The sequence below is a fragment of the Dasypus novemcinctus genome, chromosome X (assembly GCF_030445035.2).
Source record: "Dasypus novemcinctus isolate mDasNov1 chromosome X, mDasNov1.1.hap2, whole genome shotgun sequence".
NCBI classification, from domain to species: domain Eukaryota; kingdom Metazoa; phylum Chordata; class Mammalia; order Cingulata; family Dasypodidae; genus Dasypus; species Dasypus novemcinctus.
The window spans coordinates 129,322,711-129,465,429 of NC_080704.1; the positions used below are offsets into that span (position 1 = coordinate 129,322,711).

Sequence of the window (142,719 nt, forward strand, 5' to 3'; positions counted from 1 at the left end):
TTATGAGGGCCCTGTATGATGTTATATATGTTTGTTTTGTAAGTTCACAACTATTATTATACACTTATTGCTTATGTATGAGTGATACTTCAATAAATTAATTTTTTTGAAAAAAAGGAGGGAGAGATTAAGACATATCCAGAAAAACAAAAGTTGAGGGAGTTCATCACCACTAGACTGGCCCTACAACCGATGCTAAAGAGAGTTCTGGAGGTTGAAAGTAAATGATATTCGACAATAGATTGAAGCCACATGAAGAAATAAAGATCTCTGGTGAGGATAATGACATGGGTAAATACAAGTGCCAGTACTTCTGTATTTTTGGTTTATAACTCTAATTTTCACTTCTTACAGGATCTAAAAGGCAAATCCATAAAATGTATTGATAAAACAGTGGTTTTGAAGTCATAATGTATAAACACATAATTTGTGACAAGATCTCTATGAATGTGGGTGAACAGATGGTATAAGAATATAATTTGTGGATACTGTTGCCATTAAGTCGGTATTAAAGCACATAAGATTATTATAGATATAGTGTGTTCAATTTGAGCCCCATGGTAACTACAAAGAAAATAGTGTAGAATATATAAGGTCATAGAGACAGAAATTAAGAGTACAGTTTAGGAGGGGTGGGTGCAGTGGGGAATGGGGAGTTTAATGCATAATTGGTACAGGAAAAGTTTTATTAATGGACGGTGGTGAGAGTACCACAATGTTGTGGATGTGATTAATCCCATTGAATGGTGAGTTTAGGAGTGATTGAGATGGGAAAGTTTATGTTGTATATGTGTTCCTACAATAAGAAAGAAAGAAAGAAAAATCTACTAAAGAGATGAGACAATGGTAATTAAATGCAATACATGACCCTGGATGGGGTCTAGCAAGGGAAGAGAATAAGCCAAAGGGATATCATCAGGATATATGAAAAAGTTGGAATATAGACTATAAGCTTTATATTAAGGTTAAATTTCTTGAACTTGAAAAGTGCCCTTAAGGTAGTTACATAAGTGAATATCCTTGCTCTTAGAAAACATACATGGCAGTATTCAAGGAGCATGTTGCATACAATCTATACTCACGTGTTCAGAAAATGGATAGAAGATAGAATGATATGGCAAATGTGAAAATTGGTGGATCTGAGTATCTGCAAGGGTAGAGGTATGTCAGACTTTTCCATATGGGGTTTGTATTGTTTTTGTAACTGTCCTGTGAGTTTGAAAGTTTTCCAAATAAAATAAAAAAACAAAGGGGGGGGGGCTCTCACAGTGGAGTTTTTGTGCCTCAAGTGGTTGAGGGCCTGTTTCCTACATGTGAGGTCCCAGGTGTGGTTCCATTGCCTTCTGAAAAACAACAACAAGCAAAACAAAGGAAAAAACCAACTCAGGGGAGGCGATGTGTCTCAGTGGTTGAGCACCATCTTCCCACATATGAGGTCCCAGGTTCAATACCTGGCCCCCTGTACTTCAAAAAATAAAAGGGTGTCTCACACCCACAGCAATGGATTAGTTCAGAAACATAATCTTTTTCTTTTTGGAATTCATAAATGAACTTCAAACTGTCACACTCCACCCTCTGAATCCCAAAAAGACATGTTCTTTCCATATGCAAAATACATTCATTACTTCACCTATTTTAAAAACCTTAAGTCATTGGGGTAGCAATGCTAAGTACAAAATCTCATAAAAATCAGTTACAGAAATGCAATCTCTCTTGGGTCAAAATTCCCCTCTGGCTGTAGACCTGTGAAACTTAGAAAACAAGTTATCCGCTTCCAATATACAAAGGAGAGACAGACATAGGATAAACATTTGTGTTACCATAGTGAGAAATTGGGAAGGAAACAGGTCATGTATCCCAAACAGTTCCAAAAATCTGCACGGCATAGTCCATTAGATTTCACAGTCTGAGAGTCATGTGTAGAATTATGGTTTCTTCTCCTAGCCACCTCATGGAGGCCCATCCTTTCCACGGGCTTGTCCAGAAGCCATTTTCTCAGTTCCGCCCTCATTGAGCATCTGGGTGATGATCCAGGTCTATCACCAAGCATCTATTCTAGAACCTGTTATACCTATACAAGAAGCACTCCATAAATGGTCGTTACAAGCATAATTATTAGGAGGCAGTTAAGGTTTCAGGGTCTCTACAGTCAGAAGTATTTGGATTTAAATCCTGGCTCGGCTGCTTAGGAGTTGTATGATCTTGGACAAGTCACTTAATTTCCCCGAGCTCCAGTTCTCTCATCTGAAAAATAGGGAGAGATACTGCCAGCTGTGTTTCTTAGGACTTTTGTGATGGTGAAGATAAAGCATGCAGAGCAGTGCATATGATGCCTGGCATCTGGTAAGCCCTCCAATGTGAGTTGTGGGTTTGTTTTTTTGTTTGTTTGTTTTTAACAATTAGGCACTCATTTTTGTGGCTTGAAGTTTCACCAGAGTAGAGTACTGCCCAAGAATGAATTCAAGCCGGCTTTTCTTTTTCTCAAACAGCCTAGATAAACTATATAATGGAATTTGTTTTAGATATACTATGTGTGGAATTTATCTAAAAGAGACCTCAGCCTAGACCCTTTTCAGTTATAGATTTTGTTTCTGAAAGGGGACAACAGGCTTTCCACTTAGGGCTGCAACCCACAAAACAAGAGGACCCAAGTGCCCTTTATGGTTAGGACAATAGCTGTGGACTCACTGAGCTGGCAGCTATTAAAATAAACCTAGGACCAGGCATTAATGATCAGAAAGCAAGAAGTGGTGCCCTCTGCAACTGGGTGACTGGCACAGATGAGGGGTTTATTTTAGGGGTTTTGTGGTGTGTGTGTTGTTGTGTTTTTTTTGCATGTGAGGTTCTTTTTGTTATTCGTTTTATTCTTGTGGCTCAGTGATGTCTGAAATTTAATTTAAAGACAAAGTGGTTTTAATCTCTCCAAGCTGTGCAGGATAGTGCTATAGAATTCATTATGTCCATTATGCTCGTGTTAACACTGAGGGTACATAATCTTAGCAACACCCTAATTTATGTCATTGTTTTGTTATTATTCAATGCCTAGCAGGATCGGCAAAGCCCGAGTCCAGGTGAGAGAGAGAGAGAGAGAGAGAAAGAGAGAGAATACAGGTCAGCCTGTGCACAGCTGCGCCTGCTAGTGCAGGAGACCTCTGTACTCCGTCACTGGAGGCAGTGTGCTGCGGGCGCTTCGGACCTCCGGAGAAATAAAACAAGGGGAGTCTTCCCAGAGGGGCAGTTTTCGTGGCTGGTAAGTCACTTAAACCATTATTTTCACATTAAAGCAGATGCTGATAGGTTATAAAGTCTTAATGTACAATTCGAATGCTATTTTAAAAAACAAACTGCAATGAGTTTTGTTGTGTGTTGAGGATTGTATCTGGCACTGTCCCCAGACCTCTGGGGTGGGTGGGGGGTGAACCCATTCAATCTCCTCTCCCAGGGTAGATACTTTGCTAGAAAAATTTGAAAAGTACTGCCGTACTGCATAATAGATTATTTTCAAGTGTCACTGGTACTGGGGTAAATTTCAGTTCTCTCTTGAAGTTTGGAAGAAGAGTATTACTAGCCTATTTTTTTTTAATGTAGGTTTTTAATACAGTTAACATATGGCCATGGTAATAAAAGTCAAATAGTCCAGAAAAGATCTAGAATAAATGAAAAGTGAACCTTCTCCCAGCCTAGCCTCTCTTGTACCTAAAACCTTTCCACTAAAGAAATCATGCTTAACAGTTTCTTGTATATTCATCCAAAAAGAAGTAATTCATATTGTTGTCCTCGCAGCTGGTTTGTTTGATCTGAATGATATTGACCACCTGGATTCAAAATGGCATGGTTCTTTTTGAGTGGTGGCAGACTGTGGGATGCCAGGACTAACAGAAGCTGCCAGGAGACAAGAGGGCAGGGAGTGGGTAGTTTCTGGACTCAAAACAAGGATTTCTAAGTGTGGCCCCTTGATCAAAACCCTAAACTGGTATATTTCTTTGGGATTTTGCTTTGGTTGCTAAGTAACCTGTGGCAGGTCACTTCTAACATCAGAGCCTCAGTTTCCTCAGCCATTAAAAGGACAGATGTTGGGGGGAGAAGACAAACTCTACAGTCCATTTCAGTTTAGATGGTCTCTGGGCTTCATCATTTTTACAGAAAGCAAAATCAGTGAAAGGACTGGGATTAGGTGATTTAGTCATTCCAGAGCACATTTTTAAATGTATAACACAATTGTAACTGAATAGTCTCTGACTCAGAGCAGTCATTTGCAGACTGTGTGGGTGGGTTGGCGTTGGCAAGTGAAATTACAAATGTAAAGATTTACATTAATTTGGAGACCACAAAGCGGAGCAACAAAATTACCGTTTGGGTTTGGGGTCAAAGGTGATCTGATTTACCTCAAAATAATTAACATCTGTCCTCTCAAAGCCTCATCTTATTATGTGTAATGTGCACTTCGGTATGCAGGTTGAGATTTACTTGAGCAACAAATATCGGACGCTGCCATTTCTGGATGCAAAACCGCCTTCTGTTCCACTCAAAATGTTTGGAGGAGCTTTCCTATCATTTCAGCCATTATTTGCTTTATGTGCAGGTGAACGTGGTCAGATGCATGGTCCTCTTCTTAGCCAAAGGCTTAAAAGAGCTTCGGTATCCCAGCAACAAATAAACAGCGTTGAAGTGACGGATTGGGCAATTGTTTTCAGGGGACCCTGTTCAGAGACAAAACTGAGTTAAATCAAGGGAATCTATTAATCCGTGGCTTTTCCATAACTGTCAATGAAGAGGACGATACAAGAGGGGCTTTAATCTGATGGCGAGCATTGATTCTAGGGTTTCATTTCCTTGGGCAACTTTGGTAACGCCGAGAAGTAATCTCTACACTGCCGAGATTTAAGAGGAACTGCTGCATCTGATCACGACACATTTCTTGGTCTCTACTCCCAGAATGGAGATAGCTGTGGTCGCAAAGGCATAACCAGAGCAAAGTCATTGCTAAATAGTGATTGACAGATCAACTTCTGGGGGTCTCGTGTTTGCTCAGTTAGAAGTGGTTGGGATTAAAAAGGAAAACTCTTCCGTCTAAATGAGCTCCCATTGCCCTTCTGGGCAATGAGTCTCTACTCATTGTGGACAGAGTCAGATACCCTGTGAAGCTGATGATGCTTCAGCTTTGAAGCCACCCCATGCATGGACCCCTCCCAAGCCCTGGGAGGGGTCCAAGCAATGTATTCACTTGGTCATATGGTTTTGTAAAATTTTCCGAAGTAAATCATGTATGTGTGCGATTTTAAGGGGCCCCCAAATTACATAAGCTGATAACCCCACAAAACCTACCTAGCTCATGAAACCAGAGTAGGTGAAGGGATTTGGGGCCAGCCCTGCATTTCAGTACTTCCTTCCCACTTGCTCTCACCCAGAGCTGAGCACCCTGCTCCCCGTCTTTCCACTCTGTACTTGTGAGAATCTTTGGTGCTGGAGGTCTCATTTTCAAAAACCAAATTGACAACCACCCAACTTTTACTTAACTGCTTTCTGCCTCAGTTTCCCCACATGGACTATGGGGATAACAGTAGTACCTACCTCATAGGGATGATGTGATGGTGACAGAAGTGATTAGTGTGAGTAAAGTGCTGAGAACAATGCCTGGTCTCTTGCTTTAGACAATTCAGCTATTATTATGACTGTTATTGTTTTACCGAAAGGCTTTAAATTATGCTCATTGCATTCACAGCAGGCTGGCATACTGGACTGATCCCTGAACTACAGCTTTTCTAAAACAGCCTCAAGAAGAAGCTACGTGTGCTAATAGAAAGTGAATGAAGGAGAGAGAGAGAGGAGAGAGAGAGAGAGAATAGAATTATTCTGGAATGGACTGAATAGGAAGATGTGGTTCTAATGATAATCCTGCATTCTAACACAGAGCACTTATTACAACACTGATTAGGAAAGGGAGCAAAGGCCAAAAAGAATTCCATCCTGCCTCACACCCAGTTCCCACTGCCCTGCTGGCCCATGGGGCACCCCTCCCAGCTCCCTTTGCTCTTGTAGTATTTCAAGGAATCCATGAGTTTCCAGTCTGATTACTCAACCCTGTGACTTCACTCCCTGGGGAAAGAAGTTGCTGGGAAGGGACAATGTACGGAGAACTTTAAAAGCACAAGCTTTCCTTTCACCTTTGTGATTAGGGTTCAGGAGTCCCCTTATTATTAAAAAAAAAAAAATCGAGCATTGAAATGAGTTTACCTTAGAAGTGAAAGGCAGGGGGTAAAGGTGCCTGGGCTTCTGGGTAAAAGTCTGCTGTTTGCCAAGTAGGATAGAAAGCTGGGAGTTCGACCCCTGAAACTGTAATCCCATGTCTGCTCCACGCTTCTCTGTCTTGGGTCCCATCGCATTGCATCACTGGTTACTGCCTCAGTTTGTCCACCAGCAAGACTGGAAATCAGTTTTTCTTGTTTGAGTAACAATATCATTTCTTTTTTTTTTTTTAAAGATTTTATTTTTTATTTATTTCTCTCCCCACCCCACCCCCCGTTGTCTGCTCTCTGTGTCCATTCGCTGCATGTTCTTCTGTGTCCGCTTATATTCTTATCAGTGACACCCGGAATCTGTGTCTCATTTTGTTGCATCATCTTGCTTCATCAGCTCTCCGTGTGTGCAGCGCCATTGCTGGGCAGGCTGCACTTTTTTCACGCTGGGTGGCTCTCCTTATGGGACACACTCCTTGCACGTGGGTGGTGGACACCCTGCGTGGCAGGGCACTCCTTGAACCCTGGACCTCCCATGTGGTAGGCGGATGCCCTATCCGTTGGGCCAAATCCAGTTCCTGGCAATATCATTTCTTAAATATTCTACTGGGGACTGTGGTCCTTTTCAGAATTTCTAGAGCTAGAAAGACTGCATTAAGTCAAGTCTGCTTCTGCTGGTTAAGCAACTGCTAACCACGTTACCAGTGATTTCACTAAAACCACAGAATCAGGATCAAAGCTAATTATTTGACCTGTTATATGCCCGATGTTGTGCTAAACACTTTATGTGGATTAAATCTCTTGATCCTCTCAACAGCCCTGGGAGGTAGGTATCACTGATAACTCCGTTTCACAGCTGACAAAACTGAGACTTAGAGAGATGAGGTGACTTGCTCTGAGCTCCCTGACTTGAAAGAAGGTTTCAAAGAGAACTTCAAGGTCACCCTGTCCTATTTCTTTTGAGTGGTGAAAGAGATTAAAATATGAAAACCATCTAGTTTGAATACCCACAGACAAAATCCATTTAACAAATAAACAAATATTAAATAGAAATTGTAATAACATGTGTCTCTTCTGCTACTCCTCCCACACACTCTCTGAAGCCCCAAACCAAGCCACTTGTCATTCCCTTATATTGCCATCCACTTTTCATAGATCCAGGCTCCACTGTACCACTGCATTCCCCCAGCATGCCCTTCCTGGCCTTTCTGCCAGGACATAGTCCTCAGCAGACTTCCAGACTCAGCTCAGATCACACCTCCTCTGGGACCCTTCCTAGACTCCACCAGCTAGCACTCCTTGCTCTCTCCTCTGAACTTTTAAAGTGGTCTATTTACATCAGCTCCACAAGGGCAGGGATTTTTGTCTGGTTGTAGCCCCAGTGTATGAAACGGTGCCAGGCATGTAGTAGATGTTCAAGTAATATTTGTTAAATGAATGAATGTTTATTTCATGGTATGGGAACTAAGTGTAGTATCTGTCTCCGTTAGGGGCTATGTCTTGATCCTCTTTATAGTCCTAACACTGAATATAAATGTCCAGCAGAGAGAGAAATGTTTGAGAGAATGAATGGATGGATGGATGGATGGATGGATGGATGGATGGATGGATGGATGGATGGATGACATCTTGTTGGATTTGTTCCTTTGATTATGGATTGGCACAAATGAATTTTGGCTGGATCCAGCCCCTTGCTACCTGGGAACAAGTCTGCAGTCATACTTGTACAGGGCCTTTCTGATGGAATCTATGATTTTCCTAATCCCTGGGCTTAGAGGAAGGATCTGGGGTTTGAAAATGACCTGATTCCTGAACTCCTGCTATATTGTCTGTGCTAGAGAATGAGAGGGCCAGGGCCTTGGAATACCACCTGCCTTCCCGAATCTGATGTGAAAAACAGGTCTGACTCCTGCGAACATATGCTGGTTATTTTATCTTAAGCCCCTAACCAAAGTCCTCTGCACAGTAAGTACTAGATGGGGATCTGGTTGTGATGGTAACAATAACACATAGCGGCTGTCGTACAAAATGACTCAGACCACTTCAAGGGGAGAGGCATAGGCCTGTTACTGGGGCACCTGAGGATGCTGCGATCAGACCAACTGCACACCCACACGATTGATTAGGGCTGATTAGCCCGAGATGTGTTCCTGGGGCCTGAGCTGAGTGTTCCCAGTTTGCGAGACAATCCTAGCCACTGAAAGATGGTAAGAACCCTGGTGTGACCCTGTCTGACCTGCTCTGAAAGCAAGTGGGGTTTGCTCTTTCTCACAAGTGGGTGGGAGACCCCAAGGTCCATCATTGGCTAGCTTGGTAATAAGCACACGTACCATTTCTTGAGCTTTACCTGTGGGCCAGATCCCCTGCTAAGTGTCTGTGGGTTCTCATTTAATCCTTACAGCAGCCTTACCATAGCCTTGCAGGTGCTATGGTTGCCATTTTCTAGATGAGGAAACTGAAGCACCTGCAGCTGAAAAACGGGAAAGCTCTATCCACCACTTAGCAAGGGCAGGATAGTGTGGTAACTGGCAAATGACCTGGGAGACCCAGAGAGAGGGGAACAATTTAGGCTGGAAAGTTCTGGGCCTGTGCTGGGGGACTGACCCAAAATCAGTACCACAAGGAGAGGCACTTGGCATAGTGGTTCCGAGCAGAGCTCTGTACCTTTCCATCTGTGAGGCCATGAACAAGGTTTGCTAAGCTTTTGATATCTCAGCTTCGTCGGCTCTAAAAGAGGACAAGAGCAATACTTGCCTGGAATTAAATGAGTTGATATTTATGAGGCGCTTGGAACAGAGTATATGCTTCAGCGTTTGTTCAATGAACACGGGACTCTCTGAGAGGCTGGCCTCTTCCCTTTTAGGTGCCGTTTCTGCCAACGCCGTCGGCCCCATGGGAAACTTTGTAATGGGCGCTTTCAAGCGTGTGGGTTAAAATCGTTCTTGCTGGTGAGATGTGGAGGCGTTTTCGGGACGTGGAGTTGTCCTGGATAGTGCTTCACGGACAATTACGGGACACTGTAGATCCCCCCAGGGCCCACTGGATGGAACGTGAGAGAGTCTGGGCTATGATGTGGACCATTGACTATGGGGTGCAGTGATGCTCAGAGATGAACTTTACCAGGTGCAATGGATGTGTCATGATGATGGGAGAGAGTGTTGCTGTGGGGGGAGTGGGGGGCGGGGGCGGTGGGGTTGAATGGGACCTCATATTTTTTTTTAATGTAAATTTAAAAATAAATAAATAAATAATTTAAAAAATAAAATAAAATAAAATCTAAAAAAAAAAAAAATCGTTCTTGCTGGGAACGTGGGGAGCAGCAGAAAGAAATGCCCCCGGTCCCCCCAGGCGTGGAGTTGAGGATAATTCGGTGAGAGGAGGGCTGGGCAGGTCCTACAGGGGAAATGACGCTGTTGGGAGCCTAATGGCGATCAAAAGCCAGCGGAAGTGCAAGGCTGGATCCACAAAGGTCCAGGCTGAGCAAGCAGCAGCGGCAGCTCAGCCGCAGCAGCCCGCGGACCACTTCCTCGCCCTGGCGGCCGCGCTCCCGGCAGGTGTCTCGTCGCCGCCTCGCAGGCGCCTGCAGAGGGCGCGTCCCTTCTCGCCTGCGTCTGGGCGCGCCCCAGGCCCAGGCTTGGAGTGCTGCTCGCTCTAGAGCCGCTGCTTCCCTCCTAGCTCAGCAGGCCCGCTCCTTCCAAGAAGCTTCTCCTGATCACTCCAGACACATTCTTCCTCCCCCGGAACCCCCCAAGCATCACCAGTGCTGCATGATTTAGAACTTGGGATGTGCTGGCTGGTTGGCTGTGTCGGATGTATTGGACAAGTCTAAGCTCCACAACAATATCATACCTTGTATTGCTCCTGTCAATCTTCCCCCTCCCGTCAATCACACACGGCCCCTGGCATAATGGCCGCCACATAATGTGTGCCCTGCCCGCACCTTCTAGCCTCTGCTGGGCCTTGTTATAGGTGCTCACAAAGGAGACTCGGGCTATTACAGAACCCAGCAGGGGTGGAGAAAGGGACTCCTCGGAGGATGCCTGAGCAGCTGCGGTGGCCACTTTGAGTCTTACTAGCCAGCGGGGATCAGTGTAGCACACCTCCCTCCCAGAAGACTTTGCCTTGGTGCAGAGGAAACCCATCTGGAGGGAAGCCCATTGATCTGCAAACATTTGCTGAATCCCTGCCTGGGTGCAAAGCCTGGAGCTGAGCGTGAAGGACCCAGAGAGGTATAAACAGGGTCCTTGTCCTTATGGGAGGCCACACGACAAAATGGAAACAGCAAGAGATTTAGAGTTGGAAAATCCCGATTCCAGTCAGGTGTTAGCTGTGTGAGTTTGGGCACATGATGTCAGTTCTCTGAGTCTTAGTTTCCTCATTTGTATCTCTGAAAGGGTCTGGAGTGAGGTGTGGATGATCAGAGAATATTGTATAATGTATAATGTTTACATTTTACTGAAGAGGACAGAGTCTTCAAATTAAGAGGTTGTCGACGTGGGAGGGGTGGGGTGGGTGCTTATGGGGACCTCATTTTTTTTAATGTAACATTTAAAAGAAAATAAAGAAAAAAAATTAAGTAATTAAAATTACATGTTTTCTTAAATTCCCCCCCTTGCGGCTTTTTGTGTGCTGTCCGCTCTCTGTGTCCATTCACTGTGTTCTTTTCTGTGTCTGTATTTATTTTATTTACCCCCCCCCCCTTGTGTCTTACTTGCTGTCTGCTCTCTGTGTCCACTGCTGTACTCTTCTGCATTTTTTGCTTGTCTCCCTTTTTTTAAAAAAGATTTATTTTTATTTATTTCTTTCCCCTTCCCCCCTCCAGTTGTCTGTTCTCTGTGTCCATTTTCTGTGTGTTCTTCTTTGTCCACTTCTGTTGTCAGCAGCATGGGAATCTGTGTTTCTTTTTGTTGCATCATCTTGCTGTGTCAGTTCTCCGTGTGTGCAGTGCCACTCCTGAGCAGGCTGCACTTTTTTCACGCTGGGCGGCTCCCCTTACAGGGCGCACTCCTTGCGCGTGGGGCTCCCCTACGCAGGGGACACCCCTGCGTGGCAGGGCACTCCTTGCACGCATCAGCACTGCGCATGGGCCAGCTCCACACAGGTCGAGGAGAACCGGGGTTTGAACCATGGACCTCCCATGTGGTAGGCAGATGCTCTATCCACTGAGCCAAGTCTGCTTCTCTGTCTCCCTTTTTTTTTGTTTTTGTCACGTCACCTTGCTGAGTCGGCTCTCTGCTACGCCCATGGGCCAGGCAGCACTCCACGGCTCCCATGGGTGGCACAGTTCCCCGCAGTGTGCGGGCTCCCCCGTCCCCACAAAGAGGCCCCAGGATGCAAACCCAGGACCCCCCATATGGTAGATGGGAGCCCAAGAGACTGAGCCACAGACACTTCCCTGTTTGTTTTTTGTTTTTGAGGTAATGGGGCTGGGGATTGAAACCGGGACCTTGTATGTGGGAAGCCAGCACTCAACCACTGAGCTACACCAGCTCCCCTGAGTTGGTTTCCTTCACTTGTTTGTTTTGTTTTTAGGAGGTACCGGGGATCAAACCCCAGACCTTATACATGAGAAGCAGGAGCCCAAACACTTGAGCTACATCCTCTACCCTACCATTTTTTTTTAAGTTGAAAAAATAAAATGGCTGTGGTAACATTTGTGACAATCGAACGATACAATGTTTATGCAAGTTCTTTATTAACTGAAAGAGGCTCCACAAAGGTTCATCATTTTTTCCATCTCCAAGATATGTTGTATGCCGTCGATAAATGTTGCTTGAGGAGGATGAAAATATTTCCTGGGTGATGAGGCCTGTGATGATCAAGTGAAGGTAACAGGATCCACGCACGGACGTGGATGTTAAGGATGCAAGAACAACTGACACGTGTCAATTGAGTTGACAAGATACTTGAGTTGCCCAGTTGGTAAGTGTTGAATGAATTCAGAGAAGGGAGCAAACACTGTGGGTGGATGGTCAGGGGAGACTCCACCATGGAGGCAAGACTCGAGATGGACCTTGAGGATTGGATTGAATTTCAGTAAAGAGACAGAAGGAAGGCAATCTATACAAAGGGAGTGGCACGGCAGAAAGGTGCATGATGTGAATGGTTGGGGAATTGCACTTGCCACAGGGCATGACCTGGGTTTGCTCTCTATCCCCAATGCCTAACACAGTCCTTGGAACTTGTTAGACTCTCAATAAATATTTATGGAAAGAACAACGGATGGGAGGGGGGGAGGGAGGGAAGGAAAGAAGAAATGGAGGAAAGAGAAAAGGGAGGACAGAATGAATGAATGAATGAATGATAAATTTGGTAGTATTGAACTCAAAGTTTCCTGCAAATTACCAGAGTCAGGACAAGCAGACAAATTTAAAACTGGAAGGTCACAGATGCTTGAAGCAAGAACACTGTCTGCCCTACTAGACTGTAAGCCTGTTCTCAGTTTGCTAAAGATGCTCAAGCAGATACCATAAAATAGATTGGCTCTTTTTTTTAGGAGGCATTGGGAATTGAACCCAGGACCTTGTATATGGGAAGCAGGCGCTCGAACCACTAAGCTACACTTGCTCCCTGGGCTCGCTTTTAACAATAGGAATTCATTAGCTTACAAGTTTATAGTTTCAAGGCTGGAAAAAATGTCCAAAGTATCATCAGGTGATGCTTTCTCCCAATGACCAGCTACCAGTGATCCTGGTCTCCTCTGTCACATGGTTAGGTACATGGCGGTGACTGCTGGTCTCTCCTTTCTCTTCCACATTTTGTTGCTTTCAGCTTCTTGCTTCTGTGGCTTTCTATCTCTCTCTGTATTCATTCCCTTTTTGAATGACTCCAGTAAGAGGATTAGGACCCACCCTGAATGAGGTGGGTACATCTTAACTGAAGAGGCTACTCACCAAAAGATCCTACTTATAATGGGTCCACACCCACGGGAATGGATTTACTTTTTTTTTTTAAGATTTATTTATTTCTCTCCCCTTTCCCCCCACCCTGGTTGTCTGTTCTCTGTGTCTATTTGCTTTGTCTTCTTTGTCTGCTTCTGTTGTTGTCAGCAGCACAGGAATCTGTGTTTCTTTCTGTTGCGTCACCTTGTTGTGTCAGTTTGTTGTGTCAACTCTCCGTGTGGGCGGTGCCATTCCTGGGCAGGCTGCACTTTCTTTAGTGCTGGGCGGCTCTCCTTACGGGGCGCACTCCTTGCACATGGGGCTCCCCTATGCGGGGGACACCCCTGCGTGGCACGGCACTCCTTGTGGGAATCTGCACTACGCATGGGCCAGCTCCACACGGGTCAAGGAGGCCCGGGGTTTGAACCACGGACCTCCCATGTGGTAGACGGATGCCCTAACCATTGGACCAAGTCTGCTTCCTGGATTAACTTTAAGACCATATTTTTCTGGGGTCTATACAGCTTCAAACCATCATAGCCAAAGTTGAGTGGACCAGAGCCATGCCTAACTTGTTCATTCCTATCTCCTTAGTACCCAGAACAGGAACCAGCACAGAGAAAAAGCATCATGAATTTGTTGGATACGTGAGTGGGTGAATGTGACAGTTCATGGGAAAGGTATGGACTGTGGAGTCAGAGGGTCCTGAGTGTGAGTCCTGGCTCTACCAGTTATTCCCCGGGTGACCTCAGACAAGTTGCTTCACATCTCTGAGCCTCATTTTCCCTTCTGTAAAACAATACCCAGCTCACAGGGTGGTCATGAGGATTAAATGACATACGTTTATCAAGTGCCTGCTGCAACCCCAAAGGATGATGGGTAGCCATTGTGGTTACCCCTTTGACTGGAGCAGCTTTCTGAGGAGGAGAGTTGTTGTTTTAAGAGAGAAGTGGGTTTACAGAAAAATCACATATAAAAAGGAGGAGTGCTTTGTATGCAACAGGGGGACACAGTCTTGATGATTCTTGAGATGAAGGTTAAAAACCTTGACATTGAACTTTTTTTCCCCCTGGAGGCAGCAGGGAGCCTCATATGCAAAGGGGGGTGTTGCATGATTAACCTGGATGTGGTATGAGGGGTGGATTGAAGTGGAGGGGAGGCGAGCAGAAGCAGATGTGGAGGTTGTGAGGGGACCAGGCCCAGGCCCAGGCTTGAGGGGTGGTAGTGGGGTTGGAACGAAAGAGATGTCAGGGAAAGGAGAATCAAGAGGACTTGTTACTTCAGAAAGGGCACTGCTAAGAGATAACAGAAAATCAGAAAAGGGAGACAGGGATGAGCTCAGATAGACACCAAGACATGCTGAGTGTGTTTTATTGCCAAAGAGCAAGGAGTGGGGTGTCTGTCCACAACCCCCAGGCACAGAGTAGAAGAACCCAGAGGACTTGCAAAGGGTTCTGCTGTTCTTCATCAATGAAAGTCACAGTGACCATTTCACATAGACCCTGCAGGATTTTCAGACAATGGTATTTTTCCAGGAACTTTAGAGACTGCATGTATTTTCTTCGTCTTCTCTTCTCTCAAAATGTCAGAAAAACACAGTCCACCAAGAGGGGCAGATGATATCTGTCAGAGTCCAATTTCAATGGAAATGTGGTAAGATTAAAAGGCAGTCTTCCCTCAGAGATGCTCCCACTGTCGGAATGAGCAAGAACAGGATATTGGTGTTATTCGTTTTCCCTGCTTTGTTAGTGGAGCGGTAATGCCAGAGTTGGGTGACTGCTGATGTGGCAATGTGGCTAGCACTGGGAAGTCGCATAACCCTTGCCTGAGGACAGGGGACACCCATTCTTGCTTAAACTGGGCATCGCCTCCTGCTTTGAGCTCCTGGCTGGCTCGCTGTTTGTCTTCTCCCTCACAGGGACAGGGAGGAGCACAGAGGCCAATGCCCAGAGGGCCTGTGGGTACTGGCAGAGCTCCTGCAAATAGAAATCATTCAAACCATGGCCAGAGATCAAGCAAGTGCCCACTCCAAGAAAAGCCCTTGGCTGGGTGTTGGGAGGTGGAAATCTAGGAACCATGAACTATTGAAAAAACATAACAATTGAATGTAATGGCGGAGAGAAGGCACACCCACCTTGGTTCCAAGAATGGCTGTGGGATTAGAAGGCTCCATCACTTCTTAGCCCTATGTCCTTGGGCCAGTCACCTAACCTCCCAGAGCCTCAGTTGCTTCATCCATAGAAATGGAGAGGAATAACGGTATCCACCTCCCAGGGTGGTTGTGGCACTTCAGTGAGCTTATGCTGAAATGAGAAAGTGCCTGGCCCATAGTTAGCACCCGGGAAATGGTAGCTCTAATCCTTTTTGTTGTTGTTAATAGTAACAAGAGAGCACTATGGGACGAATGGGGGGAAAAACTCGGAAGGCAGTTGCAGGTGAGTAGGAGGTGGGTTTTACCCAGAATTGTTGAAGGTGAAGGGGCAGTAGTTGTGAGGACAGGACAGGGTGGAGAGGGCATTCCAGGCAGAGGGCAAGAGGGGGCATCTGCAGGGTTGGCCGGTGAGTTCACTTGGCTGTCCATCTGGGCTGGCATCGGGGTGTATGCAGGCTGCCACAATGGTGCTGAGTGGCTGCAGGCCTGGCTGGCCAGGCATGGGGAACCTGCCTGAACTCCCCCGCTCGGCATTGCAAAGCTAGGGAAGTGAAGTGAGTGATGTCTCAGGGTGATGGTGAGAGCAGCGTCTTAGTCTCTGGCCTCAGCATTTTCGAAGGGGAAGGCAAATCCAAGAAAGCATGCTAAGGAAAATAAGGTTCCCAGTGTGCCCTCTACAGGTGCAGACACGGGCAATAAGCCAAACATCCAGAAGACTCTTTGTTCTGGGCCCCAAACATGTCCCCAGACCTTCTGAGAAGGTGAACCCAGTGGGGGCACAGAAGCCAGCCTCTGCCCACAAAACCCCAGGCTCATTGGAAGGGCACTTGGCTGCAAAATGCTCACCCCCAGGCCTGTGCCCTCATCCCAGGAGCAATAAAGCCGAAAGGAGGTTCTTTTTTTTTAAATATATTATTAAAAAGATACATAGATCATACAAAGTGTTACATTAAAAACATATAGAGGGAAACGGACTTTGGCCCAGTGGTTAGGGCGTCCGTCTACCACATGGGAGGTCCACGGTTCAAACCCCGGGCCTCCTTGACCCGTGTGGAGCTGGCCCATGCGCAGTGCTGATGCGCGCAAGGAGTGCCGTGCCGCACAGGGGTGTCCCCTGCGTAGGGGAGCCCCACGCGCAAGGAGTGCACCCATAAGGAGAGCCGCCCAGCGCGAAGGAGGGAGCAGCCTGCCGAGGAATGGCGCCGCCCACACTTCCCGTACCGCTGACGACAACAGAAGCGGACAAAGAAACAAGACGCAGCAAAAAGACACAGAAAACAGACAACCGGGGGAGGGGAGGGGAGGGAATTAAATAAATAAAAATAAATCTTTAAAAAAAAAAAAGATTCAATTAAAAAAATATATAGAGAGAGAGATTCCCATGTGCCCCACTCCCCACACCGCCCACTCCTCCCACATCAGCAACTTCTTTCATCAATGTGGTACATTCATTTGCATTTGATGAATACATTTTGGAGCACTGCTACACAGCATGGATGATAGTTTACATATCCATTCCATTCAGTGGGTTATAGCAGGATATATAATGTCCTACATCTGTCCTTGCAATATTATTCAGGACAACTCCAAGTCCTGAAAATGCACCCATATCACACCTCTTTTTCCATCTCCCTGCCCTCAGCAACTCCCACGGCCACTGTCTCCAAATCAATGATACAATTACTTCTATTGCTGGAGTCATAGTAGTTCTACAGTAGAATACCAGTAAGTCCACTCTAATCCGTATTTTATTCCTCCATCCTGAGGACCCTGGGTACTCTTTCTTTTTTCTTCACATTTTTAAAAGATTCCATTTATATGCAATATCCAGAATAGGCAAATCAATAGAGACAGAAAGATGATTAATGGCTGACTGGGATTGAGGGGAGTGATGAATATGGAGTAACTTCTTTTGTGTGTATGAGGTTTCCTTTGTGGTTTTTTCCCTCTTTATTATTATTTTTTAAATGTTACATTCAAAAAATGAGGTCCCCATATATCCCCCACACCCCCCACCCCTCTCCTCCCATATCAACAACCTCTTTCATCATCATGGCACTTTCACTTAATTATTTTTTTATTACTGACTAAGTCAATTTTTTCTTTTTTTATTATCTTTTTTAAATATATATATAGATCACACAAAATGTTACATTAAAAAATATGAGGTTCCCATATACCCCATTCCCCAAACCCCCCACTCCTCCCATATCAACAACTTCTTTCATTAACATGGGACATTCATTGCATTTGGTGAATACATTTTGGAGCACTGCTGCACCACATGGATAATAGTTTACATTGCAGTTTACACTCTCCCCCAGTACATACAGTGGGTTATGGCAGGGTATATAATGTCTTGCATTTGACCCTGCAGTATCATTCAGGACTCCAAGTCCTGAAAATACCCCACATCACATCTCTTCTTCCCTCTCCCTGCCCTCAGCAACTCCCATGGCTATTGTCTCCACATCATTGCTACAGTTTCTTCTATTACTAGTCACAATAGTACCATAGTAGAATATCAGTAAGTCCACTCTAATCCATATTTTACTCCTCCATCATGAGGACCCTAGGATGGTGATGCCCACTCCACCTCTAACTGAGAGGGGCTTAGATCCCACATGGCTGATGGATGTGATTCTCCTGCTTGCAGTTGTAGACACTCTCGGTTCCCTGGTGTGGTGGCTGATCATCCTTACCTCCTTGGTAGCTGACCTGGGTAAACTGAAAGGAGGTTCTTGACATTTTTCATCCCAGGACCTGGTCTGAGGTTGGCATTGCTATGCTTATTTTATAAGCTTCAACCTGTTAGCCGATCATTTTAGGGACCAACCCATTCATTCTCAACCAGGCCCAGGGCTGGCAGAGCTGAGCTCATTTCCCATGTGCCCGAATGGTAAGCTCCCATATAACCCTTGATTAAAATGGGCCTTTGGAGGGAATCCCAGGTCTAAAGAGCCCAAACAAGAGATGATACAAAAAGCCGTTTTCTATTTCGCTTTAGGATCTTGTGACGTTTTGGCGCAACTCATTTCCTAAATAAGTTTGGGTTAGGTTAATATTAAAAATGACTCAATATATGTTCTCTCATGAACTATAACAAATATACAATACTAATACATGGTATTAATAATAGGGGTGTATGGAAAAATATACCAAATGTATGCTATGGGCCATAGTTAGTGTTAATAATCTAATGATCGTCTTTCATAATCTGTAACAAATGTTCCACAACAGTGTAAGGTGTTGGTGGAGGGATGATGTATGGGAATTCTGCACAGTGTGCATGATTGTTTTGTAAGCTCACAACTTCTCTAACAAAAATGTATTTTAAAAAAGTGCTTCTATAGAAGGCAAGCAGAATAGAGTGGTAAAAGTTTCATAACCACAAATCTGGTCTCCAAGACAGTCACCACCACTTACTAGCTGTTTCTCTCTCGGAGGCTCAGTTCCTTCATCAGTGATGCACAAATGGCCAGAGTACCTGTCCTCACTGGGTGGCTGGGAGGACTGCATGTATGGCACTGAGCCCCATGTCTAGCACAGAGAAGCATCCCATAAAGGGTGGCTAGTAAAATCATCATCACGTTCTTATTTCTCCAGCAGAATCCCCCTGGGCTTTGGAGTAAGGGGGTGTCAGGGAAAGTCAGGACAGGATGAAAAGTTCTGATATGGGAAAAAACAAGCCACACTGGAAAATTGAGTTATCTATGTGTGTGTCCTGAGAACCGCCAGAAACTTGATTTTTTGACCCTGGGTTCGTGGGTCTGTGCTGGTTTTTCAGCAGGTTTAGACAAGAGTGAGCAGGTAGGGTTGGCCCCTCGAGCAGCTGGAAGCAAAGCCTGTAGGGAAATACTACTCTTCCCTGGGGAGGCAGGCCCAGCTGGGGATGGGTGTGTGTTGGCAAGGTGCATGATCGTTACCTATGGTGTCACCTTTGTCTGCGGAGGGGAGGAGGAGGAGGAGGCCACAGGTTGTGAAAGAACAAAACTCACTTCTACCCTGGGCAGGTCTCATCTGCCTCTGTTCTTGGCAGATGATGGGTGCTAGTGGGACATATTTGGGAAAAGACTAGAAAACATTCTGTTTGATTTCTAAGACCTCTAGGAAATAATGGTCATGGCTAAAGCCCGAACTCCGTCCCAAGCCAGATAGAGAAATGAATAAATTTGGTCTTTTTTATATATATATACTTTATTTTATTTTATTTTTAAAGCTACTTAGATTATATAAATGTTACATAAATGTTACATAAAAAATACAAGGGATTCCCATATGCCCCGCTCCCTCCCCCTCCCACACTTTCCCACATTAACAACATCCTTCATTAGTGAGGTACGTTTGTGACAATTGATGAAAACATTTGGAGCATTGACACTGAGCATGGATTGTAGTTCACATTGTAGTTTACACTCTCTCCCGCACAATTTTGTAAGTTATGGCAAGATACATAATGGTCTGTATCTGTCATTGTAATGTCATTCAAGACAAATTTGGTCTTTATATCCTAATTCCTCCTTGTTGTCAACAACCCTTGCACTTTATTTTTTTTTAAAGATTTATTTATTTATTTATTTCTCTCCTCTTCCCCCCCACCCCAATTGTCTGTTTGCTGTGTCTTCTTTGTCCGCTTCTGTTGTCAGAGGCACGGGAATCTGTGTTTCTTTTGGTTGCATCATCTTGTTGTGTTAGCTCTCCGTGTGTGCGGCGCCATTCCTGGGCAGGCTACACTTTCTTTCGCGCTGGGCGGCTCTCCTTACAGGGTGCACTCCTTGCGCGTGGGGCTCCCCTACGTGGGGGACACCCCTGCGTGGGGCGGCACTCCTTGCGCGCATCAGCACTGCGCATGGGCCAGCTCCACACGGGTCAAGGAGGCCCAGGGTTTGAACTGCAGACCTCCCATGTGGTAGACGGACGCCCTAACCACTGGGCCAAGTCCGCCGCCAACCCTTGCACTTTAAACATGCTTACACATTCACATATTTGTCTCACCCTCCAAACTGAACATTCTGAGGGCAGGGGCCTTATCTCTCTTCTTTGAGGTTTTGTGTGTATTTGTTGTTTCTTTTTTTCATTTTTATAAAATTTCATTTTATTTTTTAATTATCTTTTTTTAAAGTTAATAGACCACACAAAATGTTACATTAAAAAACGTAAGAAGGGGAAACGGACTTGGCCCAGTGGTTAGGGCGTCCGTCTACCACATGGGAGGTCTGCGGTTCAAACCCCGGGCCTCCTTGATCCGTGTGGAGCTGGCCATGCGCAGTGCTGATGCACGCAAGGAGTGCCCTGCCACGCAGGGGTGTCCCCGCACTGGGGAGCTCCACGCGCAAGGAGTGCACCCCGTAAGAAGAGCCGCCCAGCGCGAAAGAAAGTGCAGCCTGCCCAGGAATGGTGCTGCACACATGGAGAGCTGACACAACAAGATGATGCAACAAAAAGAAACACAGATTCCTAGTGCCACTGATAAGGATAGAAGCAGTCACAGAAGAACACACAGTGAATGGACACAGAGAGCAGACAACTGGAGCGGGGAAGGGGAGAGAAATAAATTAAAAACATTTTTTTAAATCTTTAAAAAAACAAACAAAAAACTGTAAGAGGTTCCCATATACCCCACTCCCCACCCCCCACCCCCATCATTTTTTTAATTGGATTTTTTGAAGATACATAGATGACAAAAAATGTTACATTAAAAAATATAAGAGGTTCCCATATACCTCCCACCCCCCACACACCCCACTCCTCCCACATCAGCAACCTCTTTGATCATTGTGGCACACTCATTGCATTTGGTGAATACATTTTAGAGCATACTGCACTGCATGGATTATAGTTTACACTGTAATCTACACTCTCCCCCAGTACATTCAGTGGGTTATGGCAGGACATACAATGTCCAGCATCTGTCCCTGCAGTACCACCCAGGACAACTCCAAGTCCCGAAAGTGCCCCCACATCACATCTCTTCCTCCCTCTCCCTGCCCTCAACAGCCACCATGGCCACTTTCTCCTAAATAGGTAGTATATGTCTTTGATACCATATTCAAAAGTCACAGAGGATTCTCAGTGACAGGTTAGTCTCCCTCCCACCCCAGTTCCCTAACCACCCACAGGTAATCTCTATTCCCACATTCCAGTGTTCCCTTTGAGACATATTCTATGCATAGACAAGTACGTATTATTTTAGCACAAATGGCAGCATTCTCACTCATATTTGCCTTCCCAGTGCCAAGCAGAGTGCCAGACACATCAACCTTTCAAGCAGGTTTGTCGAGTAAATGTTTGTTTGCTCTGAAGTTTGTTGCCCTCCTGCCAGCCATGGGCATCTGAACTGTCTCATTGAAATTTACACAAGCATATCAAAATTTTACCTGTTAGGGCTGGCAGCTCTGGTTGTATTTTCTTTCTTTCTTTTTTTAAAATATATTTTTTATTCATTTTTAAAAGATACATAGATCGCACAATACATTAAAAAACATGAGGTTCTCATATGCCCCACTCCCCACACCCCCCACTCCTCCCACATCGACAACTTCTTTCATTAGTGTGGTACATTCATTGAATATAATGAAAACATTTTGGAGCACTGCTGCACAGCATGGATTATAGTTAGTGTTGTAGTTTACACTCCCTCCCAGTCCATTCAGCGGGTTATGGCAGAATATATGATGTCCTGCATCTGTCCCTGCTATATCATTCAGGACAACTCCAAGTCCCAAAAATGCCCCCTTATCACACCTCTTTTTCCCTCTCCCTGCCTTGAGCACCTCCAGTGGTCTGGCTGTATTTTCTCAGGACTAAGATTTACAAAATGGCCATGGAGCCTTACTGCATATAAAATCATTATCCCTCCCTACAGAAAGCTAAACACTTTTTGATGTACTTATTTTCTTCCCTGCTCTACTCAGTGCAAAGCTTAAGCTTAGTTCTGGCTCCTTTTTTTTTTTTTAAGATTTATTGTATTTATTTATCCCCCCACCCTTGCCGCTTGCTTGCTGCCTGCTCTCTGTGTCCATTTGCTGTGCATTCTTCTGTGTCTGTTTGTCTCCCTTTGTTGTGTCATCTTGCTGCACCAGCTCTCTGCAAGTGCAGGCCGTCAGCTCTCCACAGTGTGCGGGTGAGCCTGCCTTCACAAGGAGGCCCTGGGAAGCAAACCCAGGGCCCCCCATATGGTAGATGGGAGCCCAGTCGGTTGAGCCACAGCTGCTTCCTTCTGACTCCTTTTTGTTGGGTGGCTGTGTACTGAGGTTTGTGGGTTAAAGAGATTTTAATACTGCTCTCATATCTTTGGGGAGTCTAAACATGCTTGTAGAGATGCCTACAGAATTCTGGCCTGGGAAATAAAATGCAGGAGTTTCTGCACTCTTGAGGTATGTCTCAGCCCCTGCCAGAGCTGGCTCTTCTGGAAACCTCCAGACAGTGCCCTCATGGTCTCTGTCTCCCTCTCTTTCCCTCTCTCCCTCTTCCCCCCGTATCTCCCTCCCCGAAGGAATCAGGGGACAGGCTTGACCCCCGCACTAGATCCATGTAAAAGGGCCTAAGGAAGAAGAGCAAAGGGGGAGTAAGAGCGCTGCTCCTTTCCTGTTCCATTATCATAAGCTTTGCACTCCCAGGGAGGCGGAGGGCAGAAAATACAGTTTGAGGTCACACTGTATGGGCTAGAATACTGACTTGTCAGCTATGTGACCTTGGGCAAGTTATTTAGCCTTTCTGTGCCTCTGTTTCCTTGTCTGTCAAACTGGGGTGACAACTGTAGTTATGTTAAAGAATTGTTAGGAGCATTAAATCGGCTAATAGATTGTAAAACCTTTTGAACGGTGCCTGACATAGAGCAAGTGCTATATAAGGATTTTTTATAAATGAAAGTAAAAAATTTAAATGTTAGTAGTTTGTATGTGAGATCCACTTCCTGCTGTCCCCTGGTTGTGAGTTTTAAGGCTTTCACTCACTAATCTTAGACCCCTTGGTTCCTTTTTGCCTTTCGGAGAAAAGATGCATGCTGAGAGGTATGGTGCATCTCTTACAGAGGGGGCGAATTACGAATTGCAGGTATCGAGGCTAAAATTCCTCTATACAGGCAGGACTCTACCAGTTCAAGTTCTTCTTACACTGACTCTTTCCTGGGGCTACTCTTGGGACCTCACTCTGCCTCTAGAGGACTGAGGAGAATCCTCCAGAGAGCCTCCCCAGGGAGCCTTCTGGGAAGAGCTGCACTACTGAACTGGGCGAAACACTCAGTTCCCCAAAGATGTGTGCAGTGCTGTGGCAACAAGCCGCGGCCCTACAGGGCCCGCAAAACAAGACAACAACCTGGAAACAGATTTTTGGCCCAGCAGTCATTGGCAGATTGGCAGGCTGCATCTCAGAAAACAGAGGTATTCCGTGCTCTTCAAAGGGCTGGATTTTTAGCTAAGCAACTCCTAAGCCCTTTTCTCTGAGCCTCACCTTTCTGCATTAGCCTGACACAAACAACATGGCTTCCAAGTAATAGAGTGCTGGAAAGACTTCTGAAGGTGACTCACCTTGCCAGGTGTCTAGCTCCACCAGGGGCTCCAGAGGAGGTTCTGTGGGAGGAGTAAGAGATGGTCATCTAGGAAGGCTTCTGAGCTTCAGGATGGGTCTTAGACATCCCTCAATTGGAGAGCCTCACTCAGGTTTTGGCATCCCTCGCTTATAGAAACCTTAAGTAGGGAAACGGATGTGGCTCAACCAATTAGACTCTCGTCTACCATAGAGGAGGTCCAGAGTTTGATGCCCAGGGCCTCCTGGTGAGGGCAAGCTGGCCGATGTGGCAAGCTGGCCCATGCAGAGTGCCAGCCCACATGGGAATGACGCCCTGTGCAGGAGTGCTGGCCACACAGAGAGCTGGCACAGCAAGATGACAGAATAAGAGACATAGAGGAGGGAAATAAGAAGGCATAGCAGAACAGGGAGCTGAGGTGGTACAAGAGAATAATCACCTCCCTCTCACTCCCGAAGGTCCCAGGATCAATTCCCAGAGCCACCTAATGAGAATACAGGCAGACACAGAAGAACACACAGTGAATGGATACAGAGAGCAGACAATGGGGGGAGGGGGAGAGGAGAAATAAATAAAAATCTTAAAAAAAAAAAAGACATTAAAAAAAAACACAAAAACCTTAAAGATCCTGCAATCACTACAGATACAATCCCTGTGCCTTGTCCTCAGTCAGGCTGGGCCCACATGTGCCAGATCAGTGGGGGGTCAAAGGGCACACCACCCTGGTTCCCAGGTCTGCCCACACAGAGTTTAACAGAGTTCTGTGGAAAGGGAAAAAAAAAGTATATCCCTAGCAACTGATACACATACAGAGACTCACTCAACAAACATTGTTGAGTGCATGTTATGAACAAGGTCCTGTGTTACATAGAGGGGAGGGGAAGAGGATACAAAGATGAATTAAATGTGGCCCTCACCCTTAAGGAGTTTGTTCTTTATCAGAGAAGTCAGTTATCAGCGTATCTGTTGGTTTGAAATGTGCTAGACAGATAGTCTGTATCAGGCATTGTGCTAGGTGCTGGCGATAAAATGACAGAGAAGAAGGGAGAAAAAGCCCTACCCTGATGAAGCTTTTATTCCAATGAGGGAAGCAGAGAAGTGTGAAGACAATCACAATATAGCTCGACAAGAGTTATGATAAAGGTCAGAAGACAGAGCTTTGGGAGCAAAGAGGAGGATGTCTAACTGACTTTTGGGCATTCTGGGAAAGCTTCCAAGAAAAAGTTCTATCCAAGCTGAGACCCACAGCTGCCACATGGCACAGCTTCGAAGTGAATGGCACCCCCTGGAGTTGCGTATTGGCATTTGTGGCAGGCCAGGCTGAAGGATGAATCGGAAGAGTACTTAGCAGGTGGGCAGCAGGTGGTTTGGAATGGCTAGAGTCCAAGGGCCAACTGGTAAAGGCAGATGGAGGGAATGTGGGTGTTAGAAAATCGTCATTGTAAAGACTGGATCAGATAAGTATCATGAAAGGATGCTAAATCTAGGGGGAAATTTAATGGAAAGTAGGATATTTGCATGGTCTTAAAGTGTCTCCCCACAGACTGTTATTGGAAAGGGAAGGAAACCAAAGTAGTTATACAGTAGAGAAATCAAGCACCACCTTTAACTGGCAACCAAAAACTAACATTACCAATTAGAGATAGATCTACATCAAGTGCCTCCAGATAAGGCACTACATACATTATCTACACAGTAGATGATGCATGTCACCTCCCCAATTCTGAGGAAACACCAGACCAACACAACATGAGGAATGTTCTGTTAAAAAAATGTTAACAGGAGGGAGAACTGCATTCTCCAAAGATGTCAATGTCATAAAAGACAAAAAAATGCTGTGGATAATCCCCAAATGAAAGAAGGCAACATAGAAAGAACAATTAAATGCAATACTTGACTCTGAAATAGGTCCTGTACTGGAGAGGGGAAAATATTCTAAAGGACATCACTTGGTCAACCGACAAAATTGCAATATGGCTAGAGATTAATGAAAGTATTGGAACCATGTTAGGTTTATGAACTTGATAACTACCTATGGTTATATAAGAGGATATCCCTATTCTTAGTTGAAGTGTAGTGGTAAAGGGCCATGATGTATACAACCTACTCTCAAATGGTTCAGAAAAAATTATCACCTCTCTCTATATCTCGCTATCAATCGATCTATAAACTATCATCATCTATTTATCCATCATTAATACAAACACACATACATATGAAATGTGTGGATAGAGAGAGAGAGATCACACAAATGATAAAGCAAATGGAGTACAAGGTTAACAAGAGGTAATTCTGGGTAAAGTGTATACAGGCATTCCTTGTACTATTTTTATTTTTGCAATGATTTATAAATTTGAAATTATTTCCAGATCAAACGTTAGAAAAATATATGATCAGGGTGTAGCGTGCAAACGAGAGGGGCACAGGGGTAGGGGGAAAATGATGAGAAATGCAAACTGAGGCCCCATCTCAAGGAGACTTATGTGTCGTGGTGGGGAATCTGAACTTTATCCTGAGGACGAGATCTACACAATAGATAATAGAGGAAAAGGCCCTGTAGGTTTGCACTGCCATGTTGAACTTGCGTTTTTGTTTTCTAATTTATACCTTTGGATATTTTTCAGATTTTCTACCTTCATCACATACATTTTATAACAGGGTGGGGGGCGTGATCAAAGATATATTCACAAAAGAATGCAGGGGAGGGGTCTGGCCTTGGAAAGGAGGAAGCACTGGAATGGAGAAGAGACGGGATACCTCATACCTCGCAGGCTGAGCAAAGGGAGGCATGGCAGTCGTTTTGTGAGTGCCTGTGAGGTTTGGGGGATGCTTCGCAGTAGAGATACAAAGATGAATAAGGCATTGTGGTCCCTGCCCAAGAAGGCTGTTGGTGCTGATGTCCTGCAGGACTGGTGGGGTAGAGTCTTAGGGATGTCAGGAGAGGCCATGGGAGGGCTCGACCTTCACCCTGGCCTTGCCGTCTGTAGAGGGTCTGGGCAATGTTTGTAGCTCTCTCTTCATCTGTCTCTTTGGCTGGCTTAGAGGATGGGGGGTGGGTGGAAAGAGCCATGGGTTTTGTGAAGCCTTATCCTTAAAGGTGGAAAGCCTCTGTCATACTCAGGAGGATAAGTACCCACCCCACCCCCAGAGAAGAAAAGCAGGGTTCTGTTGCTCCTTCTGGTCAGAGGTATATGCTGGGAGAATGAGAGCTGCAGGAGAGCTGCTTCTCTAGCCCCACCCCCACATCGCCTCTGCGAAAGAAGTTTCTCCTCCATCCCTCCAGGAAGGAAACCCCAGAGCACACCACGTTATCTGGGAGATCTTAACGTTCTCACTCTGGGAAAATACTACGTTATCTGGGAGATCTTAACGTTCTCACTCTGGGAAAATACGCATTCCACGCCCCCACCCCCACCCCCGAGAGCTCCTCGGAGGGAAGTGCAGTTACTGAAGGAGCTGGCAGACGGAGACCTCTCCCTTCCTCAGCGTGATCCCTTCGTCAGGGCCATACCTTCCTCAGGGTTGTTTGTTCAGGACCCAGACCACCCCTTTTCTGGAAGCCACTTCCCCCAAATCCTGGGAATCCCCCGGGGCCCCATGGACACACATACTGGCGCACTACCCTGCTCTGGGTTTTCCTCAACTTCCTGGCTGGTGTCCCAACTTCCCTTTCACTTCACATTCCTTACGCCAGTAGGGGAATCAGAAAAATTAGGTTCTGCTCAAGAATGAGCTAGCTAATATTGTCGTAGAAGTTGAGAGAGGTTCAATTATTTGCGTATAGAAAGGCCAGGACTCAGGAATGATTTTGAGAAGGAAAAATGATTTATTGACGGCTGGCGGGACTCAGGACCTTTCTGTTTCAAACCCGAGCCTCGGGCAAGATTTTCAAATTCCTTTTATACAGGGTAAGGGCTAAACCTTTCTTTGTTTCAGTGCTCAATAGGCTTGAATTAGCATATATCTTCCACATCCTAGGTAAGCTTTTAGCATGGACTTCATACATTCTAGACAAGCTTTTAACACATTTGGTTTGCATTTTCCCTGAATATTTAAAGTGTATAGAGTTTGCATTGCTAAACTGTTTCTCTGGGACTTGAGTCGTTGCCATGGTCACCAAGGGCAGGACTGCAGCCTGTTACCTGTCCCACACCCACAAGTCAGGACACAGACCGCTTAGGGAATCTACGAAGGGTCGAACAGCCTCCCACCCATAGCCCACATCAGCAAGTCAGCACATGTTCCCAGAACCGCACACTATAAGAGGAACTTCAAGCACCTACAGGTTGGGGAGAAAGACGTGTTTGGTCAGGCAGGCCTTCTTCCTGTTGGCCTTAGGCACATCTTTTGGGATTGGTTTATCTGCAGGGTTGAAAATGCATTAGGGGTGGAGTAGGGCTGGTGGGGGAACTGGAGGCAAGAAAGCTCACCAAGAAGCTGTTGCTGCAATGGTCCAAAGGCAGAAACATCCAAAATGTCCATCAACGGATGACTGGATAAATAAAATATGGTCTATACACACAACGGAATATCCTTCAGCCATAAGAAGGAATGACTAATGCATGTGACCACATGGAAGAACCTTGAAGACATCATGTTGAGTGAAATAAGCCAGACACAAAAGGACAAATAGTGTTTGATCTCACTGATAGGAAATAATTAGGATAAATTCTGACTCTCATAGAGTCAGGAACTAGAAAACAGGTTACCAGGGGCCAAAGTGGAGTTGGGAAGTGGGGACTTTTTGCTGACTGGCTAAGTTTCTGTTTGCAGCGATAGAAAAGTTTTGGTAATGGATGGTGGTGATGGTAGCACAACATTGTTAATATAATTACTACCACTGAAATTATATTTGAAAGTGACTAAAGTGGGAAATTTTATGTTGTACTTGTGTTACCACCATACTTTTTTTTTTTTAAAGAAGCTGTTGCTGCACCTCAGGAAGACAGCGGTATGACCTAAAGTAGTAATAGGGGGGACAGGGCTAGGTTGATGAAGGGAAAACGTTAAGGACAGGATGGGTCTGGCTTGGCAACCAGGTGTGTGGAGGTGTGAGTCGAGGGAGCACCTGGGTTTCCAGCTTGGACAAGGAGATGAATGGTGGTGCCATTTATTGAGACAGGGATCACTGGGTAGGACAGTCTGTGGATTTGAGGGGGGAAAGAAAGATGCTGGGGTTTTGTTCAGGTATAGTAATTTGAGTTGCTTGTGAGACATCCAAGTGGGGCTGTCCAGGAGGCACCTGGGCAGGGGGTGGGGGTGGTGTCTAGAGCCCAGGAGCAAAGGTTGGTTGGCCTGGAAGTGAGAGTATCAATATTTTAAAACACACACACAAGAACACCAGCACTTCTGACCTGAGCACTCTCAGAGGGTCATTCAGCCCAGGACACGTTGGTGGAAGAAGATATGGATGTCATCCTTGGAGACACTCATGGAGAGTTCCTGAACCGTGGTTTTTTTGTTCTTTTGTTTTTGTTTTAGGAGGTACAGGAGATTGAACCCTGGGTCTCATACATGAGAAGCAGGCACGCAACCACTTGAGCTATATCTGCTCCCCTGAACAGTGGTTTTTAATAATCATCGCCCAGAATCACATTGCCAAGAGTCACAGTGGTCCTGAAGACATTTCACTCCTGAAAAGTCAGTCATGGCCACCACCACCACCCCCAGACTTTATAGGAAGCCTCCCACCTTTTCCAAGCCCCTGTGAAGAATGGTGTCAGAAAGTATTCACTGGAGGATGTGTGTGAATACGGGGGGGGGGGGGGATGTTTGGGAGGGTGGGGGCTTGGTGGGGAGTGAAACACTTGTAGTAGTTCTGTTGAGGTTTCACTCCCCTTAGAGAGTACTGAGCCCTTAGGGTCTGTGTCCCCAGCTGGTAAACTCCCATCCCACATCTTACCTGGAGGGCAGCACCACCCTCTCAGCTGCACAGGATGTTCCCCAGCTGATGCCAAGAGCAAATCACTCCTAATCAGTACTTCCGCCAGCCTCGAGCAGGCAAGGGTGTAGCGCTGTGCGCTGTGCGTGGGGTGGAGAGGGGAGGCGTAGGCTGAGGTGACGTTTTCTCATAGGTGGGGGAGAAAAGTCTGAATTTCCTGAATATGGAACATCTGGCTAGTAGAACTTGTGTGTGTATGTGTGTGTGTGTGGGGGGGGGGCGATGGTGTCCCCTCTCTCCAAGTGTTAGCAATAATAGACACTCCTTGAACAAGATAACAAAATGAGAGCGCCCACACAGGACTCCACACTGTGCTTCTGTTTCACTAGGAAGAACTGTTGAATATCAGCCAGGCTTCTACTCATTGATTCATTCACTCACTGAGGGTGGTCTTTGTACTGAGTGCTGGGAGGGGTGGGGCTGGGGACTGTGCCCTGGGAGAGCTGCCAGCCTAGGTGCAAACACAGAACGCTCATTCGTGCAGTGACATCAGAGCAGTTCAGTGCAACAAGTCCCCAAGTGCCAGGTGCATCAGGGCCGTCACTCCTGATAAGCGGCCTGGGATTACCTGCAGAACACAGGCAAGGGCTTGTGGCCTGAAAGGAGACAGAGTTCATGGGTAGCCTACACACAGCAGATGGCCCAGAATGCTGGCCTGGCTTAACATCAGGGAGGGTCACATTTAGGGCCTAACGATCTCTCTCAAAGCAGATTGAGCCAGTCAGCAACAGGTCCAACCACTGACCCAAATTTCCACTGCCACTCTTTTCATCAATCCCTGCTGAAAAGGAAACAGGACCCAAAATGTAGACCCTTGAGGGCACACCCTGGATCACCTTCAGGAGTAGCTTCCAAGGCTCTGGGTAACATACTGGAGGCAAGGAGAAAAGGCTTTGGCTCCCTCTCTGACCTGCAGTCACCAGTGTCACCAGCCTTTCTGGAAATCCTCCAACAATAGATCACAGCCAAGCCAGGAGCAGGGCCAACTGGACTGAGGGCTGAGCCAGAGCTCCCCTGCCCTTACTCCTTCATCCTTCCTTTCCCCTTCAGTCTTGAGTGCTTGCCAGATGTGCCTTCCAGCATAATTACAGGTTTCCTCTCTTCTCCCTATATGCCGAGGCAGGAAGAGGCTACTAACCCATGGAAAAGTCACTGTTGTCCATTTGTCCCCAGGGCCCTTGTTCAAGGTGGAATGGGTCTTCAGTGCCAGCTCGGGTTAGCTCCAGAATCCAGGTGCTACCCATCTAAGGAGGTAGGCTGGGGAATCCTTAATGAATGGCAAAGGGTATGGGAATAGGGATGAGGGTCACTCAGGACTTGAAAAAATAGTTAGGTCCAGGGGTGTGCAGGAGCCAGTTCCTCCCAGCTCATGAGAGCCAACTGTTAGGTATTCAGAAGTTTTGTGAACCAATTGTTAGACTCAGCTACCACTTAAAAATATAACTTACAATTAAATAAATTCTATTAAAAAACTAAGGTAATAGCAAGCACTTGAACAAATATCTGCACACCAATGTTCATAGCATCATTATTCACAATTGCCAAAAGATGAAAGCAACCCAAGTGTCCATCAACAGATGAATGGATAAACAAAATGTGGTATAGGGAAACGGACTTTGGCCCAGTGGTTAGGGCGTCCGTCTACCATATGGGAGGTCCGCGGTTCAAACCCTGGGCCTCCTTGACCCGTGTGGAGCTGGCCCATGCGCAGTGCTGATGCGCGCAAGGAGTGCCGCGCCACGCAAGGGTGTCCCCCGCGTAGGGGAGCCCCACGCGCAAGGAGTGCACCCGTGAGGAAAGCCGCCCAGCGTGAAAAGAGCGAGCAGCCTGCCCAGGAATGGCGCCACCCACACTTCCCGCGCCGCTGACGACAACAGAAGCGGACAAAGAAACAAGACGCAGCAAATAGACACCAAGAACAGACAACCGGGGGAGGGGGGGAAATTAAATAAATAAATAAAAATCTTTTAAAAAAAAAAAGTGGTATAAACACACAATGGAATATTATTCAGCCATGAAAAAGAATGAAGATCTGATACATGTGATAATGTGGATGAACCATGAAGACATCATGTTGAGTGAAATAAAACAGACACAAAAGGACAAATATTGTATGATCTCAATAATAAGAAATAATTAGAGCAAGCATATTCATAGAGTCAGAATCTGGAATAGAGGTTGCCAGGGGCTGGGCTGTGGGTAGGGAATGGGGAGTTAATGCTTAAGTTGTATAGTGTTTCTATTTGGACTGATTGTAAAGTTTCAGTTATGGATGGTGATGATGCACAACATTGTGAACTTCATTAACAGCACTGAATTATACATGTGAATGTGGTTAAAAGGAGAAACTTTAGGTTGCATGTATGTTACTAGAATAAAAAAATTTTTTTAAACTAAGGTGATAAATACTGTAAACTTATCACTTCTTATTTATTTTACTACATTTTACTATAATATTATATGTGCTCTTGAGGTTATGTCTATCGTATCTGTCTGTTAGAAATACCGTATAATGGTGCGCTACCACACATCTCATCCTGGCATCATGTTGAAGTGGGCAGCTTGAAATCAATCACAGTGGGAATATTTACAACTCAGAAATTAGCAAATGCTACAAATCGAGGGCTTGGTTTATTGTTTTGTTGATTATCTAGACCTAAAAAAGTGATGAAAAATGTTAATAATGCAAATTAAACTTAAAAGGTGTGTCATGTCTATAGCTGTTACACTGTGAGGAAACAGTCCTCCAGTATTTGAGAACCATTATACTCATCAGCAGAGAAGTCACTTACAAAATTGACAAATGAATGACATTCTGACATCCCACATCTGAAGGTGTTTCACACGTAAATGAAAATGTCAACCAACACTCCTGTCAGTACTACATTTGTTGGTCATCTGCACCTGTGGATTGGCTACAGCTACAAGAGTTTGGCAAAAATCAATTGAAGCATTCTGTGAGAATTACTTGGCTTCATGGAATTTACAATAAACAATATTGTATATTCTATTATTTGTAAATTGGTGTCACACATCTTTTATACCAGTAAATTTTATAATAAACTTATGTATGTAATACATATACATATTCTTACCTGAGAGTCAGATGTTATCCATTACCCAACATACCACCGGTTAGGCCCAAGGTTCAGAACTACTTTGGCACTAAAAACACAAGGTTCAAAGGTCTAAGAGGTATTCCCACCCTGACCAAACCTGATAAGACATGTGACTAAAAAGTCCATGTGTTTTAATAATAATAATAAAGCAAACACAACCTTTTCCTTGATCTTGATCTCCCTAGACTGTAAGTGCTTTGCCTCTCATTCGTTGAGCTAGCCTTGGCACCCAGGTAGCATCTGGCAGGTAGGATGTATTCAATAAATTTTTCTTGAACAAACAAACAAACAAAAATGGCTTCTCTATGTAGAATAACTTTGGTCCAGCTTCTTCACAATCTCACCCAGAGATGGCCCTGATAGGAGACACAGGCCTGCACTCCTTAGCTTAGAAGGGACCCTCTTTACAGCTTTCTTGCTTCACCCTCAATCCAGTCCTGAAAGGAACCCAGCCCCAGTATGTCTCCTTGGTATCTGACAGAAAGGTCCTCTTCTTTACTTCCTGGACATTGGCATCTAACTGAAACCTGGTGGACTTTCCAGATTTTGGGCTGGGCTAGCTTGGTGCCTCCACCTCCTGACCCTGGATTGGGCAGACCACTTTGGTCTAGTTGCCAACTGTGCTTGTATGGACAGAATTAAAAAAAACAAGGGGAGGTGTAGGGAGAGTAAAGGAGATGAGGGTAGTCTAGAAAAGCACAACCAAAATGGAAAGTCATTTGACTAGGGAAAGAAAGCATAGGCCAGACTCCTTGACTAGTAATCTATGGAGCTTTCTAGTGTCTTCAGTTTCACTGGTGTTGGGGGTTTCTGAGGACACATCCACTTGCACTCTGAGAGGAGGAGGAATGAATTCTGATATACCAGAAGAAGAGTATTATTTGAAACTTGAGAGAGGTGTTTTTTTTTCCTACAGTTTTCATTTTATTTCTTCCATGTTCATATACTTCTCTTTCTTTGCATGTGTCATTTTTTAAAATATTTTTTTATTACAGAAGTTGTGAACTTACAAAACAATCATGCACATGTGCAGAATTCTGAAACAACACCCCTTCACCCGCACATCACACCCTTGTGGAACATTTGTTACAGATTATGAGATACTATCATCAGACTACTACCACTAAGTATGATCCATGGCATACTTTTGACATATTATTTCCATACCCCCTATTATTAACATTGTATATCTGTGGCATTGATGCAAGAATATTACAGTCTTGGTGTTCACTATAGTCCACAGGTTACATTAATTGTATTTTTCCCAAGCTTCTCCACATTCCCACCAGTCAGGTGTTGTGTTTTTTTTTGTTGTTGTTGTTGTTTTGTTTTGTTTTTAATAAAAGGATTTCTTTCTAGGAGGAAGCAAAACTGTGTGGAATACCATCTCAATTCATGAGACGAACTGAAAACAAATACTGCAGCCTCTGAAAGCTTTGCATAAATCCATGGCTGGTCATTTACTAAAGTAATCGTAGGAGTGGGTGTAGCTCAGTGGGTGAGCACCTGCTTCCCCTCTATGAGGTCCTGGGTTCAATCCCCAATACCTCCTTAAAATAATAAAAATAAAATAAATAAAGTCATCCCAGGCTGACATTTGGCTCTTCACAAGCCATGGTGCCCGCGTCTGAGTCAGAGGACTCTAGTGCATCTCCCACACAGTGTGGCATTTGAATGTTTTTGCTCTCCTGTGCTTCAAATGTCCTAGCTCAACTCCTCACTACTGTATATATATGCAGATCCACACCTTATTCCCACAGCCTGAAACCACTGACCAAAGACAGGCAAAGTAATCTGCAGAATGAAGTCTGCTCAGCTTCCACAGAGCAGACAGAAGGCTTCCTCTAGGCCCCTCCTGCCCCTGACTTCCTCCCAGGGAAAGAGGAAGACTGTGGGGCCTAGGGACTTTAGAAGCAGTCCCTGTCCCAAACTGCAATATGGCCTCAACTCCTGACTCGTCCTTAGCCCACGCCTCTTGCTGGTGCCTGTACTATATGATACTCCCAACAGCCCTGTGTGAATGTTAAGGCGAGCATTTTTCAATTCTGCCTCCATGCCAGTTATGTCTGGAGCCTTCCCTCATACAGTGTTTTCCTCCTGCTACTTGCCTGTACAGAATGCCTCCAGCTGCCCACTAGTTTAAGTCCAAAGTTATGGCCTGACCTTCAAAAGAGCATGAATCGGGCACTTACGTGCCAGGCATTGAATCTAATCGCTGTATCCCCTGAATGGAGCAGCAAGTCTAGAAAATGCACTCCATGATGAGTCGAAGGAATAAGTGAGTAAAGACTCAGAGCAACCCGGAAAAGCAGGTCTCAGGAATCCCCATTCTCCCAAATAGGAGCCTGAGGTTTAGGGAAGTTAAGTGAGTCACCCAAGGTCACAGGTAATAAAAGGAAGTCAAGATTCAAACTCAGGTCTGACTGATGCTACATCTGAAGGATGATTAGATACATACATACATACATACATACATAGGTAGATAGATACATAGAAACAGATACATAGGTAGATGATAGAGATAGATGACAGATAGATTGATAGATGATAGATGATGGAGAAGAGAGAGAGAGAGACAGACAGACAGATAGATAGATAGATAGATAGATAGATAGATAGATAGATAGATAGATAGATAGATAAACGTAGCTCCTCAAGATTTCCTTCCCCCAACCTCCCTCCCCCAGGAAAGTTCTGGTCCAGCAGACACAGCCTTGTGATATTTTTGAGTCCAGTTATCCCTGGCAAAGGACACATGTGCTAGCCACCCCACCCTACAGGAACTGCCCTCCACAAATGGCGGCTGCCCGTGGGAACTTCCACAGCCTTTCCAGGAGAAGCACAGCCTTGGCCAGCCACAGCCTCTGGTCCGTCACTGGAGGAAGCACTTCCTGGAAGTTCTGGAGATCGAAGGATTTCCTTTTAAGGTGCTGTTGTCGGCAGGAACCTGGACTGCTGTGGCGGAGGATGGCTCCAACTTCCATAGTGCCACCTCCCAGTTCTCGGCTCTGCTCCGGTGGAACCTACTGACCTCTTGTGGGCAGAGTGTAAATGCACTGCGGTAGTGCTCCCACGGTTTCCTGTTCACTGGGAGCCAACAGTCCCCACTAGGTTTGATTTGTCTGTGTGCCTCAGTTTCTTCACCTGTAAAATGTGAATACACCAAACATCCGCCACACTTGAGAAGATGACCATCAGCTTTCATGAGGGGAAATATATGAGTATATTCAAGATGCCAAGGCCCCAGGCAGGCACACACGAAATACTTGGTACCTGACCAGAATTGTTAGATATTAGTTAACAGCGCTAATCCACTTTTTCGTGTCACAGCACTCATAGAAAGTGTTATTTGTCTAGAACATGGGGAGAGAACGGAAGAGGCTTTTCGTGGCAGCTCGGTCCAGCTACCCCCAAAGGCTGAGGACCTCAGCATCCCAGCATTCCTGGAATCTTTATGAAGCACCTGGGAGGGCAAGGGTTGCTTTACATGAAAGTAGTTGCAGTAGCAGTGGTGAGCATTGCCAGGCTAACAAGTTTCACACTCTCCTCTTTCCATAGATGTCAGCCAGCAAAGGGGCTAGGTGTGTGTCCCGGCCTCTTGGAGACCCACAGTGGCCACAGACACAGGTGAGCAGGGTCACTAAGAAGTTGGGCAAGGATCTCCCATGATAGGCCCTGGCCACAAGGCAGAGCACCCCAGACTCGGGTTCACTTCTCCTCCTTTCCTGAAGGTGACAAGGTTGCAGCCTGCCTTCCCCCTTACCCGCCCCCCACACCCCCGCGACACCCCATCACCAGACAGCTAGGCAAAAGCAGATTGCATTTGGGCTAGCCAGAGCAAAATTGTAAGGCAAGGGCCTTGGCCTTCTGCCTCTCCTCAAGCCTCTTTGTTTCCCTTTTCTCCTGCTGGTACCTGCTCCCTCCTCCTTCACTCATTCATCCCACCAGCACTTAGTGAGTGGCAACCAAATGCCAAGCCCTGTGCCAGGTACTGGGACTATGGGATTGCAAAACTGTTGGAATCAAGGAACTCCCATCTGGTAGAAAGAAAGAGAAGTGCCAGGTAGGGGGCAATGAGTCCCAATGGATATGTCTGTAGAAGAGGAGGGAAAGCACCAGGGCCTCAGTCAGCCTCAAAGAGTCAGGAAAGTTTGTAAAGACACTTGAAGAAAAAATGAGGAGTGGAGGAGGGGGGAATATCCGGGGAGAAACAAGGCAGCCTTCCAGAGAGAAGGGACAACATGTACAAAGGAGGCATTAAGAAATGGGAGAATGAGTCGTGTCCAAAGAACTCCAAGTAGTCATTTGTGCTAGAATATGAAGTGCTAGATGGGGGTAGGGGGTGTGGGTGGGGGTGAAGAAGCCAGGCAGGGAGGAACCAGATTAGAGAGGCCGATAAAAGAAGTTTTCACTTCATTCTAAAGGCAATAGGGAGGGGAAGAGGACTTGGCCCAGTGGTTAGGGCGTCCGTCTACCACATGGGAGGTCCGTGGTTCAAACCCCGGGCCTCCTTGACTCGTGTGGAGCTGGCCCTTGTGCAGTGCTGATGCGCGCAAGGAGTGCCCTGCCACGCAGGGGTGTCCCCCGCGTAGGGGAGCCCCACGCGCAAGGAGTGCGCCCCGTAAGGAGAGCCGCCCAGCGCCAAAGAAGGTGCAGCCTGCCCAGGAATGCCGCCACCCACACGGAGACCTGACACAACAAGATGATGCAACAAAAAGAAACACAGATTCCTGTGCTGCTGACAACAACTGAAGCGGACAATGAAGACAATGCAGCGAATAGACACAGAGAACAAACAACTGGGGTGGGGGTAGGGGAGAGAAATAAATAAATGAATCCTTTAAAAAATAAATAAATAAAGGCAATAGGGAGGAGGTGGTGGACTTTGGCCCAGTGGTTAGGGCGTCCGCCTACCACATGGGAGGTCCGCGGTTCAAACCCCGGGCCTCCTTGACCCGTGTGGAGCTGGCCCATGCGCAGTGCTGATGCGCGCAAGGAGTGCCGTGCCTCGCAGGGGTGTCCCCCAAGTAGGGGAGCCCCACGCACAAGGAGTGCGACCCATAAGGAGAGACACCCAGCGCGAAAGAAAGCACAGCCTGCCCAGGAATGGCGCCGCACACACGGAGAGCTGACACAACAAGATGACTCAACAAAAAGAAACAGATTCCCGTGCCACTGACAACAACAGAAGCAGACAAAGAAGAACACGCAGCAAATAGACACAGAGAACAGACAACTTGGGGGGGGGGGAAGGGGAGAGAAATAAATATAAATAAATAAATAAATAAAGCAATAGGGAGCCACTTGGGCACTTTGAGCAGGGGTGTGCTGTGACCCAAATAACTTAAGAAACACTGCTCTGGCAGTGGAGGGCAGAACAGGGTTTCAAGGCAGGAAGATTGCTGAGGAAGCTGTGGCTGAGGAAGCTGTGGCAGCCATTTGGGTTCTGTGGAGTTGAAAACCCGAACCAGGACATCATCAGTGAGGGTGCCAGGGTGGGATGCGAGAAGCAGAACCAACAGAACTTGGTGATGGCTGGGAAGGAGATAAAGGAGACAGATGGTGATAAAAGAAGGCCCAGTTTTCTGGTGGAGTAATTGGGTATGTGTGGTAGTGCCTGTCACCGAAATCGGAGACGTGGGGAGGGAGGGCCAGGTTGGGGCAGGGGATGGAGATGAGAGTCACTGTTGGGCTTGAGATGCCTGTGGACATTGAGGTGGGGATGTCTAAGAGTCACTTGGGATATAAAAGTGCTTCACTCAGCAGAGATCTCTGGGCTGGATCATGAATGAGATGACTTAAAAGAGAAGGCAACGGGTGGAGGCCTGGAGATCCCAGCATTTAAGGAATGTCAAGCAAGTGGGGGCACCAGGTGTCCTCAAAATGGAGGGAGGAGAGGGGAGCGGTACCTCCTAAAAACAAACAAATGAAAAAAACAACTCTCATTGGGGAGTGGATGTAGCTCGGTGGTTGAGCATCTGCTTCCCATGGACGGGGTCCTGGGTTCAATCCCTGGTACCTCCTAAAAACAAAAATGGAGGGTGAAGGGAATGGCCCCCCAGTGCCAAGATTTGCCAGAGAAGTCAAATAAGATAGGGCTGAAATAGGAGGAGAGCCCTTTCACTGGAATGCTGGAGGCAGCAGTCAGACTGCAGTGGCCTGGCTCAAGCAGTTTGGGCAGAGAAGAGGAGAAAGAAGCAGCTAGAAGGCAGCTCTGTGTCAAAGGTTTTGTGGCAGGTATTTGTTACAGGCTGAGGGGAAGAGGCCAGGAGAGGAGAGGGAGAGGGTGAAGTCGTGGGAAAGAGAGGAGATAAATGCTGGAGCAGGATCCAGGGGAAGGGGAAGGGGTCAGACCACAGCACATGATGGGAGTGGGTATGAGCTTGGGCCAGAGGCTGCAGGAAGAGGGTGTGGCAGGTTGGTTCACTGAGACACAGACTCTGAGATGGAGAGCAGCAGGCAGGAGGTTTCTTAGGGAGTACTCTCAGGATCCCCACCTATGGAAGGGAAGGGATGGAAGCAGGGCTGGGAGGAGGGAGATTTTGGGCTGCAAAGCAGTCAGACCAAGGCCTCAGCTTGCCTCCTGGCAAGTTCCGGAACTAGGAGTTGAGACAAGGGGGGGCAACTGGATGAAACCAGGGGTCATTGTATGCATGTGGCTCTGGGAAGGGGCATGACTTCAGGCAAAGCGGCCCTCCTCCCCAAAGGGGTCTGGCAGCTGAGGGCTGTCTGCTGTAGGAAACCCCAGCAGCTGGAGGATAAAGTCCTTCAGTCCTGAAGTGGGGGTGAGGGTGGAGGTGGGCTCGAAAGCACATCGCAGTGCCCTCTACAGAGGGGAAGGGGGCGTCATTGCCTTTGGGTTGAATCTGTGGGATGGGGAAGGGGGCGTGTTCTGAGTTCACAGTTGGTCTGAATTTTGCTCTGTGCAAACAGAAACAAGGTCCTCAGCTGAAAAGGGGGTATCTGAGCTTGGAGGCTGGAGGAGAGTGGAATGGCTCCGGAATAGCTGCTTCAGGACTTTGAAGTGGAGCTGAACAGGGACACACAAGAGGACAGCCAAACGGTGTTGGGCCTCTTAGTGGGAACTAGAGAACAAATCATTTCAGCAGGCCCAAAGAGTGTTCCGATTTCAGAGCCTCCTCATTCTTGGCCCGTTGGACCTGTCCTCCCTCCCCCAGATTTACTTAGTCTGCTCAGGAAATGTATATATTATTTAGAGAAGAAATTTTATGACACCAGGTTTCTAAATTACTCAACTTTGGTAGGCACAGTCGTTATTTTTCACCTACGCTATTTCTTGACCAAGATCCAAAAGTAAGGATTTCAGTATATAATGATTACTTTTGCTAATGGCAACAATCTTGCCAAAGGCAAACAAAACTATGTGGGTAATCAAATGTTATAAACGGATTAGAAAACTATTTCAGAGTTGCCGATGAAGATAAACACTTGCCTGTGAGCAGATGAATAAAAATTGCAGGAGTCAGGATTAAACCCAATTAGTAGGTGAATACAAAATGTAGAAAATTACAAAGGAAAAAATGCTGCTATTAAAATATAGAACACGAAGCTCATCAGGTAGTAGAGAGACAATAGAAAAATACACTCTGCCCAATTAAACAGGGTTTTTTACGCATACAGGAATTATATGGGCGATCATTCAAAAACAGCACCTCACCGTCATCTCTGAGAAGAAAGGACCCCCTGCGGGGAAGCAGTTATAATGAGAACACAGTAGGCTGAAAGTGTGGGCTAGGCGGCCAACTGTGCCTTTCTCATGAAAGCAGCTTGTCGTCCATGAGTAACTCAGAGCAAATATCAACAACTTTTGTGACTGGCAGTAGCAATTTGGGTCTGAGGGAGAAAAACAAAACAAAACAAACCTGAATATCTAATTTAAGACCAAAGTCAACATCTTTTTAATTCAAACTTTATTTCAAATGAAAAATAATAACAGACAAAAGGCAGCATAACAAGTTATGGAAGCATTACTCCAAAACAGTTCTGCCCAGGAACTTAAAAAAAAAAAACAAATAAATGTATTTTAAAAAACATTTGAATATCATACAAAAATAGGCACATCTTTTTTTTTTAAAGATTTATTTTATTTATTTATTCCCATCCCCTCGTTGTTTGCAGCTGCTGTTTGCTCTCTGTGTCCATTTGCTTTGTGCTCTCTATTTCTGCTCGTCTTCTCTTTAGGAGGCACCAGAAACCAAACCCCGGACCTCCCATGTGGAAGAGAGGCACCCAATCACCTGAGCCACCTCAACTCCCTGCTTTGTTGTGCCTCTCATTGTCTTTCCTCTTTGTGTCTCTTTTGTTGTGTCATCTTGTTGCTTCAGCTCACTGCACCTGCCCATCATGCCAACTTGCCTTCTCCAGGAGGCACCGGAACTGAACCCAGGACCTCCCATGTGGTAGGTGGGAGCCCAATCGCTTGAGCCACATCTGCTTCCTGGCACATCTATTTTTAACACAGGACTAATAGTACCTAATTTTTTAAAATTATAAATTAATAAAATAATTATTAATGGAGTGGGAATGAATGTATGAGGGAAGAAATTTATGGACAAATGCTCAAGCCAAAAATCAATAATGAATTTAGAACAATTTGCAATAAAAAGCAGCTTAATGAAAAAGGGAGAAATATTATACTTTCAATGTCAGGATACACTGTTATACTTGAAGGAGATTGGAGCTAGTTTCCAATCAAGGACTATAAAATGTTTAGTGATAATAATGCTATTTGTTTAAATTGAAAATGGTCCTTACTTTCTAGGCATAAAACATTGGCTTTATCAAGAAGATTAATTTCTTAAGACATTTTTATAAAAACTCTGTCCAGGCACTTTTATCTCATCTCATCCTAAAAACAAACTCAATTGTTCTTCCAGTGTTCAGAAGGATACACAGATGAACACAGATTGGTTAAATGACATAGTCAAGGTCTCCTTGTTAATGAAGAAAATGAGGAAGAGGAAAAAATGCTTAATCATATTCATATCTCATAAAACGAAACCTTATATTCTTTTTTTTTTAACCTTTAGCATTAATATAGTACCTTCTTACCTGCTTCCGCGCACAGATGTGCCACTGAGCATACATTTTAACAAAGGCCTTTGTTGCTTAAGCTATTAGGGGACCTCTTTAGAAGGAGGCATTACTTCACTACACCCTCCCTCTGATCACTCCACGTGGGAGTGTTTCCAGGCCTTCCTTAGAGGAGAGATGGGGATACTCACAGCTTCCAGGGGGTGGATCCCTCCCAGAAAGTAAAGTCTTACAGTTCTTTTCCACCAGCCTGCTAGACCGCTAGGCATTAATTCCAGGGGCTCCAACTACTGTTCCCCATCTTGTACCCCCCAAACTCACAGACATACACATAAACAAAGAGTAACGGTGAGCTTCTGAATCTCCAGTGATAATATCAACCTTCCCATGTCCCAGACAATCTTCTAAGGACTTTATGCTCATTATCTCATGTTTTCCTCTCACGAATCTTATAAAGCAGGTACTGCTATCATCCACAGTTTATACACAAGGACACTGATGCACAAAGAGGTAAAATAACTTGCCCAAGATCCCAGAGCCAGCACATAACAGAGCCAGGGCATAAACCTGGGCAGTCTGATGGCAAGGTTGTACATTTCCCATAATGCTCTGTTGCCTCCCACCTTTTGAAGACTACACAAGGGCATCCTTTCTTAGTTCACAGGCTTCTCGGAAACCCAGTGAAATCTATGAATCTTCTCCCAGAAAAAAATGCCCCTCTGCTCACATGACCACAAACTGTATTTAACTTCACGGGGCTCGGGGACTCCCAGAAGCTCAACCCTGAACCCTGTGGAGTCTGGTTAAAAAAACCTCTGTTGTGGGCTGGTTCACGCTCAGGAAACAGCTCCACCCAGACCCCACCCAGCTCATCATGCCCCTTGCTACCCCGGGATAGAACTCATCCCCTCTGCTTTGGGGCTACTCTGACAGCTGAACTTCAGAACGCTCTGGCTTTGTAACCTGATATTTGTGACCTCACTTTGTCCCCAGTCTAACATGCCATCCCCTGCTGCATCAGATGAGGTTTCTGGTGGGCTAGCTCAGCCCTGGCCCAGAGAAGAAAGCTCTTAAGTTTTTTGCAAAGAGACCAAGGCATGGTGCTTCAGACCCAAAAATAGAGTAGAAGGGAAATAAAAGTCCCTGGCAGAGCAAATGAAAACTGGTAAATTCCAGGGGCTCCCTCAAGCACTGCCACGGGTCCGAAATGGAAATTAAGTCAGAAATGGTAGGAGAGGACAAAGATGGAAACTTGTTTTGGGGGCGTGGGGTTGGGGGTACTGCGGTTTGGCTTGCCCCACCAGAAATTCAGTAGATTTACTCAGCCTCGGAGCTCTCCAAGGCACCAAGATGTGGGGTTCACATTCGAGTTCAGGACGGGTTGAGGGCAACCACATTTGGAGTTTATTCATTCTGTCAGCAGATAGATATTGAGCATCTGTTTCTTTACCAAACCCTTACCATATGCCAGGCACTGTTATGTGCACTTCACAAACACTAACTCATTTAATTCTCAGAACAACACAATGAGCTAAGTACTAGTTGTCTCCCTCAGTAAGTAAGATGGAGAAACTGAAGCACAAGAGAGACTGTATAATTTGGGGCAAATCACTCAGTCTGGTCTCCAGCGCCCCAGCTTGGAACCACCAGACTCTGCAGCTACTGGGCTCCAGGTCCTTCACTAGCTCCTGGTGACAGAACAGGGACAGACATGATCCCAGACTTCACAGTGCTTAAACTGCACAGTGGCCACAGAGCAGACAACAGGCAATTGCAGCGTGTTATGATGTGGTCCATGGCTGGGATTCGGGAGGGCTATGGGGCTCCAGGGTTGGAGAAGCCAACAGGTCGCAGGATGAAGACAGCACAAGTGGAGGGGAGCCATTTCGGGTTGTGGGGCCTCCCAATCATCTCCCACTCTGAAGCCCAAAAGCCAAACAGCTGTGAGTGTGGTTCACCTCAGGAAATGCAGGCACACGGGAGCAGAACCAAGCAAGCATGGTTACTCCTTCAGTCTGCGGTGTCAGCACAGGGGGATCCCTCCAGGCTTGTTTCCCTTGCAGGTACTGCGAGCCCCCTGAAGGCCAGGCCTGGGCCTGCACTTCTGTCCATCATGCCCTCAGGGCCTGGCACAGGGCTGGCTGGCACCCAGGCAGCACTCAGCACCTGTCAATTTCATTCATTCAACCAATATTTTTGGATGGAATAGTCTGTTAACAAGAGCTCTCCTAGGCTCTGACACACACCAGCATGGAAGATTGAATCATGACCCGTACAAGAACATGTTCGAGTCCCATGCCTGGATCCTGGGGACTCATTTGTAAATAGGATCTTCAAAGATCCTACCTGGAGGAGGCCAGATTGAATCTGGGAGGAAGGGTGGGCAGGAGACTTAATCCAATATGACTGGAGTCCTTATAAGGAAAGGGAATCTTGCTAGAGACACAGATAACTGAACAAGAGGAGCGGTAGCCAAAGGAAGAGATGGGAAGAGACAGATGGCCCATGTGATGGAGGCAGAGGTTGAGTTATGGACCACCAGCAAGCCAGGGTTAAGAACCCTACAGACTCTGGAGAAAGCCTGATCCTGCTGACACCTTGATTTTGGACTTAGTCTGGCCTCCAAAGCTGTGAGACAACAAATTCCTGTTGTGTGTGGTGTTTGTTATAGTAGCCCCGGCAGGCTAAGACAAGCAGTGATGAAAAAAATTCCCTGCCCTCACAGAGCTTACATTATAGAGTGCCAGACAAACAAAATAAGCAAAAATTATTTATGGTCTTAGGGGAGAAAATAAGGCAGGGAAGCGGAGGGTGTGTGTGTGGGAATATGGGAAGGTGATGAAATTTTAGGTAGAATGGTCAGGGAAATTCCTCTCTGAGAAAGCTACATTTAAGTCAAAACTTGAAGGAGGCAGCAGACTTGGCCCAGTGGATAGGATAGTGTGTCTGTCTACCACATGGGAGGTCCACGATTCAAACCCCGGGCCTCCTTGACCCGTGTAGAGCTGGCCCATGCGCAGTGCTGATGCGCACAAGGAGTGCCGTGCCATGGAGGGGTGTCCCCCGCGTAGGGGAGCCCCACGCGCAAGGAGTGCGCCCCGTAAGGAGAGCTGCCAGGCGCCAAAGAAAGTGCAGCCTGCCCAGGTATGGCACCACACACACAGAGAGCAGACACAACAAGATGACGCAACAAAAAGATACACAGATTCCCGTGCTGCTGACAACAACAGAAGTGGACAAAGAAGACGCAGCAAATAGACTCAGAGAACAGACAACCGGGGTCGGGGGGGGGGGGGAAGGGGAGAGAAATAAATAAAATAAATAAATCTTTAAATTAAAAAAACGAAGGAAGTGAGGAAGTGGGCCATGTAGGTATCTGAAGGAAGAGTCTTCTAGGCACAGGAACCAGCAACTGCAAAGGACTCAAGGCTGGAATGTACCTGGCATGTTGGAGGTCCAGGGAGGAGATCAGGAGATCGCTGTGGCTGGAGGGGGATTATGGTAGGAATCCAGATCAGAAGGGGAACCAAACCAGTTCCACAGTCTGGAAGCCCTCCAGGTCCTGAATGCGACCCTGGTGGGGGGAGGAGAGAGAGGAGAGGCCCCACCAGGGAGTGCCTATTAATAGCCTACTCTCTCTCCAGCTCCATTCCAAAGACATGACTTGCTTTCCCACCCCACCCCCAATCCCCAGCTGCCTGGGAGGGGAGGGCAGGGGCTTCCTGGAACTCTGCAGTTAGGGTGGAGCAGGCAGGAGCAGGCCGAGATGGGGAATTTTTTTTTTAAGATTTATTTTATTTATTTCTCTCCCCTTACCGTGTCCCCCCACCCCCACCCCACCCCATCCCAGTTGTCTGGTCTCTGTGTCCATTTGCTGCATGTTCTTTTTGTCCGCTTCTGTTGTTGTCAGCGGCACGGGAATCTGTGTCTCTTTTTGTTGCGTCATCTTGTGTCAGCTCTCCGTGTGTGCAGTGCCATTCCTGGGCAGGCCGAACTTTCTTTCGCGCTGGGTGGCTCTCCTTAGGGGGCACACTCCTTGCGCATGGGGCTCCCCTATGCGGGGGACACCCCTGCGTGGCAGGGCACTCCTTGCGCGCATCAGCACTGCGCATGGGCCAGCTCCACACGGGTCAAGGAAGCCCGGGGTTTGAACTGCAGACCTCCCATGTGGTAGATGGACGCCCTAACCACTGGGCCAAGTCCGCTTCCCTGAGATGGGGAATTGACCTTTGGAGGTGACAGAGCCCATCCTTGGAGCACTAGCCTTTGAGACACTAGAAGAGAGGGCATGACGGGCTGTGGCACTCGTTCCCTCAGGTCTTTCTGAGAGGGAAGGCCCTTGCAGTTAGGGCCGTTGGACTGCAGATCGTCTCTCAAAGCTCTACTTTCTCATCTCTCTCCCTCACTCTGGAGCCCTGCCATCAGAGGCAAAAAGAACTGGCCCTGTCTCCTGTTCAGGACCCCTGGGTTGGAGGACCTGGGCCTGTACTGTCCCCAGAGTCCAAACTCAAACCCTCTACTGTCTAAAAACAAACAGGGGTTCTTAACCAGGGGTCTGTAGAAAGATTTCAGGGGATCTGTGAACTTGGATTGAAAAAAATTAACTTATTTTCTTTGTTTTCCCGACCTCTAACTGAAATCTAGCATTTCCTTCACCTATAAGTGTATACAATAAATTACAGTAGTATTTATTTCATATCACACTACAGTTGTTGCCTATCTCGAAAAATCACTAAATGTTTGCCAAAATGACCATTTGAACACATGTTGAACTGTGTTAGTTTATCAGATACTGAAATTATGGGAAAGTTGTAAAATGTAATTTTGAAAAATCCTAAAATTTAAAGACAGGCCAATGTTGAGTGTCATAAAAGTATCTGCTGCTACATTCTAAGAAGGGGTCTGTGGTTTTCACCTGACTGGCAAAGGGCTCCGAGGAACCAAAATAGTTAAGAACCCCTGGTCTAAAAGATGATTTACAGGAGCTCTGTAGATACATTGGATACAAGCTCTTCGTTACTTTCAGGTCTTATAAACATCTTCACCCACTCTGTGGTTTACATTTTTCCCTCTCATCTTTTGATGAACAGAAGCTCTTAATTTTGATATAGTCAAATGTATCCATCTTTTCTTTTGTGGTTAGCGCTTTTATGTTTTGATTAAAAGGTCATCTCCAAAGATAATGAAACTATTTTGCTATATCATTTTCTAGAAGCTTTACTGTTTTGCCTTTCATATTTATTAACAGATCCACAATCTACCTGGAAATGATTTTTGTGAATGATCTGAGATAGGGGTCAAGTTTTCTTTTTCTCCATATGGATAGACAATTGTCCCAGCCAAATTTATTGAAAAAGAATCCTTTCCCCATTGAATAACAGTGGAACCTTTGTTGTATATCTGATGACTGCATGTATGTGGGTCTGTTTGGGGGACTCTGTTCTGTTCCATTGGTCTATTTGTCTTTCACTGGGCCAGTACTACATGGTGTTTAATTATTTTTACTTTATAATACATTATCTATTCAAACAAGTCCTCCCACCTTATTCTTCAGAGTGTCTTGGCTATTCTTGGATTTTTTCATTACCATATAAATTTTAAATTAGCTTGTCAAGTCCCCCAACCACACCCCTACACACACACAACTGCTGGGATTTTGCCTGGGGTCTCATTGAATCTATAAACTAGTTTGGGAAGAATTGACACTGTAACGCTGCTAAGTCTTCCAATCCCTAGACATGGCCTATTCCTCTATTTATACAGGTTTTAAGTTTTCTAATAATCTTTTATTGTTTTCTATGTAAAGGCCTTGTACATCTTTTCCTAGATTTATCCCTAGGTATGTTTTATGCTATTGTAATGGTACATTTGTATTTTTTTAAATTTTCATTTCCAACAGCTTGTTGCTGGTATACAGAAATATAGAAATGTAGAATTTTATCTGGGTTGTATTTTCTAAAATTTTATTTAGAACTTATACATTTATATTCAGGATTTTTATATCTGTGTTTTAAGTGTGTGCCATATATTTCTTTTTTCTGCTACCACTGTAGGTTTTGGTATTACCAAGCCCATTTTCATACAAAGAATTGAGGAAAGTTATCATCTTTTTCTATTCTCTGCAACAGTTGAACTGCTTTCTAAAGTTCTGCTAGAACTCAATCCCACATTCTCACTACCCAGAGATCATTTTTGTTAGCACCTTAATGCATATCAGTCTGGATCAATCCATCTATGACCTATCTATTATCTATTTCCTCTCCCTTCTATGTGTGTTATGTATACACACATATATGCGCATGTGTATATACACACACAAATAGATATAATACACCAACTGAGATCACTCTACATACTTTTCTGCAAACTGCTTTTCTTGGTCAACAATCTCCATCTTTACATTTTAATATTTTCTTCTCATCAAACAGCCCCTATTTATATTTTCCCCATTGACCCCCAAAGGATTCCTTACAACTGGTTTATCCAAACCATTACCCAATCTGGAGCAAGGCATTGATTGCATCCAGTTGTTTTGAAGATGAAAATCTTCCTATCCATTTTTATCTGTCTTAAAAAGAAAATGGCTGCTTTGGGAGATTGTAAGTTTAGCATCACTGAAGACTTTCAAGCAAAACCTGGACCAATGTGTGTCCAGGAGGCTGCATGGGGAATTCCTGCATACAGGAGAAGTTTCGAATGCATGATCTTTGAGGTTCTTTCCAACCTTGAATTATGAAGGTTTTATGAGTCCAAATTTCTATTTTTCTTCTGCACCATATCCTATCCCCTCCTGCCTACTCCAAGCATATCACTCCACTAATTTTCCTCTATCTCCTGCACTATCAATTTTCACTTTTCTCTTGACCATTTCCCATCAGCATTCAAATATGCTATTTTTTTCCATGTTGAAAATGCCTATCGTCAATCTCACTTCCCCCTCCACATACTACTCCATGTCTCTCCTTCTCTTTTACAGCAAAATGCCCAGAGATGTCTACATTTGCTGCCTCCAGTTCCTCTTCTCCCATTCTCCCTTGAACTCACTTAGTTCAGGTTTTTGCTCACACCACTCTATTGAAACTGCTCTGGTCAAGGTCATCAGTGGCCTCCATATTGCTAAGTGCAACGGCCCTTCCCAAGTCCTCATCTTATGTGTGGCATTTGGACTAAAAAAAAACACCTTTAAACTCGTGCCGATCATTTGCCTGTTTGCTCTCACATCCATTCCCCTCCTCCCCTGCTCTGCTCTGTGCAGCAGACAACTGCAATTCCCAGTTTCCCTGCTCCTCCCACTTCCTAATAGGTCTGGCCAATGGAAATTACTGGCAGAAGACTGGGGAGTAGGAGGAAGGAAGAAGTCAGGGTATTTCTCTCCCTTTTCTTGTTTTAGGTGTCATCTCTCGCAGCGATTTTATCTCCTCTATGGCTCCCACTGGACAGCTCCTCCCTCCGTGGACCAAGCTCCTGCTGGGCTGGCCTTCCTGCTTCTACCGGATGGTAGAAGCACCCAGCTTCTACTAGGTGGCCCCTGATTCTGGACTTGGGTAACATAACCTTCTACTTTGTCTCTTCAGCCCTAGATGTGAAGCAGCTTCCTGCTATTGCTAAATCTCTAGGTTACTTCACCATCCTCTATTTGGCTTCTCAGATCTTCCATCACCTCATCAACCAAATCTTCAAGGTAAAGTCTTTCTGTTTAAAATTCTGAGTGTGGTTTCTGTTTTCTTGATTGGGCCTGACTGATTCAATGTACTCAGTTCTCTTAGCTTCCAGGACACTTCGTTCTGTTTTCCTCCAGCCTTCCCAGCCACTCCTTCTCAGTCGTCTTTGATTTTTCCTCATCTCTTGACTGCTAACTGATGGAGTACCCCAGGACTTGATCCTTGGACCTCTTCTCTCTGCTATCTACACTTACCTCCTAAGCTGATCTCATCCTATCTCTGTCTTTTAGCTTTAAATGACATCTATATACTGAAAACTCCCAAATTTTTATCTCTAGCTGGACCTCCCCAGTTGAGCTCCAGACTACATATCCAATTATCTACCTGACATCTCCACTTACATAACAAACAGGCATTTCAAATATAACATGCCCAAAAACAGAGCTCTTGACTTTCCCCCTGAAACTGTTTTTCTCCATTTCAGTAAATGGCACTGCAGTTCACCCAATTTATTCAAGTAAAAAAAAAAATCTAGGAGTTATTTTTGATTCCCCTTGTCCATTTACTTCCCACATCCAATCTATCAACTAGCCTTCACAAAACTCCCAAAACCACAAGTCTCAAATCCACTCATTTCTCTCCAGCTCTGGCTTTATTACTACAATCCAACCACTATCTTCTCTCACATGAACTACTTCAAGTCTCCCAACTGGTCTTCTTGTTTCCATTCTTGCCTCCCAACAAGCCATTCTAGAATGATTTTAAAATAAAAGCCATGTCCTGTTAGTCCTTTGCTTAATGGGGGAGAGTGTAAACCATTATCCATATGGTGCAGCAGTGCTCCAAGATGTATTCACCAAATGCAGTAAATGTCCCACGATGATGAATGAGGTTGTTGATGTGGGGGAGTGGGGTGAGCGGGGTGGGGGGTATATGGGAACCTCTTATATTTTTTGAATGTAACATTTTTAAAAAAATAAAGAGAGGAAAAAAAAGCCTCCAGTAATTTCCCACTGTACTTTTAACATCCAAAATCCTCACTCTGGCCTGCAAGGCTATATGTAAGCTGGCTTCCACTCACTCTTCAGACTTCGCCTCTTTATTTTTTTAAGGTGATACTGGGGTTTGAACCCAGGACTTCATACATGCAAAGCAGGTGCTCAACCATTGAGCCACAGCTGCTCCCCAAGTTCACCTCTTGACACTCACTCTCTTCCTCACTCACTACAATCTAGCCAAATTGGCCTTTCTGCTCCGTCAACATGCTAAATTCTACTTCTTCTTGCCTACATTGGAAATGCTTCCTCCTACTACTGATCTTGACATAGCTGGCTCATTCTCATCCTTCAGATCTTGTTTGGCTCAAATGTTCCTTCCTCAGAGTCCATCCCTGACTACCCATCAGTCTCTATCACATCACACTATTTCACCATTTTAAGTGATATTTTTCCTTTTTACTTGTTTGTGTCACCCTTGCTCCCAGAATGTGAGCTCCTTTGTTCTCCACTGTATCTCTAGCTCCTAGTGATTACCTGGCACTTGATACTCAATATGTATTAGTTGAATGAATAAAAGGCAGGGGATTAGCCTTTTACAGGAAGAGGCCACCTCTTCCTCTGAGACTGGAAAGAGGAAAGGATGGGAGCAGATGCAAGTAAGTGTGCCCCTATTTTCTTTTTTTTAGATTTTATTTATTTCTTCCCCCTCCTGCCATCATGTTCTCTCTGTGTCCATTTGCTATATGTTCTTCTGTGTCTGCTTGTATTCTCATTAGGCGGCTCTGGGAACCAATCCTGGGACCTTCCAGAGTGGGAAAGAGGCGATCATTCTCTTGCGCCACCTCAGCTCCCTGTTCTGCTATGTCTCTTATTGTCTCTCCTCTGTCTCTTCTTTTTGAAAAAAGATTTATGTATTTCTCTCCCTTCCCTCACCCCCTCCCCCATTGTCTGCTCTCTGTGTCCACTCACTGTGTGTTCTTCTGTGTCCGCTTGCATTCTTGTCATGCGGCACTGGGAAACTGCGTCTCTTTTTTGTTGCATCATCTTCCTGCATCAGCTCTCCGTGTGTGTGGTGCCACTGCGCTTTTTTCACGTGGGGTGGCTCTCCTTACGGGGCGCACTCCTTGCGCATGGGGCACCCCTACACAGGGGACACCCCTGCGTGGCACGGCACTCCTTGCGTGCATCAGTACTTTGCGTGGGCCAGCTCACCACATGGGTCAGGAGGCCCTGGGTTTGAACCCTGGACCTCCCATGTGGTAGGCAGACAATCTACCAGTTGAGCCACATCCACTTCCCTCCTCTGTGTCTCTTGTTGAGTCATCTTGCTGTGCCAGCTCTCCACGTCAGCCGGCCCTCCTGTACAGGGCAGCACTCCTGCGTGGGCTGCATGGGGCAACACTCCCGCATGGGCTGGCACTTCGCCTGGGCCAGCTTGCCACGTGGGCCAGCTTGCCTTCACCAGGAGGCCTTGAGCATCAAACCCTGGACCTCCTCTATGGTAGATGGGAGCTTAACTGCTTGAGCCACATCCATTTCCCCCTATTTTCTTGATGTCGTAGGAAAAGGAAATCATTTGCTGAGAGGGCTTGCAGGGAGTGATTTGCGGAAAGTGGTAAAGACTCTCACTAGTTTCTTAGGGAAACAGGAGAGTTGCTAACCAAAAACCCATAATAGAAGGAATGACTAGCTGTGATGAGAACCCACCTAATGTTGGAACCATAAATTCTCAGTGTCAAGCACTCACCCACTTATAAGATTTTCCGCATGGATGGATACTCAACTATTTGGGTAAAAGATAAGAAAAAGCAGAATGTGTGATTGAGTCTAAACTGGGAGTTTACAGGGCAGATGTTATGGTATTAAAAGGGAGTAAGATTTACAACAGCACCAGAAAAAAAAGGAGTGCTTAGGTATAAATTTCATCAAAATACATGCAGGATCTGAATGCAAAAAAAAAAAAAAAAAAGACAAAACACTGATGAAAGAAATCAAAGAAGACCTAAATAGATAGATATATTATACCATGATCATGGGTTGGAAGACTCAATATTATGGAAGATGTCAATTCTCCACAGTTTGTAGATTTTACACAATCCCAACCAAAATCCCAGCAAGAATTTTGGAGACCCCAACAAGCTGATTCTAAAATTTATATGAAAGGCAAAGGAACCATAATAGCCAAAACAATCCTAATAAAAGAACAAAGTTGGAGGACACATGCTACCTGATTTCAGTACTTATTATTAAAGTTAAAATAATGAAGACAATGTGGTATTGGTGAAAGGACAGACACATAATTCAATAGACAGAATAGGGAAACCAGAAATAGAGTAAATTTTTGACAAAGGTGTGAAGGCAATTCGATGGAGAAAGGAAAGACTTTTAAAATAAATTGTGCTAGAACTGGGCATTCATATACAACAACAAAAAAGAACCTCAACGTATACCTCATACCTTATATAAAAATTAACTAAAAAATGGCCACAGACCTAAGTGCAAAATATAAAACTTCTAGAGGGAAACAGAAGAAAATCTGCATGATCCTGGGTCATGAAAGACACATTTTCTTAAGAAAATGAAAAGACAAGCCACAGACTGGCAGATGTTGCAAATCACATATCTGATAAAGGATGTATCCAGACTATATAAAGAGCGCTTGAAATGCAACAAAATTTATTATATATAACTGTAAACAAAAAACCAAAACAACTTTTTCACACAGTACTTTCTCTTGTATCTCTTCACATGTCTGGCCCACCAGCTGTAATTGTGTGACTATGGCAGAAATTCAAATAAAGTTGGTTGAAAAAATAAAGTATGTACAATGTAAAAAATATATTAAAAAATCAATGATAAGAAAACCAACAACCCAATTTTTAAAATGGGCAGGAGGTCTGAACAGACACTTCACCAAAGAAGATATACAGCTGGGAAATAAGATTATGAAAATATGTTCAACTTCATTTGTCATTAGGGAAATGCAAAGTAAAACCACAATAAGATACCACTGAAAGACTGTCACAGACTGGAAGAGACTAAGGAATATGATAGCTAAGTGTAATGTGGGACCCTGGTACAGAAAGAGGATGCTAGTGGAAAAACTAGTGAAATCCCAATGGATTCTGCAGTTTGGTTAATGTTACTGCACTAATGTTACCTTCTTAGTTTGGACAAATGTATCATGGTTCTTTAAGATGTTAACATTAGGGGAAGTTGGGTGATGAGTATACGAGAACTCTATTTTTGAAACATTTCTATAAATCTGAAATCTAAAGTTATTCAAAAATTAAAGTTTTTTTTAAAGGAGGTAAGAGAGTTGAAGGTGCTAGTGAAAGGAATTCATATAATCAACCACAGGATCAGGTCAAAAAGTGAGGCAGTGATGGAACTGCAACACTGGGAGAAAATGGGAGGAACACATTTCAACAAAGTTTAAAAACAGGTTTAGTCTACTCTAAGTGACACTTTTTGTTTTCCTGGAGGAATAGTGTAGTGGACTGTGGTTTGAAAGATAACTGTTAAAATTGAGTGAACGCTTAAGAACGAGGGTGTAAACTCTCTGAGGAGAGAGTTGAGGCAGGTTAGGAAATGAGGGAAGGCCACTGGCCAGAACCTAGCCACGAGACCCCACTCGGAAACCCCCTGAGGGAAGGCAGCTGCTTGAAAACAAAGTTGTGGAAGCGGAGTTGGCCCAGTGGATAGGGCATCCGCCTACCACATGAGAGGTCTGCAGTTCAAACCCTGGGTCTCCTTGACCCGCGTGGAGCTGGCCCATGCGCAGCGCTGATGCGCGCAAGGAGTGCCCTGCCGTGCAGGGGTGTCCCCCGCGTAGGGGAACCCCACGTGCAAGGAGTGCGCCCCATAAGGAGAACTGCCCAGTGTGAAAGAAAGTGCAGCCTGCCCAGGAATGGCGCCGCACACACGGAGAGCTGACACAAGATGACACAACAAAAAGAAACACAGATTCCCGGTGCTGCTGATAAGGATAGAAGTGGTCACAGAAAGAACACACAGCAAATAGAGAGAGCAGACAACGGTGAGGGGGGGGGAGAAGGGGAGAGAAATTTAAAAAATAAATAAATCCTTAAAAAAAAAAAAAGCAAAGAAAAAATGCCCTAATATTTCCCAGCATTGCCTCACAAATATGCACTGGGAACCTACCATGTTCAAACTACTGTAGAGAAGACAAGGAAGTTAAAACACTCTTCCTGTCCCAACACCCTCTGATACAGGTGGACAGATAAAAACATGGGTACAAACTACATATTGACATCACTGAAGCAGAATAACATAAACTAATATTTATATATTATATACTCCTCTGCAAACAGCAAATATGAAGTAAAAAATACCCAACAAGTACTTCTGTTTATCTCAGTAGCATTACTTAATGTATAATATCTCCCTCCCAAAACATGGAAGCAGTGCTCTCAGTTGCTAGACAGGATGGTAGCTCCCTTGGGTTGCTTACTGAGACCCTCTTTTCATTTAGATCTGAGCTATCCTACCCCCCCATCCACCCAAAAAATCTGACTTTTCCTTCTATCAGTAAAAGGTCTGATATGGTTCACCTTTAACTTGTAAAGTAGAGGAAGCTTTCCACAGATACGCAGATTCTGGCTTTTTATAGATTTCTTCTGACAATAGAAAGAGTCAAACCATAGCCTATAGCCATTTGAAGCTTTTCTGGACCCTAGAAAATTGTGTTCAAAGCCAATCCATTCTTGTATGTGTAAAGTTGTAAACCTATTGCAGGTGGGACCTTTAGATTAAATTACTTCAGTAATTTTGATTAGATTGTGTGACCTAGAGTGGATCTTAATCCTCTCACTGGAATCCTTTATAAACGGAGAAATAAAAAGCTGCAGGTACAGAAAAAAGCTGCAAAGACAAATGAGAAATGCCCAGAAGCTGAGAGAGAAGGCCCCAAGAGCCAGAAGCTAAAATCAATGGAATACAGAAGCTAAGCAGAAGAGCAGGAGAGGGAAAAGACCAGCAGACTCCACCATGTGCCTGATCACCCACAGCTGCAGCTCAGGGAGAAAGCATCTTCAGATGATGCCCTAATTTAGACACTTTCATGGCCTCAGAACCATAAGCTTTTAACCTCATAAATCCCCATTGTGAAAGCCAACCCATTTCTGGTATATTGCTCCCAGCAGCTTCCAGCAAACTGAAACAGTAGCCCATACCTGCCATTTTAAGAACAAACAGATACAGACTCACTTAAAAGGATGACTTATTGTAACCTTAAATATAATTCATGCTGCTTTTCTCTATGACACATCTTAATGTTTTTCTCAAAAATCTTTATTTTATTGACTTTGAAGAAGGAAGAAAAACAGTCACTTTCGAAACTACTAACACTCAAACAGCGATCTAGTCATATAGTTTTTACATAGCTGAAGAAGTTTAAATCAAATGCCTTAGTGGACAAAAAATAGTACAGAAAACCTATAAAGACAGAAAGATTGAGAAAAATCCATCTCCTGGAATACTGCTTTTGCCCACCCTCTCAAGCTGGAAACAGGCAAATGGACTCAGTTAAAGGCCTCAGTAAATATAAGAGATCAGTAGGAAGTTACATGGAGCCCTCTACTAGGGCATAAAGGTAGGAACCAGTCCCCACATAGTCAAGAAAAAGTTCTTCTCCCTCCTCTTTCAATGCTTGCCTCCAGACTGGGCATGGACAAAGGCCCTGGTCATTTGAACTGGTTGTCAATCAAGGTCCCCTTCATTTTAGCTTTCTTGGCTTCTAATTCAGCCTAGAGAGGAAGAAAAGTACATGTCCTGATGCATGACACAAAATTCTTGTTTTCCTTCCTTATCCTAATTGCCCCCAAACACTATCCCTTAATGTTCATTTAGTATAAAAACTAAAATAGTGGTTCTAAAATTGTTACAAAACTCCAGCAACTGCTTTCTGATGTTATGGTACATATAGAAAATGATAACGTTTGTAAAGGAAAATGGGATAAATATACAAGGCTGCTTGTAGATAAAGGTAACAGTACAGGGACTCCAAAAGCCCTAGGAACCCTGCAAGGGCTAAGGGAATGAACATCGTGGCATACCAGGATTCTATTCTTGGCAGAACAGAGAAAAAAACACTGTTCTAGAACAGTGCTACTCAAATCTGTGTGGTTCACGAACTGGTGCAAGTCTGTGAGGCGTTTGTTAACGGTCCATGCAAGATATGTGCAAAAACTGAGATTAAGCATTTAGAAACTTTTATAGCAATTTGACAGAATATCCATAAAATAATATAACCTAATAAAATTGTGGATCAATTCATTTTTATTGTATTTTATGAATTACAAATCTGGTCCATGACAGATTGGAGATTTTTAAAACAAAATTTGTAAAGCACTAGTCCTTTACTTCAAAAAGTTTGAAAAGCACTGCTTTAGACCACTGTGCCAAGGTAAAAAAGCTCCTGGTACTCACTACCTCTGTCACCAAAAAAATCCTCTGTAATCATTAAAATAGACTTGTATACCACTTGATGAGTCACCAATGTAGTTATGTCTGATTTTAATGAAATAATATAAATTTATTAAAAACAACAACAATACAGGAATATAGGCACCATCATATATTGAGGTGACTACTCCAAGGTGAGTCCAGAATAACATGGAAAACCACCACTGGTGTTTTAAGGAGCAAAGACCAGTCCCAATTCTGGTACTGTCAAGAAAGAATTATTACAGGCCATTACACTCTGGAAGAGCACCCTAACCTTTTATTCCTGACCTTGGATTACATACAGCAGATTAAAGTATCATTCTAGTTAGGGCTATCTAGCAAGTATTATAACTTCAGCGCTAGATCCTATGGGCACTGCTACACAGCAGAGTACACAGACAGCCATGGAGTTGCAAACCCTCACTAGTAACCTGAAACAGACTTCCCAAAGGATCCCTGTGCCTGCTCAAGGGTCTCTCAGATCAAGAAATTCAAATGACCAAGCCTAACACCTTTGCACCCCATGGCACTCACCAGCTCTTGCAGGCGCCTCTTGCTCATGCCTTTGCGTTCCAGCTGTTTTTCAATCACTTTGGCATTCTGTGCATATGAGTCGGCAACTTCTCTCTGAGTGAGAAAAAGGAGCATCCTTAAATCAGCAGTCTCGTCAATGGACAACAACGAAGACAATAAGTAACAATTTATACTACTCAATACATGAAACAGTTATGTAACTGGCAGTGCCCTGTTCCCTTTCAACTCTTCGTCTTTTCAATAATCCAGAGGGTTCAGGTTTCAAATAAAACAATTTTTAAAATAACAGATAACTCTCCCTGAACATCCATATACTTAAGTACCATAAAAATAATTGCTGCTACTGTTAAGGATAGCCCACAAACCATCAAAACTGAAAGGAACCTCAGATCATTTAGTCCAATAGTTCTTAAATTGAAGCAGGATGGGGACTTTACCCCCATCCTTCTTAATAAAACAGTATGAAAAACCACTGATCCGGTAAAAGCTTTCCCCAAGGTCAGGAACGAGTTGAGATGCTCGCTTTCATCAGTGCTATTCAACACTGTACTGGAATTTCTAGACAGAGCAAATAGACAGGAAAAAGAAATAAAGGCATCCAATTTGGAAAGGAAGAAGTAAAACTACCTCTATTTGCAGATGACATGATCGTTTATATAGAAAATCCCAAAGAATCCACAGAAAGCTACTAGAGCTAATAAACAAATTCAGCAAAGTTGTGGGGCACAAGATCAACATGCAAAAATCAGTTACATTTCTAAATAAATATCCTGGTTTTTAGGAAATGTACATGACAACATTAAGTGTTCAAAGAGTATATGAACTACTCTCAAGTGTTCAGAAAATGGAATAATAGACAGATGGATGGATAGATATACTGAAGGATAGCTAGAAAAAAAATGTGGCAAAATGTTATAATTAGTGGATCTGGGTTTCTGGGAAGATAATGGTATGCTGGGGTTCTCTGCATAGTGTTTGCATTATTTTGTAACTGTCCTGTAAGTTTGAAAGAACTTCAAAATAAAAATTTTAAAAAATCAGTTGTGTTTCTACACACTAGCAATGAACAATCCAAAATGGAATTCTGGAAAACAATTCCAATTGTGATAGCATCTAAAAGAATCAAATATCTAGGAATAAATTAACCAAGGATGTGAAAAACTTTTACACTGAAAACTACGAAACATTGCTGAAGGAAATTAGAGAAGACCTAAAGAAATAGAAAGGCATCCATTTTCATGGATTGGAAGACTTAATATTGTTAAGATGCCAATACCACCCAAAACAATCTACAAATTCAACACAATCCTGATCAAAATTCCAGCAGCTGGTTTTGCAGAAATGGAAAAGCCAATCATCAAATACATATGGAATTGCAAGGTGTCCCGAAGAGCCAAAACAATCCAGAAGAAGAAAAACAGGGTTGGAGGACTTAACACTTGCTGATTTCATATAGTACTAAAAAGTAAAGTGACTGTAACCAAAACCAGGTGGTACTGGCACAAAGACAAATAGTTCAATGGAACAGAACTGAAAGTCCAGAAATAAACCCATGCATCTATGGTCAAATGCTTTTCAATAAGAGTGCCAGGTCCACTCAATGGGGAAAGAATAGGCTTTCAGCAAAACAGTGCTGGGAAAACTGTATATCGACATGCAGAACAATGAAGTTAGACCCCTACCTCATATAGAAAAATCAACTCAAAATGTATCAAGGATCCAAATATAAGACCTTAAAACTATAAAACCCTTAGAAAATAAGATAGGAGCAAATTTTCACGGGCTGGGATTTGACAGTGGATTCTTAGATATGACACCAAAAAGAAGAGCGATAAATTTTCGGGGGTTGGAGTTGTCCTGGGTGATGCTCCAGGGACAGTTACCAGACATTGTATGTCCTCCCATGGCCCACTGGGTGGACTGTGGGAGAGTGTGGGCTGTGGTGTGGACCACTGACCATGAGGTGCAGAGGTGCTCAGAGATGTATTCACCAAATGCAATGAATGTCTCATGATAATGGAGGAGGTTGTTGTTATGGGGGGAGGAGTGGGGTAAGGGGGGTGGGGGGTATATGGGGACCTCATATATTTTTAATGTAACATTAAAAAAATAAAGACAAAAAAAGGAAACTATATAAATTTGATTTTATCAAAATTTAAAAATTTTGTTCATCAAAGGAAACTATCAAGAAAGTGAAAAGACAACCTACAGAATGGGAGAAAATAGTTTCAAACCATATACTTGATAAAGGTTTAATATCCAGAATATATAAGGAACTTTACAACTCGACAACAACAAAACCCAATTTAAAAATGTGCAAAAGCCTTGAATAGACATTTCTCTAAAGAAGATATACAAATTTAAGATATACAATAAAGATATGAACGGATGCTCAACTTCATTAGCCATTAGGGAAATGCAAATTAAAACCACAGTGAGATACCACTTCCCACCCACAAGTATGGCTATTATTAAAAAAATAGAAAATAACAAGTGTTGGAGAGGAATACAGAGAAATTAAAACTCTAGTGCTTTGTTGGTGGTAACAAATGTACATATACACAATGGAATATTATTTGGCCATAAGAAAAAATGAAGTTATGAGGCATGCTGCAACATGGAAGAACCTCAAAAATTATGCTCAGTGAAATAAGCAAGACACACAAGGGAAAAAAAAGTATGATATCACTTATAAGAGATGACTAGAAATTTGGAGAGATAGAAAGTAGATTAGAGGTTATAGAGGAAGGGGAGATGGGGGAGGGGGAAGAGAGAGTGTAAAAATAAAATAAATTAAAATGTAAAATAATAATAAATAAAAATAAAATAAACATATGGATTTGTGAAGGAAAAAACACAGAAAATGACCAGTGTTGGCAAAAATATGGAGAAATTGGAACTCTGGTACATTGCTGGTGGGAATGTAAAAGAGTGCAGCTGCTATGGAAAACATTTTGGCAGTTTCTCAAAAAGTTAAACACAGAGGTCCCATATGACCAGGCAATTGAACTTCTAGGTATATACCCCAAAGAATGGAAAGCAGGAACTCAGACATTTGCATCCCGCTGTTCATAGGAGCATTATTCACAATAGTCAAAAGGTAGGAACAACCCAACTGTCCACTGACAGATGAATGGATAAACAAATAAGGTATATCCATATAATGGAATATTTTTCAGTCATATAAACAGATGAGGTTCTCAATCAAGCTACAATATGGATGAACCTTAACAATATTATGGTAAGTGAAATAAGCCAGACAGAAAAAGATAAATATTGTAGATTCCACTTATATTGAACATCTAGAATAGGCAAATTATAGAAACAGGAATTAGATCAGAGGTTACCAATGGCAGGGGTGAGGAGGAAGGGGAATGGGAAGTTATTGCGTAATGGGTACAGAGTTTCTGCTTTGGATGAGATGAAAAAGTTTTGGTAAAGATGGCGGTGATGGTAGCATAACATTGTAAATGTAATTATTTATTTATTTTTTTTAAAGATTTATTTATTTTTTTAATTTCCCCCCTCCCCTGGTTGTCTGTTCTTGGTGTCTATTTGCTGCGTCTTGTTTCTTTGTCCGCTTCTGTTGTCGTCAGCGGCACGGGAAGTGTGGGCGGCGCCATTTGTGGGCAGGCTGCTCTTTCTTTTCACGCTGGGCGGCTTTCCTCACGGGCGCACTCCTTGCGCGTGGGGCTCCCCCACGCGGGGGACACCCTTGCATGGCACGGCACTCCTTGCGTGCATCAGCACTGCACATGGCCAGTTCCACACGGGTCAAGGAGGCCCGGGGTTTGAACCGCAGACCTCCCATATGGTAGACGGACGCCCTAACCACTGGGCCAAAGTCCGTTTCCCTGTAAATGTAATTAATGCCACTGAACTATATGCTTAAAAATGGTTGAAATGGCAAATTTTATGTTATATATATAAATATACATCTACAATAAAAATAAATTAGCAAAAAAACACACAAAAAACAAACATTGATCTAATCCAAATCTCTTCTTATTTTACTGATGTCCCTGAGATCCAGAGTAACAGGGACTATTCCAGTGTCACACAATTTCTTACTAGAACAGGGTCTCTAATTATTCTGCTACTCAGATGCTCTAGCTCTACAATCTCCCTTCCTGCTGCCCCACCTCTCCTCAAATTCCAATTCCCTTGAGAGCAGAAGCACTTACAGCTTCAATCTCTTCTTCCTCTTCATCAATGGTAGATACAGTGACAGAGCTGAACTTGCCCATGTCTTTAGTCCGTTTGGTCATCATCACCTAGAATAGCAGGAAGAAGAATTAGTCTAGGTCACCATAACAGGATCCGTGAGCTGTGTGGGAGAGTGTGTATGTGCACATAACTGCATGTGGGTGTGGGTATAAGTGGCAGGGAAGGTTGGGCGACACATTTATGCCTTTTTGGGACAGCTAGCCTATCTAAAAGCACCAACATTTTCATTTACATCTTTTTCTAACATTTGCCATCAAGAGTTTTTAACCAGACATAAAAATTAGCCTAATTCATTTGATTTTTAATTGTTCACACTGGAAAAAAAAGAAATTTGAAGGAAAAAACTGTCAATACAAAATCTACAATTTCTAACCGTACTCACAGGGCAACTGCAGGAAAGAAAAAAGAGCACATAATAGATGTTACGGTTCAATTCTGTAACATCCGCTCATGCACAAAAACGGCACTCTTGTCATAAAGAATGGATCCATAAAGAACAATTTCTTTTGTACTATAATCTTTTCTTTTTTTATTTCAAAAGTTTTTAAAGTTAGGGGAGCAGGTGTAGTTCAGTGGCTGAGCATGTGCTTCACATGTATGAGGTCCTGCGTTCAATCCCCAGTACCTCCTAAAAAAAATAATTAAATATAAATTTTCACATTTTAGAATACAATGAAGTCTAAATGCCTTTAGAGTGCAACTGAAATATATATATATATATCTATATATCTTAAAAGACAAATTATAAAATCTAATAAAATGATTTAACCCTCATGAGAGTTGTAAGATTCTCTGAGATGGGAATCCCATAATGTTGCACTATAACCTTATTTAAAATTTTAGGCCTAAATCCATAGCTGTATGAACCAGTTTGTCACTTTCAATGATAAATACCTTCTTAGGAGGTTCTTGTTTCTGAGTATATATATTTGTTTTCCCAAAACCCTGGCCAAACTTGACGACTGCTCCATCCACGATGAAAGTCACAGGAGCATTCTTTGGCTGGGACTGGTAGAAGAGTGGAAGTCCACACCTGAAAAGAACAAAGTAAATCTTTGAGAGGCCTCAGAATCCCAATCTCCAGAACAGCTATTTGCCAAGTATGCTTAGACTCTGGGAATATTTTTGTCTGTGGCATAAACTAATCATTCATTAGCTCTTCCCAGCATGGCCCAAAATGACTTGATTAGGAATAACTCAGGATATGGGTGAATAGTACAAATATAAGGAAAAAAAATCAGTGTGGAACAGGACATGAGTGGTAGAGTCCAATCTGATTCCAAGGTTTAAGTGGTTGTTCAGTGCCAAACAGGTACCCACAATCCATTAGCAGGTAACTGTGATTACTTTAACATATTACTTTTTCTTTCTTAAAAAAAAAAAGAATCACTTGGGGTGCTTGTGAAAATTGGCTGTCAGATTCCTGGGTCTCACCTCAGGAGATGCTGACTCAGCAGATCTCAGAGTCTCAGACAAGGGAATCTGTCATTTCTGTCATTTTAATCTTCATCCTAAGTGATTCTGATCATTGGACAAGTTTTGGAAATATTGGCTCAATTTGATTGTTTTCCCAATCAAAATGGTAGCCATTCTTCCCAGGGCATCTGAGTTATTAGTTTGAGAGTCTTGCCTATTTTTTTCTGTTTGTTGTATTTTGGTTTTACAGTGTCAAGAGGGAATACAAAGGGTCCATTGCACTGGTCTTCAAACTAATCCCTGTAGTAGTTACCATGCTTTCTTTGGTTGGTCATTATTATATATTTTTTGCTAAATCAAGTAGGTCTATACAATGTGGTAAAAAAAAAAACACATTTTTTTTAGAAGGCTAAGCCTTATCCATTTTTCCCTGAATCCTCTGAGAGCCAAGATGTAACTGTAGTTATATCAACAAGACTGAACTACTGTTATTTAATTTTCTCACAATCAAAAGCCTAGAGCTGGGGAGCCAATGTGGCTCAGTGGTTGAGCACTGGCTTCGTGCATATGAGGTTCCAGGCTTAATTCCTGGCCCTGGTACCTCAGAGAAAAAAAAAAGAGTATATTTAAGGAAAACGGATATAGCTCAAGTGATTGAGCTCCTGCCTACTGCACAAAAGGTCCCGGGTTCTGTTTCTGGTGCCTCCTAAAGAAGATGAGCAAGACAGTGAGCTGAAGTGATGGGCTGGAGTGGCGAGCTGACACAACAAGATGATGCAACCAGAGACACAAAGAGAAAAACAATGAGAGACACAACAAAGCAGGGAGCAGAGGTGGTTCAAGCGATTAAGCCCCACCCCACCCCCTACATGGGAGGTCTTGGGTTCGGTTTTTGGTAACTCCTAAAAAAAAAGACCAGCACACAACAAACAGACACAGCAAATGCCCACATCGAGGGCGTGAGGAGAAACAAACAAAATAAATCTTAAAAAAAAAAGCCTAGAGCTGGAGATAACTTTTATTTATTTATGTTTTGCTTTAGATAATGCCCTCTAGGGAAACGGACTTGGCCCAGTGGTTAGGGCGTCTGTCTACCACATGGGAGGTCCAAGGTTCAAACCCTGGGCCTCCTTGAACCGTGTGCAGCTGGCCCATGAGCAGTGCTGATGCGCGCAAGGAGTGCCGTGCTACACAGGGGTGTCCCCCGCGTAGGGGAGCCCCACATGCAAGGAGTGCGCCCATGAGGAGAGCCGCCCAGCGAGAAAGAAAGTGCAGCCTGCCCAGGAATGGCCCCGCCCATACTTTCCGTGTGCTGACGACAACAGAAGCGGACAAAGACGCAGCAAATAGACGGGGGGGGGGATTAAATAAATAAATCTTTAAAAAAATAATAATAATGCCCTCTAAACTGAGGTTTTTAGGTCTGTGGTCCTATATAAAAGGCTTTATGAGTGGGTCTGGATTAAATTACATTATGTGTCCTTTAATGGCATGACCTAGCAATCTGATTCCAAGGGGAGGAAAACATGCCCCTGTTAAGATTTATACTAGAATGTTCAAAGCAGCTTTAGTCGTGATAGCCAAAATTGGAAACAACTCAAATGCCCTTCAACAGGTGAATGGACAAACAAATTGTGGTACATCCATAAGAGACTACTACTCAGCAGGAAAAAGGAACAAACTATCAAAACATACAACTTGGATGGATCCCAAAGTATTACTGCTAAATGAAAGATGCCAGACACAAAAGATATATATCGTATGTAGTAGAAGACACACTGTAGAATTTACATACAATTTTAGAAAAGGGAAAACTATAGTGACAAAAAGCAGATCAGTGTTTGCCAGAGTAGAGGAGTGAAGGAAGGGGATTTACTGCAAAGGGCACATGGAGTGTTAGAAATGTTTTATATCATTATAGCTTTGGCATTACATTGACTGTATACTTTTATTAAAACTCACTAGACTGTACACTTAAAATCTGCAAGTTTTATTATATGTAAATTATACCTCAATTTTTAAAAAATAGGCTATGTTAAAAAACCATTTTTGTTGCCAGCTAGTCAGGCATGGAACTTTGACTAGTCTCTTAGGGGAGCATGTTGATATTTTATTAGCTGAAAGTTTGAAGGCAGTTGAGATTTTAAGGATAAAGACATAAAGTGAAGTACATACAATTATTTTCTTAGCATAGGAGGCCTCTACTTGATTATGCTTAAAAAAATCCACAATGTGAACACTTACTTTGCACACTTCTTCCTGTACTGTCGTTCAATGCCTTCAGGCCTGCACAGAAAATGGAAGTTAAAAAAAAAAAAAGATGTACACAAATCTCATAACCTACAAACCTCACCAGCTCATTTCTTCAAATGCCAAAAAGTCTTTCAAAAATTTTCATTTCATACATCAACTGCGGAGTCAAATATCTATTAATTTTAAAGCTCCAACATTCCTTCCTTCCATCAACATTTACTAAGTCCCTAATATGGGCTAGGCATCTTCTTAAAAGAAGAGGAGGCAAAGTAGCAATAGTTTTAATAATCATAATAATTATTATTAAAGCAGCAATTGCTTATATAGCTTTTACTATGTGCCAAGAACTGTTCTAAAGTATACATGTATTAACTCATTTAAACCTCACAACTACCCTACGAAGTAGGTCTTATTATTATTACCAGTGTATAAATAAGGGAACTAAGCACAAATAAATTACATGACTTGCTTACAGTCACAGAGTTAAGAAGAGGAGGGAAAATACAAGTTCAGGTAGTCAAGCTCAATACTGCCTTAGATAACCAATTCATAGATAAAAAGACTCAATTCCGCTTACCTAGCTGCTTCACAGAAATCTGGGATTCACCTCTAATGCCTCTCTTTCCCTCATCACCCACACATTTTATCAGCAAATCCTATGGATTTATTCTCCAAAATAGACCGTGAACATATATACTTTTCTCTATCTCCCCTGCCATCGTATTTGCCAAAGCTACCAGTGTCCCTTCTCTGGACTAATGAACAGCTTCCTAATTGCTCTCCTCATTTCACCTCTCCTTGTTTAATTTTTAAAAGAAAATAAGTGTACATGGTATACATAAGTATATAAAATGAAAAGTAAATTTCCTCTCCATCCCATCCTCCACAGTTCTCTTTCTGAAAAGCAAACACTGTTTCTGATTTGTCATATACCTCGTAAAGATAGTCTATGCATATACAGAGAATGCTTAGCAATACAATGTATTTTCCTTTGTTTTTAAAATACAAATATAGCATAGTGTATACCTTTATCCACTTAAAACATATCTTCATTAAAAAATATACAAGCATACCTAATTTTATTGTGCTTCGCTTTATTGTGCTTCACAGATATTGCATTTTTTACAAATTGAAGGTTTGTGGCAACCCTGCATTGAGCGAGTCTATCGGTGCCATTTTTCAACAGCATGTGCTCACTTTGTGCCTCTGTCTCACATTTTATTTGAGGTATGTACATTGTTTTTTTTTTACACATAATGCTATTATTGCACACTTCATAAACTACAGTAGAGTGTAAACATAACTTTTATATGCACTGGGAAACCAAAAAGTTTGTGTGCATCACTTTATTGTGGTGGTATGGAAGGGAATCTGCAATAACGCCAAGGTATACCTGCATATTCCAACTTGATTGAGATGATGAAGTTGCAACACAAAAGCTTTGAGCAACCAGGAAGGACTGGCAGAAACACCTTTCATGAAGCTCTAGAATGCAGTAACAGGGCGAGCACTGAATCAAGAAAAAGGCAACTTAAAAACAGTAGGACAACTCCATGTCCCAAAAATGCCCCACATCACATCTCTTCTCTCTCCCTGCCCTCAACAACTACCATGGCAACAGTCTCCACATCAATGACAAAATTTCTTCAATTGCTAGAGTCACAACAGTTCCATAGTAGAATACCAATAAGGCCACTCTAATCCACATTTTATTCCTCCATGCTATGAATCCTGGGATGGTGATGTCCATTCCACCTCTAAATTGAGAGGGGGCTTAGATCCCACGTGGTTAATAGATGCAATTCTCCTGCTTGCAGTTGTAGGCAGTCTCGGTTCCCTGGTGTGGTGGTTGACCATCTTCACCTCCCTGTTAGCTGACTTGGGTAAGTCCAACAAACTGGAGAGTAGTAGTTAAACTCTGCTGAGGCTTAGGGCCCAGCTGGCACATGGCCAGTCCAGAGATTCAAGTCTCCTGAGTATACACCAACCCCAGCACCAACCACAGGTTCAGTAAAAGTGATAGAAGAGGCATGTTTTTTGTGCTCTATGTATCTTTAAAAAAAAAAAGGCAATAAAATTAAAACATTTTTCAAAAAAGAAAAAAAGAAACCGAGCCTTCTACATTTTATTCTTTAAGGCAAAAAAACAAAAAACAGTAGGATCTCCTGGCACTCTTGCTGCCCCGTCCTCCTGCCAGCTTGGAGCCACCCACACTCTCAGTGTGGGGCCCTGGTCCCAGTTCCACAGGAAGAAGGGTTAACTCTCATGCACATACTGGAAGCATGTACATCTGGCCCAATCGGTCTGTTGGTGATCTGAGGGATCAGGGTTGCCTTCCCAGAACTTGCCCTGCATGCAGAGGTAGCTCACAGAGCACTCCTACAGAATGTGGTGGGAGAGCAATCAAGTCATGACTGCCTGGGGCAAGGGACTGCTGGCTGTGGGACATACAGCACAGTGCTCAGGATCATGAGGAACCTGTTTCCTAGGGAAGAAGGGACATTCATAACTATGTATATGACAGAATGCCTTAGGCAACAGTGCACATATTCAGGCAAGTCACAAGTGCAGAAAGGATCAGGCAAGACCTTATACTTTTGCTTAGAGCAATTCTCAAAACTCACTGTATGGATAAGCACTAAGGAGAAAACTCACTCAGGCCAATCTGTAAGACTGGGCAAGGTGCTTACTTTTTTTTTCAGTTATGTTAGGAAAGCTCTGTCAAAACACTAGCTGGATACAAGCTTAAGAAACAGATGCCTTGGAGTCCAGATTCCAGCTAGTGACATGGTAAAATATCAAAATGTCTAGGCTTCAACAAAATATTACAATACAGGGAAACGGATGTGGCTCAACCAACTGGGCTCCTGTCTACCATCTATGAGGTCCAGGGTTTGATGCCCAGGGCCTCCTGGTAAGGGCAAGCTGGCCCATGCAGCAAGCTGGCCCACACGGAGTACCAGCCCATGCAGGAATGCCACCCCATGCAGGACTGCCGGCCTGCATGGGAATGCCGCTCAGTGCAGGAAAGCTGCTCTGCGCAGGAGTGCTGTCTGACACAGAGAACTGGAGCAACAAGATGATGCAACAAGAGACACAGAGGAGAGAAAATAAGAAGACGTAGCAGAACAGGGACTTGAGGTGGCGCAAGGGAGTAACTGCCCCTCTCCCGCTCTGGAAGGTCCCAGGATCAGTTCCCAGAGCTTCCTAATAAGAATACAAACAGATACAGAAGAACACACAGTGAATGGACACAGAGAGCAGACAATGGGGGAATGGGGAGGGGAGAAATAAATAAAATAAACCTTTGAAAAAAAATTATAATATATGCAAAGAAAGATGAAGCAATAACCAACAAAAGGAGAAGACTAAAACACTAAAAACCAAATGAAGACTATCAGTAAAAGTAACTAAAAGGGTAAAAAGAGATAAAGATAAGATATGACAAAAAAATAAACAAAGGATAAAGTGGTTGAAGTAAGCACTGGCTTTACAGTAATAACACTGATTTGAATGTTAATGGCTTAAACTCTCCAATCAAAAGACACATATTGGCAGAATTGTATAAAAAAAGTATGATGCATATATATATACTATCTACAAGAGACTCACTTTAGACCCAAGGACACAAGGTTGAAAGTGAAGAGTTGAAAAAATATATTCCACACAAAGAATAACCAAAAAAGAGTTGAAGTAGCTATATTAATATCAGACAAAATAGACTTTAAATGCAAAACTATTTAAGAGACAAAGACACTATATATTACTAAAAGGGACAATCCACTAGGAAGAAATAGCAATCATAAATATTTTTGGGGTGGTGGACTTGGCCCAGTGGTTAGGGCATCCGTCTACCACATGGGAGGTCCGCGGTTCAAACCCTGGGTCTCCTTGACCCGTCTGGAGCTGGCCCATGCACAGTGCTGATGCGTGCAAGGAGTGCCCTGCCACACAGGGGTGTCCCCCGCGTAGGGGAGCCCCACGCACAAGGAGTACGCCCCGTAAGGAGAGCCGCCCAGCGCTAAAGAAAGTGCAGCCTACCCAGGAATGGTGCCACACACACGGAGAACTGACACAACAAGATGACGCAACAAATAGAAACACAGAATCCTGTGCCACTGAAAACAACAGAAGCGGACAAAGAAGATGCAGCAAATAAAATAGACACAGAGAACAGACAACTGGGGTGGGGGGAAGGGGAGAGAAATAAATATTTTTGCACCTAAACACTGGAAAAACTGGAAGGAGAAATAGGTGTCTCTACAGTAATATTTGGAGACTTCAAAATACCACTGTCATCAATAGATAGAACCTCTAGACAGAGAATAAGGAAACAGAGAACTCTAATAATATGATAAATGAAATAAATAGACCTAACAGACATATACAGAAAATTGCACCACAAAATAGCAGGATATACCTTCTTCTCAAGTGCACATGGATTATTCTCCAGGACAGACCACATGCTGGGTCACAAAACCAGTCTCCATAAATTTAAAAAGACTGAAATTATACAAAGCACTTTATCTGACCATAATGGAATGAAGTTGGAAATCAATAACAGGTGGAGAACTGGAAAATCCACAAATACATGAAGATTAAACCACTCATTTCTTTAACAATCAGTGGGTCAAAGAAGAATTTGCAAGAGAAATCATTAAATATCTCAAAACGAATGAAAATGAGAACAGAACATATCAAAACTTATGGGATACAGTGAAGGCAGTGCTAAGAGGGAAATTTATAGCCCTAAATGCTTACATTAAAAAAGAAGAAAGGGTAGTAGACTTGGACCAATGGATAGGGCATCTGCCTACCACATGGGAGGTCCATGGTTCAAACCCCAGGCCTCCTTGACCCGTGTGGAGCTGGCCCATGTGCAGTGCTGATGCGTGCAAGGAGTGCCGTACCATGCAGGGGTGTCCCCCACATAGGGGGGCCCCACGTGCAAGGAGTGTGCCCCGTAAGGAGAGCTGTCCAGCACAAAAGAAAGTGCAGCCTGCCCAGGAATGGCGCCGCACACACGGAAAGCTGACACACAAGATGACGCAACAACAATAAAAGAAACACAGATTCCCAGTGCCGCTGATAAGGACAGAAGTGGTCACAAAAGAACACACAGAGAGCAGACAATGGTGGGGGGGAGGGGGAGGAGAGAAATAAATAAAAAATAAATCTTTAAAAAAAAAAAAAGAGCTGAAATCAATGGCTTAACTGTATACAACTGGAGGACCTAGAAGAAGAATCACAAACGAACCCCAAAGCAAGCAGAAGGAAAGAAATAACAAAGATTAGAGTAGAAATAAATGAAATTGAGAATAAAAAGTCAATAGAGAGAATTAAGAAAACCAAAAGTTGGTTCTATGAGAAGATCAATAAAAGTAAACCTAAATAATTGGAGGGATATTCCATGTTCACGAATAAGAAGACTAAGTATCATCAAGATGTCAATTCTACCCAAATTCATTTAAAGATTCAATGCAACCCCAATAAAATTCTGATTTTGCAGAAATGGAAAAGCCAAATATCAAGTTTATTTGGAAGGGTAAGGGGCCCTGAATAGCCAAAAATGTCATGGAAAAGAAGAATGAAATTAGAGGACTCACACTTCCTGACTTTAAAACATATTACAAAGCTACAGTGGTCAAACAGCATGGTCCTGGCACATAGATAGATCTACTGACAAATGGAATTGAGTTGAAAGTTCAGAAATAGACCTTCACATCTATGGTCATTGATTTTTGAGAAGGCTGCCAAGTCCACTCAACTGTAACAGAATAGTCTCTTCAACAAATGGTGCTAGGAGGCAGGCACAGAGGAGTCCCACCTTGGGGCTTCCTAGCACTCACCCAGTGTTTGCTGAGTGCTGGGATTCCCCCCACCTAGACAGGCAGGAAGCACCCCAATGCCCTGTGGCCTGGGCTGCAGAGACAGTCACGTCAGCATCCACTCCCGGCACCCTGGACAGTGTCTGCTCAGTGTGGGTTAAAAATAATGGGAGTCTCATGCATGGTGGGAGATGATGTGGGTGCTCCTCCATCCCCCGCACCCCTCAGTCTAGCATCTGGTCCCAGAATATTCAGGCTTGCTGGTGGGCCACAGGGGGAGCCAGCGGCTGACTGGTCCAGCAGAGGCTCCTGGCACTGACTCTTTTGTTTTGTTTATAAATCAATTTAACTTTTTCTTTATTGTGGTAACACATGTATCACTTAAAAATTCACATTTTAACCACCTTCAAGTATACACTTCGGGAGTGTTAATTATGTTCACAATCTTTTTTTTTTATTAATTTATTTATTTCTCTTCCCTTCCCCCACCCCCACCCCGGTTGTCTGTTCTCTGTGTCTGTTTGCTGCATCGTCTTTGTCTGCTTCTGTTGTTGTCAACGGCTCGGGAATCTGTGTTTCTTTTTGTTGTGTCATCTTGTTGTTTCAGTTCTCTGTGTATGCGGCACCATTCCTGGGTAGATACCATTCCTGGGTAGGCTGCACTTTCTTTCGCGCTGGGCGGCTCTCCTTACGGGGCACACTCCTTGCGCATGGGGCTCCCCTATGCAGGGGACACCGCTGCGTGGCATAGCACTCCTTGCACGCATCAGCACTGCGCATGGGCCAGCTCCACACGGATCAAGGAGGCCCGGGGTTTGAACCGCGGACCTCCTATGTGATAGACGGGTGCCCTAACCACTGGGCCAAGTCCGCCGCCCCTTATGTTCTTTGAACATAACAAGTGCTTTACCATCTCTGGCCTTTCATGCATGCTCTTCTCTCTGCCAGGAATGTTCTTCTCACAACCTTGCCACAGGTATTCCTTTCTCATCTTTTTTGGTCTCATTTCATATTCACCTAGTCAGCGAGACCTTCCATGATAACCCTTTCTAAGAAATTCCCATGTAATTCTCTGTATCAGTCCATTATTTGACTCATATAATTTTCCATGATTTTAATTTTTATTTTTTCTGTTTACTAATTTTCTGTTGCCCCACTAGATTGTAAGCGTCATGAGATCAGAGACCAGAAGAGACCATGTCTATCTATCTCATCACTCTATGTCCAGAGCTGAGCAAACTCCGGGAAACAAAGTAGACATGCAATAAATATTGGTGAACAAATTCTTTTAAGAATTCAGTTTAGTGAGTAAAATTATAATCAAAGAGGTAAGTTCTTAAATGAAGAAATGTATAAGGTATAAGGGGAACACAGAGGTGGCAGCACCAAAATCTGTCTGAGACAGTCAGATGAAGGCTACATGAGGTGGTGATATTCAAGCCAATAGTCCTGATAGAAAATGGTATTTCAGGCAAAAGGAACACTATGTGGAAAGGCAAAACAGAACAGTGTACTCAGGGAATTGCAAATAGTCTGACATTATTAGGACTGAAACATCAAGGAAGGTCACCAAATGGTGAGAAATTCCAGGGTTCTGTCCCTCCATAGCAGTATTGACAAAACCAGAAGAAACTGGTAGGCCCAACTTTCTCAGAACTCTAGAGAACAGATAAAGGGTTGCAGTGATTGGATAAGTGTCAAATCAAGAAAAAGGCAATGTAAAATTGGTAAGAAACCTCATGGAGCATTTACTAGCCCTTCCCTCATGTCCTCCCTGGTTCTGTGTGGTAACAGCCCATGTTCCTAGTGTTGGTCCCTGGTCCTGGGTTTCAGAGGGAGCAGAATAATCCTTATCCACACTCTGGGGTAAATAATGTCTGTACCAACATATTGTTAACAGCCTAAAGGAATGATCCAGGATGCATGTCTCTGTCTCACAGGTCCCAGAACTTGTTCTGGGCATAGAAGCAGCTGGAGAGGGGTGCTAAAACACCTTATGAAAATGATTAAATCACAGCTTCTTGGAGCAAAGGATTACTGCTTGAGACATACAATAACACCCTAACCAGGAAAACAGGCTGCAAATTTCCTGGAGGAAGATGGGCACATTTGGAAAGAATCCCTGTAAAGAGGGAAATTGAAAAGGCCAAGGATGTATGCTCAGAAGAGCTGAGAGGACCCTATTCTTTTGCCTTTGGCTATTCTTTTAAGTTCACTGTAAGGCTGTCCAATGCCAAAGACAAAGACAAAATTCTGAAAGCAAGAGAGAAGTAAGCATCATGTACAAAAAACAAAAAAGCTGCAATGAGATAAAATGCTTATTTTGCATCAGGAACCAAAAGACAGTGGGATGACTTTTAAAGTGCTGAATGGGGAAAAAAATGTAAGCCAAGAATACTATATCTGTGGGGCTCAAGCTGTGACTGAAGAGGTGGAGAGATATGGAAGATGGCAAACCCCCACTCAGAGAGAGGGAGAGACAGGTCTGGGGTGGGAGATGAGGGAAAGAGCTGGCTGAAGTTAGTAAAGGCCCACAGGCTTGAGATGCCTGCTGAAGTTTCCCATTGGTGAAGCAGCTGGAGTCTGAGGAGGAGGGGTTAACTTCCACCCACCCTCTTACCCCCACCCCCACCCCAGCAGCCTTGTCACTGACATGTCATTAAAAAAAGAAATGAATTTACTCTTACAATGTTTGAGGCTTCAGTGGCCCACCCCCCCAGCCCCATTTCTTCTTGGTGTGAGCTTGGGTTGTTTACCTCGAATTCAGACCCTGAAATTCCTTAAATAACTTTTTTTTTGGTGGGGGTAGTCAGAGAATGAAAGAAAGTTGCATTTTGTTTGCATGTAAAGACACTTGATATCTAAAAAAGGACTTTTCCTTTAGAAACACACACCCCTTCCTCCTGCTCAAAAGATCTTACTCTATGATACTGTGAAAAATATTTTTGTACTGTTGTGTTTTTGGCATCTTTTTTTGTATATAACTGTGTTTTGAGAGCTAAATGTTTATATCTTTTGCTTTGCAAAAGGGACATGTAAAACGTTGTTTAGTTGTATATACAGAAATATGTATAAAACATTTTGTTATTTTTTAAGAATAGCACTCTTCTGCTTCTGTTTATATACCACTGGGGAAAGAATAAAGAAGAAAAATTTTTAAAAAAGAATACTGTATCTAGCAAAATTGTCCTTCAAAAATGAGAAAAGAGATAAAAATGGCCAATATGAGCACATGAAGATTCTGAATATTATTAGCCATTAGGGAAATGTAAATCAAAACCACAATGAGATAACACTTTACTCCCACTAGAATTACTATTATTGGAAATGAAAAATAACAAGTGCTGGCAAGGATATGGAGAAATGGAAACTTTAGTACAGTGTTGGTGGGGATGTAAAATGGTACAGCTGCTCTGGTAAAGAGTTTGGTGGTTCCTCAAAAAAGAAGATAGGACTACCATATGACCTGGCAATCTCACTTCTAGGTATATACCCCAAAGAAATGAAAGCAGGAACTCAAACAGATACTTGTACAGCAAGTTTATAACAGCATTATTCACAACAGCCAAATGGTGGAAGCAACCAAAATGTCCATCAATAGATGAATGGATAAGCAAAATTTGGTTTAGCCATAGAATGGAATGCAATTCAGCCCTAAAAAGCAATGAAGTTCTGATACATGCTACTATATGGATGAACCCTGAAGACATCAAGCCAACTGAAATAAGCCAGATACAATGGGACAAATATTGCATGACTTCACTTATCTGAAATAGCTATAATATGCACATTCATAGAAACAGAAAGTAGGTGGAGAGGAGTAAGAATGGGGGGGTAATGTAAAATCGATAGAGGGTTTCTATTTGGGGTAATGAGAAAGTTATGGAAGTGGATGGTGGTGAGGTTAGTGCAACATATGAATGTAATTAATCCCACTGGATGGTATGCTTGGGAGTGGATGAGATGGGAAAGTTCATGTTACATATATGTTTCCACAATTTTTTTTAAAAAAGAAAGAGACTAAAGAGATAGTAACAACTAAATGCAATCCATGTTCCTAGAATGGAACTCATAATGGAGAAGAAATGTCCAAGGACATTACTGGGACCTACGACAAAATTGGAACATAGACTGTAAACTTTTTATCGTTAAATTTCCTGAACTTCATAACTATATGTAAGGTGGTTAGGTGGTAAGAGTACTGCAATATTGTGAATGTGATAAATACTTCACTGAATAGTATGTATGGGAGTGGTTGAGATGGGAAAGATTATGTCATATATATGTTCCAATAATTAATGAAAAAAGAAAGAATACCTAAGGAGATAATAACAAGAAAAAAAGAAAAAGAAAAAGAGAGAGTTAATGATAATTAAATGTAATACATGAACCTAGATAGACTCTACTAAGGGAGGAAAGTCACTAAAGGACATTATTGAGACATATAAAAAATTGGAATATAGATTGTCAGTTCTGTATCAACATCAAATTTCTTGATAACTGCACTTATGGTGGTTACATATCCTTGTTCTTTGGACATATACATGGCAGCATTAAGTGTTCAAGGAGCATGATGAGTTATAACCTACTCTTAAATGTTTTGAAAATGGATGGAAGGAAATGGATGGATGGATGGATAAACAGCAAAAATGATATGGCAAATGTGGCAATATGACACAATTGGTGGATCTGGGTATCTGGGTAGAAGGTATGTTGGAGTTCACTGAATGGGTTTTGTGTAATTTCTGCAACTGCTCAGTAAGTTTGAAATTATTTAAAACTAAAAACTTTATTAAAAGATACATTGCTTATTGATATTGGAAACTAATGACATATGCTTAAATCCTGTCCAAAATGTATTCCTTTTGCAACTTTAAGCAAATATTTTGATGTCTCTGAGCCTCAGATTTTCATCTACCAAACGAAAAATACCATAAAGTGTTGCTGTGAAAATGAAAATACCTAGTAAAGAGCTAAAAGCACAGTAAATACTTAATAAATGGTTATCATTATTTAAAAATAAGAGGGAAGATTAAGGTATTGCAACATTTTGATTCTACTAAAAGCCATTGATTATACACTTTGGGCAGATCATACGGTATGTGAATATAGCTAAATAAAACTGCTTAACAACAACAACAAACAGTTAGAGGGCTGCAGTAACAGAAAACACCGAATCAAGAAAATGCAGCTTAAAAATGGTAAGACACCCGTGGTACCCTTGCTAGCCCATCTCTCACTGTTGGCCCCTGGACCTATTCTGGAGGGAGAAAGTAACACCTATGAGCATACTGGGGTGCCTACACATCAGTGACAATCTGTCAGGTGGCAGCCTAAAGGCCTGAATCAGAACACTCATCTCTGGTTTACCTTCCTAGAATTTGCCCTGCAGGAAGAAGCATCTGGCTGATAGCCAAAGCAGTATAAGAAATAATCTAATTGAAATGTCCTGGAGCAAAGCATTACTGACTTCAAGACATGCAACAGAGTATCCTGGAAGGGGAAGGGATTTATTTCAAAAGGAGCAGAGGGGGCAATCAGATCCCTGTAAACAGGAGAATTCCAAAGAACATGAACTCATGCCCAGGATAGAAACTCATGCTCAGAAAAGGACAGGGTCTTGTGTTTTCACCTTGGGCTGATCTTCTTGGTAGGAGGGCTATCTAACCTCTAGAGGAGAACACTAGACAACTCAGAGCCAAAATGCAAAAACTGTGAAAGGCATTTTTTTTTTCAGTTGGACTGCTTGTTTTCTGTTACCTCCTGACAATCAAGGAGATCTCTGTCATATCACTACCTGGATACAAACTGAAGGAACAGACAGCTCAGGGACTAAATTACAGAGATAACACATTAAAACATTAAAATATACCGTGTGAAACAAAAGATTATAAAACAAAGAAACAGGAAATCATTGCCCACCCAAAGGAATAAGATGAAACTTTAGAAACCATCAACAAAGATAAGACTTCAGATATACTAGACAGACTTTTTAAAAAATGATCTTCCATATGCTCAAAGAACTATAAGAAAAAAAAACAGAGAAAGAACTAAATGATATTAGGAAAAAATAAAATGAGAATCACAATAAAGAGACACTTTTTTTTTTTTTTTTAAAAAAGAGCAACTATAATGAAATACTGGAGGTGAAGACCACAATAAATAAAATTTAAAAATTCCTTCGAGGATCTCAACGGTAGATTGACGCTAGCAGAAGAAAGAATCAGTAAACTCAACAAGATGATTGAAATTATTGGGGTGAGAAACAGAAAGAAAAAAGAATGAAGAAAAGTAAATAGAATCTAAGAGATCTGTGAGACACCGTTGAGCATACCAAACACACATTATGGGAACCCCAGAAGGACATGATAGCGAGAAATGGGCAGATGGAAAATTCAAAGAAATAATGGTGGAAAGCTTCCCAAATTTAGACATGAATATATACTTTAAGAAGCCCGAATGAAGCCTTCAGAGAATAAACTTGAGACCCATGCCCAGACACATTGTAGTCAAACTGTCACATGCCAAGAATAAGGAGAATTATTAAAGTTATAAGAGAAAAGCAACACATCATATAAAAGGGAGCCCCTGGGAAGCAGACGTGGCCCAGTGGATAGGGCATCCGACTACCACATGGGAGGTCCGTGGTTCAAACCCCGGGGCCTCCTTGACCCGTGTGGAGCTGGCCCACATGCAGTGCTGATGTTCGCAAGGAGTGCCGTGCCATGCAGGGGTGCCCCCGCGTAGGGGAGTCCCATGCGCAAGGAGGGCGCCTTATAAGGAGAGCCGCACAGTGCGAAAGAAAATGCAGCCTGCCCAAGAATGAAACCGCACACAAGGAGGGCTGATGCAGCAAGACGACACGACAAAAAGAAACTCAGATTCCTGTGCCACTGACAACAACAGAAGCAGACAAAAAGAAGAACACGCAGCAAATCAACACAGAGAACAGACAACTGGGGTGGGGGGGGGAAGGGGAGAGAAAAAAATAAATCTTTGGAAAAAAAAGGGAGACCTAGTATGATTAAATACTGATTTCTAATCAGAAACCATGGAGGCAAGAAAGCAATGGGGTGAAATATTTAACATGCTAAAAGAAACTAATTGCCGACCATGAGTTTTCATAACTGGCAATACTGTCTTTCAAAAATGAGGGAGAGATTAAGACATTCCCAGATAAACAAAAGCTGAGGGAGTACATCACCACCAGACCTGTCCCACAAGTAAGCTAAAAGGGAGCTCTTCAGATTAAAAGGAAAGGACACTAGACAGTAGATCAAAGAGGAATAAAGAAATAAAGATCTTGGGTAAAGGTAACAATATAGGTAATTACAAATGCCAAAAAAATAGAAGACTTGCTAAAAACATCCAAAAGTTAGCAATATACATAAATATACACATCTAAGAAATTCAACAAACTACAAATAGGAAAACTCAAATAGATCCACAGCATGAGTTATTATATTCAAACTGTTGAATGCCAAAGATAAAGAGAGAATTCTGAAAGCCCCAAGGAAGAAGCAACATGTCACATACAAGGGAGCCTTGATAAGATTAAGAGCTGATTTCGCATTGGAAACCACAAAGACAAGAAGGAAATGGGATGACATATTTAAAGTGCTAAAAGGAAAAAGCTAACATCCAAGAATTCCATATCCAGCAAAACTGTCTTTCAGAAATGAGGGCGAGATTAAGACATTCCCAGATAAACAAATGCTGAGGTCGTTCATCACTAGACTGGCCCTACAAGAAGTGCTAAAGGGAGCTCTTTAGAATGAAAGGAAATGACATAAGACAATAGATCAAAGTGGCATGAAGAAATAAAGTTCTCCAGTAAAGATAATGACACTGGTAAATATAATACTAGTACTATTATACTTTTGGTTTGTAACTCCACTTTTCAGTTCCCACAGGATTTAAAAGGCAAATTCATAAAAAGCACTGATAAATCAGTGATTTTGGACTCATAGTATATAAACATGTAATCTGTGACAAGAACTACATAAAGGTAGGGGGACAGAGGGGTGCAGGAATATAGTTTATGCATACTCTTGAAATTAAATTGGTAACAAAGCAAACAAGATTGTTACAGATTTAGAAAGTTAAATTTAAGTCCCAAGGTAACTACAAAGGAAATAAATAATATGTAATCTTATAGCAACAGAAATTAGAGCACAGGTTGCCAGGGGTAGGGGGCAGAGGGAATGGAGAAGTCATGCATACTGTGTGTAAAGTTTCTGTTTATGTAGATGGGAAAGTTTTAGTAATGGAAGGTGATGAGGGTACTGCAATATTGTGAATATGATTAATCTCACTTAAGAGAATACTTGGGAGTAGATGAGATGGGAAAGTTTATGCTATTTATGTTCCAACAATTGAAAAAAAAAAGAAAGCATAACTAAAAACACAATGGCAATTAAATGCAGTACATGATACTGGGTAGGATCTAACAAGGGAGGAGAAAAGGCTCAAAGGGACATTACCGGGACATATGAAAAAACTGAAATATAGAGTGAAATCTTTATTTCTGTTAAATTTCTTACACTTGATAACTGTACTTAAGGTGGTTACATAAGTGAACATCCTTGTTTTTAGGAAATGTTCATAGCAGTATGAGTTTATGCTCCAAGGAGCATGATGTATACAACTTATACTCAAGTGTTTAGAAAATAGAATGATATTCAGACATAAATAAATAGATAAACAGATGACAGAATGATATGGCAAATGTGGCAAATGTTGAAATTGGTGGATCTGGGTATCTGGGGGGGGGTAGGGGTATGTTGAGTTATCTGAATGGGATTCATTTTATTTTTGCAGCTCTCCTTTAAGTTTGAAAGTATTTCAAAACAAAAAAGCTTAAAAAATTATTAAAATTAATTAAATAAGACCTAAGTAAATGGAAATACATCCCCTGTTCATGGATTAGAAGACTTAATATTGTTAACATATCAATACTACCAAAAGCATTCTATAGCTTTACAGCAATCTAGATAAAAAATCACATAGCCATTTCAGCAAAAATGGAAAAGCCAATCATCAGTTTCACATAGAATTGCAAGGGGTCTCAAACAGCCAAACCCATCTTGAAAAAACAAAGTTGAAGGACCTCCACTTCCCAATTTCAAAACTTACAACAAAGCTACAGTAATCAAAAGAGTTTGCTACTGAAATAATACAGACAAATGGACCAATGTAATAGAATGGAAAGCTCAGGAAAAAAACACACATTTATGGTCAACTGATTTTTGACAAGAGTGTCAAGTCTACTTAATGGGAAAAGAAGAGTCTCTTCCACAAATGTTACCGGGAAAACTGGATAGATACATGTGAAAGAATTAAATTGGACAACTACCTCACATGATATACAAAAATGAACTCTAAATGGGTCAAAGACCTTAACATAAGTATAAAACCTTAAAACTCTCAGAAGAAAACATAGGGGGAATCCTTCATAACTTTGTATTTGGTAGTGACTTCTTAGATATGACACCAAGAGTACGAGTAACAACGGAAAAGATAGATAAAATCAACGTCATCAAAATTAAACATTTTTGTACATTAAAGGGCGTGCTACAACATGGGTGATCCTTGAAAACCTCATGTTGAGTGAAATAAGCCAGACATAGGAGGACAAATATTGTACAGTTTCACTTACATGAAATACTTAGTATAAGCAAATTCAACACAGAAAGTAGATTACAGGTTACCAGGGGTTGCATGGGGGTGTGAGTGGGGAAGGGGATGCTATTGCTTAATAGGTACAGAATTTCTGTTTGGGATATTTAAAAAGATTTGATAATGGATGGTGGTAATGGAACCAAATATTGGGAATGTAATTAATGTCACTGAATTGTACACATGAAAAGTGGTTTAAATGGGAAATTTTGCAGTGTCTATGTGACCACAATAAAAATTTTGAAATGAAAACAAACAAACAAAAATCAAAGCGGTACTACCATTCCTACAGGTATAAAAAAGTATTATAAGGGAATACTATGAAACTTTTGATACCTACAAATTATATAACCTATATGAATGGAGAAATTCCTAGAAACACAAACTACCAAAATTCACAAAGAAAGGAAAGACACCAACAGACCTATAAGAAGTAGAGAAATTTAATTAATAATAAAAAATCTATCCTACAAAGAAAAGCCCAGCATCAATGACTTCACTGTGAATTCTAACCAAAGTTGAAATTATTCACATTCCTCCAAAGGAAGATAGGGGGACAGACACTTCCCAACTCCTGCTATCAGGCAAATATTACCCCTACATCAAAACCAGAAGAAGACATAACAACAAAATGAAGACCAATATCCCATATGAATATAGATGCAAAATCAAAAAAAAAAATGCTGGCAAATTGAATCCAGTAGCATATTAAATGGATTATACAACATGACCAAGAAGTATTTATACCAGGAGTGCAAGGTTGATTCCACATGCAAAAGTCAGTGCCTTTGGTAAATTGAAGAACCTTTTATAGTGCAAATAGTCACAACAAAATTAATATATTTTGTGAGATTAAACAATGTTTGTAAGCTTGAACTTTCTTAAAATATGTTTAAACTAATTGAATGTACATTTTTATGAAACATATTATTTTCAGAAGCACATTAGGCCCATCAATTATTTTCTCACTTTTGGAGTTGATGAAATGCTGAAATGTAAATCATAGAAATTTATCAAATAAATAGTTTTAAACCACAAAAAGAGTAAATCAATGTAATATACCATAAGTATTAGTCAGCCAAAGGGGTGCTGATGCAAAGTACCAGAAATCTATTGGCTTTTATAGAGGGTATTTATTTGGGGAAAAAGCTTACAGTTACAAGGCCCAAAAGAGTCCAACTCAAGGTTGCTTCCTCACCAAAATTTGTTGCCACATGTTTTGTTGTTGTTGTTGTTTTATTCATATTCATTTTATATTCTTACAAACTTCATGATTTCACCTTGTTTTAAAATACATCCTTTAACATTCTCATGATTAATTACTCAAAATAAAAATGGTTGGCCAAATGTTATGCCCATGTCATGATTTCTGATAGGTACTACTAAATTGCCTTTCAGAGAGGCAATTACACCCTCCTTAATAGTATATGAGATTATCTGTTTTATACATTCTTAACAGGTTTATTGTTATTAGTACGATTGTTACTTCAGGATTTTAATAAGGAGAAAGGGGAATTGTGCTGTTGCTTGAGGTTATAATTTCTCATTCCAGTAAAACTGAAATTGTTTCTAAAGAAGCTCCATTTCCTCACCCTTCTAGTTTCCATGACAAATGGTTTCCCTCTACTCTAGTTCCTGCCTACCTTTTTTTTAATTGTCTTTTTTTTTTTTTTAAAGATATATAGATCACAAAAAATGTTAAGTTGCCACATGTTGAAGCAAGTTGGCAGCCGATCTCTGCCTGGTCTCTCCTTCCTTCTTCTTGAGGCTCTGTGGGCCCAGCTTCTTCCAATCTCAGCTGTAGGCTGGCATAGGGTCTGTCTCTCTTCCCAGGGCTTTAGCTGTTTGAGCCTTCTCCTTTCTGTCACATGGCAGGACAGAACTGACCAAGTTCTCTACTCTTTCTTGTCTTCTTCTGTGTGTCTTCTTTAGTGAGTGTCCATTTACATAGCCCACCAAGGGTGCAGGGATTCAACCCTGAGTTACGCCCTACTGGCACGGTAGAATCAAAGCCCTAATCAACATAATTTAATCAAAGACACCTCACCTGAATCTAATGCAATCAAAGGGGATCACACCCAGAGGAACAAACCAGTTTACAAATATACTCCTTCTTTTTTGGAATTCATAAATAATATCAAACTGCTACACCATATTAATAGAATAAAAAAGAAAAAGCATATGATCATAGCATAGATACCAAAGAAAACATGTGACAAAATGCAAAACTCACTCATGATAAAAATGAAGAGCAAACTAGGAAAAGAAGGGAACATCCTCTATCTGATAAAGGGCATCTATGAAAAGTCCATAGCTAATGGTGAAAGTTAATGGTGACTGAAAGCTTTCCCCCTGAGATCAGGAAGAAGACGAGGATATCTGTGCCTATGACTTCTATTCAAGATTGAAATAGAGGTTCTAGCCAGGGAAACTAGGCAAGAAAAATAAATGACATCCAGGTTAGAAAGTGTAGGAGTTTGGAGCTACGTAGCCCAGAAAAACATATTTTTAAACTTAATCTATTCCTGTTGGTATGAACCTTTATAAAAAGGACTTTTGATGAGGTTGAAGTAAGGTGTGGCCCAGGATGGGTCTTAATCCTATTACTGAAGGACTTATGGGGAAAGTCACAGAGAAAGAGGAAGCCCCAGGGGGAGCAGACAGAAACCACAAGTCATCGGAATCCAGAAGAGAAGGGAGAGGCCAGGAGAGGCTGTCATGGGCATTACCATGTGACAGAGAATCCAAGGACCAAAGATCACTGACAGCTAACCCCAGAACACCAGCATTCAGGAAGAAAGCATCACATTGATGAAACCTTGATTTGAACTTCTAGCCTCAAAATCATGAGTCAATTGATTCTCACTGTTTAAGCCAAACTGTTGCAAGGTATTTGCTTTAACAACAAAGAAACTAAAACAGAAAGGAAGAACTAAAACTTTCCCTATTTGCAGATGATATGTTCCTATATATAGAAAATCCTGAAAAATCAAGAAAACTGTTAGAACTAATAAACAAATTCAGCAAAGTTGCAGGAGACAGAATCAACATGCAAAAATCACCTGTATTTCTATACACTAGCAATGAACAATCAAAAAAAAAAGAAATTAAGAAAAATAATCCATTTACAATAACATTGAAAGGAACAAATACTTAGGAAAAAATTTTAGCCAAGGACTGAACAGACACCTCACCAAAGGAGATAAACAGATAGCAAACAAGCATATGAAACGATGCTCAACACCATATATAATTAGGGAACCACAAACAAAAACACTGAGATACCACTACAACACACCTACCAAAAGGGCTAAAATCTAAAACAGTGACACCAAATGCTAATGTGGATGTGGAACAATGGGAGCTCTCATTCTTTGCTGGTGGGAATGATAGATGGCACAACCAATTTGGAAGAGTTTGGCAGTTTCTTACAAAGCTAAACATGGGCTTACTGTATGATCCAGCATTTATGATCTTAGGAGTTGAAAATCTATGTCTACACAAAATCCTGCACGAGTGCTTACAGCAGCTTTATTCATAATTGCCAAAAACTGGAAGCAACAAAGATACCCCTCCATAAGTGAATGGATAAACAAACTGTGGCACATCCCCAAAACTGGAATATCATTTAGCAATAAAAAGAAATGATTTGTCAAGCCACAAAACATCATGGAGGAACCTTAAATACATATTGCTAAGTGAAGGAAGTTAATCTGAAAAGGCTATATATTTTATGATTCCAACTATATGACACTGGGAAAGGTAAAACTATGGAGACAGTGAAAAGATCAGTAGTTGTCATGGGTTGGAGGTGGGATGGGGAAAGGGATGAATAGGTGAACCACAGGGCATTTTTAGGGTAGTGAAACTATTCTATAGGCTACTATAGAAACTATTCTGTAGATACATGGCATACACTTGTTAAAAGCCTTAGGACTATATACATAAAGAGTGAACCCTGATGTAAACTCCGGACTTCAGTCACTAATAATGTATCAATATTGGGTCATCAAGTGTAACAAATATATTACACTAACACAAGATGTCAATAAAAGGGGAAATTATATTTGTGTGGCAAGGGTATATAGGAATGCTACTTTCTGAGCAATTTTTCTGTAAACCTAAAATCACTTTAAATAAAAGTTTATTATTTTTTAAAAATGAAAAAAATTGCCATATTTTGAAAAAATTAACTGAGGAGGCCTAAGACTTGTACAATTAAAAATTACAAAACATTGTTGATAGGGGAAAGGGGAAAACGGGAAGGATGTTGGATATATGGGAGTCCCTGTATTTGGCATGTGACTTTTCTGTAACCTAAAACTTATTTGAAGACAAAATGGAAAAAGACACTGGGGGAATAAATGGAAGAAAATGTCACTGTACATATAGGGCAACAGCTCTTACAGTGATGAAAGGCAAAATGTCAAAAATAATTTTTTAAATATTTTTTCATTAGATTCTATTATCCCAAATTTTTTTATTAAAATTTTTTTTCTATTTTATTTCATACTTTTAAAACCATCATTATTATTTCATTTTCTTATTAATTATATTTGGATATTTTATTGGCTTCATTTTTGAAGAAGTTTTGGACCACAGAAAGGTTACAACTACGGTGGAGAGGATAAAAAAAATTGTTGAAAGAAATTTAAAAAGACATGAATAAATGAAAAGCCATTCCTTGTTCATGGCTAGGAAGACAATATTATTAAGATGACAATACTATCCAAAGCAATCTACAGAATCAATGCAATCCCTATCAAAATCCCAGTGCTGCTTTGTTTTGCAGAAATAGTGTGATATTGGAATAAGGATATACACAGAGACCAATGGCATAGAACTTAGAGCCCAGAAATAAATCCTCAGATAAATGATCAACTGATTTTCCACAAGGATGCCAAGTTCACTCAATGGGGGAAGAAGAGCCTCTTCAAAAATTAGTGCTGAGAAAAATGGATATCCACATTCAAAAGAATGAATTGGAGGCGGTGGACTTGGCCCAGTGGTTAGGGCATCCATCTACCACATGGGAGGTCCATGGTTCAAACCCCAGACCTCCTTGACCGGCGTGGAGCTGGCTCATGTGCAGTGCTGATGCGTGCAAGGAGTGCCCTGCCACGCAGAGGTGTCCCCCGCGTAGGGGAGCCCCATGCGCAAGGAGTGCGCCCCGTAAGGAGAGTCACCCAGCACGAAAGAAAGTGCAGCCTGCCCAGGAATGGTGCCGCACACACAGAGAGCTGACACAACAAGCTGACACAACAAAAAGAAACACAGATTCCCGGTGTTGCTGACAACAACAGAAGAGGACAAAGAAGACGATGCAGCAAAGAGACACAGAAAACAGACAACTGGGGTGGGGGGGGGCGGGGAAGAGAAATAAATAAATAAATCTTAAAAAAAAAAGGGCTTTAAAAAAAAAAAGAATGAATTGGAACCTTACCTTATACCATATTACAAAAATTAACTCAAGATGTATCAACAACCTAAATGTAAGCACTAAAACCATGAAACTCTTTAAACTGAAAGCCACACAGCACTCCAGAAAGGTTCCCTCTCCACTAGTGGCGGCTACCTCCTGGGTTGGTGGGCCACCGCCTCTCGCAACGAGGGGCCTGGATACCCCTCCTTAACCCAAGAGCTGGACACCTCTGTCCTGGAGATGTTTCCGGGCTCCCAGAGCCAGGCATCCCAGTCCTATATCTCCAGGGCCCAGGTATCCTGGTTCTCCACCTGCTAGATCCAGAAGTCCCAGATCTGCACCACCAGGACCAAGCCTCCTGCAGATAGCTCTCTGCCATATTGGTGCCCTCAGCCTCCTGGAACCAAGGACCCCAGGGTCAGCCTGCGGAACTTTTGTGCTCTCCACTCCCAAGGCCAAGAAACCCAGGCTCTCTCCTAACCCCCAACTTTTAGATGCCTGACGCTTCACTTCCCAACCTGGAAGAGCAGAGGAACCCCTGCCCCCAGCTTAGGGAATTCAGACTCTCCAATTTCCAAGAGCCAAGGAATCTAGGCACTGTGAACTCTAAGGAACTCAGTCACCCCAAAATTCCAGCCTCCATATGCTGTTAGCCTAAGGAACCTTGGCATCCTGGGAAGGAGCCCCAAGTTCCAGGGGCTAAGCAACCAGGATGCATCTCATCATGGTTGCCAATCCTCCTAAGGGAGACCACAAGGGGTTTGTGGCTGCACCCTGGCGGTGGTCCCCACAGAAGACCAAAGCTCAGTGGCAGGCAGAAGTTGCCATTCCCAAGACTAGGTATGCTGCTGCCTTTGCACCAACCTGCAGGTGCTGCTGATGGTGGTAGCCATGGTGCTGGGGCTGGGGATGTCAGGGGTCGGTGGTGTGCTTGCGCTGGGCCCCACGGGCCTGGTGGCCTTCTTCCCGGGTGAGCTGCAGTTGTGCATGCTCAGAATAACCTTGCTGCTGCTGCTGCTGCTGCTATGCAGCCTGGTCCACGGCACCGCCAGCCTGGACCTGAGCATGCTCAGCTGCCTGGGCACCACTCTCTTTTTCCTGATCACCACACTGCTCTCATCAGCACTTGGCATGAGCTTGGTGCTGGCACCGCAGCCAGGCACTGCCTTTGCCACCATCAACATCTTCATAGGAGACACTGGCATGGCCAAGGTGGCCCCCAGCAAGGAAGTGCTCAATTCGTTCTTGGATCTTGTGAGAAATATCTTGCCCTCCAACCTGGTATCGGCAGCCTTCCATTCATACACTACCTCCTATGAACCAAAATGGATCAACAGAATCCAGAACAGAACCTTGGTGAAGACGGGGTGAGATGGAAGGCATGAACATTCTGGGCCTGGTGGTGTTTACCACCATCTTTGGTGTGGCCCTGCAGTAACTGGGCCCAAGGGAGAGATGCATCCACTTCTTTAACTCCTTCAATGATGCCACCATGGAGCTGGTCTCTGGGATCATGTGGTGTGCCCCATGGACATCTTGTTCTTGGTGGCCAGGAAGACTGTGGCGATGTTCTTTGCCAGTCTTGGCAAGTATATCTTGTGCTGCCTGCTGGGCCATGCCATTCATGGCCCTGGTTCTGCCCCTCATCTACTTCCTCTTCACCAGCAAAAACCCCTTCCGCTTCCTCTAGGGCATCATGACCCTGCTGGCCACCACCTTCAGGATCTCCCCCAGGTCCACTACACTCCCACTGATGATGAAGTACATGGAGGAGAACAGCATGTCCAAGCCTATCAGCCCCTTCATCTTGCCCATCGGGGCCACGGTCAACATGGGCAGTGCTGCCCTCTTCCACTGTATGGCTGCAGTGTTCATTGTACAGCTCAAGCAGAAACCCCAGGACCTCAAGAAGATAAGTCACTCTGATCACCATCACAGCACCCAGTATGGGGGAAGCAGGCATCCCTGCTGGAAGTGTCCTCACTCTGGCATCATCCTTGAAGTCATCAGCTTGCCTGTTCACAAGCTCTCTTTGATCTAGGCTGTGGACTAGCTAGTGGACCATTCCTGTACCATCATCAGCGTGGAAGGTGACACCCTTGGGGCGGTGCTCCTCCAGTTATGCCGACCACACAGAGGCAAGGAGCTTGATGCCCGAGCTCATCCAGGTGAAGAGCAAGATGCCCCTGGCTCCACTGCCAGTCCCCACCGAGGAAGGGAATCCCTCCTCCCACACTGTCCAGGGCCTGCTGGGGATGCCGACAGGCTGAGAGAAGGAATCGGTCATGTAAACCTATTTTGGACACTAGGATCATGAGGGATAGATGGACAAACTGGGGCTCTAGGGGGTCCCAGACAGCCCTGCTCCCAACATCAGATCTGGGAGGCTTTGCTACTGGGGTATATGTTGATATGAAGGTGTCTTCCCCACACCTTCCCAGTCCTCCACTCTTGTCCTTCACCTAAGGCTAGGGAACAGCAAGATGGAGAAATAACTGCCCCCCACCCTCACCCCCGGAGCCTACCAGGGCTCCCCAAAGCACAGGTCACCACATGGATTCTACCCCCTTTGAGGGGAAGGCTGTTCTGGTTGTGAGGCTGGCTCCTTTGCTGGTTATTGTTGGTGGCTGTAGCTGGGCTATGTTGTGTGTATGTGTGCAAGTGTACACAGAAGAGGTGTGAAACTCCTATCACCATCTACTCTCCACAGTATGCCTCACCCTGTCCCCTGGCCCTCTGTTCTTTCCCCAGTAACAAATACTCCTAGGAACCCTGGGGAGGGGGAGGTCAAGGACAAATACTGCTGTCACTCCAAAGGACATTTTTTAGCAATAAAATTGTGTGTTAATTAAAAAAAAAAAAAACTCTTAGAAGAAAACAGGGGGAGAAAGACATACCAAGATGACTAAGTGTGATGCTCTAGAGTTCCATCCCCCCATATAAGTTTTAAACAACAAGCAAAAAAATAGAGGCAGAATTATCCTTCTCAGAGCTCCAGAAAACAGTTAAAGGGTTATAGAAACTAGGTAGTGCCAAATCAAGAAAAAGACTATTTAAAAATGGTAGGAGGGAAGCAGACTTGGCCCAATGGATAGGGCGTCCACCTTCCACATGGGAGGTCCACGGTTCAAACCCCGGGCCTCCTTGACCTGTGTGGAGCTGGCCCATGAACAGTGCTGATGCATGCAAGCAGTGCCCTGCCACGCAGGGCTGTCCCCCGCATAGGGGAGCCCCAAGTGCAAGGAGTGTGCCCCGTAAGGAGAGCCGCCCAGTGCGAAAGAAAGTGCAGCTTGCCCAAGAATGGTGCCGCACACACGGAGAGCTGACACAACAAGATAACGCAACAAAAAGAAACACAGATTCCCAGTGCCACAGATAAGGATAGAAGTGGTCACAGAAGAACACACAGCAAATGGACAGAGAGCAGACAACTGGGGGGGCGGGAGGAAGGGGAAAGAAATAAATAAAAAATAAATCTTTAAAAAATAAAAAAATAAAAATGGTAGGAAAATCTCATGGTGCCTTTGCTAGCTATTCCCCCACCCCTTTCCAGCTCAGTGTAGAGCCAGCCCACGTTCCCAGTGTGGGTCTCTGGTCCCAGTTCAGGAGGGAGCAGAATAACCCTTATGTGCATATTTGAGTGCATGTATACCTGTACCAATCTGTCTGGTGGCAGCCTGAAAGACCAGGACACTCGCCTTCGTCTCTCCAGTCTCAGAACTTCCTCTGGCCACAGAAGTGGTTCACAGGGCAGCTAACACTGTAAGAAAACAATGAAACTGCAGCTGCCTGCAGCAAAGGATAACCATCTTTAAGACGTACAGTAGAGCACCCAGGACTGGGAGGAAAGACTGAATTTCCTAGGGAAAGAGGAACATTCAGAAAATACAAGTAAAAATGGGGAATTCATAAGGCCAAGAGAGCATGATCAGGACAAGACACAAGCTCAGAAAAAAATGGAGAGGACCCTACGTTTTTTGACTCAGACTTCTCTTCAGCCTCACTGTTAGGCAGGGTAAACTCTGAAGGGCACAGAGCCAATCTGCGAAGAATGGGAAAAATGTTTTCTTTCGTTTTTTCCCCTTTATTTCTCTTTCTTCTCCTTTTTCATAGTTCTAGGTATTCAATGGCATATGCAAACCATCTTCCTATAACACTGTCATCCCCCTTTATGTTGTTCTTGTCACGAATTACATCTTTATGCACTGTGTGCCCAATACCATAGATTCATAATTACTTTTTACACGTATGTATTTTGGATCACGTAAGAAGTAAAAAGTGGAGTTACAATCCAAAAATACAAAAGTACTGGCACTGGATTTTAGTATACTCATAAGATTGTGCAACCATCATCACTGTCTAATTCCAGAATATTTTTATCTCCCTACGTGGGTAAATGTAAATGCCAGTACTCTTATTTTCTGTTGGTAGTTCCACTTTTGACCTCTTACAGGATCTAAAATGTGAATGCAGAAAAAGTAATGATAAATCTATGGTTTTGGACACAAAATGTATAAAGATGTCATCTGTGGCAAGAACATAAATGGGTGGTGCTGGAGGGACAATTACCAGACATTGTATGTCCTCCAATGGCTCACTGGATGGAACGTGGGAGAGTGTGGGCTATGATGTGGACCACTGACCATGAGGTGCAGCGGTGCTCAGAGATGTATTCACCAAATGCAATGACTGTCTCATGATGATGGAGGAGATTGTTGCTATGGGGGGAGGAGTGGGGTGAGGGGGGTGGGGGGTATATGGGGACCTCATATTTTCTGAATGTAATAAAAAAATAAATTTAAAAAAAATGTCATGAATAAAAAAAAAAAAAGAACAATATAAAGTGGGAAACAGCTATGGCTCAGTCAGTTGGGCTCCTGTCTACCATATGGGAGGTCCTTGGTTCGTGTCCCAGGGCCTTGTGAGGGCAGGCTGGCCTGCGCGCCATGGAGAGCTGCCGCAGCAACAAAGAGAGACAAGCAGATACAGAAAACACACTCAGTGAATGGACACAGAGAAAAGACAGAATGGAACAAGACACAAGGGGGGGAGTAAATAAATTAATAAATCTTTTAAAAAAAAGAATATAAAGTGGGCTGCTAGAAGGGCATAGGAAGCTTGTGCATGCTATTGAAGAAGGCATAGCAATAAATCCTCATGACCTTGGATTTGGCACTGAACTCTTAGACATGACACCAAAAGCACAGGCAACAATAGAAAAAAAAAGATAAACTGGATTAATCAAAATTTAAAACTTTTGTGCATAAAAGGCCATTACCAAGAAAGCACAAAAACCTACAGAATGAGAAAAGTTGCAAATCATAGATATGATAAGGATTTAATATCTAGAATATATAAAGACCTCTTACAACTCCATAACAAAAAGACAAACAACCCAACTAAAATATGGGAAGAGAACTTGAATAAACATTTCTCCAAAGAAGATACGTAAGTGGCCAATAAGCACATGAAAAAATACTCAACATCATTAGCCACTAGGAAAACGCAAATCAAAACCAAAATGAGAATCCACTTCACATCCACTAGGATGGTTACAATTAAAAAGACAGACAGGGAAGCAGATGTGGCTCAAGCAATCGGGTTCCCATCTACCATATCGGAAGCCCTGAGTTCAGTTCCCACTGCCTCCTGAAAATACAAAAACCAACAAGAAAAACAAATGAAAAAAAACAACTCAGGGAAGCTGATGTGGCTCAGTGGTTGAGCGTTGGCTTCTCGCATGCAAGGTTCCTGGTTCAATTCCCAGCCATTACACATGGTGATGAGGATGTGAAAAACTGGACCCCTGATACATTACTAGTGGGAACTATAAAATTGTGTAGCCAGTTTGGCAGTTCCTCAAAAGGTTAAACACAGAAATACCAATAAGACCCATTAAATCTACTTCTAGGTATCCAAAACAACTGAAAACCTATGTTCACACAAAAACATGTATTCCAGTGTTCCTAGCAGAATTATTCAAATAGCCAAAAAGTGAAATAACTCAAATGTCTATCAAATGACCAATGGATAATGGTATATCCATACAATGGAAAATTATTCAGTCATAAAAAGGGATGAAATATTGATACATGGATGAAACTTGAAAACAGTATGCTAAGTGAAAGAAACCAGACAGAAAAGACCACATACTGTATGATTTCATTTTTATGAAAAATACAGAATAGGCAAATCCATAGGAACAGAAAGTGGATTAGTGGTTGCCAGAGGGTTGGTTGGAGGAGGAGGGAATGGGGAGTAAGTTCTAATTAGTATGTTCTGGAATTAGCGATGATGGTTACACCTCTTGTGAATATAGTAATATCTGTTTAAATGTATACTTTAACATGGTGAGTTTAATTATAATTCATGTTAATTGTAGCAATAAAAATACATAAATCTTTGAGGGTTGAGCTGAGGCACTGAGGGAAAAATATATAAAACAGAAAACCTCTGGTTGGTTCTTACACAAGGCCAGGGTTGAGCACTACTTTAAAGTGCATACTAAGAGTAGAATTGCTGGTGTGTATGTGTGTAGCCAACTATAACAGATGTTGCTAAAGTACTTTCCAAAGTGGTAATAACTATTTATGGTTCCTCTGGTATGTAGGAATGTTCCAGTTGCTCTTTGACAACACATGAGTATTATTATCCTGGTAGAGGGATAAGGAAACTGGGGCTCAGAGAGGTTAGATGACTTATCCAAAATCATAAAGTGGTACTGTTGGTGTGTAACTCCAAAGACTGTGTTCTCCACCATCTCTGACAGTCGACCTCTTCATTTACAAGCATTACTTCTGTCAAATGTGTTCCAACTCACTAACATCACTGAACTAGGGCACCAGAAATATTGTCTGTTCTATATATCCCATCTGTTTCCTATTGAGGCTCTAAATTTAACTTTAGCCTGAAGGATGAGATTCACCACATTACTGACTTCTCCTAGAATCCTGGAGTCAGCCAATCCCAGAGGCCTGGGCTTTCAAAACACACAGAAATATTAAATTAAAGGGGACTTCATATTTACCAATGAGTTTATCTTCAAGTGCCAATTGACAATCAGGAATTTGTCTGAGCTATAAAAATTTACCTATTTCTAACTATGTGTCAAGGAGCAGGCAAGATGTCTTAAAGGTTTCAGAAGAATAAGTCAGGTTTCCTGTTTTCAGAAAGTTCATCTTTTGAGATGCTGAGATTCTAATGTCAATGAGACAGGCTTTTAAGTGGTATAATTATTCAGAAGTGATAAACATGAGCTAGAGGTTTGGACTAAGTGACCTTGACATTTCTTTCCTACCCTGAATCTACAGGAATCTATGGTAACACTCTGTGGCTGTAAATGAAATGAAGCCTTTTCCCTGGCTGTGGTAGCTTGCCCCTAAGATGGCCCCCCAGATCCCTGTCCCTGGTAGTCAAGTCCTTGTGCAGCCCCTCACCAATAGGACACTGCAGAATGATGGTGTGTGATTCTGAAGCTAGATCATAAAAGACATTGTAGCTTCTGCCTTGTGCTCTCTTGGATTATTCACTCTGTGGGAAACCAGCTGACATGTTGTGATGGTAATCCAGGAGCTCTATGGGAAGATCCTTGTGGTGAGGAACTGAGGCTTCTTACCAACAGTCAGTACTAAGTTGCCAGCCATGTGAGTGAGCCACCTTGAAAGCAGAACCTTTGGCCCTAATCAATCCTTCAGATGACTGAACCTAAGGCCAACATTCTGAACACAACCACCAGCTAAGTTGCTCTTGAATTCGTGACCAACAGAAACCATGGGAGATGAGAAATGTTTATTGTTTTCCTTTTAAAAAAAGAATAAGAATACCAGAAGATGAGGATTAACAGGTAGACCAAAGCCAGATCTTAGAGGATCTTTGGGCTTGGATTTTATCCTGTTAACAAGGAATTTTAAAGTCATGTTCCATAATAACCTCTAAGTGAAACAGCACGGAGAAAGGTGAATGAGTTCTTAATAGATTGGGTTTGACTCTTCACTAATCAGAGCAGCTTCCTGCTTTAGGGTCATTTATACTTCCAGGTAAGACTTCATTTGAAGAAAGGACCCATTGCCTAAAAATGTTTGAAAGCTACTGTTGTAGGTAAAGAGTCACTGTAAGATTTTAAGCAATGGACTGACAATATGCATTTGAACTAACTCAGGCAGTGGAGGACAGATTGGAGGAGAGCAAAACCAAAGGCAAAAAGAACAGTTGAGAGGTCACTTCAATAGCTCAATCAAATGAGGTTGAGTACCTGAATGATAGCAGGATAGCAGGGCTGAACAGGAGGGAACAGCCACAAGAGATTAGAAGGTAGAATCAATAGGACATGGTGAGTGACTGGATGTATGCAAGAGATGGCCAGGCGAGGCAGCAAGAGGAGGAGTGAGTCAAAGTGAGGAATGACACCCCCTAACCCCCACCCCAGATTTCTGGCTTGGGCCACTGCATGGACATGAATGATGGTGTCATTCATTATAAGAGGAAGAAATCAAGGAATTGTATTTGGCTGCTAGAAACAGAGCTCTGACTGCAATGGCAGTCAGATGAGAGTTTAATGAGAGTTTGTTCTCTCATTAAAAGATGTCCAGAGGAAGATGGCTCCTGGCATTGGTTAGGGACTCAAGGATAGATGGTAAAGGCCCTGAAATTCTTGTGGCTTTTCCTTCTCAGTCCCAGGATGGCTGCTGGTGCTCCATTTATCATGTCTAGTTTCCTAAAAACAGGAAGGAATAAGGATAAAAGAGAAACAAGGGGGAAGCAGATGTGGCTCAAGTGATTGGGTTCCTGCCAACCACATGGGAAGTCCGTGGTTCAGTTCCCAGTGCCTCCTAAAGAAGACAGCAAGCCAGCATAACAGGCAGGTGTGGCAAGCAGAAACAAGATGACGCAACAAGAGACACAAGAAGAAAATCATAATGAGAGACACAACAAAGCAGGGAACAGAGGTGGCTTAAGCAATTAGGTGCTGTAGCAGTTTGATATAGTTATGAATTCCAAAAAGAGATATTGGATTATGTTTGTAAACTGGTCTGTACCTGGGCATGATTAAATTATGATTAGGGCTTTGATTGGGCCACGTCAGTAGGGCATTGAGTCCCCACCCCTTGGTGGGTGGGGACTCACAGATAAAAGGCATGGCAAAGGAAAGAGTAAAAAGATTTTGATGTTGGAATTTTGATTTGAAGTTTGATGCTAGAGTCTTGAGCTGGAGCCCTGGGAAGTAAGCACACAGAGGAAAGAGAAGCAAGCCCCAGGAAGAAAGGACCTGAGCCAGGAGAAGAAAACAGAGGAATAGAGATGGCTCCTTAGACACAGCAGAAACCCCAGGGAGAGACAGAGCCATCTGCCTGATAGTCTACAGCTGGCCTTGTGGAGAGAGGCAAACCCTACAGAGCCTCATAGACTATAGCTGGCCTTGTGGAGAAAACAGGACTGAGCCCAGAGAGAAGCTTGACCTGTGAAGAGAGGAACCCCGGAAGCCCAAATGCTGGCAGATGTTGGCAGCCATCTTGCTCTAACACATGGAAATAGACTTTGGTGAGGGAAGTAACTCATGCTCTATGGCCCGGTATCTGTAAGCTCCTACCCTAAATAAATACCCTTTATAGAAGCCAACAGATTTCTGGTATTTTGCATCAGCACCCCTTTTGGCTAGCTAATACAGGTGCCTCCCTCCCACATCGGAGGTCCTGGGTTCAGTTCCCAATGCCCCCTAAAGAAACAAAGATGAATAGACACAGCAAATGCAAACAATTAGGGGATAGGGAGAGATAAATAAATAAAATAAATCGTTAAAAAAAAAAAAAGAAGAGTAACATGGGCTTTCCTTAGAAGCCTCACCCAACAACTTCTACTTATATCCCTTTTGCTTGGCAAAAGATGAGTCATGTGCAAAATCTTAGTTATTGGGGAAGGGGCTAGAATATGAACCCTAACCTCACAAATACTATTACATAGGAGAGTATAATTGAGGAGTGTTACAGTGATGATGAGTAAATCAATCTCATCATGCTGTATTTTCCACAGCAGTGAAATAATGAGTTAGGCTTTGGTCATATTGGCTCTGAGGTAGGACTTGCAGATGAAGACACAGAGTAGGCAACTAGATACAAAGTTCTGGAGTACAAGAGAAAAATGTAGGCTGATCTCAATTTTTAAAGTCATCTGCATGTAAGTGTACCTGATGCCAAGGACAGTGATGAGAATGCCCAAGAAGAGTATAAAGAGAGAGGGAACAAAATCAAGGTCAGAACTCTGGGGAATACCAACATTTAAGGGACAGGCAGAATAATATGAATCCATAAGAAGACTGAGAAGGCCAAAGAAATAGACAGAGACTCACAAGAGTAGCTTCACAGAAATCAAGGAGAGAGTATCAAGGAAGCTATGGGCAACAAAGATATGGACAGAAAACACCCACTGGAGCCACACATGGGGAAGTGGTGGATGAAGGGAAAGAAAATCCTAGGGAATGATAGTGTTAAAAGAAGGGTTACCTTAGAATGGAGAGACTTGGAAGTGGAAAGTGTTAGGCTCCGGAGCATGTGTAGGGCACATTTTCAGTAATAGGTGCTCCCCATAATCTGCTGGATAAAGAAGGCAAAGGGGAAGAGCAGACTGAAATTCCTCCCTGGCCAACAAGGAGCACACTAGAGTAGGCCCTTGGAAAAACTGTTCATGATGGAGCAGGAACTGTCAGCCAAGAGGGAAACTTCCTGATAAACTCTTAAGAACTTTGTGGTCCAACAGATTCACTTGACCAGAGGCCACCAGCCTGGACAGTAACTGGCACCAAGGCTGGGCCTGAAGCTGGATCACCTCCAGGATTAGGCTGACCAGAGTCTGGGTTTCTACTTCAGTCTAGGGTTACCCAGCAGTTTTCTGGATTAGAAGTGAGGGCATCTGCCTTATGGTGCCATAGGAGTCTGTGGCTTAATTGTCTTGTTAGATACGTTATTAAATGAAGACCCTGATGAATATTTTGGTTACCCTAAAGACAGGTAATTTTCAAAATCAGAAACCTAAATAACAGTTATGGAGGGAGACCAAGCACAGGAAAATGGATTAGCCTTAGATAGGGTATGTTATCTCTAAACCTTCTTATACACTAATGGAGTGTTTTCTGATGCTTCCTGGAAGACCTGCCTTTGTGAATTTTATAAGCTTTATAATCTGCCTCCTGCTTGTATCATATATATAACCAATTTTCTCTTCAATCTCACAATTCTAGAAGCCTCATTGTCACAATGGTGCTTGATACCTGATTTGCTACTGAAAGCAACCCAGCAACTGTCAGCCTGTAGCTTTTCCTGGTTCAATACTAGAATATAAGCTCCACAAGAGCTTGTTTACTGGTATATCCTGGCTTCTAGGACAGTACCTGGCACACAGTAGGAGCTCAGTAAATGAAACTTCTGTTGAATGAATGGATGAACTTCTTAATCCCCTAGGATTGACCTCTCTGTGACATTTGGTACCTGTTGATGAGCCTCCTCGCCAACACACACAGACACACCCACCCTCTTAAAACTCTCCCCTTTCTTGTCTTCCCCACCCCCAGGTTCACCTGGTTCTGTTCCAATTCTTTTGTCTGATTTTTAAAATGCCAGTGTTTCCCAGAATCGCATCTTTAGTTTTCACTTCTTCCTGAGCCACACTCTTGCTATGTAATTTTATCCCCTCCCTGGTTTCAATTCCTCATAGACACCAAGCACTCCCAAATCTAAAAGAGATCTAACCATGTCACCCACTTGCTTAAAAAGCCAATGGCATTTCATTGTCCACGCATAAACTCCAAATTTGTCTTCCTTAGCATTTTACAGTCATCAATCAGTATACATGAACACCATCTTGCAAAGTAAGCTGTGCTCCCACCACTAAGGACTATTCAAACTTCCCAAATACCCTATGTTTAATGCTTGTAATGCTTCCATTTTCTCTCTACCTAGAATGCTCTTCATCCCTCTCATCTACTAGTGAAATCCTAGCCAAGGCCCAACACAAATGCCACCCCCCTTTTGGAGCCTTTCCTGACCCCCCGTCAGGAAGAATGGCCCCCATACACCTGTTTTCCCATAGCCATTTGCTCAAATCCCAATATTCTATCATATAATAATAGGTAGTTTGTTCCCTCGCTGAGCCATGAGCTCTTTAATGGTAGGAACCATATATTACTCATGTTCACAGATCCAGCCCCTTACCTTAGTGCCTGGCATCCAGTATGCTCCAAAAGCTTACAATTGCTTGAACCAATTCTACTTACAAAAAAGGCAAAATAATAGCTCCCAAATAGTAACAGAATCACATCATTTCAACAAAGTACAATGAAAATATTGCTACATTAACAGAAGTAAAAGAACTACCACAAAGTACTGGGCCCAACTGGAGGACTGTCCAGCCCTAGATGGAAAATTCATTCCTCAGAACTAGACCCCAACACAATAGGGAAATCCTAAATATAGAGCATTAATCTCTTACCTCCGGAGATACACAGTCTCCTCGTCTTCTGTGTTACAAAACTTGTGGGCATGTTTGGCAGCATCAATCACACGGGACCGATCCCGGGGCCTCATGGGCAATTTCTCTAACTGACAGTCTGAAGGAACAGAGAAATATTTGGTCACTAGAGCCACTGAGAAATACCCCAAGACAATGAGAAATTTTCAGTGGGGCCTTTGACACTGTAATTTTTCACTGTAATTGCTATGCTTATTGAATTTTCCAACTAAAAATGACTTGGAGTCAGGAGATTTGGATTTTGATCCCAGCTCCTGTTCCTGCCCTTGTGGTTTCTGGCAAATCATTTCCTCTTTTTCGACCTTATTCCTCATTTGAAAGACAAGTGGATTATATTATCTCAAAGTTCTTCCCAGCACTGCAATTTTGAGTTTGCTAGGCATATTTCTGTGCTCATAGCACACCTGGCTTGTATTATAACATATTAGAATCAGAAGAGACAACCAAGTGCTAGGGGTGGATAAGTGCTCAGGAAAGAGGATAAATGATATGATATAGACAGTATGCAAATGACCCATCACAGGTGGATGAGTTGTGATCAGAAAACAATGAAAACGTACAGGAAAAAAATCAGGTACAGTTACAAAGCAGACAGAAAAGTAATATAATGCAAATCAAGTACCTAAAGGATCACAGAGAAAGTCAAGTGACCAGTGATTTAGGAAGTGAAGATGACAATTAGAGAACACGTCACTCTTCACAAAAACCTACTGAAGTAGACATTTATTATTCTGACTTTAAAGATAAAGGGGACTGAACTGAAGCTTAGAAAGGGTAAAAGATGGGAAACGGACTTTGGCCCAGTGGTTAGGGCGTCCGTCTACCACATGGGAGGTCCGCGGTTCAAGCCCCGGGCCTCCTTGACCCGTGTGGAGCTGGCCCAAGCGCAGTGCTGATGCGCGCAAGGAGTGCCCCGCGTAGGGGAGCCCCACACGCAAGGAGTGCACCCATAAGGAGAGCCGCCCAGCACGAAGGAGGGAGCAGCCTGCCGAGGAATGGCACCGCCCACACTTCCCGTGCCGCTGACGACAACAGAAGCAGACAAAGAAACAAGACGCAGCAAAAAGACACAGAAAACAGACAACCGGGGGAGGGGAGGGGAATTAAATAAATAAAAATAAATCTTTTAAAAAAAAAAGAAAGGGTAAAAGACCTGCTGGACATCTAGTATGAAGTAGAACAAGAATTCAGACCCAGCTTAAAAAGCCTATGCTCTTTCCACATCTCCTTACCATTCATTCATTCAATAAATGTGAGGGTCCTGTATGTCCCAGGCACTGTTCTAACACTGTGCTGGGTATTCGGCTAAGAATAAAGCAGACAAAGTCGCTGCCCTGATAAAGTTAACATTCTACTGGAGGAGGCAGAAAGTTTTAAGAATAATAACTAAATAATATGATTTCAGATAATGACAAGTCCTAAAAGCAACAACAAAAGTTAGGCAGGGTAAGAGGATACACAGCAATTCCAGATAGTGATAAGTGCTACCAAGAAAAATTAGGCAAGGTAAGAGGACAAAGAGCAACACAGACGCTATTTTAGACGAGGTAATCAGGGAAGAGTTCTCTTAGGAAGTGATGTTTGAGCAGAGACCTGAATGAAGTGAGGGAGCACTGAGGGAAAAAAGTTCGAGACAGAAGAAACACCAAGTCCAAAGGCCCTGGGGCAGGAATATTTTTGACATGGTAGAGAAAAACAAGAAGGCCAATTAGTGCAGTGAGCAAGGGGAAGAGTGTTAGGAAATGAAATCCGAGAGGTGCTAAGGGCCTGATCGTTTAGGGTCTTGATATCAACTTTGGTTTTATTCTAGGGGTAATAGGAAAGCACTAGTTGTGAACAGGAAATTGACTCTGGCTGCTATGTGGAAAACAGAAAAGAGTGGGGACAGGGAAAGCAAGAGACTATTGCACCAATCCAGGTTAAGTATTGATGGTGGCTTGGGCAAGAGTGTTAGAAATGGAGGAGGGAAGAAGGGGCAGATGCTGTAAAGATTTTCAAGGACACACCTGCAGGACTTGTTGATGGATAGGATAGATGTAAGATATGAGAAAGAAAGGAGTTAAGGATGGTTCAAGGTTTTTTTATCTAAGCTACTGGATGGAATTCAGTGAGTAACCTAGGTATGGTTTAGATGGTGAGAAGGGAAGGGAAGATTGCCTAAAGTGGGGTCAAGATAGAATGCAGGTGGTGTATGGGAATTCTGTACAATTTTTATGCACAGTGTTTCTGTAAACCTACTACTTCTCTATTAATTAAAAAAGAATGGAAAATCAGGATGTGGGGACAGCCAATTTAAGAAACTCTTTTCGAGGAATTTTGCTTTAAAAGAAGCAAAGAAATGGAGTTATAGCTGGAGGGGCTCCACTGATTGCAATAGAGACTATGATAGGAACACTTGGAAGGCAGGGAGTAGGAGATCACAAATTCAATTTTGAACATAAGGTATTTGAGAAGGCTATTAGACATCCAAGTGGCAATGCTGAAGATGCAATTTGGAGTTTGAAGAGCTACTCAGCACAGAGGGGGTATTTAAACCTTGGGAATGGTTAAGATCACCCAGAAAGTAAGTATAGATTGAGAATAGGTCAGAGGACAGAGCCCTAGGTCTTTGCTATGCCTAAAAGTCTGAGAGAGAAAAAGGAACCATACATGAGAAGGAGCAAAATTTGAGGTAGGAGGAAAATCAGGAGAGTACGGATTAGAAGCAAAGAAAGAAAGCATTACGGGGACCAGATGTGGCTCAAGCGGTTGAGTGCTGCTTCCCACATATATGGGAGGTCCCAGGTTTGGTCCCGTGCCTCCTAAAAGAAAAAAAACAGCAAACAAGTGAAAAAACTGATGTGGCTCAGCGGTTGACCGCCAGTTTCCCACATGCGAGGTCCAGGGTTCAATCCCCCATCATAGTACAGTACCTAAAACAAGCAAACAAAAAAAAAATGCATTTCAAGGATTCAAGGAGGACATGATCATCTCCATCAAATGCTACTGAGAGGGGGATTAAGATGAGCATCGGTAATTGTCTACTGGAACTGGCAACATGGAGTTCAATTAGTAACCTAGGTGTGGTGTGGTGGGAAGGAAAACCTGCTTGACTTGGGGTCAAGAGGGAATGGGACTATTCATGAACTATTGTGATTAGTAATCGAAGAAAATGTGGCACTGGTGTGGAGAAAGTCGCCATGGTGGCTGCTGGGTGTGAGGAATGGGAGGAAGAGATGAGATGTGGAGGCATTTTCGGGACTTGGAGTTGTCCTGGGTGATGCTGCAGGGACAGTCACCGGACATTGTATGTCCTCCCATGGCCCACTGGATGGAACGTGGGAGAGTGTGGGTTATGATGTGGACCATTGACCATGAGGTGCAGCGGTGCTCTGAGATGTATTCACCAAACCCAATGAATGTCTCATGATGATGGAGAAGGTTGTTGTTATGGGGGGAGGAGTGGGGTGAAGGGGGTGGGGGGTATATAGGGACCTAATTTTTTTTAATGTAATATTAAAAAAATAAAGACAAAAAATAAAAAATAAAAATAAAATAGTTCACCCATTTCAAAAAAAAGAAAAAAGAGGGAATGGGAAATGAGAATGTAGAGAGAGCCATTATAGGTACCTCCTTGAGGAGCTGTCCTATTAAAGAAGCAGAGAAATGGGGATATAGCTGAAGGGAAATGTAGGAAGAGAGGGGTTTTATTTATTTTTTGCTCTAAAATGAGAGCTATTATAGCATCCGTGTATCCAGCAGAAAGTAAAGTTTCTAGAAGCGATTTTTTTTTTTAAGAAAATGGTATGGGAGTTAGTTACCGGATATTTTTTTCTGAAGAAGGTAGCTTAGTTTTGAGGGAGGAGAGGTATGGATACAAAGTCACAAGGTTAAACAGCAAAGATGCCCTGGAGTGGGGCGGGGATGTACAGGGAGGATTTTGATGGAGAGAAAAAGCCTAACAATCTTCAATGAGACAAGGCTCCCGATAAACAGTTCGCTCTCAAGAACCCGAAGGTCCCTTCCTTGCAGACGCCTTTCATTTCCTGACTACTCACCCAGCACCAGGACCATCTGGCCGCACAAACAATAGTAGACGTGGAGGGGCTTCTCGCCGTCGTCATATTCCTCCCGGTCCCGGGTATCCGAGCAGACTACCGACCGCGACACTACCTTGGGCATAGCTCAGGAGAGGAGTCCGGAAACAACTCCAAGAGCCGACGTCGCACAAAAATGACGTCACACGCACGCGTTGCGCCTTCCCCGGTCTTTTACTCTGGTCACGTGCCGGTAGTAGTGTTCCGTAGTCACCGTAGTCCGGTTAGGCAGAAATGCAGGGGTGCCGCCCTGATCTGCCCAGAACTTCCTTGCCTTGGCCTCAGTTAGCTCGGACTTGTTTAGCTGGGATACCCTTACTATTTAAATTATTTATTTATGTAATAATTTATAAAATTTTTACATATAAAATATTTTACAATTAATTATTCTATACACCCATGTAAGTGTGCCTCTAAATATGATTTTTATTTTAATGGCTGTCTTCAGGATAAGTACCTAATGAAGTAGAAATATCTTGATATTAATTGAGATATAGTTCACATAAAATGAAATACATCTTTTTTAAAGTGTTTAAATCGGTGTTAGTATGTTCACAAGGTGCACAACCTTCACCACTGGTCTGATTCCAGAACTTTTCATCACCCCAAAAACCAACCCTGTATAGCCCCTGCAAACCAATAATCTACATTCTGTCCTTACGGATTTGCCTGTTCTGACAGTTTCATAAAAATGGAATCATACAATGTGTGGCCTTCTGTGTCTGTCTTCTTTCACTTTGCATGTTTTCAAGGTTTATCCATGTTGTAGCATGAATCAGTACTTCCTTTTTATAACTGAATAATACTTCATTGAATGGATATGTACCATATTTTGTTTATTCATCAGTTGATGGACATCTGGGTTGTTTCCACTTTGGCTGTTATAAATAAGCTGCTATGAACATTGGTGTACAAGTTTGTATGTGAACAAATGTTTTTGAGTATCTTGGAAATATCTAGGAGTGAAATTGCTGGGTCATAGAGTAACTTTTTGTTAAATCTTGTGAAGAACTGCCAAACTGTTTTCCAAAGTGACTTCACCATTTTATATACCCACCAGCAATGGTATGAGGGCTCCGATTTCTCCACATCCTTGCCAACAGATATTATTGTCTGTCTTTTTTATTATAGCCATCTTAAGTGAATGTGAAATGGTTTCTCATTTTGGTTTCAATTTGCATCTTCCTGGTGGCTAATGATGTTGAGTATCTTTTCATGTGCTTATTGGCCATTTATATATCTTTGAAAAATGTTTATTCAGATTCTTTGCCCATATTTCCATTGGGATATTTGTCTTTTTGTTGTTGAGTTGTAAGAGTTTTTTAGGTATTCTGGATACTGGTCCTTATTAGGTAAATGATTTGCAACTAGGGGCATCTTAATGATCCCATATGTCACAAAAATAAGGGACCATCTTCCACCCTTCCTTCCTCAACACATAAAAGTCTCTCAGAATTCTTTTTGTGGAGAACAGGAGCCTGGGGCAATCCAGAACAAGATTGAGATTGTTTACACTGGATAACATCAATAATCTGAGTGACAGCACCAAATAGTGGATTTTGTTTATTTTTCAAATAGTGGAGTTTTAAAGAGAAACCTTACTGCAGACCACAGGAGCTTGTGAGGAGGAACTTGACAGGCCGGCCAGAAGAAGTGTAATGTTCAAGATACACATGTAAACATCCAAACCAATGAGAATTTAAAGTAATCTATTATCTATTAGCCCTGAAATGCACATGGATTAAGTATAAAAGAAACATGAGGTTAATTAAGTCTTAGAGCTTCACAGTGATTGCTCCTTAGCTCTTGGTCCAATGGCATTGCTATGGTTCCATGTTACTCAATATTTATTGAGCCTCTCCTGTATATCAGGTACCGTGCAATATAATGGTTAATTAGTCATAAAACCAAATATAGTCTCGCCCTGCATGTGGCTTAGTCTAGTGTAGGGGTAGGCAAACTTTTACTGTAAGGAGTCAGAGAGTATGTATTTCAAGTTTTGCAGGCCAAGAGGCAAAATCAAGGATATTATGTAGGTACTTATATGACAAAAGAGAAAACAAATTTCCACAGAAGTCTGACAAAATTTAAAATATAATCATAATTGAGTACAATTCTTTTTGTAATACAGGCTGTAGCAGTTTGATATGGTTATGAATTCCAATGCTGGATTATGTTTGTAATCTGATCTGTACCTGGGCCTGATTGAGTTATGATTAGGGCTTTAATTGGGCCACTTCATTAGGGCATTGAGTCCCCGCCCCTTGGTGGGTGGGGACTCACAGATAAAAGGCATGGCAAAGGACAGAGTTGAGGGTTTCTGATGTTGGAGTTTAATGCTGAAGTCTTAAGCTGGAGCTCCGGGAAAAGAGACAGAGCCATTCACCTGATAGTCTATAGCTGACCTTGTGGAGGAACCAGAGGGGCTGAGCCTAGAGGAACCCAGAAAGCCTGAACCCTCACAGACGTCAGCAGACATCTTACTCCAGCATGTGGAAATAGACTTTGATGAGGGAAATAACTTATGCTTTATGACCTGGTAACTGTAAGCTCCTACCCCAAATAAATACCCTTTATAACACCCAGCAGATTTCTGGTGTTTTGGATCAGCACCTCTTTGGCTGACTAATACACAGGCCTACTAATAAGAATGGCATTCTTTTTTGAGGTGGGATAATATTTCACTGAGTGTTTCCTATCACCAAAATCAGTTACAAATATTTATCTGTTAATGCTGATCTGTAATGAGATTTCAGGTACTTCCTCTTTGAAAATGTTTTTTTTCCACACAGATAGGTACTTCCAAATACTGATATCAATTTACAAGCACGTGATTTTAATTGAGCATATTCATCTCTTAGAAAGCATTTATAGAATTCTCTTAGATTCTTCCCTTGATATTCACCTTTTAGCATGTCATTACATTGCAGATTAATCATTTCCAATTGAAATTTAGCTGGAAACTCTTTAATTGCCCAGTTATGTTACTTTTTGAAATATAGAAACGTTCTTTTCACTTGCATCAATGTCTGAAAAATGCCACTAGAACTGTAGTTTGAGCTCAGAAAATGTACCCACTGTAAACTTGTGTGAGAAAGGAGATCCCATTTTTTCTTTTAACTTTGGACGGCACAGGAAGTGATTAAAGTAGCTCAACATTACGCATGATTCAAACATTAGTTGTCGTCAAAATGACTTTACTGCAGTATAAGGTTCACATATAAGTGCTGTTTTGATTTGCAATTTTAGGTTTAATTCATTAAGAAACATTATGAAATCTACAGCAAAAGTTAAAAGCCATTCAGTGTTCAGTTAAGGGTGGTTCTTCTTATTAAGAAAAATGTCAGTCAGCCCTGAGCTAAAAAAAACTCCCAATAAACTTTTCCACTGCTCAGCCATTGAACTCTGCTGGTAGGGAAAGTCAGAATATTCAACTTCTATTTCTGATAAAAATTATTGTAACTGATGGTGTTTAATTCCACGATAGCCAATGAAGTTCACCATCAACACCACTGGTTCATAGCACATGATAGATTGAAATATTTTCCTGCAAAGTACCGTCTATTTAATAATACGATGAATAACCATAGAATTTAAAGAACTTACATTTTCAGAAGCTTTATATACTTGTCCAACTAAGCATTTTTCTAGCCTATCCTTATTTGTAACACATCTTAGCAGATTCTACTTCAGGCTGTACTGATTTAGTATTTTCTTGATTTCTTTGAAAATATTCGCACCACTTTAAACTCAGCATTGACCCCTTAGGTAAACAACTGAGCAGAATCAGCATCATCTGCCAACTCATCTAGAGCCAAGGAAAACCATTTGAAATCACTTGCCTTGTTTATTAATGGACTCTAGACGTTGCTTCCAAAGTCCTCACTCTTTCTCGTCGAAGGCTACTGGTCTGAAACAAGTTGCTTTTCCCTGGGCACATGTCTTCAGTTGCTGCAATAAAACATGATTTAATTAACTCACCATCAGTAAATAGCTTTCCTTGCTCAGTTAACAAAGGAGCCACTCAGAAACATTACTTTGGTTGTTGCCTTGTTTTCATTTTTTAGTTTTGTGAAGAATTCTGCTGATAAGATTTGTTTTACATTTTCTAATTTTTCTGACCATTGCTGTCCTGAGAGTTGGAAATACTGTGATGAGTGCTTAGTCTGGTAGTGTTGATGTAGTATAATCTTTTAGCATAGCTATAGTATCATGCTGTAGAAAACACAATGCTTTGCCATCTAATTAAAAAACCAAATAATCCACACTTCACTTTGAATCAAAAGCATGGCATTCCAAGTCCACTTTACTCATTTTTTTTTCTTGTTTTGACATGATGGGTATGTGCCGATAAAAATTAAAATGCACTGATAAAAAACAATATGGTGACACATACAGCACTCAAAACACCATTGTGTTATAACAGAGTCACTGTAAATTGTAGTGATCTAAGCAGCAGCATGATATGAGATCACCATATAGTCTCCGTCACAGCTACTTAGCTCTGCCACTGTAGTAGAAAAGCAGACATAGACAATAAATAAATGAAAGATTATAGCTGTGTTCCAATAAAATTTTGTTGATGGACATTGAAGTTTGAATTTCATATCATTTTCACTTGTCATTGAGTATTATTGCATATTATTATTTTGATTTTTTCAACCACTGAAAAATATATTTTTAAAAAGTTCATAGCTTGCATGTCCAACAAACAAAAGATTACAGGTAGTGTTGCTGATCTCTAATCTGGTAGATGTGGCTGGTTTGAATTCTCAAGTGCAACATTGTGGCCATGTGTGTAAGTTTTCTCATGCTGCTGTAACAAATTACCACAAACACGTGCCTTAAAACAACACAAATGTATTATCTTGCAGTTCTAGGGTCAGAAATCCAGGATGACTCACTGGTCTAAAGTTGAAGTGTCAGAAGGGCTGGTTCCTTCTGAGGCTCCAACAGAGAATTCAATCTTTGCCTCTTCCAGCTTCTAGAGGCTGCCCACATTCCTTGCCTCCTTGGCTGGTGGCTGCATCACTTCAAGCTCTGCTTCATCATCATATAACCTTCTGTCTGAATTCTGACTCCTTCATCCCTCTTATAATGATCCTTGAGATTACATCAGACCCACCAGATAATCAAAGATAATTCCCCCAGCTCAAAAATCCTTAACTTAATCTCATCTGCAAAGTCCCTTTTGCCATATAATGTATCACAGTCACAGGTTCTAGAGATTAGGGTGTAGGGATTTTTGGGTGGCCATTAGCCTTTGTTTCCTGAATTCAGCAGTTCAGCAGTTAGTGAAAGCCTATGTTCAAGGCCCTACTTTCCCCCTAAGCGTCACTATTTTTCTCTCACTACTCCGCACTCTCTCCCCCTCTCTCCTTGTATCCTAGGAGCTATAGATGGACAGTATACTACTATGTTTGTTGCCTAAAGCACACACTGTGACAACTGTTGGTTCCTGTAAGTGATTCTCTTGACTTCTCTTCTGAGATTATTGGAATTGAGACCTTTTGTTTGTTCTGCTTGCTTGTTTGGCTGTCAAATGATCCTTTATGAAATATTTTCCTTTGTAGTTCTTAACTAAGTGGGCATTCCACTGCACCACTGTTGATGTCATCTATGACCCATATTGCAGGCCAACAGATTGGGCAGTCCCTGGAGTCTCTTTAATCATTCCGGAGAGTTCTCTGACTAAAGATCAGTGCAGCATTTGTAAGGCGACACTGATAATCTCATCGAAAGTGGTATTTTCCTGGTGCTTAATGTTTTTCTGCTTCTTCCTTTCTCTGGGTGATTCCTTAGGGGCTATAATAATCAGGGCAGAGGCAGAAGGTGCCACCTCAGTCTGGGTCTGTGTGATCTGCCTGGTCAGTTTCACTGTAATCCTTAGACCTATCCAGGCACCAGTTGCCTTGGCAATGTCATAACCTTTTTCGGAGACAGACCAAGGGGGCTGATATTGGGGGCCAGGGAAGATATGGCACGACTTCCCCATCTGTGCACCTGGGGTACATGACTTTGATCTTGTTGGGGTCGAATTTGGGCAGTATGGTGATGGTGGCTGGTGTTGGATGAACGCTGCATGCGGAACAATGGAAGAAAGTTGCATCCTGGCCTCCTCCAAGCCTAAAGAGGCATGAAAACCTTTTGATTTGATTTGATTTTGTTTCCTGATTGCCATTTGTATTAAATTTATCAATAGAAGTAGAAACTGTAAAAAGTAAAATTTCTTTGCCTTCACTGGATAACAGAAACAGAGACTCACATTCTCTTAAGGCAGCAAACTATAGTTTATTCTGTCTCTGTCCCAAACCAAATCAGAATCTATTCTGCATTTTGGAATCTTCATGCATGAAATTCCACAATTTCCTGAGACACATATTCCCATATTTTAAAGACCTCCATTTAGGAAAATTCTCAAATCCTTGACTATGAACAACTTGGAATTTCTTATCTTCCCTGGGTTTGCCAAGACCTGTTAAAATTCACAGATGCTTTACTAATACACTTTAAATTTAAAAGGACCTCTCACTTATTGAGCCCTGCTCTTAGGTGGGGGGCAGGGATGCTTGACTGTGAATGGGGGTTATTTCTTCAAGATGGCAAGGTGGGAAGGGGGTGGAAGAAATACTTGGCCAACTGTGCTATAGTTAGTATGTTCTACCCTGATAATCATCTGCGCTGGGGAACAATCTTCTGTATGGTTGCTTGCTATGACAACCCTGCTTCTGACAAGGAATGTGGGGGCACAGTGTTTCTGCAATGCAATTCCATTCTGCTGTCAGTGGATGTGCTCCCCATACTGGTGCCATGGGGGTCCAAAGTGCTTTGATTCATGCTCCTGAGTTAGGTAATCCAAAGAATAAGAGGAAAGGAGTCTCGGAAAACAAATAAGCCTACAATAAACTCCAATACATTGATATCTTTCATTACATTTCAGACATTTCTTCCCAGACCCTTTCATGCTCTCCAGTATAGTACATGTTGCTTCTCAACAGGATGTTTTCAACACATCACTGCCATGTTCAAAGACCTATAAAAGCTGCCTGTTGAGACTAAATTATTCATCCTTGCACGTGAAGGCATTTAATCAATTTCAACTGTTATCAGTTTTCTAAGGTGAGTTCTTATCCATACCCCAGCAAAGAACTTTTCCATTAGCCAAGTGAATCTGCCCACTATTCTCAGAATATGATTTAGCTCCAAGCCTTAAGCATGCCATTGCCCTCATATAAACTGCCTGAATTTCTCTCCTAAGCCCTCCTCTCATCTCTTTTGAGATAAAATCAAAATAGACCCTTTTCAGCAGAATAACAGCTATACATGGCAGGGAAAGCATAGAGAAACTGAGAGGTGATAAACTTTTGTTTGTTATTTTATTATTATTATTGGAATAATGAAAATGCTCTAAAAATGATAGAAATGATGAATGCACAACTATGTGATTATACTGAATACCAGTGATTGTACACTTTGAATGGACTTATGCTTTATTAATAAGTATCAATACAATTGATTTTAAAAATAGACCTGTTTCAGGAAGCTTGTCATGACCCCACCAGACCGATGATTCCTCTGTTTGTGGATTCACTTGCTTCTACTGTGTATCTTGCTGGGGTAGGCAGAATTTTAAGATCCATTCCCCCTCCTGAGATTCTCAGCCCCTGACCTACAAACACCTTCTCCAAGTTACTCAATCAAACACTAATCTAGGTGCTGCTGTGAAGGAATTTTGCAGATGTAATCAAGGTCCCAAATCAGTTGATTTTAAGATAGGCAGATTATCTGGGGTGGGCCTGCCCTAAACAGACAAGGCTTTAAAATAGCTTGGGCTCTTCCTGGAGAAAGCTCCAAAGCATGAAAATAATTCAATAAGTGAGAAATTCTCTGTTGCTTATTTTGAAGATGGTGGAGGCCATGTGGCCAGGAATGTGTGTGGCCTCTAGAAACTGAGTGTGACCCTCAGTTGACAGCCAGTGAGGAAATGGAGTCCTCAGTCCCACAACAGCAAGGAACTGAATTTGGCCCATAACCTGTGGTAATTTGTTATGCAGCAATAGAAAATGGGTACACTTTCTTTTGAAGAGCTCACTTTTATTGATTTCATATGTATGTATCACTACCCCAAGTTCCTAGATGAGAAGAAAAGGCCATTTTATCATTTATTTTTATACCCCTTCACCATCACAGCCATAACATGATGCCATTAGGGAGACTTGCCTTACCTGATGTGTTGAAGTTCATGGGAGATATAAATTTTCCTTGGTCATGAAGGTTACTGTTGCTATGCAGCAGCTACTAGAATTACTACCATTGTCCAATGCCTCCTGCCTCCTAGGTCATAAGCAAATTTCGGCACACCTGATATCTTCTGGAATCTTTACCTGATTTCCCACCAGTCCCATGAACTCAGTCCCAAAATTTCCCCTCCTGAACCTGTTCCTTCTCCTGTTAATGCTATCTTCTAATTCTGTTAGAATTCTGTTAATGGCATCTTCAAACCCCCAGTTAACTTGGGGCTTAGAGCTTCAGCCATTGTTGACTCCTTCCTCTTTCTCACTCCCACATTCAATCTGTTTCCAATTTCTCTCCATTTATCCCCTCATCTCTATTTTTATTGTCACTGCCTGGTTCAATATTTCTCACCTAGCTCCTGCAAGATTCTACTAGCTGCTCTCCTGGGACCAGTCTCTGACTAAGCGTTCCCATGCACAGCTCTAGTCATGTCACTTTCCTCTCATTCCAAGGAATCCATTAACTTGGCACTTAAAACTCTACAACTTCACCCAAACGGGCTGTTGTCATATCTTCTGTAATTCTTAAATGTGTATTTTTCCTACCTTGCAAGTTATATTGGATTGACTCTTTAAAACTCTTACTGTTTTTGCAGGTCCACTACTAACTGTGACCCTTCCGGCAACTTGCAGCTTTTCCACGTGCATCTTACTGCCAGTTTTGCTTGAATCCCAGCACCCTTCTAATTCTCTGCAGTTGGATATTCTCATACTTTGGACCTTTCGCAACATATAGAAGCCACTTGGCTTGTTGAGCTGCCAAGGAGAAATGTGGTTCCAGAGCCAAGTTGTGAGCTAAAATCCCATTCTGCTCGCCTTAAGCTCTCGTTTCCCCCCACCCCCGAACAACACCGTTGTTATTTTGCTTTGGGACAATCATTGGGCTAGGGACTCTAGTCCTGGCCCACAACTCCCTTCCATGGTCACGGCAGATTCGTTCTTTTGATTTTCAGTTTTTTAACCCAGGGCCTATCTTCCTGTATCTGTAGTGGGTGTGCAGCTAGATTTCCCACTTTTTGAGAACTGATTTTGCCCCTGCCCACTCCTTCCTCTTCCAGTTTGGAGTTTTTTATCTTCTCTTCCCAGTCATAATGAGCACTTTACTAAATGGTCTTGAGAGAGAGATGGTTGAGAGAGAGACAGACAGAGAGACAGAGACAGAGAGACGGAGAGAGATGCTTCCCAGAGAGAAAGAAATGCTTCCCAGGGTTCGCTTAGCACTGGCCGGTGGAGATGGAACCCATTCCACCAGTGAGCCCTAGTGAATTACAGGCTTTCATTTGTCCCCACAGTAGCTTGCCTCTCCACCTCGCCACCATCCCGGCCCTCCCTTCCTCCTGCCGGGGTTTAATAACCTGAGCAACTTTCCTTCCACACCTATCCCCCCACCGCTTTCGTCTTGGTACTGCCTGCCCGGTGTGAGGTGCTCCGGTCACCCCTCTCTTTCCCTTCAGGTTGGTTCAGCCCCGGTCTACTCCGGGGTGGTGCTTAGTCGGCGCCAGACCGACCCTAGACTTCGCCGAGGCAGTGCAGTTCCTCTGGGTGCTTCCTCCTCGGCTTCTCCGTCTTCTTCTTCGTCTTCCTCGGCCTCCTTACCCTCCGCGGGGCCCAGAGACCCTGGTGTATGCTCCAGCCCTGACCCCACCAGAGACATGTCCACCCCGGCTCGGCGGCGCCTCATGCGGGACTTCAAGAGGTAAAAGCCGAGCTGGGGAGCCGGGGCCGGGGGCTGCCCGCCGGGGCACCGGGCGGGTCCCGACGCGGGGCGGGTGGGGTCGGGGGGCCGCCGCTAGCCGCCGCTGGCCTGAGGGGGCCCCTGTTTGTCTCCCGGAAGGTTGCAGGAGGATCCTCCGGCTGGAGTCAGCGGGGCCCCATCCGAGAACAACATCATGGTTTGGAACGCGGTCATTTTCGGGTGAGACTGCGTTCCCGGCGGTGGCGAGAGCTGGGGAACTCGAGCTGGCTCACTCTGCTCTCCAGTACAGGCCCCTTACGAAGGCGGAGGGTAAAGAGGAAAATGTGCGGGGCTGGCGGGGCCTAGGCGCCTCCCTGGAGCCTGTGCCTCGATTAGCTCGGTTCCCGCTGCTAGGGGAACCGTCGGGGGTTCTACGGGGGGCGGGGCGGGGGAGTGGTGGCGGTTTGGCTCGGCGGCCTGCACTGTCTCCAAGCCCCAAGCACCCATTTGCAGCGGCTTTCCGACCCAGGAAACCGATGGACGGTGGTTTGCCAAAGGCGGAGATGGCAGCGCTTGGAATAGCCACCCCCCAAGGATGGACTAGGGAGAAGGGAGCCCCTTAATCGGGTACTGACTGTGTTCCCCCTCTGTTGCAGGCCTGAAGGGACCCCGTTTGAGGATGGTAAGAGAGAGTTTCTTTTACCCACCTTTCAGGAGCCTGGTCATCTGGGGAAAGGCTTCCCAGTCATGCTGGAAGTGCCTCGTACTTAGGAACCTGCCTCTCCCCTAACCTCTGCTTACTAAAGGCTTGACTGGAATCCAGTATATGGCAGGTTATCCTGCCTATTGGGCGCTTGGCCTGAACTGCACTCTTTTCTTTCTTTCTTCTCTTTAAAAAAAAAAATCGGGATAAGGCGGTGACATTTTAAAAGGAGCACCCTTGCACTGAGCTAAAGGATTGTTCAAGGTTTGGACTGTAGTCCTGCTAAATTCAGCTCCCCTTCGAGTTAGCATACTCCCAACCAGTTGCTGAAAGTAGAGATCCTAGAGACCATCTGCTTCGGAATTCTACCCTACCCCTAAGGGTAGGAACGGTATTCAGCAGGTGCTTAGTAGGTGGTGGCTGGATGTTAAATGGATGCAAGAATCACTTGCACACAAGTATCTGGTTTCTGCAATCTGGTATTGAATGCCTGTCAATCTCACTGCTCTGAGATGATCTTTACTGGCACCTTTAATGGCCAGTTTGAGCATGCTGGTGTTTCTTATTTTCCAATGAATTTTCAGTGTGTGCTTTTATTAAGATTTTATGGTCAGCAATCTCAAAGCAGCTTTAGAATTGAGGTTAGCCTTAATGTTCGTTCTTGACCAGTGTCCAGCCTACTTAAAGGTACCACATGTACCAATAATTTGTTATACTTACATAGTTTTTAATTGACTTAGGTTTACTTTTTTTAAAAAGTGCGCTAATTGCATTAAGATTTTTTAAATTTTTTTTTTTTTTGAGATAATTATAGATTCATGTGCAGGTGTAGAAAGAATTACAGAGAGATGCTGCATACCCTTCAGTCCTCCCCTGCACCCTTTGATAACATCTTGAATGACTATACTGCAACATTACAACTACAATAATACAGTTACAACCAGGAAGTTTCACATTAACTCAGTTGTGTGTGTGTATAGTTGTTAATTGCTTTTTGAAAGTTTAATACATTTGAAACATCATTAAAAGTTTTTGAACTACCAATTGACATCGTTCTACTCATGAAATTCTTTAATACTTGAAGTTTTTTTTTTTTTAAGAAAAGGATCATTCTGTTGTTTTTTTCTCAATGATTTATCTTCCTTTGGTCATGTAGCACTTGATAAACATGCATATAACTCAGTTTGAAGGTGGGAACAAAAACATGTCTGCAAACTACTTAGTACATATTTATGTTGCCAAGGTGAATTGCTTTTTGATGGTACCGGTCTCCAAAATGTTATGAGGTAGGTCAATGTCAGCCAATTCTATATTTTGTCTCAAATGCTCAAATTTCCTTAGAAAACTATAGACAGTCACATGAATACTTTTGCCTCCTCTCTACCTTCATCCCCCCCACCCCACCCCAGGGAAATATCACTGCTTTTCAGTGCTGTAATGAAATGACAGCAGGAGAGTGATTCTAAAGGCATCCTACTTTGATGCAGTTAATCATTTGAACTGATACGTATGTAGCAAGAGCTAGCTAGACTTAATTCTCCTCTACTAGATTGCCATCTAGTTCTTTATACCTAAGCTTTATGTGCAGATTAACTGTGTATTTGCTTTAGCTTTAGTAGGCTTGGTGTTCATTAGCTTCTTTTTTCCTCCTTTTACTCAGACTGCTTTGTGCTGGGCACAGCTTTATTAATAGTGCATCATTTTGCTGGGGGTTGGCTACTTAAATGTTTTGAGGGTGCTTCTCTTATTTTAAGTGGTATGAATTGAAAAGGTACTTATGGAGTCCATTATCTACCTGGACCTTCCCCTTGACATTACTGGCTCTTTTTTTTTTTTTTTGATGATGTATCTCGCCATCCTTGTGTTGCTGAAAGGAATTACTCAAGCTAAATGACAGTACCCTTTATGATTCATTCTGTTGAACAGTCTGATATCTATGGATACTTCCTCAGGCGTCTAACACTTGTGGCTATATAAAAAAAATTTTGACTTTTTTTTTTTTTGAACACTCCTTATTTACAGTAAGGGAAATTACTGGAAAAGATGGATTAGGGACAAGTGGCATAGTTGATTTTGCTCTTTCCAATGTATTCTATGAATTAGTCCCCAAAGTGCTTTTGCTTCTTCCTTGAAAGCCATTTGTAGTGGGAGTTTGTAGAAAGGTCAGGCCCTAATTAAAGATATGAAAGCTCAACAAAAGGAACTCTGAAAGGTATTTTGCTCTAACTTCACATACTTGAAGTAAGAGGAATATGTTCCCAGGAGCTTACACTGTCAAACAAAACACTGAGGGAAAATGCTTCCTCATCAAAATAATTTGGTATATATATGGAACATAAAGTTATGGAATATAATATTCTTCATCACATCATCTAAATTTAAAAGAAAGATTAAGGTATTAATATTTGCTTTTCTTAATAGATGTACTCTTAAGAATTTGGATGTAAATCTTTTTAAAAATGAATCAATTAAAATCCACTAAGAGTGTTCTTAAGGTAAATAAATCCTGTGATGAAGAATATTAGGGTATTTTAAAAGTCAAAATTTTCAGTCATCAAAATAAATTTAAGTACATAATAAATTTAAGTTCTGATGGACTACAGTATATTTGTCCATTCCATAATATTTTACTGTCCTTATAATACATTTATCTTCAAATCTAGCACTCAGGAGAAAATAGTTTAGAATATAATATGCCCCTATATATTGCATTTTTGATTACTCTGAAACTTGAGGACAATGTTCTTGCCAAGGATAACTCTATTAGTAATTTGTTTCCTATGAACTTGCTAATAGGAAACAAACTTTTTTATATTGTTCTACATAATCTAGCAGTAGAATGGTTATAGTATGCTCTTTCTTTCTTAGACAGTGACAAGCCTGTTAAAGGAAGCAAGAAGGAAATAAATGTCTAACTCTGAAGGAACCAGTAACAAATTATACTTTACCTCAAGTATGGTTTATTGTATTAGAATAAGTACTTTATTAAAAGAACCGCAGTAATTACAGTGGAATGGGCATTACCTTATACCAGATACTGTGCTGCCTGATTCCTTAAGTTTACTTGAAGAGATTTCTGTCAGGAAAGAAAACCTTGCCTGGTCTTTTTCTTAAATTTATTAAACACAATTAAAAATAACATTTTGAAGAATATAAACCCCCCAAACCACAACATCCTACAGTGCTTGCGTTCCAGTTTATCCATTCCTTATAAATAGATCCTAAAAGCTAGTATGCTGTAGGGCCTCTTGCTACCTTAGGTTGCACATATTCAAGAAAAATAAATTCATTTCAATAGTAGCCTGAACAGACATCATTAGAAAAGTTTTCTGGAGACATGAATGCAATCTAATGCAAATAATTATTTCATCCATTAATTCCTTTCATTGGTGTGAATAATTGAGTTGTTATAGTGAAATACCTTGTGAGTCACTTATGGGTTTGAGAGCAGGTTTAGTTTTTTTTTAGCTTAAATTTATGTTTTTCATTAGAATGACTGTTACATGAAAAGGAACCAGTGAACACGTAATTATTCACCTTCTATCCTGGGGGTAGCATATCATAAGATTTTTAAAATATTGTGATTATTGATTTGTATTTTGGGCATTGGTTTTTTAACCTTTGTGCTTTCATCCTTTCTAGTCCATTTTAAAAATCACTGGAGAGTTTTAAGATGGCAGCTGACTAAAATAGGCCTTTGAGGTCTGTCAGTCTTCTAAAGGAAGAAGGCCCAATTTTGGCCCCAGTTTCTCGTCATTTTATTTTAAGGATGCTTTCAAAATGTACAGTGGCTAAAGTTATCCTGCAGGCAGTAATTTCAAGTTTAAGATGGCTGTCTTTAAGTTTGGGGGAGAATAGTGGCAAAAAAAATCACCTCTGTTTGGATGGTGGTTTTTAAAATATCTGTCCGTTTTTGGAGCAATTCCTGGAAATGTAGCTATTACCTGGTCTCTCTCTTTACCTTACCTCTTTGAATTATTTCACTTAACACATTTTTTACAAAGTTACGTAGAATTAAAAACATAAAGTACTGTTGAATAAAGTGATATATTTTCTTAAGCTTTTCTTTTCTAACTACAGGAACATTTAAGCTTACAATAGAATTCACTGAAGAATATCCGAATAAACCACCTACAGTTAGATTTGTCTCTAAGATGTTTCATCCAAATGGCAAGTATCACTTTTACTACAGTATTTTAAAGTACCACAGTGTTTATTATGGAGGTATTCCACATTTCTGTTTATTTGCCTGAAATACCTGAGTACTCGTTTAGCTCTCTTGCTTTTTCCTAAAAGCTGACCTCATTCATGGTGATCTCTTGCAGTCTGGATCTGTAGTATTAGCACTGAAGCAGGAAAGGTACCCTCCTTTTGCTAAGAGCTTCCTGATTTTGATGATCTTTATTTGCTTGTTAAACAATATAAGGATGTTCTTGACGTTTGCTTTTAATGTTAAGCAAGATTGGGGTAATACTGTGTTGTAATTTGTTTCATTAGTGTTTAGAGTGGGTTTTAAACTTTGGGTGGGTATCAAAGTTCCCATGGAACATTACAAAAATACAGACACCCTGACCCTATTTCAGACCTACTATCAGATTTGTGGTTAAGGGCCACGTATAGAGTTTGTTGGAAAAGTGCCACAGGTGATTCTAATTTACCATTTTGCTTTTTTTTTTTTTTTAAATAGTAGTAAGCCTAAGCACACTTATCTTTTATTCAGATTTAAAAAATAATGTCCAGGGTATCCGATATTATCTTTATGCCAAAGTGAAACCTTATGAACTCTGAACTATCTTTTGGGTGTTGTTTCAGACAGGAGTTATAGTTTACAAATGTGGTAGAATGCATTTCCCACAAATCTATGGATGGCTAAGGACTGTTAGAAAATGTGTATGGTTTCCTTCGTAGTAGGGCAGTCTTTTCAGAAGAATGTACACTAAGTATCTTGCAGTTTTATACTGATCACATTTGATATTCTCTAATGATACTGATTATTACACTAGTAATGGTTATGACTCATCTTTTTCAGGAAGTTAATTGGGAAGTAGCCTAGGAATCTTTTTCAACTTCAAAAGCAAAGTATTCTTGACTATAATGATAAAACCTTAATGGTTTTATGTCTAACCTACTTCTGTGTTCTTAGTCTATGCAGATGGTAGTATATGTCTGGACATACTTCAGAACCGCTGGAGTCCAACCTATGATGTGTCTTCCATTTTAACATCCATACAGGTGAATTTTCCTTAATGTTCCTAACTATGGCTTCTGATATATTTATATTAGCAATTGAATTGTTTTTGAAAGTTATAATAGACTTTTTTTTTTTGGTCAAAGCTTATTTACTATATAGATAAAAAGGTAGTTCATTAAGACCCAAACCACCAGAAAACATTTTATATATATTTTCCTAGCTACTAATAGATCAATGTAATTCTAAATAAGTGTGCTAAAGAGAACAAACTTAGCTGTTCCTCAGGACAAGTCAGTTAAGGATCATTACCTTATAAAATAGCTGTGTTTGTTCTGAATACTTTTTTTTTTTTTTGCATCGATGAACTCAACACTTTAAAAATTTTCTCTGTAGTCTCTATTGGATGAACCTAATCCCAATAGTCCAGCAAATAGCCAGGCTGCTCAGCTGTACCAGGAGAACAAGCGAGAATATGAAAAGCGTGTTTCTGCAATAGTAGAACAGAGCTGGCGCGACTGTTGACCCGGGTGCAGCAAACGAAGAGGGTGGTCAGAAGAAAAATTATATATGATGTGTTTGTTACCTTCCTATTCCTCAGTATCATTACATTTACTTTATTAAAAACAAAATAGCTGTTGTACTGTTTCCATCTTCCCTTGCCAAGCTTTCCTACCCCTTCTATCCTCTCCTTGAACATCAGAAAACATCCTCTATGAATTCAAATGTACTGTACCTGGGTTACTTGCAAAACTTGCTAATGTTTAATTCCCTTTTCTGTGGTATTTCACCTCCAGTTTTAGGGCAGTATTGTGTTACTGTACTTTACACTAAGCTTTTAAAATGAATTGTTACACAAGTGGTGCTTATGCATATCTTGATGACCAGAATGTTATTTTTAACAAAATGATTGCTGAAGTGTTTCGTCCTGGCTCTTCCTTCACTTGTATTGGATTTCCAAGTGAATGTGTGTGGAATACAGCTTCCAGACAATAGGGAAGCAAATCCATATACACATCCATTTTGGAAGGGCAATGGAGGCTAAAATTCTTGTGGTACTAAGATATAGCCAAAATTTGGAAGGACTCAGCAAAAGGAGTGCAGCAATTGTAGTCAACAGTCATATACTCTCTCCTTGTCAGATCGTGACTGGACGTATCCATGCTAAGTTTCAGAATACCTTTGTTTTCTGGGTTTTTGCTTTTTAAAGAGGTGTGGGAGCAGAGGAATGGAAACAAAATCATTAGATTTTAAGCTAGGGAAAGGTGGAGATCCTTTACTCTTTTTAAAGGAGCAGTGCTGCCCTAGAAAAATAAGCTTATAATCCCCCATCTTTTTTCCCGAGTTTTAATTAACCCAAGGAAGGGAGCATATCTGTGGCAAACTATTTTCCACTTAAATCCTGAGTTCACACTGCATGCTTTAGTTAGTTCCTTCTCTTTCAGCATTACAAAGTCCTTAAAGTCAACGTCTGCAATCTTTCTTTGGGTATTTATACTTTTAGATATACAGTACCTTTAAGTAGCAGTGTGGGATGAGGCTTGTAAATGTTTTTATGTTCTATTGTTATTTTTTTGTGTGTTTCTCACTCTTTTAAATCTAACTTTGCACAAGTAACCCATGTAAAAAATGTACATTTTTCAAAGTTGTAAATAAAAATAACATTAAAATTTTGTAGTCAAGGTACAATTATATTTTCACTCAGTGTGAATTTACAGTTTTACATTCTTATTAGAATCTCATATCCACACATTTCCCACCTTAAACATTGTGATAAAAGGACAAATTAACATTGTAATAAAAGGACAAATACTGATTCTAGGAGTGGAAAACAGATACTGTTGGGGAGAACTTTTTTTTTCTTTTCAGCCACAAATGTTAGTTTCTTTTTATTTTAACATTTTAACAGATTGAAACTATTAAAACAAAGTCGGTATATTATGGTCAACGAAAGGAATGAAACTTTGATAAGGGGAGAATAAACAAATCAAGATATTTCCTAGAGCCCTCAGAGACCAAGCCCTAGCTTAACAAATGGTACCAAACTATTATGAAATGGTGTTTTAAATCCCATATAAAGTTTGGGAGGTATCTGTAATCATCTTGTTACAAACAAAACTGCTTTCTTCTGAGAAGCAGCCCAGCTCATTTTAAAAAGGACAGTTTGTGAATTTCACCTCTTGGCACTTGTTTTGGGTGATAAATGAAATTAAGCTAAGTCCTTATGGTGCTTGTATCCCACTCTGACTTTGAGATGTAGTATGAAAGTAACCTCACTGTACGGGAGTTCAGCCTACACTGAAGACCACATTAATTGGTTTGCTTCATCCAAGAGCAATTTCCTTAAGTGTGCTTAATATATTCCCTCAGTTTTTTTTTTTTTTGCCTCAAGGTAGAACCAGATTAAATTAGTCTTTAGTTGGTGGATGAGTTTTACATTAACTTTTTCATCCCAGTGCGACCAAATACCTTAAATATTTTGATACTGTCAAGCATACTTGGAAAAATTTAAGGTGAGATCGGGAACAGAGAAATTTAATAATACCTTTATCTTTTGTACACCTCCTGAGAAACACTATTTCCAGTCTCTTTTATGAGATAACCCTTTTTAAACCTCAGGATAGATGGGCTGAGCATCATGCCCATGATCTAAGGCACCACAAACCATTCATTTGAATGCAGAACACTAATTTGCCTTTTTCCTTTAAATTTTTCATAAATACCACAGGCCACCTGCATATAGGAATTATAACAAAGTTAACTATAATGGATATGAGAGGTCCCTTCTCGAATGGCAGATTTGAACTTGACGTCAATTCTGCACCTGCTGATGTTGGGAAGGGGCTATGATGAAGAACCAAAGTTGTAATTAGAGTCCTTTATTTTAGGACCCATCACCAGCTTCAGGAGTTATTCATAGCAAAGTGAATGCATTGTATACTACTGAAAAAAAAGAATCCCAATGAAATGCATGAAATTTCCATTCATTTTGCAATCAAAGGAGCGGGAAAAAATCTCAAAAGCAGATCTAACTCAATGCTGTATTTAACTGAAAGCAGAGCTAGTTCCTCAGTATTATAACATTTAAGTTAATTCAAATAAAACTTGAAACTGCTCATGTACCTGTTCAGGTTTTATAGCAAGGCTACTGGGTTTTAAATGACCACTATCCCAAAGAAGTGGAAAATACAGGGAGCAACAGAAAGGGGACAAAAGAGGAAAACAAAAAACAACCAGGAAGGTTGTCAGCCACTCATTCCTGCCAACCCCATTTCTTAACATTTTATCCTCTAGCAGATTTAAGTGATTTCACCCTGATTCTGCATCAATACCAACTGCTTAGCTGACCTAAGCAGTTAGGATATCTGGCTCATCGAATCCAGGAACCAAATTTGTATATTCTTGGTACAATTATTTCAGCTTTCTAGCTACATTAATATTCTATTCTGTTGGATTCATCTAAATAAGCCAGAATTATATGTAACATTTCCCTACCTTCCCCATCCCTCACTAAAATCATTGTGGGAAGAGGAAAGAAATGTAAAGAGAAAGAAACAAGTCAAGATTCCATGCTCTTAATCTCCCACCAAAGCCACAGAGAATGGAAGACTGGCTTTTCTAATTCTAATTGAACCATAGATTCTTAAGTTTGGCATGAGCCTTGTAGGTAAAAAAAAAATCAGTCTTCTAAAATTTAAAAAGATGTAAGCTTAATTCTCTTCGCCATTGTTAAAATACCCAGTTTGTCAAACGAAATGCACACCAATTTCTCTTCCTACTAACATGAGGGAAGTCTACAACACTGTTGGGAGAAAGGTAGTGGAAAGCAAGTATCACACACTGTGCGGTTCATTGTAGGTGACTGCCAGTTAGCACACTCCAAGTAGAGAAGTTAACCCCTTTACATTGTTTAAATATTGATTTAACTACAACAGACAGCTTTTGAATGGCAAACAGAAATAAGAAAGGAAATCACTGTTTATTGTGGGCCAATTACATGTCGAGGATAATGTTGAGGATGATACCAAAACCTAATTGTTCCAAAGAGCATTTCATAGCAGGTGTTTATCAATATTAATATTCATTGGTGCTTTTATAGGTGAGGTTATACTTGATTTATCTGAGCTCCAAAAACAAAATCAAGTAAAAGTGAACAGCCTGAGATTTGGTTGAAGCCAGCATGTTGGTCTGTAGTAAAAAACACCATGGGTTCCCATCTGCTAAATCATGATGTTTGTTGACGTGCTCCGGTGTTGAAATATTTTGTGCAAACACTACTTTGCTTCTCCAAAGACCCCAAGTTTTGCTACTAGGCTGCTGCCCAGAAATAAGCACATCACCGCTTTGATCAACTTTGGCTCCTTTTTATTCAGGAAGCATACACTAATTCTCTATACACTTTTTTTTACATTCCAGAAATAAGCGAAAATAGCAGTTTTAAATATGTTACAAAGTTGGCTTTTGGAATTTAATAAGCTTTTTGAGAGAGGGACCAGCCAACTGACCTTTTCATCAAAGCACCAATGTATCTTCACTCTTTTACCAAGTTCTACCACAGTTGTGGTTGCCTTGGATGTGCCATACATCCAAACCACGTGAAAGCTATAATGGAGAGTTGCTGTGAGTCTCTCTGCAAGGCACCAAGAACAAACAGTTCAAGCTTCCTTTCTTCAGATGGAATCAAACAGTTTTTAAATCCTTTCAATTGCTCTCTCAAGTAGTGCTCTCTCAGCATGAAGACTAGAATTTGTTAAAACCCATATATCACAAGATACAGTAAATCACTTCCAATATTCTGGAAACCACATGGTAGAAGTTATAAATAAATGAACACTAAAATTACTTTAAGAAAGTTTTACATCATTTAGTTGGTAAGGACATGTACAGGTACAACACAATTTACTGTTAAACATTCTATAACTAGCTTCACACAAAGATGAAAATAGATAATACAAAATGATCTGACATTTTCCGTAATTCTGGAATTAAGACTGCAGCTTTATTGGCGTCAAGGTCAACTTTACATATTGTTGCAGATTGCTGTGCTATGCCCTTTCAAATGAGAATTTCTTTCTCAGAGTAAAATTCCACTTGGGGATATATTCTTGCTTGGACAACCCACTAAAATCTGAGGGACACAGCAATATCTATCAAAGACACAAACAGTAACTGCACAATATCATCTTCTGAATTAAGCTAATACAAGTAGACAGAGTTCTTCAGGGTCCAGTATCTAATAAAGCACTATATGAAACGAACAAGGTGAAACATTTTAAGAATGAATATACTCTGCAACCAGAAAATGTAGCATTTCTTTTCTTTGATTCACAAATAGCAGTTTTAGGCATTTAGAAAATAAATTAATAAGATCTCAATTTGCTTGAGGCATAACAAGCTCATAATGCCCCACCTGGCCTTCCTGTTTGAGCTGGTCTAGCAAGTCCTCCTTCCGTCTTTTTCTACCTACCACCAGGTACCTATCATGGCCCACTCCATGGGACTTACTCTTAAGACCATACTTCTGGGCAATCTGATGTATTTGCTTCCGCTCATCATTGGTCAGCTCTGTAGAAAAAGTCAAATCTGTGTGGCTCTCAGAGCGGGCATAGTTTCTGATGATCTGTTCGATATCTCTCTTGGCAATTCTATTTACCCTCTCGACATCAAGACCAAGTCCTTCCCGCTTATGTTGCTCTTTGACTGAGATGGGCTCCCGTATTCCCTCACCAGATTTACCTAAACCACCTCCCGTCCAACCCATCTTTCTCAGCAGCTGATTTCCTATGTTGTCTTCTCTGATTTGCTGTTTGTAAGCCTCCTCTGCTGAGCGGCCCTGAATTTCATTTCTTGAAATCACATCTTCAACAGCTCCTTTCTTCAGGTTGTTAATGACAGTTGGCTGGGTCTTTTTAAGGGTCTTCACAGCTTCCCCAGCAGCTTCATATTTGACCGTTTTCTTCACTCCAACTGCTTCTGCAATTACTTCACTCTCTAGAATCACCTTGCATTTCCACCGGAGGCCTGTCATTCTTTCATAGACATATTCAACTGTCATCCGGTTAAATTGAGCTGTGTCATTTAGCGTGCACACGGGATTTGAAGAATTCTCATAAACGACAAGATCCTTGATATCTTTCTTCTTTCCAGATCCCCTGGGTGAAGAGCCGGTTTGGCATTGTGAACTTTTGACAGAAGGGTAAGTGGGTTGTGTTTTTTGAAGAATTTTCAATGCTTCGTCAGCAGCTGCATGTTTACTTGTTTTCTTGGTTCCATAACCTTCAGCTAAGCAGTGATCTTGCAAAAACACTCGACAACGCCACGTGCGATTCGGCATCATCTCATATTTGTATTCTACTGACATTTTGTTGTATGAGGCAGAATTGTTAAGGATACCAATAGCATCATTTGCATTTTCCGTAAGAACAAAATTGGTCCAGTGTTTGGCTGATGCATTAAAAATTGGTTGCCCAGAAGCATCTTTAGCCAGCACTACCAGCTCTTCTGGTGGTTTCAGAGCTGGAGGAAACTCATATGAAGGCATGCCAATTTGACACACCACAAGGTCCTCTCCAATTGTGTGCTTAAATTTCCGTCGGATAACTCTAACTTCAATACGTTTCTGCAAGAGTTTCACAGCTAGCTCGGTAGCTCGATCCCTGGACCCGTTCTTGCTGCCAGCATAACCTGTAGTTAAGTAGATATTTTGGCATCTAACTTCACAGGCATAACCATCTGTTAGAAGTTTTTTATTTTTGGGGATATCAGCAGGAGGGATTTCTTTTAAAGGAGCATATATATATTCAGGGTTTGTCTTACATGCCTGAATACAGCGAGTTAACATATACGTATAATTAATTTTATCAGATCCAGAAGTCATCTCTGGATTAGAAAGATTCTTCCAGATGGTTGCTGTTAATTTTTCAATAAAATACTGCTTCTCAGCTACAACTGACTCAGGAAATGTCTGTGATGGTGAAGGCTCTGGGGCTGACTGAGAGTTTGCCTGTTGTGATGTGCTGCTTGGGGCAGGGTTCCCACTGTCAAAATACATGTTGGCTGTCACAGGCTGGTCTTTTGTAAAAATAAATCCTGATGAATCACTATACTGAGAATTCCCATCTTGCATGCTGAAAGAGTCTTGAGTATAATCTTGGTAGATGTCTCTTGGCATGCTGGCAAAATGTGTTTGTTCAGTTACCTCTTTTGTTTGAGGACCATAAGGATCTTCCTGTCTTTCATCTTTTGAACTACTAGCTACAAAATGTACAGGCTCAAAACGAGGTCTCGCATGGAATTTGGAACCGGCTTGCTTTTTAGGAGGATTTTGACCTATAGAATGAGTGAAATTTACAATTCATTAAAAAGGGAATATTTCAAAAGAACCAAGCAGGAAAAGAGAACCAACCATCTTATTTGCAAGCTGCATTGTTGGTACAAGATACTTCCCATCACAAAAATGTCAGGTCTTTTTAGGTGAAGGGACTCAAAGATAAATGTAAGATATCCAGCATAAGTAGGGATGCTCCCTGACCTTCCATGTGTAGGGGAAGACACTTGTTGGGAAATATATGCCACTGAATTGAGTGTGCAGGTCACCACCACGCATGACCAGTAGATGCTTTTGCTGTCTAATGAGTTAAGGCACAGGTGAAGTGTACTCTGAGTAAGTGGTTGTTCCAGTACAATCTCGCATCACCTGTGCTGTGAAGCTCACTTCTTATGGACTGCAAAAGGAACAGATGGCTCTAAAGCAACAGGGATGATGACCAGAGGAATTTACAAAGCCTCTCTCTTTTTTTGTAGCAGAAGAGAATGACTCTGTGATGATGCTTTACCTAGTTGTGACTAAAAATAATCACCAAAAGATTCCAAAGGTTTTAACTTCAAAATGTTAGTTCCGGTCTATTCTGCCTGCACAAAAGAGTGTTTGCTCTATTTCATTTCTAGAAGAGACAATGGCTGGAAACTAATGATTTATTAGAGATATTGAATTTAAAGCTGTGGGAGAACTCTCTGTTGAGGCCATACCAGACACTAGGGCTTCCTCCCTCTAACACTGTCTAGTAAAAAACTGGTCTATCTTGGACCCAACCAAGAGGATTTTGCTACTTAGATACTCAAATGATCACAGTAGAAGGTTGTTCTATTAGAGGGAGGTACCATGTGGCATGGACTTCAAGAACAGCATTGTATTGTTACTTCAGTATTCTTAGTTTTCAGTTCTATTTAGCATCCTCAAAGAAAAAAAGAAACGAAACTGAAACGTAAAACTTTTCCATTTGTATAAGACTGAAAGTTATTTAAAATCATATACCATACTGATATAAATTTTTAAAAAAATATTGTTTCTTCAACTCCCACCTTTCAGAAACAAATATACTCACCATCACATGTTGAGAGGTGGCGTTTTTGACCTTTGGACGGTTTGGACAGCATCAGATCATATGAAGGCAGGTCCCCAATATCAATACCTTCAGCCATTTGGAGAATTTTTTCCATCAAGTGTGGACTGTACCTATTTAGATGAATACAATCTAAAGTTAAAACAGATAATGTTGTTTCTAAAGCTTTTTTAAAGCCAATTTTACAATTGTCCCCATAGGACCTTATCAACAGAGTATCTTAGACATAAAACTGAAGAATCTCCCCTAAAAATATTTTATCAATTTTTTTCTATCAAATGAGTAACTATGTTGCTATTATTAGGAATTAAGCTTTTTCAGCATAAGAGAAGATATACAAACATAAAATCAAGAATTTAAATGTGAGTGTAATTAACAGTACTGAATTATATAGGTAAAAGGGGAAATTTTAGGTCATATATGTTGCTAGAATAAAAATTAAAAGATAAAACAGGACTATATAACACAGTGAACCCTATTTTAGACAATGGACTATAATAGTACAAGTTAAGAATATTCTTTCATGAATTATACAAATGTATAACGCTAATAAAAGGTGTTAATAATAGGGTGATACGTGAGAAAAAAATATACCTAATGTAAACTATGGACTATAGTTAACAGTACTAGTTTAATATTCTTTCAACAACTTTAATAAAGGTACCATACTAATGCAAAGTGTCAACAATAGGCGGGATATTGGACAACTGTATTTTATTACATGATTTTTCTGTAAACCTACAACATTTCTAATTAAAAATAATAATAAAATAATAGGCCATATTTTACAGGCCTGTGTAAGTGGTGTTTTAAATGACGTAATCCATGTAAATTGTTTTACACAGTACCCAGAATATCAACTCTCTAAATAATTGCTGGCTACTACTGTTTTAAAAAAAAAAAAGTAAAATTATTTTTAAAAGTGCTATTATCCATTGTAACAAATGTTCCACACCAATGCAAGGTGTTGGTGGTGGGGTAGTATACAGGAATCCAGTATTTTACATGATTGTTCTATAAACCTACAACTTCTCTAATAAAAAACATTTTTTACAAGTGACATTCAGGGAAGTGGACTTGGCCCAATGGATAGGGTGTCTGCCTACCACATGGGAGGTCCGCGGTTCAAACCCCGGGCCTCCTTGACCCATGTGGAGCTGGCCCATGCACAGTGCTCATGCGCGCAAGGAGTGCCAGGCAGGGGTGTCCCCCCCATAGGGGAGCCCCACGCGCAAGGAGTGCGCCCTGTAAGGAGAGCTGCCCAGCGCGAAAGAAAGTGCAGCCTGCCCAAGAATGGCACCGCATACACGGAGAGATGACACAGCAAGATGACATAACAAAAAGAAACACAGGCGGCGGACTTGGCCCAGTGGTTAGGGCGTCCGCCTACCACATGGGAGGTCTGCAGTTCAAACCCCGGGCCTCCTTGACCCGTGTGGAGCTGGCCCATGCACAGTGCTGATGCGCGCAAGGAGTGCCCTGCCACGCAGGGGTGTCCCCCGCGTAGGGGAGCCCCATGTGCAAGGAGTGCGCCCCATAAGGAGAGCCACCCAGCGCAAAATAAAGTGCAGCCTGCCCAAGAATGGCACCGCTGACACACCAAGATGATGCAGGGAAAAGAAACAGATTCCCGTGCCACTGATGACAGCAGAAGCGGACAAAGAAGACGCAGCAAATAGACACAGAGAACAGACAACCGGGGTGGGGAGGGAAAGGGAGAGAAATAAATAAATCTTAAAAAAAAAAAAAAAAAAAAAAGAAAGAAACAGATTTAAACAGATTCCCAGTGCCACTGATAAGGATAGAAGCGGTCACAGAAGAACACACAGCAAATGGACACAGAGAGCAGACAACTGGGGGGGGGGGGGCGGGTAAGGGGAGAGAAAAAAAAAATCTTTAAAAAAAGCCCCAAAGACTTTGGCAATCTGAGGGTGGCTGCAGGCAATCCTTGGTCCTTGGCTTTTCTGTCATGTGACAATGCACATGGCAGCACCTTCTCCTTATTCTTCTGGGTTCACTTGACTTCCAGCATCTGGCTGCTCCCATAGCTTCTCTGCTGTGTCCAATTTCCTCTGCTTATAAGGATTCCAGCCACATCATTCAGTTTGGGCACACCTTAATAACATCTTCAAAGGTCCTATTTACAAATGTGTTCACAGGACCAGGGGTTGGGACCTGAATATGCCTTTTGTGGGGGGCATGATTCAACCCTCAACAGTCCATCCTCTGGACCCCCAAAATACATGTTCTTCCCACATGCAAAATGCACTTATTCTATCACAGCATCCTAAGAGCCTTAAGTCATTTCAGTAAGGATGCTAAGTACAAAGTCTCATCAAAATTGGTTATGGAGGTGGTCCACCCTGGGGCAAGATTCCTCTATCTAATGGACCTATGAAACCTAGAAAACAAGTTATCTGCTTCCAATGTACAATGGTAGGACAGGCAAAGGGTAAACATTCCCTTTCCAGAAAGGAGAAGTTGGAAGGAAAACAGGGGTGATAGGTCCCAAACGAGTTTGAAACCAAGCAGCCACAAACTCCATTAGATTTCAAAGTCTGAAAGTCATCTATGGATTGATGATTTGTCCACTGGGCCTGATGGGACAGCAGCTCCACCCCTTCAACCCACTTGTGCAGTGGCCATGTTCTCCTTGAACACTGGGGTGAAGGCTTCATCCTCTCTGAGCACCAGGATGGTGGCCAGGCTCTCATCTCCTGGCGGTGGCATTCTCCCTGAACAATGGGGCACAATGCCTGTCCCCTCCAAGGGCTGAGGCAAACAGTCTGCCTGCTCCAAGCACAGGTAGAGACCCTCTCTTTCCACACATGTGGGTTAGCCTGCTCTCTTGGCCCGAGGTCCTTTGGGTCCAAACCTTTGCTTCCATGGTCCTGCCCTTGAAGCATTCTTTCTTTAATTTGTCCCTTTCAGTCTAGGCCGACAGTGGTTCCGCTCATACAAATTTTTCAAAAACCTTGTTGGCTGTGCATGCAGTACTATTGGGTCCAACCCATCAGACTTCAACAGAACATTCCACAGATCCTCCCTGGATAACTGCATTGCCAATCCTACCTTGCACTAAAATGGCTGACCAGGAAATGTGTTCAGCCGTATCCTATATTTAGCAAAGGTTTGTTCAGTTAAACCCTCACGTGGAACCATGTCCTTTGGGGACTCACTTCTTGAAAGCTGAGGGAGGTTTCTGATAGAGTTGCTTCTGGTCCCTGACAGACCCACTCCCTGGATAGGCTGAGAATTTTCAAAACCACTAATTTCTGATTCTTTTGTACTTAAGAGTTCAATTCTCAGCTTTCCTCTTGCATTTTACTGTAAGCTGTGAGGAGAAACCAGGCTGTACCTTCCACACTTACAGCTTGGTAATCTCCTCAGCTAAATAGCCAGCCTATTCACCAGTTTCCAATAACATTCATCATTCCCTTCACAGGCCTCATAAGAAATACCTTTAATATCCATATTTTTACTGACAGTCTCTTTGAAGGAATCTAGGCTCTTCCTGTCAAGCACCTCATAATTCTTCCAGCCTTGACCCACTAACAAATTCCAAAGCCATTTCCACAATTTTAGGTATTTGTTATAGCAGTACCCCACTTTCTGGTATCAAACATAGTTTCTTTCCCAGCTACTAAACCACGTAGCAAACAGTGGGTTGGCTTAAACTATGGGAATGTATTGGCTCACGGTTTTGAGGCTAGAAGTCCAAAATCAAGGCATCTGCAAGGTGATGATTTCTACTCAAAGATTATGGTGTTCTGGGGTTGGCTGTCGACCATCTTTGTTTCTTGGCTTTTCTGTCACATGGCAGCGTACATGGCAATGTCTTCTCCTTTCTCCTCCAGGTTCACTTGACTTCCAGCTCTGGCTACTCCCTTTGGCTTCTCCTTTTATGCCCCATTTCCTGCGTTTATAAGGACTTCAGCCAAATTGGATTGAGGTCCACCGTCATTCAGTTTGTGTACAACTTAACTAATAACATCTTTGAAGGTCATATTTACAAATGGGTTCAGGGGTTGGGACCTGTACATGCCTTTTGTGGGGGACATGATTCAATCCTCAATATCATCCAATTGTCCCACCTTATCTAATATACAAAAAGATGATTTTTAATGGACAAGGGCATCTGCCTTAATGAATCTTACATTCTTGGACACAAGACAGGTATGTATATGTGATACATATGAGGAGATCATAAAACATTATAATATACAATGACACCTGGAATATTCAGTAATAGATGCTTATAAAATGTTTAAGATATAGAAAACAGCTTCAGCAGGTTCAAGTAAAAAAAGCTAAGAAGCTGAGGTTTAAATATTAAGCCAAGTTTAGGATTTCCAATTCTAAAATTATTTATTCTAAACTCTTAATGTCCTAAGTGAATAATATACAACCAGATTATTGATAAATCTTGCAAAACCTCCCACCTATACTTAATCAGCTGGTGACTATACACTAACTACCATGTAAAGTTAGTTTCACAACAGGAACCCAGCCAGCCTCTACCTTTCAAACACTAGTCTCATATCTATGAGGGACAGAAAAGACAAATAATCAAGGTAGCAAAACTGGTTTCATTTTAAGATACATTTTCCCTATTAATTAATGTGTCATCAAAGACAAACAGGCCAGGATTCTGGTTCTGCTCCTATTTATTGAGAATGATTGGAAAGCAGAAGGTTCCACTTAACCAAACATCCTTCATTATACACCACCTACGATTTTTAAGGTAAAACTTGCATAGTTCCCTAGAAGTTTGTATGAACAATTATTTAAGTGCTGTAGTTGTAGTTGATCAGAAGACTGTACTAGTTTTTCATTAGCCATAAGATATATATTAGGAACTGCTTGCAGAAAAAAAAATTCTCGATAGGTCGTTTACTTGTATGAAACACAAGTGAAAAGGCGAAGAGAAACAATTTTAGCTATTTGGGCTTCCTGGATGCCTGGACTATGAAGGGAAAAAGTGATCAAAAAGCAGAGTGGAAAATACTGCTTTGTCTTGTGCTATCAAGCAGTGGTCCTCACAGTTTTGTTCCCAGGCCAGCAATATCAGCATCACCTGGGTACTTAGTCCCACCCTCAGCCCTACTAATCAGAAGCCCTGGGAGTATTGAGTCCAGTCCTCCATATTAACATGCCTTATAGGTGATTCTGCTGCTTGCTTAAGTTTGAGAACCACTGTTAGTCTTAAGGAGATATTCAAATTGTTTCAGGGAAATTGCCAGCATCACCAAAAGGGATCAAACATGGTTTGCCTCCAAGCACATTTCTGTCTTGGTTTTATGATCAAGGAATTTTCAAAGATAGCCTTGGTCCAGGAGTTATTTCAGCCTCAGCTACAATGGAACACAGAAAGTCCTGCCAGAGGGGGAAAAAAGTGCAGAGAGTTCCCTTTTTGCTACTGCTCACAACCTGTTCCAAAAGTGAGTGATGAACCTTGAACAACAAATTAGCAATTTAAGTTTAGAAAGGGATAAACATGTATTCTGCAGTTTTCTTGAGAGAAAATAAGAATATAGAAAACAAGAGCTCTGCCAAAGTCAATACCAACAAGTACTGCAATATAGATCTTTACCAACCTGAAGACAACAGCTATCATAAAGCCTGCCTAAAGTGGAAGACTGTACTTGGACCCTAGCTTCCAAGGTTCTTTATTGTCCCTTCCCTTTCTCCTATATTTAAATGGTCAGATATAATGCAAGCCTTACTTTTCAGTTAAACTATTTGATAATGTTATGGCAATTCTGTATCTCCGGACCTGGCTTAACTACAATTAACATGATAACTACAGTATACATACTATACATATCGGCACACAGAGAAAAAACACTGTGGATGCTTGAGCTACTAACACTGACTACCAATGGCCTGATTTGTATTTCTTAATGCCCTGATTATGTGCAAGGCTGCTATCCTTGGAATGAAATCCTGAAATAACTGATGTGGTCTGTGTCAGTTAATTGATTTCACTCCTGGTTCATCCTTCTCAAATGTGGCAGCTGTGTCTCAATGGAAAGAACAGCAATCTTGACAGCAGAGACCCCGGCTAGAGCCCCAAGTGTGGGACCTTGGGCAAGTCACTTAACTTCCTGGCCTCCATTTCAGCTTTAGCTGAAAAAAATGAGATACCACCTAATTCCCAAGGTTACTGTATTAAATGGAATCATAAATATTTTACATGCTTTGTACATTATAAAGCTATACATTCATTCAATCCACACACACTTATTGAGCAGTCATTATGCAATAGGAACTCTCCTAGGCATTGAGGATAAAAGTGATCAAGAAAGCAAAAGCGCTTGCCCTTCTAGTGGGAAAGTAAGATCTATTATTTAACAAGAAGATGGCTATTCCCCTCCTTGTAAATTTATTAGTATTATTTTTTAGGATTCAGATTCCTCATGACCTTCTGTGATAGTAAGGAGGCCTATGATTACAGGATAAAGGCACCTTTTCAACTACAAGAACAATACTGTTGAACTTAGGTCAATTAAGTTTATCTGACTTGATTAATTACTAGCCTTCCCCAGTTGCAACCAATTCCTCCAGTGAAACTCCTTCTCTCTGGAGGTAGAAATTATGCTCACCCAAATTTTAGAAAAATAAATATTTGCAATGAGAGCAAAGCCAAGGATCACAATGAATGCCATGTTCAATAATTAAGGGAAGGAATGGACAGTTCTATTTTTTTTTTGCATCTGTTACAGTCATTCCTGGAACTGAATTAGCTGAATTTGATCTGATCCTTTTCCAGAATTTCTCATCCTTCCTTATATTAAAAAAAACAAAACAAAACAAAACTCACTGTGAGGCAGGAGTGTCAAAAAAAGCAGCCTCCCCAGTCTATCAAAAGAATGAGGAGTCTAGTATAGAGCCGATTTTGGGGTTTCTGAAGGACAGAGGTCCACGTAGCCTGTTTTTTAAAAAATAAAAAAAAAAATGCGTTGGAATCACACTGCAGTCTCCATTGAATGCAAAGAGCTTTCAAAGAGGCCTGTTCTGAATGCACCAGGTTCTAAGAAAGAAAAACAAAAACAGAACAACAACCAAAAAACCACACAGCACTCTAAAACCTCACCCAGAGGCCAAGTGCTCATTCTTCTTATTCTATTTAGGGTAAAGGAGGGCAATCCAGTTTTACAGTAGATACATCCATTTCTTTGTTTGAGTACAGACACAATATGCGCAAATCTACAAGCAACGCGGACCCTGCGGTGGCGGCTAAGAGACCTCACACAACCGCCTCCCCAGAAGACAGTTAGACCCAGCTGGGGGGCTGTAAGTAGAGGGTGATGTTTTATTTAAAGGGAACGGAAGGAGAAAGTGGTCAGAAAGAGACTAGGACTAGAGCTGCAGGGTCCCCTCCCCTCCCCGCCGCAAGGCCCTTGCAGCCCCGACCGTGGCATATTCTTTGCGGATACCGCATCCTTGGAAAGCCCTGCGCAGGTCTGGGGTTCTGCTGTTCATCATCTCCCCCGCCCTCCTCCTCCTCCTCCTCCTCCTCTTTCTCCTCCTCTTCCTTCTCCTCCACCACCACCACCACCACCAGGACCACCTCTCAATAACCCTCTTCCAGGCGCTGCCTTATCGCCATCTCTGGTCCTGGAGGGGCTGCTCCCGCGATCCCCACAACCCCCCAGCTGTTATGTCACCCCTTGCCCACCTTCGTCGGACCCTTCACCCTCCACCCCCCAGCCCAACAGAGCCCTCCGATATCCTCCAGCACCCACAAATCTCCAGCCTCCATGCCCTCATCCTCATCCCGTCCGGACCCTGACCCCACCCCGTCCCCGTCCCGACCCCGCTCCCCATCCCTTCCTCACCTGCAGCCCAGGAAAACGTGGTTGGTCCAGGCGGCGGAAAGTGCGAGGAGCTGGTCGAGGGCAGCCCCGGGGTAGCTGTGCAGGTGCCGGCAGATGAAACTGCGCCGCAGAGCCCACTGCCAGTCGCTTTCGTGGCTATAGCGCCACTGCTCCAGCACGGGCTCGGGCGGGGGCGGCGGGAGGGGCGGCAGCGGCGGAGGCGGGAGGGGCGGCAGCGGCGGCGGCGACAGGAAGTCGCCCCCCAACAGCAGACGTCCGCCAGCCATCTTCTCCGCCCCCAAGCAGGGACCCCAGGGACGAAGCCGACTGCGGACAGCCGCGGGGCCGGCTGGCGGGCGAGCCGGAGCGGGGATCCTGGAGGATGGGCCGGGTGAGGAGGGGCGCGCCGAGGTGCAAAGATCAACTCTGGGGGGACTGGAGTGTGTGCGTAGGGGCGACCGTTTAAAGGAAAAGGCGAGCACGAGCTCACGTTCCGATGCCGGGACGCACGCCGGCTGCACTCCTCCACGAGTTGGAGGAGGGCTCCCGCTGCATACACAGGCGCGCCGGGCAGGCCGAGCCAGGCTCCGCTCTCCGCACCTCCACTGGCCCTCAGACCCGTGCACTGCGCGGGGAGAGGGGAGGAAAAAAAAAAACCCAAAAAGAAACCCACAAACCAGCACTCTCTGCTCCCCCTCTTCTGGGCTCTAGCCTACCTACCCCGCGTGCCACCCCGAGGTTGTGAGGCCACGGCGCGTGCGCGGCTGCTGTTTCCGAACTTCGAAATCCCGTCAAAGACTCTCGCGGGACTTAACGATTTTCCCTCCTATGACAACCGGTACAGTCCTTTGACGCACAGTGGTGACAAACTGAGGGCGGGGACTTCGGAAAGAATTTTAGGAAGATTCAGTCAGGTTCGGGAAAATGGTTCCGTTGAATCCCTGGAAGGCGCCCTTCGATGATTGTTGGGAGCGAATGATTTCGCCTGATGCTGCCGCTGATTTTCTGAACGGCATGGCAGTGATACCGCGTCCTTTGGGAGGGACTTCGTTTGCAATTGATTTTACACTCTTTTTTCTTCATATGAGCTCTCCGAGGCGCCTTTTCTTCAGAGGATAGCTTGTAAAGCTCTGTGCACCATGCGTCATTAACTTTGTATCTTATTGCGAAAACAGAGGAAAAGCGGAACGCTTGCAGGAAAAAGCATCCACAGTGCTGCTTCCCAAGTCAACCACTTTTGTCGATCTGTACTCCACTCCAATTGCTGACAAACACAGACACAATTGTTACATAGTTCCATCACGATTGCAAATAAGTTTGTGTTTCATGTAGCATTTTGAAACGTGCAAAATACCAAAGGGACCCAAGGAAGAGAATTAAGAGTTTGTACAGTAGCAAACGGCTAACTTATCTCTGTAGCCAAACGCCACCCCTGGATCTGCTCCAGTCAGCTCCCTCAACCTGCGCTATTGACGTACTTAATAAGTAAGTGTCTGTCGGAGGGAATTTACACAGCACCTACTGTGTGTATTCAATATAGTAGGATAAGACAAACAGGGTTTTCTCTGTTGTCCTACAACTGATTACAGTCTCCACGAAGAGAAGCACTGAATCAAAGGACACGATACTAGGAAGGGACCGCAGAGATTATAAATTCAAGCCATCATTGTAGGAGTGAGAAAAATTAGGCCAGAGAGGTGAAGTGACTTGGTTATGGCTGTAGATAGTAGCAAAGCTGAGATCAGAGTCAAGGTCACCTGACTCCCCATCCAGTGTTTCCCCAGTCACTGCCACTGCGTCGCCCTCTTACTTTCCTCACAGCATGTATTGCCTTTTGAATTTGTTTACAGTTGGAATGTAAGTTCCATGAGTGTCGGGATCCCATTTGTCTCACTTTTAGCACCTACACCTGGCTCCTGTAGGCACTCCATAAATATTTTTTGAACTTTAAATGAAAGGTTAAATGAATGCAGGCTCTTCCAGTTGTCCTATATGTTGTAAAATTCTTTTTTTTTTTGAGCCTACGTTTTAAGCTGATTCATTATTTTATGATTGCACTGATTTCAGCCTAAGTTGCCAACCTTCATCAACACCAGCTTGTTAATTAATACCCATCTTTCCTAGAAAAAGATCTGAAAAAATGAAAACTACTCCCTCTCAGCTTGGATTAAAACTTTTCCAGCATATAGGGACAAATCATTGCAATGTGACTTTTTAACTTGGATTACAAGGTGGAAGGCAATGAAATGGATGTAAGAGGCCATCTGCACTGCAACAGCCATAACTGTATTCCATTTGTAATAAACAGTTTCATCTCTAGAAGACAAAACAGAACAAAAATCTACATGATCCTCCATGACCTTCTTTCCATGGTAATCTTTCTGGGTTAAGAAGGGGCTCAGCCAGTGTATCTCAGCCCATCGTTTTCTCACAAGCCACAGATGGTTTCTCAGTGAGCAGGAATTGGAACCCTCAAGCAGAAGTAGATTATCAAAATGATGATTAAAGTGAGCTGTGGGAGGGAGCAATGATAAAAGCAGCCATTGCAATCCTAAGAAAAGCCAGAAACCTCCAGTAATCATCCATTCTCCTTCCTTCCATCACCTTTCTTCAATCTGACACAGGATCCTGCTACTGCCTTTACACTCTAAACATACACACATACAAACACCTGACTGCTCCAAGCTTCCTTCCCTGCCTTTTCCTATGGGGAAGTCAATGAGTAAAGAAAAAAAGGGAAAACCAGAGCCTGGCTAAGTGTTACTCCCATTAACTATACCAGAAATAAGATCACCAAAAGTTCTTGACCAGAGTATTCAGCACACAATATGTTCTTGAGGAACTAATGGATTAAAAGCAATAGCTAGGAACTCTTATTGGCCAAATCTGAGATAATTTAAGCAGCAAAATAATTAAGGTCAGTAATGAATTACAAATCATGAAAGAATACAGGAATCCATAAGCCCACACCGATACTAAGTAGATGAATAAAGAAAATAAATGAGAGAAAAGGGAGGGCATTTGCTTACAGCAGAATACCTTCTGCTGACTGGTAAATGTGAAAGACATGCTGGTGTTGGAAAAATCATTATTTTGCAGATAGGTTTAGATAAGCATTATTAATAAATACTAAATTTAGGGGGGCATTTTGATGGGAGTAGGATATTTGCATGGACTTGCAGTTTCTCCCTACAGACTGCTTATTAGTAGCAAGGAAGAAAAAAAAACAACCAACCCTGTAATTCTACAGGGGAGAAATTGAGCAACACCTTTACCCAAAATAGGAACACTTTTTTTTTATTTTAAAGAAATGGACCTCAAAAAATCAATCTCATAAAACAAAGGCTGCTTCATGTTAAAGGGAACTAAAGAGGATACGATATATGCTACTAGACTGGATCCTATATTACAATAAAAAAATGTTATAAAGGCTATTATTCAATAAAATACTATAATAATGTTAGGCTTCCTGAAGTTGATAACTGTCTGTGGTTATGTACTTATTGTTAGGAAATACAGACAAATATTTAGCGGGCAGCAAATGATAAAGCAAATGGGAGAAAATGTTAACAATTGTTTAATATGGGTCAAGAGCATATGGGGATACTTTGTATTATTCTTGTATCTTGTAATGGAGTTTGAAGATTAACATTTGAAAAACACAAGAGGTCCTTACATTGGTAAAGACCAATCTAGCTACCTCTTGATCACATTTTGGTGTGTGTCCAGCACTTTCCTGGGCCCTCCAGAGGGATAGAAATGGGGATGATCCTACCTTTAGGAAGTTTAATATCTCTGGAAAAGGGAAGTCACCCACACGAGGAGCTGAGATTATAAATGTTCAGATAGGAAATTTGGAAAATGGAGAAGTGATCAGGATAGGTAGATGGCATCAGGAAAGGCTGCAAGGGGAAGGCAGGGCCTGAGCCTTGAGGGCAGGATTTAAATCAACAGGATATTTTAGAACAAAGTCAACAAATAGCTTGAGGTAACTCTGGAAGCTGTCTGTGGAGAGACTGAACAGACTGGAAGAGAAAATGGATTGGAAAATATGATTGAGTAGATAAGATGAAGTCAAGGGCAGGGTTTAACTCGATGTCATGCAAAAGTATCCTCCATAGCATAGGGCACTGGGCCAAACCCACAGGACGGGCTCAAAATACTCTGTTATCTTTTGCTTAAGGCCCACCCAAAACTAAGATAAGGAGTTTATCCCCAATCCTAGATGTAATAGAGAATTGTTAATATTTTTTGTACGTATGGAAACAGAGAGTTGTTAATATTTTTTGTATGTATGGAAACCAGGGCACAGATGTTCTAAAGCCAAGCCAAACAAGCTAAGAGGTAAGAGGCAGTGCTGGACTTGAATGCTACTGGAAGGTCCAGGTGACAAAACCACTGTAAAGAAATAAGTAGAAATGGTGAAAGCACATCATAGTGTTTGTAACTAGAAGTGCTATTATATGGGTATGACAGTGGTTGAAAGGGAAAGTCTAAGGTCATGTACATTACTAGAAGGAAAGCTGAAAAATGTAACATGGGACTGTATAAGATAAGATAGACACAAAGTACTAACATACTGCTTGACCTTATCTATAAAAAATATAAATACAAATAAACTAGAGACACAGAAACAATAGCAGCTATGTGTGGTAGGGGAAGCATGGAGAGATTAAGAGGTGATGAGTATTTTTGTCTGTTTTATTATTATTATTGAAATAATGAAAATGCTCTAATAATGATTGAAGTGATGAATGCACAACTATGTGATTATACCAGATGCTAATGATTGTATACTTCGGCTGGATTGTATGCTTTACTAATATGTATTCAATAAAACTGATTTGATTTTTAAAAATCACTGTAAGGTACTACTGTCTTAATGCATCTCTTGCAACGGATGTCTGCATTTTCAAAGATGGTCTTGAAGGAAATCCTCCTTTTTAGCAAAGGAATGAATCTCCTTTAAAGGGGGCATTTCAGATACCACCCCATCTGGCTGGGGCTTTTGTTTGGGACTGGAAGTCCTATCCAGAAGACCTTTCAAAATATACATGTAGGGAATGTCTGCTAATAATACCTACCTCATAGGATTGTTACCAAGATTAAATGAGTTCAACAAGTTCCTGGTAAACTCCTAGCCATCCTTCCAGGTTCAGCTTCAATATCACCTCCCCTGTGAAACCTCCTTGTCACCACCTTCCCCGTTCTTACTAAATTCAGAGATGATGCTACCTCCTCTGTGCTACCTTTGCGCATTGCACACACACATCTCCTTCATTTATTCTTTGATCCACAGTCACTGTGACTACTATGTATCAGCCCTGTATCTGGAAAGAAATGACAAACATCAGAGGCCCCTGCTCTTAAAGAACAGAAAATAAGGAAGCAGGCGCAGAAACCAAACAGCGTAGTGAAGTTTGAGTCTCTGACAGATGTATGTCTTGGGAACTACAGTGGGGCCACAAAGAAGGGAGGGCAGATCTTCCTAAAAAAAAAAATTAAGAAAACCTGATATTTCTATCATAATACCGTTTTCTTGCCTATCTCCCCATTTGACTATGAAGTCCTCTGAGGCAGGGCCAACAAATGCAGTAGGCGTAGTAGGCACAGACACTCATGTTGTGCTCGTGGTACTTCTAGGGGCCAATGAAACTGTTTTCATTTTATTTTAAAATCTGAAGGAAAGATGAAAATAATAACAACTAATGTTTAATAATGAATTCAGCCAGGATTCTATCCATCTTTATAATAATACCATTGCAAAATATCATTTTAAAATATATATCATTTTTCTAGTGTAGGAAGTGGCCCATGGAAGTCAGAAAGCTGCCTACTTAGAGGGTCAGGATTATTTCACTTGTCTCAGAATCCCCTAATTCTCAAATAGTAAATGATGGTTGGATGGATGGATAGATGGAGAAGGTTGAATGATGTCCTATTTGTATTCCAAGGGCACCACTTTGTTTGTTTGTTTGAGGAGGTACCAGAGATCGAACCCGGGACCTTGTGTGCAGGAAGCAGGCGCTCAACCACTGAGCTACACCCACTGCCTGAGCGCCACTTTTATTTGCGTAACAGGTGCCTTGCATTTCAGTCAGACAAAGGGAGGATACTGCTTAACCTAAGTGTGTACAACTGGAGCCTGGGTGGTGTGGGCTTTTTAGTAGCCTGGTTTTGTATTCAGGAGCAGTTGGTATTCTCACCAGTTCAGCAACTCCCCACCCCAGGTGCAGGCTCTAGTATCACAGCAGCTTCCCACCCCCACCTGCAATGCTCTAGTCAACTCTGCAAGTTTTAGTAAATTCAAACCCATTTTTTCCCCTACTAACTTGCATCAAAACTTCAGCCATTCTGATTTCTTTGGAGAGGCCAGTAGCTTCTAATACCTTTAAGCTTAATGATACATAAAAGAGCAGAGATGCATGTGAGGCAGGGTTGGAAATTCTGGCCACAGGCCAAATCTGGTACCATCACCTGTATTTGTATGAACCTTATGCTGAGAATGTTCTGTGGTTTACCTTTTTTAATGGTTGAACAAAAGTCGAAAGACTATTTCAATACACGTGAAAACTAAATGAAATTTAAATTTCAGTGACCAGAAATAAAGTTTTATGAAAACACAGCTATGCTCATCCTTTTATGTATTATCTACATCTGCTTTTGCTCCCTGACCTTAGCTGAAGAGTTGCAGAAATCATGTGGCCTGCAAAGCCTGAAATATTTATCAGCTGGTCCTTTACAGAAAAAGTTTGCTAATCCCTGGTCTAGAGCAATGGTTCTCAACAGGGAGTGATTTTGCTCTCCAAAGGACATTTTGGCTTGTCACAACTGGGGCTGGGGGTGGGTAGGGGAGGAGAGTACTATTGACTCCTAGTGGGTAGGGCCAGGGATGCTGCTAAAACATCCTATGATGCACAGGACAGCACTGCACCACAAAGAATGATCTTTTCCTAAATGTCAGTAGTGCCTTAGAGATGACTACTTCTGGTAAAAGGGAAACTCCAACCTTAATAAGGGCTGTTTAATGAACACCCTAGTCTTTAAGTTATATTCACCCATGTAGCTTTCACAATGACCCTACAAGGTTACTGATATTCTCCTCTTACAGAGAAGCTGCTAACACAACTGGCCTCACAGCACACAAGACTGTATTTTTCCACCCCCCACCCCCCATTCTGTTTCTGCTCAGTGATGTAACATGTAATCCTTGTCTCGCTCAACTGCCCCCTAGCGTGCAAATTGTACAAAGGCAGGCCAATGTATCCTGTGTTCCCTCAGAGGCCTCTGAATGTAGAAGCTATGGGCCACTGGTCCTGGCTTCAGCATCTGGCCATTAGGAAAACAAAGTTGAGAAAAGGAAACCCCACTTTGACAACAACCAGAATTATGAAAACTGACCACTTTCCTTTTTGTCCACTCTAATGTTTGGGCAGGGGGCTTCCTTCCCCCAAGGACCCAGGACACAAAATACTACTTGCCACCTGTAGAATGCTTTTTGGGTCATAAAGAACAGTCATATCTGTGGATTCTAGAGATGTTCAAAGCACAGGTTTAAATGAGAGAAGATACATCACAGAGCTACTTCTTTTCCTTCTGGAAATTAAAACTTACCTGAATCTCACTCTGCAGGGCCTGACACTCCATGTC

At 42.4% G+C, this 142,719-nt stretch overlaps 3 protein-coding genes and 1 pseudogene across 4 annotated transcripts; 2 read left to right on the forward strand and 2 right to left on the reverse strand.

Moving 5' to 3' along the window:
* Positions 1-53,218: 53,218 nt before the first annotated feature.
* Positions 53,219-103,125, reverse strand: STEEP1 (STING1 ER exit protein 1). The gene is made up of 7 exons (XM_058291361.1): positions 102,949-103,125; positions 98,873-98,990; positions 65,459-65,500; positions 62,693-62,831; positions 61,756-61,845; positions 57,572-57,664; positions 53,219-56,337 (listed from the first exon to the last, which is right to left on the reverse strand). The coding sequence occupies exons 1-7, from the start codon at positions 103,070-103,072 to the stop codon at positions 56,275-56,277; spliced, it is 669 nt and encodes a 222-aa protein (XP_058147344.1). The 5' UTR covers positions 103,073-103,125; the 3' UTR covers positions 53,219-56,274.
* Positions 87,120-88,686, forward strand: LOC139438198 (neutral amino acid transporter B(0) pseudogene; annotated as a pseudogene).
* Positions 103,126-112,758: 9,633 nt separating the features above from the next.
* On the forward strand, positions 112,759-120,517 carry UBE2A (ubiquitin conjugating enzyme E2 A). The gene is made up of 6 exons (XM_058291364.2): positions 112,759-112,977; positions 113,116-113,196; positions 113,613-113,638; positions 117,740-117,829; positions 118,803-118,891; positions 119,244-120,517. The coding sequence occupies exons 1-6, from the start codon at positions 112,934-112,936 to the stop codon at positions 119,370-119,372; spliced, it is 459 nt and encodes a 152-aa protein (XP_058147347.1). The 5' UTR covers positions 112,759-112,933; the 3' UTR covers positions 119,373-120,517.
* A 2,678-nt stretch (positions 120,518-123,195) lies between these two features.
* NKRF (NFKB repressing factor) lies at positions 123,196-139,921 on the reverse strand. Of its 2 annotated transcripts, XM_004482779.5 has the most exons (4): positions 135,091-135,248; positions 134,073-134,180; positions 127,232-127,362; positions 123,196-126,176 (listed from the first exon to the last, which is right to left on the reverse strand). In XM_004482779.5, exons 3-4 carry the CDS (start codon positions 127,344-127,346, stop codon positions 124,219-124,221), a joined length of 2,073 nt encoding a protein of 690 aa, XP_004482836.1. In that variant the 5' UTR covers positions 127,347-127,362; positions 134,073-134,180; positions 135,091-135,248; the 3' UTR covers positions 123,196-124,218. The 2 variants fall into 2 exon arrangements, with proteins under 2 accessions (XP_004482836.1, XP_004482835.1); XM_004482778.5 differs by lacking the exon at positions 134,073-134,180 and having other exon boundaries at positions 135,091-139,921.
* Positions 139,922-142,719: the final 2,798 nt, after the last annotated feature.

Bases quoted from the DNA above. Each gene is read 5' to 3' on its own strand.
- STEEP1 (XM_058291361.1), bottom strand. From the start codon at position 103,072: ATGCCCAAGGTAGTGTCGCGGTCGGTAGTCTGCTCGGATACCCGGGAC. The intron at 57,665-61,755 runs GTAAGTGCTTCT...TTTCTCACTCAG, and splicing joins AGGAAGAAGAGATTGAAGCT to AGAGAAGTTGCCGACTCATA. The intron at 56,338-57,571 runs GTGAGTGCCATG...CTTCCTCTCTAG, and splicing joins AGAGGCGCCTGCAAGAGCTG to GCTGAATTAGAAGCCAAGAA.
- UBE2A (XM_058291364.2), top strand. From the start codon at position 112,934: ATGTCCACCCCGGCTCGGCGGCGCCTCATGCGGGACTTCAAGAG. The intron at 112,978-113,115 runs GTAAAAGCCGAG...GTCTCCCGGAAG, and splicing joins CTCATGCGGGACTTCAAGAG to GTTGCAGGAGGATCCTCCGG. The intron at 117,830-118,802 runs GCAAGTATCACT...CTGTGTTCTTAG, and splicing joins TAAGATGTTTCATCCAAATG to TCTATGCAGATGGTAGTATA.
- NKRF (XM_004482778.5), bottom strand. From the start codon at position 135,356: ATGGCTGGCGGACGTCTGCTGTTGGGGGGCGACTTCCTGTCGCCGCCG. The intron at 127,363-135,090 runs GTGAGGAAGGGA...TCATCTAAATAG, and splicing joins CACGTTTTCCTGGGCTGCAG to GTACAGTCCACACTTGATGG. The intron at 126,177-127,231 runs GTGAGTATATTT...CTCATTCTATAG, and splicing joins CCACCTCTCAACATGTGATG to GTCAAAATCCTCCTAAAAAG.